General features: G+C 38.8%; 1 protein-coding gene across 5 annotated transcripts; it reads right to left on the bottom strand.

The window, feature by feature from the left end:
* Positions 1-27339: 27339 nt before the first annotated feature.
* LOC26526941 (sialin) lies at positions 27340-120279 on the bottom strand. 5 transcript variants are annotated; one of them, XR_003408122.1, is made up of 6 exons: positions 119778-120270; positions 103081-103166; positions 35340-35485; positions 34207-35277; positions 32273-32530; positions 27600-27635 (listed from the first exon to the last, which is right to left on the bottom strand). XR_003408122.1 is itself a non-coding variant. In XM_026982832.1 (5 exons), exons 2-5 carry the CDS (start codon positions 103160-103162, stop codon positions 27438-27440), a joined length of 1497 nt encoding a protein of 498 aa, XP_026838633.1. In that variant the 5' UTR covers positions 103163-103166; positions 119940-120279; the 3' UTR covers positions 27340-27437. The 5 variants fall into 5 exon arrangements, 4 of the variants coding, with proteins under 4 accessions (XP_026838633.1, XP_026838632.1, XP_026838635.1 ...); XM_026982832.1 differs by lacking the exon at positions 32273-32530 and having other exon boundaries at positions 27340-27635; positions 119940-120279; XM_026982831.1 differs by lacking the exon at positions 32273-32530 and having other exon boundaries at positions 27340-27635.
* Between the last annotated feature and the right edge of the window lie 18674 nt (positions 120280-138953).

The following is a 138953-nucleotide window of genomic DNA, read 5'->3' as shown; positions in this document are numbered from 1 at the left end:
CTGGTGTGAAAAGACTGTCGCCCGAGTGTCAGAATCCATTCGAAAGGGCAACGAAACTGTAACATATGGAGACTATACTGAACCCTTCGTCCCCAATCCCTGTCGAGGATGGTAGGCGCAGAAGGCCCAAATTTTATAACTGTGGCATCTCAAGCGTCCCTTACTTAGAGTATAAGGGAAATGATGGGATTAAACTACAAATTAATTAGACCCAGAATTGCCGCCGGATCTACTGTCCACCCCACCCCTTTCTACAATCGGGTACGGGTAGTGTGAAAATAACACACCGCGTGGCTGGCAAGTTTTTTATACAATTTGGCAATAACTCGACTCTTACCTTTTTTTTCCCCCCAGGCCTAAATACCTTCGATGGGATTATCGAGGTCGACACCCTTAAAGATTTAAAAGCCCTGGTAGACACGAAAAAAAAGGTCTCTCAATTTCAACTCTTTGCTGGATTCCACACATCCGGACGAGGTGAGACAAACCTTAAAGCCATTGATCGACGAGTACGTGCACGTTCTTGAATCTTTGTCGCCGGGAGAGGCCGTCGATACTAGCGTAAGGGCTAGGATCCGCACAAACACTTCAGACCCAATTTATACGAAAAGTTACCCATTCCCAGCTAATATGAGGTCTGAAGTAGATAGGCATATCGGGGAACTCCTAGTTGAATGTATCATTCAGGAAGGTATCCAAAAGTCCGTACAATTCTCCGATTTGGATAGTGTCCAAGAAACCAAAAGCAGATCACGAAAAGTAGTGGCTGTTGGCCATCGATTTCTGACACTTATCCGATTCCAGACATAGACATAAATTCCACGTTAGCTAGTCTCGGTGGAGCCAGGTATTGTACAACACTTGATCTTATCTTGGGGGTCCACCAAATTCACTTGGAACCATTACCTTGAACACGGCATTTTTCCCACGCGCTTCTCTTTTGGGCTAAAAAAAGGCCCCGCCCATCTTCCAACGTAGGATGGATTTTCTTCTTCGGGAATATATCGGCAAGATATGCTACGTATACATTGACGACGTTATCGACTTTAGCAATGACTACGATAGCCACTGGACCAACCATCGCTTAGTCTTTGAGAGCCTGAAACAGGAGAGACTTCCTTGGCATGACGTCTTATTATTGGAATTTTATCCGCGACTATGCCAAAATCGCCAAAGCCCTGACTAACTTGACTCGCGGCTCGAGTAAAAGGAAAACAATCTAAGAAGGTTCCGGCCGAACTTGACATGCGGCTTTCGACAATCTGAAATCAATCCTGTCCTCTTTCAGCAAGCCATTCCAATTGACTACAGACGCCTCTAATTATGCTATTGGGGCTGTACCGTCCCAAGAAATCGTGGACCCTGTCCAAGACTGAGGAAAACTATTATACGTTAGAAAAGGAGATGCTTGCTATAGTCTGGGCTTTGATAACCTCAGGACAAATGAGTATGGTTTTTTGCTCTGGGGAGAAGAAATTTAAACGCAAAATTGAAACGTTGGAAAGCCAGAATAGACGAGTACAACTGTGTACATACCTACAAACCCGGTAAATCCAACATCGTTTCTGACGCCCATTCACGAATTGTCCTCATGAACCATAACATTGATTTACTTCCCCATGTGGAAGCTTTCATTAACATACAGAGGTGGTCAAAAGTATTTACACAACGTGCCTTTTTTTCAATTGTCAACTTTGATCGCTTATTGCTGCTGCTTTTGTACTCAGAAACGAACATAAAGGGGATTTGTCGTGCTTCTACATCTATACAGAAGCAAATGAAAGAGGAAGTATAAAAAATAACTGTTCATGGACTAAAAATAGAAGCATTGCCTAATATTCATACACCCCACTTAATATAACAAAAATAAAAATTGTAAAACATAACGACATTGTTCAAATGATTTCAGAAAACAATATTACACTTCGATCTGCATTTTTGAAATTTGAGTTTTTATATAAATTATGCACGGGACTTAAATGTAAGCATAATAATATATATTAAATACCGTGAGTCTTCTGAGTCTTGTTGTCCTACGGAGTTTGGGACTACATTTTTAATTAAAATAAAATATATTAGTATACGTTACAAAAATGTTTTAAAATTTGTATTTGTGAGTTGTATTTGTTGTTGCTTATAAAATGAACCCACCTGGAATAATTAATGAATTAAATTAAAAAAAAATTAAAAATGTAATTTTAAATAATTTAAGTACAATTTCTTGGAAACTAGCACTCAATAAAAATCGCTTCTGCTTCTCACAAAAATCCAAACGCATGTGACTCCGCGAAAAAGGGCGCGGGCCTTTTAGAAAATCTATTTCGTTAATCTATTTCGTTCTCTCATTGTTATTTCCATTTTGCTAGTCCCTGTCCCTTTTACCAACATACCTTGTATTTGCCTATGATTATGCCTATGATATTCATAGTTATGATTAAGCACATTATCATTGAATTTTCATCGTTTTAAATTATTAAAAGAGAGATCGCGTGCGAGAGAGTCGGGAGAGCGTCGACTGTGCATCCGAAGCAGTTGGCTCTGTTGGCGTATCCGATTATTTTGTGATGATTTTCAGTAGCGATGAATTGTGGAACTGCAGAGCAGTTCTTAAATAACTCTGGTATAATCAACATCAAATAAATGTAATAAATAAAACAAGATAGAATGCTATAGTCGAGTTCCCCGACTATCAGATACCCGTTACTTAGCTAGTGAAAGTGCCAACTAGAAATTTCTTCATTTTCTGGAATATCGGTAGAAATTGCGTAAAAAAAAAAATAAAAAAATGAAAAAGAACTTTAAAATTTTGGGCTGGACTGCTTTGGGTGGCTTGTGGTCGTGCACGTTTTTAGGCAAATCTATAGAAATTTACAAGATATATTATATTTTTATTGTCTTCTACACTTCCTACCTTATACGGTCCACTATATCTGAAATATAATTTATGCCCAGTTTAGGTTTTAGCAAAACTTGGTCTCCTATTTTAAGTTGAAAATCTTAGTTTCCTTTTATAAAGTGATTCTATCCTATCTATACTATTAAAATTTAATGGTAAGTTCGATGCTTTACCGAATATGGACAATATGGACAATAATTATGTGCCATAGTGGGTGTAGTGCTAAAATACTTGAAATATGGGAGCCAAGTGTCCCAACCGGGCTTGTCCATTGAAATACGACCTGATGAATAGGACCTGATGAATTCATTAAATGTTCTATGACTTCTTTCTACAGTTCCTAAGGTCTGGTGATGGTGGGCAGCCGATTGAATTTTTGTATTCCGTTCCCATGTCCTTAATTAACGTCTTTGTTGGACCGTATTTCCTAATAAAATCTTTAAACATAGTATAGTTATAAAGTATGTTAAGTCGCAGATTAAGGTCACTGCATATTCATTTCCTTTTTCAGATTTGGGTAGTGGATCGAACGTGGCGTTTCGGTTATAGTCATAGAGGTCTTTGTGTGTTTAGTCGTTTAAGATTTTTGGCTTTTCTATATAATAAGATATATACTTTTATATAGTAAAATATATATGTATAGTGTCATGCTTTTTCAATAATAACGCTTCTTTTTTTTATCTTTTTCGTTATTTAATAAGGTCACCGGCTTGAATAGCGCTACTCTTAGATATTGTAATATTGAAAGATATTAATTATCTTTTAATTATCTTTTTTAATATATTATATTGACATGGTATCAAAAATCTTTTAAATATTTAAATATAGATATTAAATATACCGGTTTTTTTCAAGCCTTTGAAAAAACTGACCTAAGTCGAGAATTCCATTGGTATACATATCGATAACATAAATTCTTGCTATAACTTTGTTTTCATGTTTTAGTACCATTAGTAATGGAGACATAGAGACAGTGCAAGTTTGTTTCCAAATACTCCCACGTCCACTCTAACGAACACAAACCGCCCAAAACTACCACATCCGGAGTTTAGAAAACTGTTTCTAATAGTCGGTAAAGTCGACTATAGCGTTTATTTTTGCGTTCACATCCGGAGTTTTGAAAACTGTTTCTAATAGTCGGTGTCGACTATAGCGTTTCTCTTTTGCTCTTTTGTGGACGATGCATTATAACCCTATCATAGTAAATATGTTATGTAGGTCTCACACACAATACAAAATTCCCGCAGATTTAAATAAGCTCCCGGATCTAATTGACTTTGCAATAACAAAAAAGATCCCAAGACCTTTACCCCTCCGGACACACATAAAATGACAAATCATAGGCAGACAAACCGTAAAATCGAACTGCTTTTACTTGAAAACAATGACTAGGAAAATAATGGCAGATTCTCAGATCCCCAAAGGGAAAAGAACAGCTATAAATAGCAACTACGTAGATTAAGAATGAGGAAGCAAATGCCCATTATCTATACATCAAACAACTATCGCCCACCAGCAAAAATAACCCTTTGTGGAAAGCACATATATCCAGCCACCGGTAGAAACAGTCGTTCCACTGCAAGGCCTCCTTGGAAGCTGGATACGCAGCGACGACAATCACCTTCAGAAAGAATTCCCACCAAATCCTGCTAACAACTCATTTGTGCAGGTAGGACAGTAACTAAAAACTTGCCACAAATAAATCCAATAACATTCAGTCAAAGTGAGAATGTAAATAACATAAAAGATATTAGGCACAAAAAATCACATGGACATGACTTGGTGACACCAAAAATAAAGATAAAACTCCCACAGTGTGCGGTTTATAACGCTATTCTTTATAACGCTATTATAAAACTTGGATACTATCCCCAAAAGTGGGAAAGACAAATATAAAGCGCAACCCTCATCCTACAGACCAATCAGTCTCCTATCGTGTCTCTGAAAACTGTTTTAAAATTCATTTTTAAAGCAACTAACTTCCGACTTAAAAAGGAAAAACACAACACCATCGCATCAATTGGCTACCGCTAAAATCATAAATGGATTGAACAGGTCACTCGCATCCAAAAGAACTTCGTGCCTTTGAGTACCGGGTATACAGCTCAGCTTTATTCTTAGATGTTGACCGAGTTCGGCCAGAAGACACAAAAAGTGTTCAAATCTTATCTATTTAAAAGAGTGTTCTCAGCCAGGTCTAACAGTGCGACTTCCCACGACCGCGATATCAATGATGGGTAGTGTGCTGTGGCCCGTTACTTACACCCCATATACAGCATACATGTCTACAAACTATCAGCACCCCATCTCTTCATTTGCTGACGATAACGCAATAGTCAGCCGATCTAGATGCCCAGCAAAAGCAGCAGAACACCTTGCCTGTCATCTTAAAACAGTGGAAAGATGCTTTGAGGACTCGCGCATCAAGATAACAGAGGTTAAAAGAGGCCATGTAACCTTCACACTAAACAGACAAACCTGCTCACCCTGTACACTGAACAATACATCCCACAAGCAGGGGATGTATGCAGCTCGTCTCTCTCGCTGCATCTGCTGTTCGCACTGCGAACACATCAGTCACATCAATCGCTTTCGTAACTTATGCATATGCGCATGGATGCAGAATCTTGTTCGAACAAACAAATAAACTATAATAATTCTAAATCGCTACACACTGTGTACATGTTGCTCCTGATTGTGTCTGTAATATTCGGACAACATTACAGGCACTGAACATTAAAAGTTATTCCGTTGGTTACTCAAGAGCGCGTATACATAAGGAGTAATATTTTGCGCGTACACAGCCAACTAACGGAAGCTGACGATAATTCTTCTTTCCGCTCGTCTTCCCGCTGGAACCGAGTTTAGAATTCCTGTTTTTGCAGCTTTCTTATTGTTGCTGCAAACAGGGTGACATTTTAAAACCGCAAAGCGACTGCAATTTATAAAAGAGTGGATCGTTCAGTGGATTCCTTATCAAGAACTGCATTAATTTCGGCTGATAGGTCCGTTCTCTAAGTGAGGTTGGAGCTTATCGATGAGCTTCAGCAAACATTTTATAAAAATTCTCAACGATCTCTAAGAACTGGATTTTGACGAAATTGATAGTAAGTGAGAAGTCTGATGACATTCGCATTTATTTCGAGGGGAGATTTCAGCATCCGCACCCAACCTTTGATGAAGGCATTTTTCCATGTGAACCATGTGGCCATCCGTAGTATCATATAAACTCAATAATCATATTAAGAATTATTTGATCCTGGGGTTTTTTCGGATAAGGTTGATTCTGATCTTTATTCTGATTGATCTTTATAATTTGTATACCCGTTACTCGGAGAGTCCGTCCGTATGAACTTTATGGAGCAAATTTATGGAGCACGCAGCGCAAGATTGTTTCCCAATGTTGCTACTCCAATTCTAACGCCCTCAAACCGCACAAAACTGTCACGCCACACTTTTGAAAAATCTTTTCTTTTTTTTACCATTTTTTTTCTCAATTTTTACCTATGTTTTTAATTATTAGGTTTAATTATTCATTGTAAGATTCTCAGTGTAATCGCTATAAAATAAATGAAGATCAAAGGATATGAATATACGTCACTAAATATATTGAATATATATAAATGAATAAATATATTTCGCAGAACCATAAAAAATAAAGCACTTTAGTATAAATACTAAATAGACTCTACTAAATAGACTCAAAAGAAAATAAACGTAACTGGCGCAGTCGGTCGTAATCGCTATAGAGAAAAACCCTACGCTTTTAGTCATCTATGCGACGGTTTATTAAGTTTTAAAAAAAGCCTCAACAATAACGTGAAACCGTATAACCAAAGACACTAGGATAATAAGATGCGTAACGCCATACGATTTTTTTAGCACACGATTTTTTCGTGCTAGATCTACAGCTGGCTGCTCACTAGAATTTTTTTCAAGAGCCAGAGAAAGAGCGCTCTAGAGCCAGCAGTTCCCTTGTACGCATACAGCGACAGCCGATCACTGTATGTGTGCACACGTATGCTCATATATTGTAAATTTGACAAAATATGCCCTTCACTTCAGAAGTTTATGGACTTTCAATCTATATTATTTGTACTCGATTGCCACCATGTAAAATACTCGAATATTGCATTGCCTTAACTTGATAATTATTTAAATAAATCATAGAAAAGTAATAGGTGAAAAAAAGTACATAATAATACCTAATTAATTTCATAAATTACTTTTTACTTGAAAATATGTCGTTAGAGTATTCAGCTCGCGACGTGGAAAATATATTTGAAGTTAGTGATTCTTAGGTGCGCTGGCCCTGCCTTAAGAATTCAATTCAACTATTTGGTATATTAATAAGTACAAATTACTAGTATACAAGCAAAAAATATGCATATTTATATGCATACTTATGTAAATGACCAATTTTCAGTATTTGAAATGCAAATATTATTTTGTTGAATATTTTTGGTGACTTCATATTTTTAAAAACCTCGCGATTTTGGGTGGGTAAATAGGCGCGCCAAATTTATTGTTTCTTCTTTTAGTTCCTCTTAATACGTTTGCTTAAAGTTGACAAGTACATAGCGCTCATGTTTGCTACTATTTTTTTCAAATTTCAATAATATATCCGTATTTATATTCAATAAAAGTTTATATGTAAAGTTCAGTTGTAAACGGTAGGTAATTCGAGCGGCGATTTTAACTAACGAATATTAAAATACCTTCTTAAAAAAAAAAAATAGTCACGGCATCAATTTTAAATAATATTTTATTAGATCAAATTACAACGAAATTGACCAAGACAATAGTCAAATTCGTTTCATAGATCAAAATTTATTTCGGACTGAAAATCGTATTGTATCAAATCATGCACACTTTTTTGCTTACTGTTTTCACTCACACAAGCAAGAGAATTCTATTCTTTCGATTTTGATGCTCTCAATTTTACACGAACGGGGAAAGAGCAATTATTGCCGCCAACAAAAAAGTGGCTACATAGTGCAAATCCAATGTATTATTCTAGTGTCTTTGGTATAACGCCGTGTCCAATCAGGAAGATGCTGTTGAATTTGCAACCCTTGTGAAAATTAAAATCTATCTTAATAATAATAATAAATATATAGTTAAACAAAAAAAATTAAATAATATTGAACAAAATAAATAAATAAGATTCAAACTAAGATCCTCACCAGTGCCTCCCCACAACCTTATGAAACACCACTAATTAATAATCCATATCAGCCCCACAAGTTTATCAAACACCACTAATTAATAATCCACCATTATCATCCAACACCCTATCACATCAATACAAACAATAAACTTTAGACCTCGATCAATTTTTAACATCCATCGAAATAATGCATTTGTTCAAAATACACTACTAGTCAGTATAAATTTTACCAAATTGTCAGCTTCTTTTGAAACTGGCTTGCGCTTTATATCATTAACAAACGGTGCGAAGATGATTTGCAAAGCAAAGAATGAATATTTAGCACACAAAATGCCAATTTTTATACCGCTTACCCAATGCAATGGGTGGTAATCTTTCTACTTACAAGAATGCACGCAGACAATCAATTTTTGTTTGGCACAAGTATGTTGACAATCTCATTTAGTAAATGGTATCCTGCTTTTAAGCACATGTAAATCAACAATTGTTTAAATTTCACTTTTTTGGATATTAAACGTTATTAAAAAAAATAAATAAATAAATAAATAAATAATTGATGGCCGTGGGTAAAAAGGCTAAGTTAAGTTTGTTTATTAGATGCTACCATTGCACAGCTTACCGCTGGATTTAAAGTAAAAAACTTTGCGAAAGAGTTTAATGCGTCGCGTCAAACTGTATATTATCAAATTAAAAAGTTTAAAACACATAATGACTTAAAAAACTTAAAAAGAACGGGTCCTAAGCGCAAAACAACATTCGCTGAAGATAAAATCCTTATACGGGAATTTAAAAAAAATCCTCTTGCGAAACCACAAGCCGTTGCAACGCAGTGGAATCTTACCGCCAGCCTTCCGAAAAGTGATCGTAAGGCAATCAGTGAGCGCACAGTCCGGTGACGTTTAAAGGAACAGGACATGAAGACATATATTGCTAAGGATGTGCCGTATATTTCAAAAATAAACAAGCTTAAAACGTTGAAATTTGCAAAAAAAATATCTGGACAAGCCAAAGTCGTTCTGGAAAAGTGTTTTATGGACAGATGAAAGCTCTTTCCAGTATAACTCGTCGGAACAAAAAATTTTTGTAAGATTGCCAACTCAGCAAAGGCAAAAAAACACACCCCGTTTGTCAGAAAGTGGGCCATGGTGGAGGCTCTGTCATGATGTGGGTATGTGTTGACTACAATGGGTTGGGTGACTTGGTCCCTATCTCCGGCTTGATGAACCAAGGACCAAGAACCATTTAAACTTATTTTTTTTTATTAAGGGGTTGTCAAAATACTTATGCCAATACAAAAATTCATCATATATTATTAAATTGTTTATATTTTATTAGGTTTCAAAGAAGAAATATTCGTTTGTTTATTTTTAAGTTTATGTTTCTTACACATAAAAAATAATCGTTACTATCATATCAAGCCATTTTATAGTTTTACTGACAAAACGTTGAGCGTTTATTTTGTCAAAATACTTATGCCGACTAGTGTAAGTGCCTAAGCGAAAGCTTGGCTTCAACCTAAACCTAAGTTTAGCTAAATAGATAACAACTTTAGTGAGATGAAATAAGGGAGACTCAAAAAGCGCTGCAAGTACAGTGGTACTCCTATGCGCGCATGACTAGGTGGTGGCGATCTGCTCCGGAATATCTATATCGGAATCGATTGGCAGAACGGCTAGTTTGGTGACGGCTCTTTTGATTAGACCCGTAGCTGAACGGACCATAGCTACTCTGAAAACGCCGTCCCCGCCGGGTATGACTTCCTGCACGTGCCCAAGTTGCCGTCTCAACTGTGTAATGTTGTCCCTTAGAAAAACTATGTTTCCCACCTTGATGTTCGACGTATCAACGCGCCAAGCGCTCCTTTCTTGCAGTAAGGAGGTCCATCTTTTCGAGAAGTATTGTTGCATCTGGGTCACCCGCTGCCTTCTGCTGAGGCGGCCTTCTCGAAGATGAGTGATTTTGTGTAGCTGGAACCCTTTAGGAAATGCGCCGGCTTCAGCACTTCAAGACTTTCAGCATTTTCTGAAATTGGACAGAGTGTACGGGAGTTAAGGAAGACAGAAATCTCATACGCAGGAGTTCTTAATTCTTCGACGTCTAAGATGAAATCACGACTCTGTAGAAGTGAAATTTAGCCGACTTAACAGCAGCCTCCCATAATCCATCAAAGTGCCTCGAAGGGTGATGAATCTTCTCACCGCTGCGTTGAAAGAATCCGTCGTAAGATCCTGGACAACTTCCAAATGAGCTGCCTTCGTTGAAAAGCAAACGAAAACGGCGATATAGAACTTGTTTCTGGGCTCTGGCTTTATGATAGAATGGCTCACAATTGTCCACTCCTGTAGTATGAAATGCTGGATTAGGCATTCCGATTACGTGCTCCCAAGTCACAGGCGTCATTTAAAAACATCGGATGCATTTATTGATGACACTAGCAACGAACTTGCGGTCTCAAATCGGCCAGCACCTTAGCCGCAATGTGGCAAGCATCGTAAGATCGTGCATGCAAATATTTCTCATGATAATAAACAATGAGTACCTTGGTGACTGGATGATCCTTTGGTAAAAGTATCGAATTCCTCGAATCGTAGTCGAAGTTTTCGTTCTGAAGCTTTGCACCGACTCGAAGTAACCCCCCGAAACCCAGTATAGGCGTAAGCGAAACCAGCTTGCTTTTCTGTGGAAACGGCTTGCCCGTACCATACCCTTTCGCCAAGTTAACCTGCTGGATGCTCCTCACGCGCGTTACCAATTACAGCCGCAGGACGGCGCTCTGGGAGATCCTTTACTATATCCAACAGGGACGGCCAATTCGACAAGCTTTGCAGAAGGAATAGAGGCCCTTTAGTAAAAACGGAATGCTCTAGTAATTCTTTCGGGGACATCCTCGCACAGAGGATGCCGATTCCACGCCAACGCAGCAATGACCAGCAATGAACGACGCAATCGAAATCTATGGATTCCTTGACGTTTCTAATCTTCCATTGTTATGCAATGGAAAATTATCACAAAAGGTCTGCAATATTTTTCGAACTGTTCAAATTAAATTAAAAAGCAATAGATTTTTAAAATATATTTATATATATTTACTTGTAATCACAAATTATGGAGACTGCATAATCATACCATCTTCCGATCATGGAAATAAACCAATGGTAACTATCAGAAGTATATAAATGCTGTTGTTGGTGTCACGGTGTTGGCATTTTAGATGTGTCATACTTATTATTGTTACGTGTCATACTTAGGTATTATCTTTGTCATTTGTTGAAAATTATAAGTATTTTGTATATTCATGAGGGTTTCTGAAGGATCTTCATTAAATTTAAGCAGTGTAGCTGTCATTGGAAGCTAATCATTTTAATCTATCTTTGTTACCGTGTTTACTAACGTTATTTTTATTTATTTTTTTTCCCCTTTCCTTTAAAAGTCTTGATTGTGACAAATTCGAAGACTGTTCATAATTGTTACTCTTCTCTAAAATGAGTACTACATATTTCTGGCATATAATCTGAAAGATATTAGGAATTTCATCATTGTATATTATATTTTTCTGTTTGGTTTATTATTATTATTAATTGATTTAAGCTCTTCGATAGTTATTAACACCTGCTAAATCGTTATCCTATCAGTTTATTGGCTTGGCTTTAAATTTCAGTCATTCTATAAGCGCCATCTCAATATTTGTTTATAAAATGGATTTGCTGATATGGTTTCTGCGTGAGAAAAAATATCGATGTATTCGGTGCATATTTTGTTAAATCGTTTTTAAGGTACGGATAGAATGTACGTTTTAGTACTCCCTGTGCTCTGGCTTGTAAACCACATAATCGTCTATTGATTCACTTTCCAAGTTTGCACCGCTTACAATAGACGGTTTATTAGTTGTGCTTACAGTTCGATTCAACACGTTAATCATCTACAAGAGCACTTGCTACTAGTATTCCAGGTTGTAATTCCTGATGTTTGGCACTAGACATAAGTGGAATCTTTCGATCTGTGGTCTAGCTGGCAAAACTATTTCGCAATCTAGTGAGTGCGTTATACTATATGAAAGTAAAATTCGTGGAATTCTAAAATACAATTGTATTTTCTAACGAAATCGAAACCAATTATACCATATCCTAGTATAGGAAAACTGTCAGGTCATTAAATTCATATGGTATTCCTGCGTCTGCACACAATACTTCAATACTAAGCTTTAGGCTTATAAGCTTTCTTATTATTTATTTTTGCGAAATAAAAAAGAGGTTTTGTAGCGATTTCGAACAATTATGTTTTATTTATTTTAACGAAGATTGGCATCGATACGCGCATGCATAGGTTTCGAGAGCGAGTGTTGACTTAATTGCAGGCGAACAGCAGAACGTAAAGACAAAGGTGCAGGCGCGAGAGTAAAAGAGAGAGCGCACGGGAGAGGAGAGCTTAGATGCTCAACTGATCTACACAACTGATCTATACAGATAACGAAAGCTGAGTTGCCGTAGGGACTAATTGTGCCTGCAATGGAAGACATAAATGTAGCAACCGGTGGCGACTGCGGGACCCGAGACACTGCAGCTCAAAAACTCTCGTTAAAGGCCACTTCATGGGCGGCAATGTTTCATCCTTAACGAGGACCATGTCATCGACAACTAACCGAGGCTTTGGATTGCGTCATTTCGCAGTAAGGTTAAATAATCTTCCATCGGGACCGTCTACTGCAGGTAGGCGATGCGCTGCCAGCTTTCTAAACGATTGAAATTTAATTTTGTCACAACTGACTCGATAAACGAATGAAGCAAATGAAAACACATATTAAGAATGGGGCATTTTACTCCTGTGCCCTATTGCGCTACTCAGTCTTGTAAGAAAATGGTCCACAGAAGTTTGTGCCAATGAGACCCCTCGAGATGCTCCTTTGGTAGATCCGCCATTATGTCCTCAATTAAGCGAGGTTTCGTATGAAAACACTTGACGCACTTGTTTACTGCCCCGTTAACGGATTTCCTCTAAAACAGTTGGAATGTAGGAGGTCTGTTCCTGAATTACAGCTACTTGGTTTGCAACAAACACGTTGAATCTTGATCCCGGATCCAAGAAAGCACCACAATTTACCATCTGTCTCAAAAATAGTATTGCCTATTCCGGCAACACAAGCGGCTGAAGCTACTCTGCGAGTCGGGAATAGAAAAGAAACGGCTTTTTACTAACCCAGCTTCAGTGGTTAGGAGCCTGTGCAATAAGAGCAGCAGACGTACCCGGTAATGCAGAGGGTTTCACTGCAATATTAAATGAATCTGAGGCCAGCTTTTCATTAAGCTTTTCATCAAAAGACTAAGACGAGGCTTTAGTCGAGTTCCCCGACTATCAGAAGCCTCATCTAGTTGAAGTGCAAACGAGAAATTTCATCATTATCTGGAATATAGGTAGAAATTGCGAAAAACAAATAAAACTATTTTAAATTTTTTAGTAGGCGTGACGAAAAGGTCTATGGCAAATGAATAGAAATTTACAAGACTAACAAAAAACTGAAGATATATTAAAAGATTTTTTTGTAAGGTGTGGGCGTGGCAGTTTTAGACTGTTTGTGGGCGTGGCAGTTTTAGACGGCTTGTGGGCGTGGCAGTTTTAGACGGCTTGTGGGCGTGGCAGTTTTAGACGGTTTGTGGGCGTTAGAGTGGGCACGGCAAAGGATTTTTGGCAAATCGATAGAAATTTACAAGACATATTACTGGCAGTGTTCGACAGTTTATCTCTCTGGAATCGGCATGCATAATCTCTTTTTAGCTTTTATAGATCCTGAGATCTCGACATTCATACTGACGGACAAACAGACGCACGGACATGGCCAGATCGACTCGGCTATTAATCCTGATCAAGAATATATATAAATTATATTGTTGGAAACGCTTCGTCCTACCTGAAACATACTTTTCAACGAACCTAGTATACCCTTTTACTGTACGAGTAACGGGTATAATAAAAGGAAACAGGCTGGACATTGGGAGCTACTGTAAATTATTTCCAAAACATTTTAATTTAAATCTACAATATCAAAAACATAACATAAAATAGTGGTGTGCGGTAGCATCATCACCAGACAGTAGGATGAGTGAAGCGAAGCCAAATAACATATAATTAATTTAAATTCTCTTCTCTTCTCACTTGATCAAACAGATTGGGATATGTGCCTAAAATGCTTCTTATTTGGTTTAACATGACCCCTCTTTGACTCTTTGACACATGACTATTATCCATATGAGGTAAAAACGGCAAAATATTAAAGCATAAGATGCAGCCTGGTAACCTAGTCATCAGGCTAGAGTTTTGACCAATCCAAACCTAAGACTATCAGCGTGCATGAATTTGAGAAAGTCACGTATGCTATATGATGAAGATTCCAGTCCTTAAAAGCTGGAAAAAAGCCTAGTTTTATCCACTCTACCATATTTAAGAGTGAGCGAAATAGTTGAGGACCATTTTTCAAGACCCCCGGCATCGTTAACTTATATTCCTATATCATCATGGATTGATAGGCAATAGGAAAAAAACTAAAAAAATGTCATTCGACATGTCGAAAAAATGTCTCAGCAAGATGCAACAGGTGACGTCGTGTCGCGAGGATGTACCCCGAAAGAATTGCTAGAGCATTCCGTTTTTACTAAAGGGCCTCTATTCCTTCTGCAAAGCTTGTCGAATTGGCCGTCCCTGTTGGATATAGTAAAGGATCTCCCAGAGCGCCGTCCTGCGGCTCTAATTGGTAACGCGCGTGAGGAGCATCCAGCAGGTTAACTTGGCGAAAGAGAATGGATTTCTTATCCAGGGCAAGCCGTTTCCACAGAAAAGCAAGCTGGTTTCGCTTACGCCTATACTGGGTTTCGGGGGGTTACTTCGAGTCGGTGTAAAGCTTCAGAACGCAAACTTCGACTACGATTCGAGGAATTCGATACCTTTACCAGAGGATCATCCAGTCACCAAGGTACTCATTGATTATTATCATGAGAAATATTTGCATGCACGATCGCAGACGTTGCTCGCTACATTGCGGCTAAGGTGCTGGCCGATTTGAGACCGCAAGTTCGTTGCTAGTGTCATCAATAAATGCATCCGATGTTTTTGAATGAAGCCTGTGACTTGGGAGCACGTAATCGGAATGCCTAATCCAGCATTTTATACTACAGGAGTGGACAATTGTGGGCCATTCTATCATAAAGCCAGAGACCAGAAACAAGTTCTATATCGCCGTTTTCGTTTGGTTTTCAACGAAGGCAGCTCATTTGGAAGTTGTCTAGGATCTTACGACGGGTTCTTTCAACGCAGCGGTGAGAAGATTCATCACCCTTCGAGGCACTTTGATGGATTATGGGAGGCTGCTCTTAAGTCGGCTAAATTTCACTTCACCAGAGTCGTGATTTCATCTTAAACGTCGAAGAATTAAGAGCTCCTGCGTATGAGATTTCTGTCTTCCTTAACTCCCGTACACTCTGTCCAATTTCAGAAAATGCTGAAAGTCTTGAAGTGCTGAAGCCGGCGCATTTCCTAAAGGGTTCCAGCTACACAAAATCACTCATCTTCGAGAAGGCCGCCTCAGCAGAAGGCAGCGGGTGACCCAGATGCAACAATACTTCTCGAAAAGATGGACCTCCTTACTGCAAGAAAGGAGCGCGTGGCGCCTTGATACGTCGAACATCAAGGTGGGAAACATAGTTTTTCTAAGGGACAACATTACACAGTTGAGACGGCAACTTGGGCACGTGCAGGAAGTCATACCCGGCGGGGACGGCGTTTTCAGAGTAGCTATGGTCCGTTCAGCTACGGGTCTAATCAAAAGAGCCGTCACCAAACTAGCCGTTCTGCCAATCGATTCCGATATAGATATTCCGGAGCAGATCGCCACCACCTAGTCATGCGCGCATAGGAGTACCACTGTACTTGCAGCGCTTTTTGAGTCTCCCTTATTTCATCTCACTAAAGTTGTTATCTATTTAGCTAAACTTAGGTTTAGGTTGAAGCCAAGCTTTCGCTTAGGCACTTACACTAGTCGGCATAAGTATTTTGACAAAATAAACGCTCAACGTTTTGTCAGTAAAACTATAAAATGGCTTGATATGATAGTAACGATTATTTTTTATGTGTAAGAAACATAAACTTAAAAATAAACAAACGAATATTTCTTCTTTGAAACCTAATAAGATATAAACAATTTAATGAAATATGATGAATTTTTGTATTGGCATAAGTATTTTGACAACCCCTTAATAAAAAAAAATAAGTTTAAATGGTTCTTGGTCCTTGGTTCATCAAGCCGGAGATAGGGACCAAGTCACCCAACCCATTGTAGTCAACACATACCCACATCATGACAGAGCCTCCACCATGGCCCACTTTCTGACAAACGGGGTGTGTTTTTTTGCTTTTGCTGAGTTGGCAATCTTACAAAAATTTTTTGTTCCGACGAGTTATACTGGAAAGAGCTTTCATCTGTCCATAAAACACTTTTCCATAACGACTTTGGCTTGTCCAGATCTTTTTTTTGCAAATTTCAACGTTTTAAGCTTGTTTATTTTTGAAATATACGGCAATATTAGCAATATATGTCTTCATGTCCTGTTCCTTTAAACGTCACCGGACTGTGCGCTCACTGATTGCCTTACGATCACTTTTCGGAAGGCTGGCGGTAAGATTCCACTGCGTTGCAACGGCTTGTGGTTTCGCAAGAGGATTTTTTTTAAATTCCCGTATAAGGATTTTATCTTCAACGAATGTTGTTTTGCGCTTAGGACCCGTTCTTTTTAAGTTTTTTAAGTCATTATGTGTTTTAAACTTTTTAATTTGATAATATACAGTTTGACGCGACGCATTAACCTCTTTCGCAATGTTCTTTACTTTAAATCCAGCGGTAAGCTGTGCAATGGTAGCATCTAATAAACAAACTTAACTTAGTTAATGGTATCAAGCGCAAGCCAGTTTCAAAAGAAGCTGACAATTTTGTCAAAATACTTATGCCGACTAGTGTACTGTGCGTTCTTATTAATTATAACCCTTATGGTGGCATATTGGTTGTTTTCCCATAAACAGTAAGGAACGATATAATTGCACAACTGAGGTGCCATAGAACATAATTGTGTTTGTTGGTATGTAAGTTGGAATGTTTACAAGAAATACATACATACCCCATACATGCATACCTCCCCGTTGAAAGCGTGACTTTCCACAGCATCCTTAAAGAGTAGTACACGCAGCTTATGCACTGCTCGCTTTGTCAATTCTGCTGCTGTCCTTAATACGGAAACTTGGGCGACTCCATATCTTTAAAAAATCATCTCCAGCTTTCGTCCTTAAAAAGGAAAAAAAAAAGGGACAAAGTCATCCTCAACTAGACTACACTCGGTAATGCGTTACTTTGGTTGCTGCTGCAGCAAGGTTAAATATTCATCCATCCTTTGGGTCCAAAAGATCTGCGCGCAGGTAAGCGGCTCGATAAACGACGGAGGAGGGCAAACAAAAAGTGTGCTGAAGTTATACAATTGGGATCGACAGGGAAATCTGAAATTCACACTAATGGACGAGAAATAACTACCTTCGATCTATGGCAAAAATGGGTTTTCAGGCCATCGAAGGTCAGAACCAATGCCATCAAGTATCGCCTTGGTTGCAAAGCAAATGAATATACACACGTAGCATTTCACAGACATTTATTGCGCGTCTCAGGATTGTAAAAAAAAGGTTCACAGAGGTGCAAAAAAGATGCCAGTGAGTTCAAACGCATGCTTACGGGTTTCCTCTCCCCAATAAGCCGATATTGGGATCGGTTTATGCTCATGAGCGTGAGTTGTAATGGCCGTAATATCTGGGTGATCTTTGGTAGGATGATTTGGTGACGACCATTGAAATCCAACGAAGAGATGGTCTATTATTCCTTTGGTCCGTCAGCTCATAATGTCGTTTTACAAATGAGCCCGCTTAACCAGACGAAGCAAAACACAAAAAATTCCCGCTTTGAATGTCAGTTACAATGAGCCCAGGGTGTCGAATTCGGTTTTAAAACTTATGGATGCAACCGTAGGTTGCAAGGCAGCAAATGAATACGTGTATTTGGAACACGCAATAATATCAGTGTACGGAGATTTTACAAACAAGATTCTTTCGAAATTCCAGTATTGGCTTCCCTGTTTGGCACTTTAAGGGTTTTCAAAGCTGCAGTGCTATGGATCCCTGGAAACGACATATACATAGGCTCCGCTCCTTAAGCTTCGATGCTGGCGTAGCAAACGCATTGAATCTCAAATTCAGAGCTTGGAGAAAGAGCCAATCGTATGAACGAGGCATGACAAATTTCTCCAGAACTGCTGCATATATCTCGCCATTCTCAACCTTTTGCCGAAGAAAGGCTTTCGTTCCAGGACTACTTACAGTTGTTGAAGAAAAATCTTGGACTTGTATTAACTGATTCATAGAACCCTTGCTGTTTATTAAGGGTTGAAAATGTGAATCAGGATTCCAAGCAATGCCTTGCGTTTTCGTGAATTCGCCTCCATCTTAAAACTTTAAGTAATACTCCTTATCCTCCTGCCAAAACGTCTGGTAAATTTGATTAGCTTAAAATTGCTTCTGAACAAGACTCCAGAAGTTGATGTCGATGACTTCTTCTTTGGAGCTTCCACCAAATCATCACCATAACGTTACTTTTATTAAGAAGGATATCAGCACCCTCTGGAAATATCGTTTCGTCGTCTAAGTGATACATGGATCTGACAGTTAGGTAGGAATCAATATCTCCACAGACTGCACGCTGATCCATCAAAAACGACGCGAATATTAGTAATGGTGATGTCCTCTTTCATGACGCAATGATGTGGCAAAAAATATTGACAGGATCTGCTGACATATGTCCTAGATATAAGTACTCCTCAATAAAAACACGCAATGCAGAGTGTTTTGTGGCATGATTAAATGAATCTGAGGCTACCGTTTCAGTAAGCTGAGATCTATCCTGTGACGAAGACGAGACTAAGTTTCCCAAGTGCAGCAGAGTGTGGTGTTTAGATCCACAGGCACGGGAATTGCCGGAGTTGCAGTGGCTTAACTGATGACTACTCTTAAGACAATTTATACAATTTCTTGAAATCGCTTTACTGGACTTTTAAAACTGTGACAATACCGAATTAAGTGTCCTGGCTGCATGGCGCATAGCTTGCCATGTCGAAATCCATAGTCTCCAGGTCCTGCATCGCTGATCCAGAAATGATGCCATGGATTTCCATTTTGTAATTAAATTTTTGAAAACTGGGTCCTCCAAATGCTCCTCCCATTTGGCCTGCCTTGACGGATCCAGCTTTTGGATTAGCATTTAGGCTATACTGGATTCATTATCCGTTCCGTTGTACCCAATCTATTAGGAGCGCGAATATGAGCGTTGAATTTGTCTGACAGTTCACAAAGCATTGACACGGAACCACTCTGCACTGACCTGGGGCTAACCCAGAATCTCAGTAACATGAGCCTGAAAGACCAAACGCCGATTAGGAAATCTGTTTTGTAACAATTGTAATAATTCTGTACAATAGTTGCCATCCGATATTTCCAGTGAGCAAACGCAGTGTACCTCATTCATGATCGAAGATGCTGCAGATTTTCCATGTTTGTGAGGTCAGGATGGCTATCTACGATTGTAGTAAAAACAGAAATAAATTCAATTTGCATAGCCTCCAGCGAATTTCTGCAGATCAAAAAGGGGAAGCGATGGTGCGCTATGCTGGAGTGGACGCTGGTGATCAGTAATGGTTGAGTGGGAGTGCATGTGCGGGCGCGCTTTTAAATCTCCCCCCGAACTGAGGATTTAAGCGTTACGAGAAAATCATCAAATTTCTTACTCTAATTACTTTTAATTTCATCCAAATCAAGTTCTTCAAACTCGCTCAGAATTTTCCTAAATGTTTGTTGTAGCTCATCGATCAGCTCCAACCTTACATGGAGAACGAAATCGTCAAACGAAGTTAACGCAGAGCATGACAAAGAATCTGCTAATCGTTCCACTCTATTGTATATTGCAGTCGTCTTGCGCTTTTAAAATGTCATCATGTTTGCATCAGCTGTAACGTTTCCCAAATTTTCAGCAGCCATGGCAATAGCGGCTACATTAAACCGGCAGAACAGCGGCTCGAAATATAGCAGTGAAAATTTCATCGCTAGTTGTCGCTAGCCTCCACATTGTCCCCTTGTATTGTAAAACAACACACCATTTGAGTTGCCGATTATCTTTCAAGTTCTTAAATGATTTTGAGGTTATCATGCTCACAATTCTTAATCACCGCGGATATTTTTCTGCGTTGTCCTTGTCTATGTAAGCTGCTACCAGAGACTTTTCTAATTCGGTGGTATAGTGCGCGACAGTTTTGCATTATTGTAGCGGACTGACGAACCATCAGGTGATTAGCTTTAAGTGTTTCCTTTCGTACACCTATTTTTACCAATATGGCTATGTTCGATTCAAACTTTGATTACTTCGATGGCTAACCTCTCCCGATCTCCGTTTGCGAGATACCTCAATCCGTACGTTAAGGTAGACCTTGCCATCAATATCGGGTATTGTAAATAAAGTTGTCGTACAAATTCCCTTGAATTTGCAACGGGGTTGTGCCGGGTTTGATTTCTATTTGTGATTGCAAGATTTCTTCGAATTCATTTCAAGTAAATTCATTACTGCAGGTATGATAGGATCGTAAAGATCTTTTGAATTCTGTTTTATAATCTACAATTTAATCTATAGATACGGGTTCAACACCAGTTTCTATGGATACTGGTGACTTTAATTGGTGGATACCGTCAAATTAATGGTATGTCTACATTTTACCTTTAATAAGTTATTTTGGAAACTACGAACTATTCCGGAACTTGGACGCTACAGACAATTGGCTTTATTCCTTTATTGTCGTTTATTATTTGGCGTGCTTCGTTAAATTATTCTTAGTGTGCTAATGTAGGGTTTCGTGTTCCACTTCTCAATTTTGAGCACTTGTATGCATAGTCCTGCCAATCCATCTATTTCATAAAGTGACGCATGTAGACTTCTAATTTAGTTGTTTGTCATAAATTGAGGATATCCTCATTAATCTCTCTAATTCTTTTCTTAATGTTTTTTTTTTAATTCTTTTACTATACGAGTAACGGGTATACTAGATTCGTTCAAAAGTATGTATTATGGTATACGGACCGTGCCTGCTCGAACGAAAACTAGGATGTTATGGTCACAAGGTATGTCGCCCGTTCGGTCGAGATTTGCGACGAACGTATAATATGTTGACCGTGATACATTTATCCATTACAACACTACCGTTCCTTACTCTGTGGATTAGTTCAACGCTCAAAAATGCAGCGCATGGCTCTAAGTAGGCAAAATCTCCTTTTCATTTCATTTAAAACTTGGAGATCAGAGCGGTAGCTAATTCCGTGACTTTGAATATTTTTTGAGTGAGTCGTCCAGACCCTAATTCAGAAAGGGACATGTTTGGAGATGTTTGACGCCTCACGTTTCTGCGACTATCAACATAAGTATTGCCTTTTTGTGGCATCCAGTGCAAGCACAAGGTCTTAACACTGTAGAATTTCGTGGAGTTAGTCAATATCTTCTTCGAAATTTAGGAACAAAGTCCGCAGTTTGAATTCATATGGTCACAATATTCGATTTAAGTCTTGTCATTTTACTTCAGTCGTCAGAATCGCCGCTTGAATCCAGATGGTCACAATATTCGAAATTTCTGAAATTATGTTCGTTCCAGTGAGGCAGTCGTTATAAAGCAGATTAAAAATGATAAGCCAACTGATCTGTAATGACACAAAGGCATCAACAACAACAAATACTGCAACGGTATCAGTTGACGGCGTCGTCTGCAAATCTTCTGCTTATCACTAATACAACGAAAAACACTACGAACTGGACTGGATCGCTTCCTCCAAATAAAAGTAAAACATCAGCTATCAGCTGTCCAATATAAAAAAAACCTGAAAAGCCGGTTACCTCCCCGAGTAACGGCTGTAATGCCCAATAACGCACGGAATCCACTTATACCCTTAGAAACAACCCCAAAAGTCGCAAAGAGGTCATCATTTGACATTGCCCTGAAATGCCCTGAAATGGAACCCAAACTAATCCGACACCGACTCCCCCATCATCGACGCAACAACAAAGCAGTGTTGCAACCATGATGCATACTCTGCAGCAGTATATGATTGAATTCATGTCTTTTATGCAGACTACCTTGCAAGACCATATACGAGATTAAAATCTCCTCATGAAGTTGTCACGTTTCAAATAATTAATAATAATTGCATCCCTACAAATATTATATTGGAAATGACAATCATATTGATGTTATGCTTTTATCAGAAACACATCGTTCTGCTAAATACAACATCCAAATGAGCATCTTTTTTTCCTACCGATCAAATCATCCAGATGGATAAGCACATGTCAGAACCAGTATATCAATATATTATATTAGTTTGGCAAATATCTGGATACTGGTCTTGGAATTAATTCGTAGCGTTTCATAGCGTCTCGTGATTTATTATAAGGGTATCATTACAGTAGCATTATTCAAAGTATTGTCCATCGTTATCTACCACTTTTTACCATCTTTCTGGTAAAGTTCGAATACCGCGTCGAAAAAATTCTTCTCCTTTCGATTCGATGAATGAATCGATCCAATCCAAAAAATCGAAGCCATGCGACATGGATCGGAACAATTGATAATCGGATGGAGGAATGTCCGGTGAATATGGCGGGTGGGGCAAAACTTCCCATTTCAGCGTTTCCCTATCTGTAGTTGAAGAAGAATTTCACAGGCGGTTAAACGCCGTTGAATGTCCCTTGGCTTCAACTCATATGGAACCCAAGTTCCCTGTTTTTGTACCATTCCTATGGCTTTGAGGCGTTTTCCGACCGTCGAAAAGTCGAATCCAAGTGATGTGGACAACTCCAGAAGTGCTTGGCACGGGTCTTCATCGAGCAACACCACCAAATCTTCATCTTCGAACTTTTTCGGTTGTCCAGGACGTTCCTTGTCTTCCAAGTCAAAATTTCCACTTTTAAACCGCGCAAACCACTTTCTGCATGTTTGCTCAGTAAGAGCATATTCACCGTATACTTCCACTAAAATACGATAACTTTTCGCGGCACTTTTCTTCATGTTAAAATAATGAGTAACACTCCCCGCAAAAACGATTTTTCAGGCACAAACTTCGACATGTTTGATACTGTACAACAATAGCTATGAACACAATAAGGGAATGTCATATACTGGTGAAGATGCGCTATGTCAGTAGCTTCCAGGAGACTATTTACTTTTGTCTGTGTGACTATGAATAGTAAGCTAGAGCCATCTTTCGTAAAACGCTACGAATTAATTCCAACACCTTATAGATAAAAGTTGAAACGTTGTTGTCATTTGTGCCGGGTTTGATTTCTTTTTCTGATTGCAAGATTTCTTCGCATCCTATTTCAGGTAAAGTCATTACCTCTGGTATTATAGGATCTCAACGATCTTTTCAGTTCTGTTTTATGGAAAATTGATACAAATTTAGAAGACTGACAAAAAAATGAAAAATATCAAAACAATTGTTTAAAAAGTAGGCAATTAATTTAATACTATTGGTGAATAGTGTCGTAACAGGTTGCGCTCTTACCTGACTGCACTTTTTCCAGCGTCGCACTAGTTAACTCTTGTTGTCAGGTTGTGGGCGGCGGTGATCCGCACTGAGAAACTCAGTCAGTCAAGTTGTGAATTGTAATAAATGATAACGGCTATAGCTATAGTTGTATTTGATCAGAGCTTGTGCTCTTTATTCTTTGGATCTTCGAACTAAAGTATTAAAATATTTAAAAGCATAAGTCTACAGCGTTCCATGCATCGCAATGCGGCACTCCAAGTAGGCTGTGTCCGATTACCGCTGCTGGACGTTCTTAGTGCCGAGCGGTGAAATAATTTTGGGTGCGTCAGCATTGATGGTGTGAAACTACTTAGTTGCTAGGGTACTGTTTATGTAAAACTACTTAGTTGCTGAATCAAATACATCGAGTGTTCTTTTCAGTTGCTATCCCGTTAGTTGATGCTCATTGAGTAGAGACGACAGCTTTATTAGATATTTATGTATGTCACTATTGTTATTCGTCGTGTTATTCGTGCACATAGTAGAGATGAGTTCGAGATGGAAGACAAGGTTGTAGCCTTTATGGTAACTCCTCCCCTCCTAGCACGGAGTGAGGCCCGTAACGAATGTATGGGTTGAACGTGGATCACTGAACATAGATTGTTTTTTTAATGCTGCAGATTTTGCATGCTTGTCCAGGTATAGGGTATTTGTTCAAATGATGAGGCATGATGAACTTTAAATTTTTTACTTCTAAAATACTGGACAAGATATTAGCTGTTAGACATTCTACAACAATTTCTAGTTGACATTTATTGTAGTTTATTTTAGTTTATGCATACCAACATTTTGTTCGACTTTATTTTGTTTATGCCTTCGAAGAGGTCTGAATTATACCTTTCTGATTTGTTTCTTTTTGTTTGTTCAGTTGAAGATTTTTGTTGATAGACTTATAGGTAATTACATATGTAGTTTGTTTACAGATAATGAAATAATTTTAATATTAAATATAAATAATATTAATTATATATTGTAAGAAATACAATTTCTTTTTGCTTGATTATTGGTATTTTAGGTGGAATTTCATTATTCCTGAATTTTATTTTACTTCTAACAATCGCTACAGTTTTTCGGTATTTAGTATAGTGACATTTTAACATGTTTCTAGAACGACATTTTTTTTATTTTTTGCTTTTAGATAAAAATGAATCTTAAACTTAATAATTTTTTCATTTTTTTTTTTTTTATTATCTATTTTTTTATTATTTATATTATTATTATTATTATTATATTTTATTATTATTATCTTATATTATTATACCTTACTTTTCCAAATTTATTAAGGTTACATTTATACTATTATTATTTATATTAGTTTGGCAAATATCTCCCTTCCGCCTTTTTGTCTTTTGAATTTCGCGGCTATGTACAAAGCGCTACAGAGCTCGTATCTGGCAATATCTGGCAAAATCTATACATAATTTGAAAGGTCTTGACATAACCTACAAAACGACGCTATGCATGATTAGTTTGGATATTGCGTTCAACAGTTATAGACGTGTAAACATGGAGTTCACTAACGCCGAAATTCGCGCTATTTTAAAGTTTTCCTTCGTTAAAGGCAAATCCGCTAGAGAAACGTTCCGTGAGATTAATGGTGTTTTGGGGGATGGTACTCTATCACTTCGAACCGCGGAGGAATGGTTTCGACGATTCAGAGCCGGTGGAAACGACACCATGGATAAGCCAGCCGGCGGAAGACCTGTGACGACAAATACCGATCAAATCATGGAATACATCGAGTTAGACCGACATGTGGCATCTCGTGACATCGCCCAGGAGATGGGAGTTAGTCACCAAACCATTTTAAACCATCTGCAGAAGGCTGGATACAAAAAAAAGCTTGATGTTTGGGTGCCGCATGATTTGACGCAAAAAAACCTTCTGGACCGAATCAACGCCTGCGATATGCTGCTGAAACGGAACGAACTCGACCCATTCTTGAAGCGGATGGTGACTGGCGACGAAAAATGGATCACATACGACAATATCAAGCGAAAACGGTCGTGGTCGAAGGCCGGTGAATCGTCCGAAACAGTGGCCAAGCCGGGATTGACGGCCAGGAAGGTTTTGCTGTGTGTTTGGTGGGATTGGAAGGGAATCATCCACTATGAGCTGCTCCCATATAGCCAGACGCTTAATTCTACCATCTACTGCGAACAACTGGACCGCTAGAAGCAGGCGATCGACCAGAAGCGTCCAGAATTGGCCAACAGGAAGGGTGTAGTGTTCCACCAGGACAACGCCAGACCACACACTTCGTTGATGACTCGTCAGCTAAGGGAGCTCGGATGGGAGGTTTTATCGCATCCACCATATAGCCCGGACATAGCGCCAAGTGATTACCACCTGTTCCTGTCCATGGCGAATGCCCTTGATGGTGTAAAGTTGAACTCAAAAGAGGCTTGTGAAAAGTGGCTGTCCGAGTTCTTCGGAAATAAGGAGGGGGGGTTCTACGAGGGAGGTATTATGAAGTTGCCATCTAGATGGAAACAGATTATCGAACAAAACGGCGCATATTTTAACTAAATCCGATCACTGTAACACTTTTTATAAAGCATTGAATAAAGAGCAAAAAAGGCGGACGGGAGATATTTGACAACATTATATTCGATTGATATCAATCGAATATACTGAGAACAATTACTGAAGCACCCTGGTATATCAGAAACGATAATATCCAAATAGTTCATGTCTATTCAAATCCAACATCAAATTTTATAAAATTTATGTATAAAAAATGCACAATGATCATTTTTACTCCTTTTTGGAATGTTGGCTCTTTTAACTTGCGCCAAGCCCTCTAACTCGTCGATCCAGGAAGTTGAGAAGTGTTGAAACACTGGAACTCTCTAGAGCCATCAGAAGCCTGCTCGTAAACAGCTCTGCTAGCCAAATCGAGCTTATGCCTAATAATGACAATTAATATCGTGTCCCAGCTGCCAAAGACTGCCGGTAACTCTTTTAGTTACTTTGAATCGTCACTGTATACGTGTTATTGTCTGATACATACCGGGTATTATTGTAGGCGTCAACTGATTTCAGCCCCTTCAGTTACGGTAGTTTTGAGATACCACATTTGAGTAAATCTCCGACGAGTTTTGGGATGCTGATTCTGGGCAAGTGTACATCTTCGTGGCTTCTCTCTTACCTTACAAAAATCTGGAGTCGGACTGAAAAAAATGAAATCGGCTATTGCCTTTTGAATACGGCATGAAGAAATGAGCTTTCCGGAGGCAATTGTGGCCTGCCGTATGCTCGCTGGGTCCAAATGGGATACGGCGTGTCTTGTGCAGTATTACGCCATGCATGGTAGCTCTGTACTTGTAATTTTTTTATTGATAAAAGTGTTAACAACTTTCAAGTTGGTTTCCCATTTCTATGGGGTTTCCCCTCTGATTCTTAGGAATCTGAAAATGAAACCGTCTGCCTTAGGTCTTCACAACTAGAACATAAACAAAATAAAAAAGGGATAATCAATTCCAGCGCAGATAAATGGTTTGTCATCGGGTATTTCGTTGCTCCAATTGCTGTTAAATGGTTCTCCCGCCTTTTCATCAATATCGATATAAATCGTTCTTATGCTTTAAAATATTTGTGATATTTTATTACTATAACAGGAAACATATAACAGTATATCAAATTTGGTATAAACAGGTCTTTATACTAAGTGCGATATCTTTAAATTGGTCCAACAGTATTATCGAAATCATCCTTTGCTGTCGATAAAACCTTTCCTTCGTCTGAATCATCTTTAACTGGTAGCCCTTTATTCCATGTCTGTATTTCTGCGGTGCCGAAAAGTTGATAAACTAGATACGTCAGTATTGAAATAATTGCGGACACCTCAAACACTCTTCGCCATTGATCAATGGAGTCCTAAAAATACAGAATAATATACATAAATTAAAAAAAGAAATTTGGTAGAAAACAGACGGATTTTAAGACGCTACCAATATGTATTAATTTTCAAGAAAATGCATTAATGTTCAAGAAAAAATTATTCTAAAAATTCCTTCTAACTATTTTTAATATTTTGTTGATAATGCAAAATCAACTAGATTTGTTAGTATTATACTATACTATATCAACTTTGCTATAGTATTATACATACTTCACAGTTTTTATAAAACGCTTCCGTATTTTCAAAGTCTACTACAAACGGGTAAGTCTAGGAGAAGTGAAAATTTATGGATACAAAATCAATATAAGAAAACGGACAATTCTATCCATTTTCTTACCATATTTTAGGGTCGTTGAGACTAAAAAAAAACAAACGTATACCAAACTAGAACGATTTATAATCAAAAACAACGAAAGTACATTTCGTTTCTATTCTTTTGATTATTCCATTGTCACAATGGTTCAATGAAATAATGGTCTTACCCGGCCCATTTTGACCTACATAGGTTATATATTATATTATATTATATTATTTAATATTATTTGTCGCTATAGAAAAAAAGCATTAGGTTTTTCTGCAGGTAGCTTAAAACGAAGAGAATATAATATAACTCCGAAACTTTATCACCGCAACTCAATCAAAGAGAGACTCCAGATACCAGCAACCTTAACTTTGACTGTTTCTCGAAGAGAGCACCAGGGTAAGTCTGGCAGATATTGATGGCAGTAGTAATAGCACGGTTTAAAATTGGTTCACCGACTTAAAGACCATATAAAACCTAGAAACTGCTGGATAACCTCATACACGAGCTGTTCGCAGCACTTAATAATGACCAAAAGTAATTTCCAAAAGTAAGTCCGTGTTTTTGTGTTCCTACACTGTTCCTAAAATTGCCGTTGCCTTCAGTTCATTGCTTCCTTTTTTTCGGTATTACGTCGAGCTTTCGCCAAACACTCCATCTAACAAGAGTCCAGTGAAAAACGAACATTTCAGCCTAGCCTTATGCGTTCGTACCCGGAGACGTATAGTGTAGCGTCCTTCATTGTCTTCAGTAGCCCTACATCTCAGTTGTCCCTCGTAGCTCGTACTCAAGGTAGTTAGCGACTGCGCTTTCTAGACTTATGTCCATTTTGAGGTGATTGGTAGGAAGTATAAAATGCTAAGTGGCCGTGGTTCCTCCAGACCAAAAATAAATCCCTAAGGAAATAAAAAAAACAAGAAAATGGTGCAGCCCAGACGTGCTACCATCAGCGCCGTCGGGGAAAAGAAATCCCCCTGTGGCATCGTTCGCCTTTTCTGGGGTAACCGAAAGCGGACTAAAGATGATATCTATCGCTGCTTTGGAAAAAAGGTTTAACCGCTGTAGCAAGAACGAGCAGACCGTTATAGTCCGAAAGATAGACTGTCAAAACCAACGCCTAATGCATTCAACCTCTAGGGCCTTCAAGACGGCGTCAGTTAAGACTATCGGTTGTCCACAGCTTGCAAAGGGCTGGCCTCACCCAAATCCCATTACTAATAAGCAGGAGAAGGAGCTCCATTCAGTCACTACGCCTGCAGCCTTTAGATTGGGTTGTAATGTTCGTAGTAATGGTCTCTATATTTAGATCGTCGTCTTATTAAAAATAGCTAATATAAAACCTTATTAACTCAACACTGGAAAATCGTTTGGATACTACGAAATCGGTGAAACGGACCAGTGGTTATAAATTATGCTGGTAACTGTCGTCAATCTTTTAGAGGATAACACTGATCCACTGCTTACTAAAACTAAAAGTTTTCATTATTTCCTTTTATTTTATTTGCCCAAAAGAGGTTTAAATTAACACTTTTGTGAATTATTATATTAAGATTTAATCTTTAAATCCGCTATGGTTATGAATACAGTTCCTTTAGATTAAAATACTTTTCTTCTTGTAGACAGGAGACAGGAGTTATTTCGATGTCTCTATATGACAAAGAGGTTTGTCCAAGGAAGCTACCTTGAGAAACTCGAGGCTCTACAGTAAAGTCGTCATACGTTGTAACGTTGCATCTCATAGGGAAACCTCTATTGTAGAGATATAATTTAGTAAGATTTGAGTGTTCGCAGAATTGTTCTGATTTTACGCCAAGCGTGATCGTCGAATGCGTGTGCCAGGTTAAGAAATATTTAGTGTATTAGTGTTTAATATAATATTATACAGTGTTCCCGATTTTCGATTTCCGTTCGTTATTTCGTTATTATGTTATACCAAAATTTATGTGCCGGAATAACATTGTGCACTCATAGATATGGGATTAATTTTCGAACACTTTTAACTAACACGAGATTAAACTTATAGGCAGGTAATGCATAACCTTTTTCCATTTTTTGTAGAAATAAGACATGTCGTCTGATCCTGTAAATGAGTTTACAAATGACATTAATTGCACAGCTTGGGAGTTTATGTATATTTCATTTTAGGAGTTATTAAGAGGCCGCTTGTTGACCTTTTTTAATTTTCATTATCCGCTCATGACTTCTGCAATCTCGATTGGAGTAGTCTCTGTCTGGTTTCATTTGGTTTCGATTGCTCTTGGATGACATTTGAAACTTCACCTAGTTGAAACAGTCCTCCTCAGTTTGAGTTAAAATTTTCGTTAAGGCGAATGACTTAGGGGCAGGCAATTATAGCAAATGTAATGGCTTTGCTTGTCGCTGTCTGCTTGTCCCAGCTGCCTAATGATTTGCTTATTAGGTTCACTGTTTCGGCCGCCGCGCTTAGGTTTGATTTAGTCATTGACGTGGTATAATTTCTGCTTTTCTTTTTTCGTGGTTTAGAACCCTGGTGAATCTGTGACCGGCCTCCTTAAAAATAGATTTCACGATGGCGGTCTACTGGTTGCCCAGTACGTATCAAACCCCTGCATATTCTTCCCTTGCGGTGTAGAGATTTTGGCTGTTGCAAGTACATTGTTGCATTGTACATTGGCATAGAAATTGATGTCCTCTTTTATGTTGAGCTGGGGAGTTAGCTCTATATTTTTGGAATTGATGGCAGTTGGTTCAATGCAACGTCAGCCGTTGAGGGTGTTTCCGGTCTTTCAGTAAGAGTTAAGAGCACTGGTGGGTTCAAAATCGTTTTTGCTATTATCAAATTAAGTAAGATATTTTTTGTGCATGTTTTTTATAAGAATGTTTTGTGTTCATGAACTAGTTTTCGGAGATTGTAAGGCAGGGTTGACATTAGACAGATGCCTTGGTAATGTTGCCGATATTTGACTGTAGTTTTATAGATATAGCTTGCAGATAATATTTTCCAAGGCTTTCATGCGATGCGATGCAGGCATCTTGATTGTGCATAAGGTTTTGCATAGTGGTTTTTATAGATGAAATAAATCTATCATACTTTGCTCCGAATTGATTATTATTGTCTCAATATGGCTCTGTGTCTGTTCCATTGACTACTAAATATTTCCAGTTCTCGGCTCTGCATAAGTTATTCCTACTCTAGTCATAATTGAATGGCCTAATGATTTGTCGATATTTAACTAAAGTAAATATTCTGTGAGATATGCGCACATGCCGGTGTAGCACATTGGATCTGACTATTTACCTCCTTGTGGACTGAGCGATCTCTGTAGTTTGCTGTATACTTTCCTTAACAGTTCGCACAGGGCAAGGCAAGGGGTTGTGGGAGTCTGAAAAAGCTACGCAGACTGGTCATTATATTATAGTAAGACCTCTTGCATCGGCCCGTTCCGTTTATCATCAACGATGCGACAAGTATTGTAGTCGGTGTATCGGGGGAGCTTTATGTTTCCTTTAAGTTATGGTATCTGGTACTATCTCGACCTTAAACAGTGGTAGACGTTTTCAGTTTATATTCTACATTCACATTTTTGTCAAAAAAAACCCATTTTTATTTCAGCCTTTAGGGGGTCACATCTGGTTCTATACCTTTTAGGGCAAATTCCAAGTCTTTAAATTGTAAAGTGTACAAATTTAGAGTGTCTAAGTATATACCTTCGCTTATGGTTCATTTCGTGAATGAATTTACGTAAAAGTTATCTTTTCCGACCATTTCATTCACCAATGCTTCCATATAAATATTGCTGTCGGCTTTTATTTTCGTGGAGCTTTACGTTGATTTTCTGTTTGTATATTGTCATTTTTCACCAAGAGCGAGAATCTATTTTCATTGTTTTCCACGTCTGCAGTATAAAGCATAGAGTTGGTGTTATTATATTATTTTATTTTATTTTTTTATGTTATTTTTTTAAATCTGTTTTATTTATTGTCTGCACACAATCATACATTGTTCATGATCTGGCAACACTGGTAATTTATTAATGACATGATAAAAAAAGTCAGAGTTTAGATGAAGGCAATTGTGTATTATTGTGTTCTAAACAACAGAAGTTACATCAACAATTCGGGAACAGCAACAAACTCGAATACAAGCGATAATGGAAAAAACTGTACTAGTGAATCAGCCGCACGGGTCAGATATCTATGTGTTATACAATAACTCGCAGAGTAAATAGATTTGTTGAATAATATGTAACCGGAAACGAAGCTTTTCCGATCCTATTCTGCACTATGCGTTCCTTTCCGTTATTCCGGTGGCGAATCTAGCAGATTACTTACGATACGAAATCGAGGATCTGCTACGGTGCCAGTTTGGCAGCGAAACTCTCTGACGCTTTCAACAAATGGTGTTCCTTGAGTCAAGCCACGTCAACAATCCTTGGATTCTTTTGCCTCCTTCACAGATAATTATGTCTAGCCTGTTCCTGGGAAGGTTCCTTCAAATTCCCCGTATCATTTTGTATGCTGCCCACGGCTTCTAGGCTATGGCTGCAAACTTGTCTGGGTCAGTACGTATAACGCGGTCGACCAGGAAGCCTTGCAAAAAAATATTAAGATGTAATGGAATAACCAGTGCGAAAAGCCATTTAATTACCCAAATATATCATACACCAATTTTACAGATTTGACATGGGCAAAATGTTTTTGGTATACCAATCGAAATAGGCAGGACAAATAATAAAACGAAAAAATTGCAATAAATTTACATCATAAGTGCGGTTAGTGGGCGTTAAAGTTGGCGTATTTGGTATAGAGAATATAGTAGAGAATATGGAATGCCCAATATTTTTAGCTTTTTCGGTTTCCGAGATTTCAACGTTCATGCGGACGAAGAGACGGACATGGCCAAATTGACTCCGCTATTAATCCTGATCAGAATATGTATACTTTATTAGATTGGAAACACTCCTTCAATTGTAATCTTTTAGTATCGAACAAAGACACCCCTCACCAGCATAAACAGCTTGTTATGATATCACCATTTATAAAAATCAACAAATATACTTTGACTACATAAGCACATTCTCTAAGATTATCTCAGACAATTTTTTAATTTTTAAATCTTAAAGAAGGTATTTTGCGAATGCTGATCAAATGAAAGTTTTTTTATTCAGTTGAATACAAAAATCATAATCCTTTCCAGATTGCTTTAAAACTTCTATACACAGGTTTTAAAGAGCTTTTACCTCGCTAAGAGTTTTTAAGGTAAATTGATCCGCTTAAAACACGATACCAAATTTGCAATTGTTGAATGTAATATATTTTTCTTTGCATTACCTACGATATGCTAGCAAAGCAAATTTTACCACTTCCACGATGTCCATATACCAAATACCACCAACGCTAAAAATATTTCTAAAAAACTTGAAACAAGAGAGAACGCTATAGTCCAGTTCACCGACTATCAGATACCCGTTACTCAGCCGTGGAAGTGCAAACGAGAAATTTCAATATTTCGGTATAAATAGGAATAATAGGGATAAATTGGCGTGACAAAAGGTTTTTTTGGCAGATCTATAGAAATTTACAAGAAAAAAATATCAAATTTTTCAAAAGTGTGGGCGTGGCAGTTTTGGGCGGTTTGTGGGCGTTAGAATGGGTGTGGCAACATTTGGCTGCATGCTTAATCTCAACATTCGAGCTTTTGTAGTTGCTGAGATCGAGGAGTTCATACAGACAGACGCCCGGACAGAGGGATCGACTCGGCTATTGATCCTGATCAAGAATATATATACTTACATATATACGCTTCCTTCTGCTTGTTACAAACTTGTCAACAAAAATAGTGTACCCTTTTACTCTATGAGGAACGGGTATAATTAATTAAAAAGTTATGGGATACTAATGTAGGTCCACCGTACGCAGTTGCTTTCGTGTTTGACTGTGACTTCAAATAGAAGGATTTCTCGAAAGTGTGGACGTGATAGTTTGTTACACGGTTTGGTTAGGTAAGAAAACACGCGTGGTAATCTTCTGAAACAAGATTGCGATGCGTCGGTTTCAAGCTTTTGTTGTTTCCGATCTCAGTGTTTATATAGTCACATTTAGGGTCCAAAACTCTTCTTGTTACATTCAAGCGAGTATAGTATAACCTTTTACTTTAGGAGGTATAAGGTATAATAAAAAGCATTACCCTTTAATTGCGTCGTGCTCTTTTGTTAGAATACTTAGTTTTTTGTATCTAGAATATTCAATTAAATTTTATACTTTACCTCTTGGGTGACGATAAATCCAGTCGTCAGCGGAGATATAAAGGACGCAGACATATGAATTGTTTGGCAAAATGCTAAAACAGCTGCGGAATGACCATAGTTTGGCGCTAAATCAATTATATTAGCCATAGCTCCAGCATAAGATGCAGTTATAAATATTACCGCTATAAACCATACCGTCAACAAAATGTGCACATTGTCTATATAACCGATACAGTATATCAACACCCCTGGAATAATTTGTGAAAGAGCAGTAAATACTTTTCTTACATTAGTAAGATTCAAAACCTTATGAAATACAATTTTGTCGGCAATATAACAAAAAAAAACTGATGATATATATGAGCAAATAAATGGAACTCCAGAAAGAAATCCATTTGTTTCAAAATTAAATTTTAAAACATTTCCCATAAATGTCGGACCATTAACAATAAAAATGTAATGAACAAATATTCGCCCAAATGTTGTTACAGCAATCGCCCAAGCAGGTATGCATTTAAATATTTGCAGCCAAGGTACTTTAACTTCGACACTACTGCTTGCCTCTTTTCTTACGTTAAGTTCTATATAATTTAATTCATCTTCAGCAATACGAGGGTGCTCGCGTGGTGTATTAAAAGCTAGTAAATACCATAGTATACACCATCCGAGCCCTAATGTACCAGTAGTATAAAAAATATATGGCCAACCCCATTCTGATAAAATAAATCCACATAACGGATACGTTAAACCAATACCAATGCTAAAACCTTGAAAGCTTGACATAAATCGTGAACGTTCCGTAAGGGGTATCCAATATCCAACTATTGCATACATGGCAGGCCACGTCAAACCAGAGGCAAATCCCTGAATAGACCGTAACACAATAACAGCTATGTAATGTAATTGTGCTGCCGATGGCATCATAAAACTACATATAGCTGTTGCTAACTGTGACCATCCAAATACGCACTTCGTTCCAAACAATTCTGTGGCAACCCCTCCAACCACTTGGGATAACACATAACACCAATAGAATGAACTTATTATAACAGATTTAACTACTGTTCTTTGGTCATCAGTGCCACTACCCTGAAAATATATATTGCTTTATTTTGGTATGTATGCAAATATAATTATAATTCTTATATTACCAATATTTCCTGCGTTTGCGTTTGTGTTGAATTGTCGTTCGATACCATTGCTACCAATGCGAAATTCATATCATTGCGCATCATAAAAGAGACCAGAAAGCCAGACCACGAAAGGAAATAAAGCACCAAACGCGCTGGAATTTTGTCTGCAATTAAATGAAATAAGTATAAACATATTTTGAATATACAAGTTAAAACAAACTAAGCTGAATCGAGTCAACCGGATGCAACAAAGTTGCAAAACCCAACGGCGGCGTAACGTGATACGCGCACCTAACAGCCCACGAAAAAGGTCACGAGGCGCACGGTCAGTAGCTCCGTACGCCAAGTGGTCGCTGCAGCACGGCACGAGGCGCAGGGTGAGCGTTCTGCCGCGACGCTGCCAGCTATCCATAGCAAACAGATCCAAACGGATCGTAATAAAATTTAATAAATGCAAATACAATATTATTAATTGGCGTCCAACCGGGTCTAGAACTCCGTAACTAAACAGTTTCGTTAACACTCAAACGGTAATTTTGGAAATAAAAATGATTGTGGAAGAAAAATAATAATAAACGTTTTAAGGCACTCAATGAAAATAATAATTCCTGATCAAGAATATTGAGTTTATATGGTCGGAAACGCTTCCTTCTGGAAGAAGAATCCCAAAGCCAAAATAAATCGCTGGGAAGCCTTTATTGACGAGCATAATGCAAACATAATTTACAAACCTGGCAAGGAGAATGTAGCCGATGCATTGTCACATCAAAACGTGAATGCCTTAAACTCTGATTCGCTATGTTCCGACATTGCTACAATCCATAGCGAAGAATCCCTGAACTACACTATGGAGACCACTGAAATACCAGTGAATCAGGCATCAGATAATAATTAAGGAATCTGATTCCCCATCTGTTAAAACCTTCGTGCTATTTCAGAATAAAACAAGGAATAGTGTTGCGATCTGTGATCGGAGCACTCTTCTCCAAACACTAAAAGACATAGTAAATTCAGGAGTCGTCAATGGAATCCATTGCGAACTACCGATCCTTGCTTTTATACAGCACACACTGATCGAACTTTTCCCGTCAACAACATTTCGATACTCAAAGTATTTGGTAACCGACATCCCAGTTAAATCGGAACAAAGGGAAATAGTAACGGCAGAACATAACCGAGCCCACCGAGCGGCACAGGAAAATGTTAAGCAAATAGTGCGTGAATATTTTTTTCGTAACATGTCTAAATTAACAGCATGTCTAAATTTTTGCATGAGTATTGTTCAATTGCGAGGCAGTTTAATGGAGTAGATTAAAATCTGTTTATCAATGTCATTTTCTAGTGCTGTTCGTAATACTGTTCAAGGGGTAAAAACTTTTATTATTGTTAACAGCGCATATGCAATAAGCCTTTAGTGCGTAGACTGCAGCAGACCTAATCGAATTTGGAGGATCAACTAGCTTTTGCTAGTTATTATTTTGTAGTTATTAAACAATTATTAAATGAACTTCAATACACATAATTTTAACTAATTGATGTCCTTTTATTAATCTTCTCAGAAATCTTAGTAAATTATGTTTTTGTTTATAAGCCCATGAAACTTAGTAGCAATTCTCTCACTGCTCGAAATTTTAAATTAATTCAAAGCACTTCAAACTACGGAAAAAAGTTATAAATTTAAAATATCTTTTTTTTCATAAATACTTCTTGTATTTACGCCTTCTGCGTAAGGTATTTAAATGTTTTTGGGTGGGCACGACGCTTATTACATTTTGAAACCTACAGTACATGTCCTATTGTATTAGTCATGAACAAATTTTTGATCAAAATTTGTGTTGATTACGGAAGTCCTAAGGACCATTATAATTTTCTATTGCCCCTAATAGAAGCCTTGCAAACATAGATAGACAAATTTTCAAAAAACTTCTTGAACATATAGAAATATTTAATTTAGAAATAAATAAAAAAAAAGGAAAATTCTTAACAAAAGTGCCTGTATATTTGAAATTCAGTGTTAGTAATAAAGGGGTCTTGCCTAATGCAGTTATAACAAATTAAACAACTTTATTTCTCTTATGTATGTTTTCATATATTATATTCATAGCTCAAAGCTGCCACTGTTAAAATTTGTATTCATTTTATCTTGCCAATTTCTATCGATATTTTAGAAAAATGTCTAAATTTCTCGTTCTCACTTCCACTGCCTGCGTGACAGTCGGGGAACTCGACTATTACGTTCTCTTTTGTATATAGAAACGGCATTTTATTTTATGGAAAACGGAACCGAATCAAATTTTAAGATACTAGAAGCATTTATTTTCATGAATCACGTCACCAAGCAACATCATGTGCGCATCATCATGTTTTACAAACAAAAAAATATATTAAATTGTCTAGCTTTTTAAACGGTTAGAAACCGTTCATACTTAGGGAACAGAGGAATAAATCTATTTAATTTTGAACATTTAAAATGCAACGCTTTAATATAATGTTAAATGGAGTTCAAGTTCCTTCCCTAGATCAGAAATTTGACTACTTGACCGCTAAAAAGGTTCAAAGCTCGAGAGGCGATAATTTGCTATTCAGTATACTGTAAATAAAACATTATGATCGTGGTCTTCAAATTACTGATCAGTCAAATACCACCGAATGTTCAAATATGATGTCGAAAGGCACAATACAAATTGAAGAAAATTTTCGGAGTCTCTATGTGAGGCCGTTACTTGTCTGGTACATTGTGAATACGATTCCATGGTTGATATCGATAAGCATAGAATTATTCTGACTTTTTTGGAAAAAGAATACTTTTTAAATTTGTTACAAAACATATAAAAATACAATCTATTTTAAAAAAGTTTTATTATATCAAACACGTATACTTTAGGTCAGTAAGGAACGTATTGAATTTCTATTTCTAAAGTCGCAGATAAGCTGAATTTTTTTTGTTATGTTGCAACGCATATTAAAACTACAGTCGAGTTCAGCGACTATAAGATACCCATTACTCAGCTAGTGGAGAGCAAAAATTTCAACATTTTTCTGGCATATCGTTAGAAATTGTAAAAAAAAAATATAGGGAATAAAAATATAAGTCGGCTGTTTTTTTCTCGTTAGTATAGGCGTGGCCAAATTATTACCGATAGCAATTGGCAAGGCTAGCAATAAAACGAGAACAAATTTCAAAACATTTTCCAAAAGTGTGGGCGTGGCAGTTTTGGGCGGTAGAGTGGGCATGAGTAAAAATACTTGCGCTGCCACTACGGCCTTTGAATCTACATGCTTAATCTCAGCTTTCTACCTTTTATAATTCCCGAGATCTCAACATTTATACGGACGGACGGACGAACATGCCCAGATCGAATAAAGAATAAAGAGGGTGAATGTATACGATATGAGTTGGCAAGAAGACGTAAAAAGGTTTGTTTTAATATAACTTTATATTCTCTATCCAGTATTCAATATAAGTTAGTCAAACTGGCACATATTTAAGTTTAAGTATTGGTTTAGATTAATGAGAAAGAAAATAGGTGATATAATTTAAAATTCGAAAAAGAAAAAAAAGGTATTTCAAAGAAATAAGGGATAAAGATCATAAAGTATCAGATGAGAAATAATACAATAAAAACAGTCAAGCCCAAAGCGCTATCGAAAGAGAAAAACAAGTATTTCAAAGAAATAAAGGATAAAGATCATAAAGTAATTGTAATTGGCAATTGTAAATTTTGACGTAACACTTGGCACTTATACAAAATTTGCGTTGCCAAATATAGAGATTAATAGATATGAAGTTACAGATATATTTATTTGTCAATCAAAAAATATCTTAAAGGGAATATTAAAAGCTGCAAGACTAAAATCTTGGTTACATTAAAACTGTACATAATGGTTTTAGATTATATTATATTAACAGTTTTAGATTACATTACATAATTTTGACTAGGTCGACCAGATTGACCGACTTGTAAACATACATGTGTATCAATAGAACTAGGTTTGCTAGCTTGAATGAGATTTCGCGGGGCCACTAAGTGTATAGCCTGTTATGCCAAACTGGACATCTTCCCATAACCTCCGTTGGCGGGACACCGAAAGAGCTCTGTTATTGCTTAAGATCTTGTCTTGCTTAACGCTCACAAACCACCCAAAATTCACGCCGGCTCCACAAATCCACCAGTTGGTAAGATACCCAAAAATGTTATGACTAGGATTACGCTTATTATAATGGGCTATAATAGTGTATACTTTTCGGACAAGACAATGATAACCAATAGACAAGCTACCTTACTGATGGCACTATATCATTGTACCTTATAACAAAAGGTCTTCAGCCATTGAATATCTGTCCGGAAAACGGTTTATGATCCTGAGCAGCGTAAGCGGTTCTATTAAGCCTATTGTATGGCACGTATCTGTATAGATTTAATACTGTTGTTCATCTACCTTGTAAAAATCTTAAAATGGCAAGGCAGTCGCAGATAAAAACAAAAGTCTGGCTTAGATTGATACAAATAATATTGATATATAAATGATAAAGTATTTTATATAAATAAATCGTGGCACGCATTAACTGGTATGCTTTTCTTGCGCAGCATCCATGCCAAATATCGAGTATGTTCATTAAAGTCAAGATCTTATGAAAGGGCGTATGACGACAACTCCATTTTTAAAAGGAAATATGTAAAAATTTATATATTATTTATATATTATATTATATTATTTATATAATGTTATAACCCGAAGATAGTCAGACCCCATATAATACCACATAGAGGTAAGCAATGTAAATATCTCCGAAACTGTTGCTACTTTTAATTGCTATAGCAGCGGATGCCCTGCTTAGTGTAAAGCTTTATATCAAACACAATAAAATCCCATAAAGGCGTAACGTTATCAGATGCAAAATATTATAATTATACAACAATTGTAAAATAAAACAAAAAATTAATGTATGAAAAATAAGTAACGATAAGTTAAACAAGATAGAATGCTATAATCGAGTTCCCCGACTATCAGATGTCCGTTAATCAGCTAGTGGAACTGCATACAACAAAATTTCAAAATTTTCCGAAATATGGATAAAAAGTGGGCAAAAAATAATAAAATTAAAAATAAATACATTTTTTTTGTAAATGAGAGTTTTGGGCGACTTGTGGGCGTAGCAAAAAGTTTTATCGCAAAGTGCATACGACAAAATTAAAAAATTTTCTGAAATTTCGATAAAAGTGGGCAAAAAATAATAAAATTAAAAAAAAAAAAACAAAACTTTCTTAATTTGAGCCTTGGGGGGCTTGTGGGCGTAGCAAAAAGTTTTTTGCAAATCTATAGAATTTACAAAATATATTATATAAAAAAAAGTGAATAAATATCACAACACTTTTCCAAAGTGTGGGCGTAAGAGTTTTGGGCGTTAAAGCGGGCGTGACAACATTTGGAACAAACTTGCGCTGCGTCTATGTCTCTGGAAGCTGCATGCTTGATCTCAACATTTTAGCTTTTGTAGTTCTGATATCGAGGCGTTCATATGGACAGACGAACGACGCTAGATCGACTCGGCTATTGATCCTGATTAAGAATATAATATATATTCTTTATATAGACGGAAACGTTTTCTTCTGCCTGTTACATAATTTTCAACGAATCTAGTATACCCGTTACTCGTAGAGTAAAAGAATTAAAAAAAAAACATAAAAAAGAGAATAAGAGAGATTAATGAGGATATTCTCTATTTATGACAAACGACTAAATTAGAAGTCTACATGCTTTATGAAATCACTTATGAAATAGATGGATTGGCAGGACTATGCATACAAGTGCTCAAAATAGAGAAGTGGAATACGAAGCCCTTACATTAGCAAACTAAGAATAATTTAACGAAGCACGCCAAATAATAAACGACAATAAAGGAATAAAGACAATTGTCGGTAGCGTCCAAATTCCGAAATAGTTCGTAGTTTCCAAAATAACTTATTAAAGGTAAAATGTAGACATACCATTAATTTGACGGTATCCACCAATTAAAGTCACCAGTATCCATAGAAACTGGTGTTGAACCCGTATCTATAGATTAAATTGTAGATTATAAAACAGAATTCAAAAGATCTTTACGATCCTATCATACCTGCAGTAATGAATTTACTTGAAATGAATTCGAAGAAATCTTGCAATCACAAATAGAAATCAAACCCGGCACAACCCCGTTGCAAATTCAAGGGAATTTGTACGACAACTTTATTTACAATACCCGATATTGATGGCAAGGTCTACCTTAACGTACGGATTGAGGTATCTCGCAAACGGAGATCGGGAGAGGTTAGCCATCGAAGTAATCAAAGTTTGAATCGAACATAGCCATATTGGTAAAAATAGGTGTACGAAAGGAAACACTTAAAGCTAATCACCTGATGGTTCGTCAGTCCGCTACAATAATGCAAAACTGTCGCGCACTATACCACCGAATTAGAAAAGTCTCTGGTAGCAGCTTACATAGACAAGGACAACGCAGAAAAATATCCGCGGTGATTAAGAATTGTGAGCATGATAACCTCAAAATCATTTAAGAACTTGAAAGATAATCGGCAACTCAAATGGTGTGTTGTTTTACAATACAAGGGGACAATGTGGAGGCTAGCGACAACTAGCGATGAAATTTTCACTGCTATATTTCGAGCCGCTGTTCTGCCGGTTTAATGTAGCCGCTATTGCCATGGCTGCTGAAAATTTGGGAAACGTTACAGCTGATGCAAACATGATGACATTTTAAAAGCGCAAGACGACTGCAATATACAATAGAGTGGAACGATTAGCAGATTCTTTGTCATGCTCTGCGTTAACTTCGTTTGACGATTTCGTTCTCCATGTAAGGTTGGAGCTGATCGATGAGCTACAACAAACATTTAGGAAAATTCTGAGCGAGTTTGAAGAACTTGATTTGGATGAAATTAAAAGTAATTAGAGTAAGAAATTTGATGATTTTCTCGTAACGCTTAAATCCTCAGTTCGGGGGGAGATTTAAAAGCGCGCCCGCACATGCACTCCCACTCAACCATTACTGATCACCAGCGTCCACTCCAGCATAGCGCACCATCGCTTCCCCTTTTTGATCTGCAGAAATTCGCTGGAGGCTATGCAAATTGAATTTATTTCTGTTTTTACTACAATCGTAGATAGCCATCCTGACCTCACAAACATGGAAAATCTGCAGCATCTTCGATCATGAATGAGGTACACTGCGTTTGCTCACTGGAAATATCGGATGGCAACTATTGTACAGAATTATTACAATTGTTACAAAACAGATTTCCTAATCGGCGTTTGGTCTTTCAGGCTCATGTTACTGAGATTCTGGGTTAGCCCCAGGTCAGTGCAGAGTGGTTCCGTGTCAATGCTTTGTGAACTGTCAGACAAATTCAACGCTCATATTCGCGCTCCTAATAGATTGGGTACAACGGAACGGATAATGAATCCAGTATAGCCTAAATGCTAATCCAAAAGCTGGATCCGTCAAGGCAGGCCAAATGGGAGGAGCATTTGGAGGACCCAGTTTTCAAAAATTTAATTACAAAATGGAAATCCATGGCATCATTTCTGGATCAGCGATGCAGGACCTGGAGACTATGGATTTCGACATGGCAAGCTATGCGCCATGCAGCCAGGACACTTAATTCGGTATTGTCACAGTTTTAAAAGTCCAGTAAAGCGATTTCAAGAAATTGTATAAATTGTCTTAAGAGTAGTCATCAGTTAAGCCACTGCAACTCCGGCAATTCCCGTGCCTGTGGATCTAAACACCACACTCTGCTGCACTTGGGAAACTTAGTCTCGTCTTCGTCACAGGATAGATCTCAGCTTACTGAAACGGTAGCCTCAGATTCATTTAATCATGCCACAAAACACTCTGCATTGCGTGTTTTTATTGAGGAGTACTTATATCTAGGACATATGTCAGCAGATCCTGTCAATATTTTTTGCCACATCATTGCGTCATGAAAGAGGACATCACCATTACTAATATTCGCGTCGTTTTTGATGGATCAGCGTGCAGTCTGTGGAGATATTGATTCCTACCTAACTGTCAGATCCATGTATCACTTAGACGACGAAACGATATTTCCAGAGGGTGCTGATATCCTTCTTAATAAAAGTAACGTTATGGTGATGATTTGGTGGAAGCTCCAAAGAAGAAGTCATCGACATCAACTTCTGGAGTCTTGTTCAGAAGCAATTTTAAGCTAATCAAATTTACCAGACGTTTTGGCAGGAGGATAAGGAGTATTACTTAAAGTTTTAAGATGGAGGCGAATTCACGAAAACGCAAGGCATTGCTTGGAATCCTGATTCACATTTTCAACCCTTAATAAACAGCAAGGGTTCTATGAATCAGTTAATACAAGTCCAAGATTTTTCTTCAACAACTGTAAGTAGTCCTGGAACGAAAGCCTTTCTTCGGCAAAAGGTTGAGAATGGCGAGATATATGCAGCAGTTCTGGAGAAATTTGTCATGCCTCGTTCATACGATTGGCTCTTTCTCCAAGCTCTGAATTTGAGATTCAATGCGTTTGCTACGCCAGCATCGAAGCTTAAGGAGCGGAGCCTATGTATATGTCGTTTCCAGGGATCCATAGCACTGCAGCTTTGAAAACCCTTAAAGTGCCAAACAGGGAAGCCAATACTGGAATTTCGAAAGAATCTTGTTTGTAAAATCTCCGTACACTGATATTATTGCGTGTTCCAAATACACGTATTCATTTGCTGCCTTGCAACCTACGGTTGCATCCATAAGTTTTAAAACCGAATTCGACACCCTGGGCTCATTGTAACTGACATTCAAAGCGGGAATTTTTTGTGTTTTGCTTCGTCTGGTTAAGCGGGCTCATTTGTAAAACGACATTATGAGCTGACGGACCAAAGGAATAATAGACCATCTCTTCGTTGGATTTCAATGGTCGTCACCAAATCATCCTACCAAAGATCACCCAGATATTACGGCCATTACAACTCACGCTCATGAGCATAAACCGATCCCAATATCGGCTTATTAGGGAGAGGAAACCCGTAAGCAAGGCCGTAAACAAGTTGGTCTGGTGTTTTCAAACAAAGCCTCGCCTTATTGAGCACATAGTGGCGGTTCCACCAAATGCGCCTATCGATGCATCTCATGCGTTCGAACTCACTGGCACCTTTTGCGCACCTGTGAACCTTTTTTTTACAAGCCTGAGACGCGCATATGTGTGTATATTCATTTGCTTTGCAACCAAGGCGATACTTGATGGCATTGGTTCTGACCTTCGATGACCTGAAAACCCATTTTCGCCATAGATCGAAGGTATTTATTTCTCGTCCATTAGTGTGAATTTCAGATTTCCCTTATAATTAATAAGAACGCACAGTACACTAGTCGGCAATTGTCAGCTTCTTTTGAAACTGGCTTGCGCTTGATACCATTAACTAAGTTAAGTTTGTTTATTAGATGCTACCATTGCACAGCTTACCGCTGGATTTAAAGTAAAGAACATTGCGAAAGAGTTTAATGCGTCGCGTCAAACTGTATATTATCAAATTAAAAAGTTTAAAACACATAATGACTTAAAAAACTTAAAAAGAACGGGTCCTAAGCGCAAAACAACATTCGCTGAAGATAAAATCCTTATACGGGAATTTAAAAAAAATCCTCTTGCGAAACCACAAGCCGTTGCAACGCAGTGGAATCTTACCGCCAGCCTTCCGAAAAGTGATCGTAAGGCAATCAGTGAGCGCACAGTCCGGTGACGTTTAAAGGAACAGGACATGAAGACATATATTGCTAAGGATGTGCCGTATATTTCAAAAATAAAGAAGCTTAAAACGTTGAAATTTGCAAAAAAAAGATCTGGACAAGCCAAAGTCGTTCTGGAAAAGTGTTTTATGGACAGATGAAAGCTCTTTCCAGTATAACTCGTCGGAACAAAAAATTTTTGTAAGATTGCCAACTCAGCAAAGGCAAAAAAACACACCCCGTTTGTCAGAAAGTGGGCCATGGTGGAGGCTCTGTCATGATGTGGGTATGTGTTGACTACAATGGGTTGGGTGACTTGGTCCCTATCTCCGGCTTGATGAACCAAGGACCAAGAACCATTTAAACTTATTTTCTTTATTAAGGGGTTGTCAAAATACTTATGATGAATTTTTGTATTGGCATATTTCATTAAATTGTTTATATCTTATTAGGTTTCAAAGAAGAAATATTCGTTTGTTTATTTTTAAGTTTACGTTTCTTGCACATAAAAAATAATCGTTACTATCATATCAAGCCATTTTATAGTTTTACTGACAAAACGTTGAGCGTTTATTTTGTCAAAATACTTATGCCGACTAGTGTAAGTGCCTAAGCGAAAGCTTGGCTTCAACCTAAACCTAAGTTTAGCTAAATAGATAACAACTTTAGTGAGATGAAATAAGGGAGACTCAAAAAGCGCTGCAAGTACAGTGGTACTCCTATGCGCGCATGACTAGGTGGTGGCGATCTGCTCCGGAATATCTATATCGGAATCGATTGGCAGAACGGCTAGTTTGGTGACGGCTCTTTTGATTAGACCCGTAGCTGAACGGACCATAGCTACTCTGAAAACGCCGTCCCCGCCGGGTATGACTTCCTGCACGTGCCCAAGTTGCCGTCTCAACTGTGTAATGTTGTCCTTTAGAAAAACTATGTTTCCCACCTTGATGTTCGACGTATCAACGCGCCACGCGCTCCTTTCTTGCAGTAAGGAGGTCCATCTTTTCGAGAAGTATTGTTGCATCTGGGTCACCCGCTGCCTTCTGCTGAGGCGGCCTTCTCGAAGATGAGTGATTTTGTGTAGCTGGAACCCTTTAGGAAATGCGCCGGCTTCAGCACCTCAAGACTTTCAGCATTTTCTGAAATTGGACAGAGTGCACGGGAGTTAAGGAAGACAGAAATCTCATACGCAGGAGTTCTTAATTCTTCGACGTCTAAGATGAAATCACGACTCTGTAGAAGTGAAATTTAGCCGACTTAACAGCAGCCTCCCATAATCCATCAAAGTGCCTCGAAGGCTGATGAATCTTCTCACCGCTGCGTTGAAAGAATCCGTCGTAAGATCCTGGACAACTTCCAAATGAGCTGCCTTCGTTGAATAGCAAACGAAAACGGCGATATAGAACTTGTTTCTGGGCTCTGGCTTTATGATAGAATGGCTCACAATTGTCCACTCCTGTAGTATGAAATGCTGGATTAGGCATTCCGATTACGTGCTCCCAAGTCACAGGCTTCATTTAAAAACATCGGATGCATTTATTGATGACACTAGCAACGAACTTGCGGTCTCAAATCGGCCAGCACCTTAGCCGCAATGTGGCAAGCATCGTAAGATCGTGCATGCAAATATTTCTCATGATAATAAACAATGAGTACCTTGGTGACTGGATGATCCTCTGGTAAAGGTATCGAATTCCTCGAATCGTAGTCGAAGTTTGCGTTCTGAAGCTTTACACCGACTCGAAGTAACCCCCCGAAACCCAGTATAGGCGTAAGCGAAACCAGCTTGCTTTTCTGTGGAAACGGCTTGCCCTGGATAAGAAATCCATTCTCTTTCGCCAAGTTAACCTGCTGGATGCTCCTCACGCGCGTTACCAATTAGAGCCGCAGGACGGCGCTCTGGGAGATCCTTTACTATATCCAACAGGGACGGCCAATTCGACAAGCTTTGCAGAAGGAATAGAGGCCCTTTAGTAAAAACGGAATGCTCTAGCAATTCTTTCAGGGTATATCCTCGCGACACGACGTCGCCTGTTGCATCTTGCTGAGACATTTTTTCGACATGTCGAATGACATTTTTTTTAGTTTTTTTCCTATTGCCTATCAATCCATGATGATATAGGAATATAAGTTAACGATGCCGGGGGTCTTGAAAAATGGTCGTCAACTATTTCGCTCACTCTTAAATATGGTAGAGTGGATAAAACTAGGCTTTTTTCCAGCTTTTAAGGACTGGAATCTTCATCATATAGCATACGTGACTTTCTCAAATTCATGCACGCTGATAGTCGTAGGTTTGGATTTGTCAAAACTCTAGCCTGATGACTAGGTTACCAGGCTGCATCTTATGCTTTAATATTTGGCCTTTTTTACCTCAAATGGATAATAGTCATGTGTCAAAGAGTCAAAGATGGGTCATGTTAAACCAAATAAGAAGCATTTTAGGCACATATCCCAATCTGTTTGATCAAGTGAGAAGAGAATTTAAATTAATTATATGTTAATTGGCTTCGCTTCACTCATCCTACTGTCTGGTGATGATGCTACCGCACACCACTATTTTATGTTATGTTTTTGATATTGTAGATTTAAATTAAAATGTTTTGGAAATAATTTACAGTAGCTCCCAATGTCCAGCCTGTTTCCTTTTATTATACCCGTTACTCGTACAGTAAAAGGGTATACTAGGTTCGTTGAAAAGTATGTTTCAGGTAGGACGAAGCGTTTCCAACAATATAATTTATATATATTCTTGATCAGGATTAATAGCCGAGTCGATCTGGCCATGTCCGTGCGTCTGTTTGTCCGTCAGTATGAATGTCGAGATCTCAGGATCTATAAAAGCTAAAAAGAGATTATGCATGCCGATTCCAGAGAGATAAACTGTCGAACACTGCCAGTAATATGTCTTGTAAATTTCTATCGATTTGCCAAAAATCCTTTGCCGTGCCCACTCTAACGCCCACAAACCGTCTAAAACTGCCACGCCCACAAGCCGTCTAAAACTGCCACGTCCACAAGCCGTCTAAAACTGCCACGCCCACAAACCGTCTAAAACTGCCACGCCCACACCTTACAAAAAAATCTTTTAATATATCTTCAGTTTTTTGTTAGTCTTGTAAATTTCTATTCATTTGCCATAGACCTTTTCGTCACGCCTACTAAAAAATTTAAAATTGTTTTATTTGTTTTTCGCAATTTCTACCCATATTCCAGATAATGATGAAATTTCTCGTTTGCACTTCAACTAGATGAGGCTTCTGATAGTCGGGGAACTCGACTAAAGCCTCGTCTTAGTCTTTTGATGAAAAGCTTAATGAAAAGCTGGCCTCAGATTCATTTAATATTGCAGTGAAACCCTCTGCATTACCGGGTACGTCTGCTGCTCTTAATGCACAGGCTCCTAACCACTGAAGCTGGGTTAGTAAAAAGCCGTTCAGGAACCTTTGTTCCTTGCTGTTTCTTTTCTATTCCCGACTCGCAGAGTAGCTTCAGCCGCTTGTGTTGCCGGAATAGGCAATACTATTTTTGAGACAGATGGTAAATTGTGGTGCTTTCTTGGATCCGGGATCAAGATTCAACGTGTTTGTTGCAAACCAAGTAGCTGTAATTCAGGAACAGACCTCCTACATTCCAACTGTTTTAGAGGAAATCCGTTAACGGGGCAGTAAACAAGTGCGTCAAGTGTTATCATACGAAACCTCGCTTAATTGAGCACATAATGGCGGATCTACCAAAGGAGCATCTCGAGGGGTCTCATTGGCACAAACTTCTGTGGACCATTTTCTTACAAGACTGAGTAGCGCAATAGGGCACAGGAGTAAAATGCCCCATTCTTAATATGTGTTTTCATTTGCTTCATTCGTTTATCGAGTCAGTTGTGACAAAATTAAATTTCAATCGTTTAGAAAGCTGGCAGCGCATCGCCTACCTGCAGTAGACGGTCCCGATGGAAGATTATTTAACCTTACTGCGAAATGACGCAATCCAAAGCCTCGGTTAGTTGTCGATGACATGGTCCTCGTTAAGGATGAAACATTGCCGCCCATGAAGTGGCCTTTAACGAGAGTTTTTGAGCTGCAGTGTCTCGGGTCCCGCAGTCGCCACCGGTTGCTACATTTATGTCTTCCATTGCAGGCACAATTAGTCCCTACGGCAACTCAGCTTTCGTTATCTGTATAGATCAGTTGTGTAGATCAGTTGAGCATCTAAGCTCTCCTCTCCCGTGCGCTCTCTCTTTTACTCTCGCGCCTGCACCTTTGTCTTTACCTATGCATGCGCGTATCGATGCCAATCTTCGTTAAAATAAATAAAACATAATTGTTCGAAATCGCTACAAAACCTCTTTTTTATTTCGCAAAAATAAATAATAAGAAAGCTTATAAGCCTAAAGCTTAGTATTGAAGTATTGTGTGCAGACGCAGGAAAACCATATGAATTTAATGACCTGACAGTTTTCCTATACTAGGATATGGTATAATTGGTTTCGATTTCGTTAGAAAATACAATTGTATTTTAGAATTCCACGAATTTTACTTTCATATGGTATAATGCACTCACTAGATTGCGAAATAGTTTTGCCAGCTAGACCACAGATCGAAAGATTCCAATTATGTCTAGTGCCAAACATCAGGAATTACAACCTGGAATACTAGTAGCAAGTGCTCTTGTAGATGATTAACGTGTTGAATCGAACTGTAAGCACAACTAATAAACCGTCTATTGTAAGCGGTGCAAACTTGGAAAGTGAATCAATAGACGATTATGTGGTTTACAAGCCAGAGCACAGGGAGTACTAAAACGTACATTCTATCCGTACCTTAAAAACGATTTAACAAAATATGCACCGAATACATCGATATTTTTTCTCACGCAGAAACCATATCAGCAAATCCATTTTATAAACAAATATTGAGATGGCGCTTATAGAATGACTGAAATTTAAAGCCAAGCCAATAAACTGATAGGATAACGATTTAGCAGGTGTTAATAACTATCGAAGAGCTTAAATCAATTAATAATAATAATAAACCAAACAGAAAAATATAATATACAATGATGAAATTCCTAATATCTTTCAGATTATATGCCAGAAATATGTAGTACTCATTTTAGAGAAGAGTAACAATTATGAACAGTCTTCGAATTTGTCACAATCAAGACTTTTAAAGGAAAGGGGAAAAAAATAAATAAAAATAACGTTAGTAAACACGGTAACAAAGATAGGTTAAAATGATTAGCTTCAAATGACAGCTACACTGCTTAAATTTAATGAAGATCCTTCAGAAACCCTCATGAATATACAAAATACTTATTATTTTCAACAAATGACAAAGACAATACCTAAGTATGACACGTAACAATAATAAGTATGGCACATCTAAAATGCCAACACCGTGACACCAACAACAGCATTTATATACTTCTGATAGTTACCATTGGTTTATTTCCATGATCGGAAGATGGTATAAGTATGCAGTCTCCATAATTTGTGATTACAAGTAAATATATCGATAAATATATTTTAAAAATGTATTGCTAACATTATTTTCAATAATTGTATACTCACGGATTGAAGAGTACAAAATCATATTATAAACGACTTGTATAAGTATATGAAAATAAGTAAGACATCATCACCTATTAAACACCCCATCAGTCTTTAGAAACTATTTTACGTTGTCAGAGAACATTTACTGAGTATAACAAAACAAAACCGATTGGCATATATGAATACACCCAATTAATTATTGTTTTTACAAAAGATCATCAGTAGTTCACGAGTATTGTACATAAGAACTTATATTTGCTAGACTATTTATAAACGTTTATGAGATAGACAGAAAGCATTCTTTAAAAAGTATGTAACAGGTAGGATGAAACGTTCCTACCCTATAAAGTAAATATATCCCTGATGAGGGTAGCTAGTCCAAATCTTGTCATGTCCAACTATAAGAACTAGTACGTTGAGATTAGACATAGACATACACAATAGAAAGTACGTTGTGCGAGACATACGCTGCGAAAATTTGTTTCACAGTTATTTCTAATTATTTTCAATTTTCAATTTTCAGAGCGCCCAAAACTGGAATGCTAGTTAACAACTGAAAAGTTGTTTTCGATCCAAAGCTCGTTTTGAAGATACAAAGAATAAAGAGCACTAGCTCTGATCAAATACAACTCCGGCTATAGCCGTTATTATTTATTACAATTCGCAACTTGACTGAGTCTCTAGGCCAGCAGGTTACGAAGGACAGTCACTCTTCCAATTTAAGATCGCACATCGACCCAACCCGTTACATCCAGTGCGGATCACCGCCGCCAACAACCTGACAACAGGAGTTAACTAGTCCGGCGCGGGAATAAGGGCAGTGAGGTAACAGCGCAACCTGTTAAGACACTGTTAATTGGCGCCAAACGTGATCAAGAACCAAAAAATCTTAACCTAACAGACTAGTTAAGTTACAAAACATGTAACTTTGATAAGTAAACTCAACTCCAACCCAAGTTAATAAACTCAGCTTGCTGAGAAATCGAATAAATAAAGTGAACAGTGCGAAAAATATTGCACACCTTTTGTGATAATTTTCCATTGCATACTCTCGCAAAAACAATGTACCTCATGTTTCTTGCGGCTCAAAAACTTGATTAATTAAACTCAACCAAATTTATTTTTTGTGAACACCTTTTTTAAGTTAAATATTGTAAACTTTCATTCCATTTCTCGCGCAACGTAACTCCGTTGTCTCGCGAAAGCCGATCTATTGTGCTCGACAAAAATACATTTGTGTAGTGCCAACCATTAGTCAATGAGTTGGCCAAGTGAATATAAAGATATTAAAGTCGAATACGATATTGAAGACGGGTGGGATTTAGAAATACAAGGCTTTCGCCCTACGACAAAGAACACTACAGACATAGACGCTGCCCACCTACAGACAATAATATCTGAAGTCGTTAGCCCGGCCTTAGCCCAGTAAGAAGCTTGGGTGACAAAGACATTCCAAACGACAGATGCAAAGCTTGTGTGTGAATGCACCACAGGTGGAAGCTTAGAAAAAAATTACTGTAGACCCGAGAATTCGAAATGGAGCTTGACATTGTAAAGTCCATTCCAGATTTTATGGGAGACCAAGATGACTATGTGTCGTGGCGACATTCAGCCGATGACGCATATGAAATCTTTAAACCATATCAAGGCAGCGAGCCGTTTCTATTATCAGAAACGTTGCCCATAACACAGTCTTGAATTTCGATACCATAATTGCTCGATTGGACTCGGACAAGACGTCGCTGCGTGTCCTTCGACAGGGACTTGAAACAAACAGGCAAGGAGGACTTAGCCTGATTTAGTACTACGACGAACTAGAACAACGTTTAACCTAATAACAAATAAAATCGTTATGACACACGATCCGGACAGTGCTATTCTATTTATTACTGAGGTTAGAGAAGATGACCTCCTTGCGTTCATTGTGGGTCTCAGGAAACCCTTGAGAGCCATAGTCTTGCCAGCTCAGCCCAAGAATTTGACCTCAGCTTTAGCTTTAGCTAGGGAATCCGAAGCAACTATAGAACGCACTGCCTTTGCTGTCACGTAAGTTTTTGGAGGATAGGGCACTCAGAAGAAGAAAATCAAAGCCGCTCACAAGAGCCAAAGGGAAAAAATAGCAGGGCCGAAGATAGCCAGGGAAAAAGCCCTCATTTCTATAAAAAACAAAATAAGCCCCAACATAATAATTCGGCCCATAACACAAACAACGAAGCGGTCAACCTGTAAATGCCAGGAGCGAGAGTATTCGAGGCCTTGAAATTTATTTGAAGTTTAAAAATGTGTTGCCGGTGGATTCCCCTTTCACAGTTAGTTCCATTCACGTTTCTAACAGGGTTCGCCAGACATGTTTAATGAACATATTGGGAAAACAGCTGCGTTCTTTCCTTTAGACGCACTGAGACCCTTCGATAGCATTATAGGTTTCGACTTTCTTGCTCAAGTGGGAGCGAAACTGGACGCAGAGAAAGATACAATACGTAATGGTTCTATTTCTGAAAAAAAGCTATTATTAAGCTGCTGCATAATAGTTGCGACAATGTAAATTTCACTAGCGTGAATGACATTGCCGTACCGGAATCTGTGAAAGTTGAATTTCAAAACATGATCACAAACTTATCTAAGGCATTTTCAGCCTCGAACGAGGCACTTCCATTTAATTGTTGTCGCCACAATTCGCACAAGCGATGTTAAGCCGGTATACTCCAAACTATACCGCATCCCATGGGTGTATCTGAATTTGTGAAGATTTTTGTGTTTTAAATAGTCGATGTGAGGCTAACATGAAGGTGTTCAGCGAAAAAACACATTTTTCCAAGAAAAGTGTTGAATATCTGGCATTTATCGTAGCCAATGGTGGTGCAAAACCGGATCCATTAAGGAATACCCATAACCGACAAACCTGTATGAGCTTAGGTCATTTTTAGGTCTAGCCAATTCCTATCGATGTTTGTTAAGGACTTTGCAGCAAGCGCGAGGCCTTTGGCAAGCTTGCTAGAAGGAGATTATGGCTGATAGCAGCAATCACATGTCTAGGAAAACTCCTAATGACTTCTGGGACTTGCAGAGAGATGCATTTGAGAGGCTGATTTCAGGAAGCCATTTGAACGGATTCTTCCGCAAACGGTATCGGCGCGTTTTTATCTCAAGAGAAAATACCTATTATAGTGATCTCTAGGATCCTTAAAGAAAGCGAGTCACACTATACTACGAATGAAAGAGGGTTATTGGCCTAGTGTGCGCTTTAGGCAAGTTATAGCACTATCTGTACGGCACTCGCGATATCAATACAGACCACCAACCTTTTACATTCGCGGTGTCCGATTGGTATCCAAAACCGAAGATAAAAAGCGTATATTGACGATCATATCGCAAAAATCCATTACAAACCGGCTAAAGAGAATTATGTGGCCGACGCGCTCTCTTTGACATTCGCGGTGTCCGATTGATATCCAAAACCAAAGATAAAAAGATGGAAAGCGTATATTGACGATCATATCGCAAAAATCCATTACAAACCGGCTAAAGAGAATTATGTGGCCGACAGAATATAAACGCCTTACAAAATGAGCCTGAGTCGGACGCTGCGACTATTCACAGCGAGCTTTGACTGACCTTACCCACTCTTGCAAGCTTAATTGCTCATTTCCAGGCTACCCAGTTTCACTATTGTAAGAATGTTGTAATGGATGTAACCAATAGAAATGAACAGTTTGAAATTATCACTGCAGAACACAATCGTGCACACAGAGCGGCTCAGGAAAATGTCAAGCAAGACAGGTTGATAAGGGCAAAACAACAACATGCAACCCAGCTAGACGAAACCGTGTTTTTGAGGTAGGAGATGAGGCATTCGTCAAAAACGATAAAAGGTTAGGAAACAAGCTGACCCCATTATGCGCAGAACAAAATGTGCAGGCAGACCTGGGAACGTCTGTTCTCATTAAGGGGAGGGTGGTCCATAAGGACAACCTCAAAAAGGTCACCCCACTTATTAAATAAACCACAAGTAAGTAAGTAAGCCACATTAGTAAATAGTTAGCCAAATTTTTAAACAGTAAGCCTGATTTAATTTAAAACACCGTGGTCTCACTTTACGTTTGGCTTGCAGGTTCGCCCTCACAACGCTTACCGACTTTTCTCACGCTAACTACATCCCAGTCCTAGAAGGAGATGTGCATGTGTTTGAACAACGTGACTGCTTGAGGCACTCGAGAAACCTTTCTAAACTGACTAGTATGGTGGATGAGACAAACAAATTGTCAAAGTCTTTTTCCCAATTGCACTGGCGCAAATTACTAGATGTTGATACAAATCATCTGAGAACCTTGTTGACCGTCCTTAAAATACACCATAGAATTACGAGAGGTTTAGACTTCTTGGAGCAACCATCAAGAACGCCTGATTTCTCAGATGTTTTGAAGATCAGGATGATAGAAGCTCAGCTAGTGGTTGACACCCCACATCTGTACGAGGCACTTCTAGCAAGAAATAGAATGCTGACAACAGAAATACAATATTTAATTCTCACTGTAACATTGGCAAAACATAACATGGCACGGCCCTATGTTATACTCAACTCAGACACTTGAGGGCAGTAACGCCTGTAGACGACGGCATCGTTATTATCAACGAGGCAACACGGACGGCAGCCAAGAGGTGCTCGTTGAAGGAACGCACCTGGTAACTTTCGAACGATCAGCCACCATCAACGTAACGGAAATTCGTAAATTTGCGGAAAACGTTGGGCAAGCAGTCTGGCATGGTAAGATCACCACTATTGAACATAGTCAGCCATGACCCGGTGCTGATCATACCCTTGCTACACCGCATGAACAACGACAACATCCAAGGTTTCAAAGACGCCGCAGGAGTTACCATAACGGCGACAACCTTGTCTTTTATCTCGAACTCATCTTTACTCTGTGCATATCAACGAACGGGATCATAAGCACCGATGAATAACAATAGCGACATAAATATCTAATAAAGCTTTCGTCTCTACTCTGTGGGCATCAACTAACTTGATAAAAAGCACTAGCGTGTAACCTTAGAAGCATACACAACTATTTTGAATAAAGCTTCATCATTCTGAGTTGTACCACCTACTTAAACAGTCGATAGTTTTAACTATCCGCATAGAAAATCATCTATACATTTAAATATAAGAAATATTCATATGTATATAATGTATATAAGAAATATTCATATGTATATAATGTATATTCATGTGTATATACACACATCGTAACCTCCCGCCGTCTCGACCTAAGGCAATCCGGTAACTGGGGCAATCGGCTCGTACTCCACATCCATTGGAAGGAGGGAACCACGATTATAATAATCAAAAAGTAAGCGAACAAAAAAATTAAAATATAAATTGTGCAAAATTCATTAAAAAAAAAGAGGGAAATAATAGAACAAATAATGTGTATATAAGGGGCGTCATGTGGCTTGAAGTTATAATAGTTACGGTGAAATTGTGTCAGTGTGCGTTCGAACTTGTGTGGTCGGCTGGATGCAACCATTTCACTTGTTTTGAAACACGTTCTTTAGAACGACGTAGTACTAGTTCGAGCAAGAAGGTTAGAATCGAAACTGTCTGCAGCCATCAGACAATACCAGTACACTTACAACTTAGTACATACATATGCACGTATATAGAAGAAAGAGTAAGATCGGGTATGTTGGACTGCGCTGCTGATCGCTTGGACTGCAGGTGTTGTGTATGCAAAGCTTCCACGCCGCTTTGAGGACGTATTCAATGTACAACCTATCTGGAGACGCAAAAAGGCGGTTTTAATAAGACAACATTAAAAAAAAAAAAAAAAAACGCAATAAGGCGGTTGCAATAAGGCAACATTCAAATACAAAAAAAAAACAAAACAAAAAAAAAAAACAACAATTCAACTATTTTCCAATTATTTTTTTTATTTCTTTGACAGACATTCAAAGAATTAAAATTTATCTTGCAAATATTTTAATTTAGTCTTTTATAAACTTTTATCAAAAACAAAATTATATATTTAAGCAATTAAAAACGTATCCTATAAATAAATCTACTAAATAATAATATAATATAATAATATATATAATATAATATAATAATATAAGGTTGTCAAATAATTAATAGTGTTTTGGGGGATGGTACTCTATCACTTCGAACCGCGGAGGAATTGTTTCGACGATTCAGAGCCGGTGAAAACGACACCATGGATAAGCAAGCCGGCGGAAGATCTGTGACGACAAATACCGATCAAATCATGGAATACATCGAGTTAGACCGGCATGTGGCATCTCGTGACATCGCCCAGGAGATGGGAGTTAGTCACCAAACCATTTTAAACCATCTGCAGAAGGCTGGATACAAAAAAAAAAGCTTGATGTTTGGGTGCCGCATGATTTGACGCAAAAAAACCTTCTGGACCGAATCAACGCCTGCGATATGCTGCTGAAACGGAACGGACTCGACCCATTCTTGAAGCGGATGGTGACTGGCGACGAAAAATGGATTACATACGACAATATCAAGCGAAAACGGTCGTGGTCGAAGGCCGGTGAATCGTCCCAAACAGTGGCCAAGCCGGGATTGACGGCCAGGAAGGCTTTGCTGTGTTTGGTGGGATTGGAAGGGAATCATCCACTATGAGCTGCTCCCATATGGCCAGACGCTTAATTCTACCATCTACTGCGAACAACTGGACCGCTTGAAGCAGGCGATCGACCAGAAGCGTCCAGAATTGGCCAACAGGAATGGTGTAGTGTTCCACCAGGACAACGCCAGACCACACACTTCGTTGATGACTCGTCAGAAGCTATAATAAATATAATAATAATAAAGGGTACGGAGATGACTTCATATGGCAAAATACTGCTAAGAGCTATTCGCAACCAGATTGAGGGTAAGGCAAATAAAGCGCTATTATCGTCCGGTACTCCACTTGTATGGCACGACATCAAACAAACCTTGATTACTACATTTTCCGACAAACGCGACGAGTCTACGTTACTGTACGAACTGCATTCTTTATCTCTTCAAAATTTGTCAGTTACTAAGCTTTTTAAACCGATTACAGAAATCAAAAAGCTTAAATCAATCTGTTTAATCAGGTTGAAAACCAAGAATTACCCAGTGCAGTAGCTAGTGTAAAAAAAGCCATTCAACCAAATATGTTTAAATACATTTGTTTTAGGTATAAAAGGACCTCTGCGTTCTTTCATTAGGTATGCTAAACCTACTTCCCTTATAGATGCATATGAGTCTGCTATCAAGAAAAGAAACATTTATTATCCCGAAAAAGGAAATTTTAAAATACAGGTAGTGACACGGCGTCCACATATGACCAGTGGAGACCTATAGAGAATAAATCAGACAACCAACAACAGTCTTACTCTTATAATTATAAAAATAATCAGAATCATTCTCACCGTAATAATTATTACGGAAATAACAATCGAGACGGCAATTCACGTTTCAAACGAAATAATTTTAACTCTGATCAGAGATTGGCCAAAATTTTCGTCAAGAAGCCTCGGACAGAGAAAAACAATAACTAAAAGAACAGATCTTCCATAAATCACTCGCAGCACGACCCTTAATTTTTTCTTATCGACACATCCGCTTCCAGATCACTTATGAATCCAGAATTTGCTACCTCATCTAGAACTAGAAAACTTGCTCAACCACTTACCTTGACAACAGCTTTAAATTCGCATCAAAAACTCGAGGAAGTCAGATACCATGCATTTAAAGAAATGAACACTTAACACTTAACACTTTAACTTTTTCCTTTTATTGTTCAAATTTCACAATACCTTTGACGGAGTGATTGGCATGGATATACTTTAGCAAATAGGAGCAGAAATTGATTTGGTAAAATCACAAGTGAGAACGACATTAACTCACTTACACATTGGCTTTCAAAACAAATCGAATCCTCAATTATACGATTTAGAACCCGGGAGTGTAAAGATCATTCCAATGACAGTGAATTTGCAAAACGGCACATTTCCTATAGAAAAAAAAAATTGCTCCGGATCTTTTTTCGTCTGAAGAATTGTACCAGGCCACAGATTACATCAGCTACATTGAAGTAGTGAATCATTCTGATTCCTTTAAACATATTGACTTGAGCACGCCAATAGTAGTTGAAGAATGGGAACAAGACAATGTTATGTAAAATTGCAAGATAAACTGAACACTAATTTTTCTAAACATCTGGAACAACACTTTAATTTGGAAGAGTATATAGAATTAAAGAAACTTTGTTCAAAATTTAAAGACATATTTTATGATGAAGTCACCAAATTAACTTTTGCCAATACTTTTGCCCAACTACGGATGACATCCCCATATACACCAAGCCTTTCAGGTATAGACACATCGAAAGAATAGAAGTTCAAAACCAAATAAGAAAGTTGGAGCAACCCGGTTTGGTTGGTCCCTAAAAAGCGAGATAAAAACTAAAAAAAAAGTGGGGGATTTTAGAAAAGTAAATGAAAAAACAGTTTAAGATAGATATCCAATGCCAGTTATTACCGATGTTCTCGATAAACTAGGAAAGGCCACTTATTATCAAATCGAAATGACTGCCGAAGACATGGCAAAGACAGCTTTCTCCGCGGAAGGTGGCCATTACGAATTTGACAGAATGCCCTTCGGGTTAACGAACGCTCCAGCAACATTTCAGCGAGTGATGGATAATGTGTTTAAGGAATTAATTGGCAAATGTTGTTTAATATATTTAGACGATATTATAATTTTCTCATCTTCGCTGCGAGAGCATATGCAAGACCTACATAAGGTTTTTTCCAAACTAATGTCCACAAACCTCAAGCTGCAAGTTAAAAAATCAGAATTTTTAAGAAAAGATATCGAATAGCTGGACATCATGTTATATCAGCTGATGGCAGTATGCATAACCCAAACAAATTAACAGGAATGCAAAATTTTACACTCCCCAAAACAAGGAAGGAAATCATTTTTAGGATTGCTAGGATACTACAGAAAGTTTATTCGTGATTTCGCATGGATAACCACACCCTTAACAGAACAATTGAAAGGAAAGAAGACGGTTAAAATTACAAAATATAAGCAAATCTCTTCTATGTAATGATACTATCCTACAATATCCAGACTTTTCTAAACAATTTATTCTGACTACAGACGCTAGCAATGTAGTAGACAGTGACAAACCTGTAGCAGAACTTTGAACGATACCGAGCAGAATTATAGTACAGTAGAGAAAGAAATACTCGCTATTATTTGGGCAATTAAATATTTTAGACCATATCTATTTGGTAAAAAATTCAAAATTGTTACGGATCATCGACCCCTGATTTGGTTAATGAATTTTAAAGAACCGGGCAGTAAACTTGGAGACTTAAACTACTAGAATACGAGTTTGAAATTGTTTATAAAAAAGGTTTACAAAATGTCGTTGCAGATGCATTAAGCAGAATAAATGTAGAAATTAACTATTAACCTTAATAATTAACCTTTCATTCAGAACAAACAAACGACAATATTCATATCTCAGAGAAACCACTTAATGATTTCAGACTTCAATTGATCCTTGGAGAAGGGCCAAACTCCGAGTCCTTTACAATAGTCCCTTTTAAAAACAAAAGTATAACGAACAATCATAAACCCAGAGATGAACTTAGCCAAAACATTAAAAATTCTTCTAAAACCCAACAAAATCTGCGCAGTATATACAACAGAGAGAATATTTAATTTAATTCAGAAGGCGTACTCACAATATTTTGCTCACAGTAACATTTATAAACTTGTTAAATGCAAGATATTTTTAACAGACCTGATAGGTATCGGCAACCAGAAAGAAAAAATTCGTACGCAACATGAAAAACTCAAAAGAGAGTTCTATTTCCCAAACATGAATGATGAAGTAAAACAGATAATTTAAAACTGTAATGTATGCAAAACTTTTAAATATGACAGAAACCCACCTAAACAAGCCTATCAAAAAGCAGAAACCCCGGATGGACCATTAAATATAGTACACACGGACTTGTATACTATTAATGGCCTATACGTGGTTACAATAATAGATAAGTTCTCAAAATTTGCGGCAGCTTATAAGATCCTAACCAGGGATAGTATGAATACCACAAGGGCTATTTGGCAATTTATTCAAAATTTTTACATACCTAAAAATCTCATTTGCGACCAAGGTGCCGAATTTCAATCTAACCTTTTCAAAAGTTTTTGTTCACAATATAATATAGATTTACAAGTTTACAAACAATCAAGTTCATACTCCCTTAGCAACTAAGTAGCTTCTCATAAACAATGCTGAGTTCAGCGGTCTGCGCTGGGAACGTTCGGCGTTGGATAGCCGAGTTGCGCTGTGCCGCAAGTAATGCTGAGTCGGCTTGCCGCTCATGTCTTGATGGCGCGATGCATTGTCGCGTAGGGAAAGCTAAGGAAAGAATTTTGTCTGTACTTCAGTTCTTGAAAAGCTGCTTAATAAATCACAGCTCAACTCCGGCGCATAGCCGTAAATATCTTTATTCTTAATTACAAACACATTGCTACGCCACAAGGCTAGCAATATCACCGAGGGGGCGAAGTCAAGCCCTCCAACCTAATCTAACTAAAAGGTGTCAAAGGCGTACCTCTGCAGAAGACGGAATATCTCTGGACCACCAAATAGGAGATCTATTTAACTTACACACTACTTCGTTTCAGCAGTTGAACGGTTGCATTCCACACTGATCGAAATCTATAGAATCATTATAGATCGAAACACCAAAGAAAAGCTCGAATGCAATCACGAGGAAATTTTATCAGAAACATGAATCACATATAATAACGCTGTCCATTCTGCTACTAAAATATCTCCATTCGAACTTTTCTCGGGAAGAACCCATCTTTTTAATAAAAATATTACATTTGATAACTATCATAACTATTTGACTAAATTAAACACATTTCGTAAAGACCTATACCCTAAAATTAAGAAACAAGTAGACCAGGCAAAAATAACTAAAATATAAAAACTTAACGAGGATAGACACGAACAACTCCAGGTTACCCCAAATCAAACTATACACAGAAAATAGAAGGGATAAATTAACGGCAAGATTCACTCAACAAATAGTTCACGATGATGCAGGCCCAACGTTGCTAACTGAGAAAAAGCAAAAACTTTATAAATCAAAAATAAGAAGGAATATGGTCAATAAGGGTACAGATCCGGATTCCACATCAACATCGAACACGACCTAAACAAAATAAGACTTTAAACTGACAACTACAAAAATAAAAACAAATTAAATTGAATTATTAAAAACAAAAGAAAAAAAAAGGGTCATTAACACAAAAATATATATATTACATTTTGTTTCAATAAACTTGTTAATAATAGGTTGGAAAATATCTCCCTTCCGCTTTTTTGCTCTTTATTCAATGCCTTATAAAAAGTGTTACAGTGATCGGATTTAGTTCAAATATGCGCCGTTTTGTTCGATAATCTGTTTCCATCTAGATGGCAACTTCATAATACCTCCCTCGTAGAACCCCCCCTCCTTATTTCCGAAGAACTCGGACAGCCACTTTTCACAAGCCTCTTTTGAGTTCAACTTTACACCACCAAGGGCATTCGCCATGGACAGGTAATCACTTGGCGCTATGTCCGGGCTATATGGTGGATGCGATAAAACCTCCCATCCGAGCTCCCGTAGCTTCTGACGAGTCATTAACGAAGTGTGTGGTCTGGCGTTGTCCTGGTGGAACACTACACCCTTCCTGTTGGCCAATTCTGGACGCTTCTGGTCGATCGCCTGCTTCAAGCGGTCCAGTTGTTCGCAGTAGATGGTAGAATTAAGCGTCTGGCTATATGGGAGCAGCTCATAGTGGATGATTCCCTTCCAATCCCACCAAACACACAGCAAAACCTTCCTGGCCGTCAATCCCGGCTTGGCCACTGTTTCGGACGATTCACCGGCCTTCGACCACGACCGTTTTCGCTTGATATTGTCGTATGTGATCCATTTTTCGTCGCCAGTCACCATCCGCTTCAAGAATGGGTCGAGTTCGTTCCGTTTCAGCAGCATATCGCAGGCGTTGATTCGGTCCAGAAGGTTTTTTTGCGTCAAATCATGCGGCACCCAAACATCAAGCTTTTTTTTGTATCCAGCCTTCTGCAGATGGTTTAAAATGGTTTGGTGACTAACTCCCATCTCCTGGGCGATGTCACGAGATGCCACATGTCGGTCTAACTCGATGTATTCCATGATTTGATCGGTATTTGTCGTCACAGGTCTTCCGCCGGCTGGCTTATCCATGGTGTCGTTTCCACCGGCTCTGAATCGTCGAAACCATTCCTCCGCGGTTCGAAGTGATAGAGTACCATCCCCCAAAACACCATTAATCTCACGGAACGTTTCTCTAGCGGATTTGCCTTTAACGAAGGAAAACTTTAAAATAGCGCGAATTTCGGCGTTAGTGAACTCCATGTTTACACGTCTATAACTGTTGAACGCAATATCCAAACTAATCATGCATAGCGTCGTTTTGTAGGTTATGTCAAGACCTTTCAAATTATGTATAGATTTTGCCAGATATTGCCAGATACGAGCTCTGTAGCGCTTTGTACATAGCCGCGAAATTCAAAAGACAAAAAGGCGGAAGGGAGATATTTGCCAAACTAATATAAATAATAATAGTATAAATGTAACCTTAATAAATTTGGAAAAGTAAGGTATAATAATATAAGATAATAATAATAAAATATAATAATAATAATAATAATATAAATAATAAAAAAATAGATAATAAAAAAAAAAAAATGAAAAAATTATTAAGTTTAAGATTCATTTTTATCTAAAAGCAAAAAATAAAAAAAATGTCGTTCTAGAAACATGTTAAAATGTCACTATACTAAATACCGAAAAACTGTAGCGATTGTTAGAAGTAAAATAAAATTCAGGAATAATGAAATTCCACCTAAAATACCAATAATCAAGCAAAAAGAAATTGTATTTCTTACAATATATAATTAATATTATTTATATTTAATATTAAAATTATTTCATTATCTGTAAACAAACTACATATGTAATTACCTATAAGTCTATCAACAAAAATCTTCAACTGAACAAACAAAAAGAAACAAATCAGAAAGGTATAATTCAGACCTCTTCGAAGGCATAAACAAAATAAAGTCGAACAAAATGTTGGTATGCATAAACTAAAATAAACTACAATAAATGTCAACTAGAAATTGTTGTAGAATGTCTAACAGCTAATATCTTGTCCAGTATTTTAGAAGTAAAAAATTTAAAGTTCATCATGCCTCATCATTTGAACAAATACCCTATACCTGGACAAGCATGCAAAATCTGCAGCATTAAAAAAACAATCTATGTTCAGTGATCCACGTTCAACCCATACATTCGTTACGGGCCTCACTCCGTGCTAGGAGGGGAGGAGTTACCATAAAGGCTACAACCTTGTCTTCCATCTCGAACTCATCTCTACTATGTGCACGAATAACACGACGAATAACAATAGTGACATACATAAATATCTAATAAAGCTGTCGTCTCTACTCAATGAGCATCAACTAACGGGATAGCAACTGAAAAGAACACTCGATGTATTTGATTCAGCAACTAAGTAGTTTTACATAAACAGTACCCTAGCAACTAAGTAGTTTCACACCATCAATGCTGACGCGCCCAAAATTATTTCACCGCTCGGCACTAAGAACGTCCAGCAGCGGTAATCGGACACTGCCTACTTGGAGTGCCGCATTGCGATGCATGGAACGCTGTAGACTTATGCTTTTAAATATTTTGGTACTTTAGTTCGAAGATCCAAAGAATAAAGAGCACAAGCTCTGATCAAATACAACTATAGCTATAGCCGTTATCATTTATTACAATTCACAACTTGACTGAGTTTCTCAGTGCGGATCACCGCCGCCCACAACCTGACAACAAGAGTTAACTAGTGCGACGCTGGAAAAAGTGCAGTCAGGTAAGAGCGCAACCTGTTACGACACTATTCACCAATAGTATTAAATTAATTGCCTACTTTTTAAACAATTGTTTTGATATTTTTCATTTTTTTGTCAGTCTTCTAAATTTGTATCAATTTTCCATAAAACAGAACTGAAAAGATCGTTGAGATCCTATAATACCAGCGGTAATGACTTTACCTGAAATAGGATGCGAAGAAATCTTGCAATCAGAAAAAGAAATCAAACCCGGCACAAATGACAACAACGTTTCAACTTTTATCTATAAGGTGTTGGAATTAATTCGTAGCGTTTTACGAAAGATGGCTCTAGCTTACTATTCATAGTCACACAGACAAAAGTCACCAGTATATGACATTCCCTTATTGTGTTCATAGCTATTGTTGTACAGTATCAAACATGTCGAAGTTTGTGCCTGAAAAATCGTTTTTGCGGGGAGTGTTACTCATTATTTTAACATGAAGAAAAGTGCCGCGAAAAGTTATCGTATTTTAGTGGAAGTATACGGTGAATATGCTCTTACTGAGCAAACATGCAGAAAGTGGTTTGCGCGGTTTAAAAGTGGAAATTTTGACTTGGAAGACAAGGAACGTCCTGGACAACCGAAAAAGTTCGAAGATGAAGATTTGGTGGTGTTGCTCGATGAAGACCCGTGCCAAGCACTTCTGGAGTTGTCCACATCACTTGGATTCGACTTTTCGACGGTCGGAAAACGCCTCAAAGCCATAGGAATGGTACAAAAACAGGGAACTTGGGTTCCATATGAGTTGAAGCCAAGGGACATTCAACGGCGTTTAACCGCCTGTGAAATTCTTCTTCAACTGCAGATAGGGAAACGCTGAAATGGGAAGTTTTGCCCCACCCGCCATATTCACCGGACATTCCTCCATCCGATTATCAATTGTTCCGATCCATGTCGCATGGCTTCGATTTTTTGGATTGGATCGATTCATTCATCGAATCGAAAGGAGAAGAATTTTTTCGACGCGGTATTCGAACTTTACCAGAAAGATGGTAAAAAGTGGTAGATAACGATGGACAATACTTTGAATAATGCTACTGTAATGATACCCTTATAATAAATCACGAGACGCTACGAAACGCTACGAATTAATTCCAAGACCTTATACAATACTCGATTTTAATGGCAAGAAGGTTAATCTAAACATACGGATTGAATCTCGCAAACGCAGATCAGGAGAGGAGAGAAGAGAAATAAAATAGGTGCACTAACGGAACCAGTTATAGGAATATCGCCTGATGTCATAAAGGAAAAATTCGTCAGTCTGTTACAATGCTGCAAAACTGTCAAGTCAAGAACAACGCAGAAAAATGTCCTACTAAGCAAGCAATATCTGCAGTGATTAAGAATGGTGAGCATGATAAGCTCAAAATCATTTAAGAACCTGAGAGATGACCGGCACTTCAAATGGTGTGTTGTTTAATAATACACGAGGACAATATGGAGGCAATAATAACTACAGGAAATAGCGGACGCGACGGTAGTCAAAACTATAGATGTAACCAAATATATAACAATAATTACAACAGGAATAACGATACTAGTGTCCGAAATATACATTCGGAAAACAATTGAGAATCAGCAGTAAATAAATATAGTTATTTTATATTTCAGTTAGTTATTTCGTTCGATTAAAAAATGTGAATACCAACGGTAACTCTGTTCATAAATATTTTTTTTTACTACTTAAATACAGGATCAATAATTTAAATAACATTACTTTAAGCAATACCACTTATGTATACGTTAACTAAGTTAACCGGACCGATCGTCCGCTCACCAACACCACTGCACATTTTATTCCACTCTCGTGTATTACTTGAACACTGCCGCAAATGTTAATTGACTTTACGGTTTATATTCTATTGTGTGCATTAAATTCCACTTTTGCATATGTCTGGACACTTTCGTTTCAGTTGAATTTGAATTCTCCGCATTACCTCCACAGCCGTCTCGGGCTTTCTTATCGTTGCCCCGCTCCTCTTTGTTACCCGATACAGCAGCGCATGCTTTGCGCTGGCAATTTTTCGTCTTTTATATATCTCTTTGTTTTTACTGTTACGATTTTTTTGTCATTTATATAATATATTTGTTCGGCTTAGCGGATGCACGTTCTCCGCGAGCCCATCACCTTATCGTTGCTGGACGAACCAACGGCTCCGCTCAACGAGCTCCCGGCCAATGTTATTAGAAAGCCGACTCAGCCCCCGCGACCCCTCGCCGTACTAGTGTACCCTATGGGCAAGACGGCTTGAGTGTTTATATACTCAGCTCTTCATGACCAATTCATTCCGACAGTATAGGAATTCGAAACAATACGGCAGCGACTCGGAGTCCGAAGGCGAAGGGGCGACAACAAATTCTGCACTGAGAAGTGCTTATTTTAACACACCCATAACCAATAAAATATCTTTTAAAGCGGAACAAATAAAATCGGTCATTCTGGCACTGCAAGAACAAGCTGCAGAAAGTCGTCGCAGAGGAAGAGAACTGCCCCAAACTATTGAAGAGCTGTCCAACCGAGTTAACCCCGGCCAGGTGGCAGCGCCTCCGATCAAGGTTTACCACCCGGTAAAACTTGAGGGAGAAGTCCAGTGCAATGAAACATTGGACGCTGTAAAATGTCTTCCAGAATTTATGGGGACACAGGAGACATTTGTCTCCTGGCGACAGGCAGCAATAGCCGCATACTATACTATACATACTATGTTTAGGAATTATCAAAATAGTTCTCGCCATTATCAAGGAGTAGTAATCATCAGGAGCAAAATCAAAGGCCCTGCTGATGCGGTTTTATCATCTTTTATAAATCGATTATAAATCGAGCAGGAGCTAGGCACCCTTAGACAGAGAAGCCTCACGCTACTTCAGTACTATGATGAGGTTGAGAAAAAACTCACTTTGCTCACCAACAAGGTGACTATGTCATACGAAGCGTCGACAGCAACGGCTTGTTCGAGAAGTTCCGGGATGAAGCAATGCGCGTTTTCGTCTCAGGACTCAGGCCCAACATCACGGATGTCCTACTTGCAGCAAAGCCAAAATACAGGAAGTGGAATCCAACCACGAAAGGTACTCCTTCGCAACTTCGTTTGCATGAAGCCAGGAAAATAGGGACCGTAGACAATATCCCAAAGTGCAGGAGCGCCACCAGGCCCCTCGCAGGGAAGTGCCGGGAAGAACCCACACTTTACTAGGCAGCACAGGGCACAAGTGCACTCTGCTCCACGAAGCGACAGGGTGGCTCGAGGAAGCACACCGGAACCTATGGGTTTTTTTAAGAAAAGCGTGAGCTTCCTAGGGTTCATGGTCACCAACAATGGTGCGGCGACTGACCCAGAGAAGGTCAAGGCCATAAAAGAATTTCCAGAGCCCAAAAACGTAGTTGAGGTCAGATCATTCCTGGGCATTAATAGCGAGGCCCATTTCAGACATACTGAAGGGCGAGTATCCAGGTACAATTTTCCGAAGCGCAACAATGTGCCTTAGAGAAACTACGTCATCCTCAGATACCCTGAATACAAAAAAGCGTTTGATCTAACGACAGATGCTTCGGCATTGGCATTGGCGCAGTGCTGTCCAAGAGGGACGTCCGATTACAATGATCTCTAGGACATTGAGCGACAGAGAGGTTAAGTATGCTACCAACGAAAGGGAGCTGTTAGCCATAGTCTGGGCACTAGCCAAGTTGCGGCACTACCTATACGCGGTCAAAGAAATAAACATTTTTACCAACCACCAACCGTTGACATTTGCGGTATCGGAATCCAATCCAAACGCCAAGATAAGAGGTGGAAAGCAGGCATCGATGAGTCTGGCGCACGAATTTTTTACAAGCCCAGAAAAAATAACCTCGTTGCAGCTGCCCTCTCGAGACAACAACTCAATGTTGTTGGAGACCAGGAACCAGAGTCGTGCGGGGCCACGGTTCACAGCGGTCTTTCGCGTACACACACGATCGAGTCCACGGACAAAACCGTGAATTGCTTCCAGAGCCAAATAATTTTAGAAGAGGCGCGCTCCCCTTGGAAACGCACTTTTATACTATTTGGGAATAAGAGGCGCCACTCGATCAACTTCTCGTGCAAACAAACTTTGCTAGAGACATTTGCCAACACCATTATCCCTAATGGTGTGAGTGCCTTCCACTGTGATCTTCACAAGTTGGCACAAATCCAGGACGAGGTGGTTCGAAAATTTCCGGCCACAAAATTCTGGTATTGCAAAAAAAGGGTCACCGACATTTTCGCGGTCGAGGAGAGGAAGGAAATCCTAACCGCCGAGCACAACAGAGCTCACAGGTCGGCCCAAGAAAACGTGAAGCAGGTACTCTCCGAGTACTACTTCCCGAAAATGACCAAATTGGCGAGCGAAGTAGCAGCCAATTGCAAAACTTGCGCAAAGGCGAAGTATGACAGACATCCGAAGAAGCAGGAGCTCGGTGAAACCCCAATCCCGGCCCATGTAGGAGAAATATTACACATTGATATTTTCACAACGGATGAAAAATACTTTCTCACCTGTGTTGACTAGTTTTCTAAATTCGCTATGCCGATTCCGTCTAGAACCATAGAGAATTTGAAAGCACCCCTTTCGCAACTCATGAATATTTTCCCCAAACCCAAAGCCATCTACTGCGACCATGAACCATTATTGAAATCGCAAACAATAATGGCTATGCTGAAAGACATGTCGGCGTCAGCACCTCCATAGCGTCACCGACGGACAGGTGGAACGCTTCCACAGCACGTTGGTCGAACTCGCTAGATACCTAAAAAAAGACAAAGTGGAGTTGATCTTGCTGGCCACAGCCAGATATAACAAGTGTATCCACTCTGTCATGAACAAAAACGCACAAAATTTGACAAGAAACCGAGAAAACGCTTCTCGGCGGAACAGATTGTTCCAGGTCGGCGATAAAGTCCTAGTAAAGTCAAACAGGTGACTGAACGTGAAGGTTCACTGAAGCACGAGTAATTAATGCACATAATAGCCAAATTGAAATCAATAGTAAAACGCAAGTTCGAATTAAAGAACTTACCGACACTGTCAATCGACTTTTAAAAGTTTCCAAAAGTGCACAAATCGATACGGGCCATCTTTACGAAATGCTATTAACACGCAATGGAATCATTGTTATAGAACTACAGAACCTTATGCTAACAATCAAATCGCAAAAATCAACCTAGTTAGTCCAAACTTCCTGGACCATGCAGACTTGGAGAATGTTTGGGGCGAGGAGCCCATCAACACCCCCATAAGGGAAATTTTGTCCGTTGCGTCCGTGAAAGTTTTACAAGCCATTAACATTTTGCATTTCATAATAAAATTGCCCAAGATCATAATGGCCTGTAATAAGGTGACCGTCCTTCCAGTGGCACACCATGATACGGTGTTGAAGATAACGGGGTGGCGGAGTGCAACGGACAAATCCGCACTGTGAAGAACTGCTCCATATCACCCGGGGCAACGTTTTGCCAGTTATCTTCGGTGAGCTCGTGTACCAAAGAACTCCACACAACAGAGCGACCTACATCAGATCACCCATGTCGACGAAGGAATAATCATCATCAATGATAGACCAGCACTCGTGCGCGTGGATAATAGAACAAACATCCGCATTCGAGGCACGCACTTAATAACATTCATTGAGAGTGCTATGGTCAATGAGACCGTCTTCATAAATCACGACTTGGTCCAGAAAAAGGCACCGGGAGTAGCTAACTCCCCTGTCCTGAATATCTCGATGAAACACGAGATCCTGAGCATCACACCGCTTGAGTGAAAAGAATTTGGAGCAGATCAGGAAACTCGAGAAAGACGTCGACTGATACCGACTAAGTCAGAAAACGCTAATTGCCTGTAATAAGTTGCCAGCGAGCCACGAGGGCCAAAAAATCCACAGACCAACTGAAGAAAATCCTCGCCCAAATAGGATCGACCGAAGGCGGCCTTAATCTTGAGGGGGGAGTAGTTAACTAAGTTAACCGGACCGATCGTCCGCTCACCACCACCGGTCAAATTGCTGACCAAGCATTTGGCCGGAAGCTCGCACATAACCGGTAAAGCTCTGCACATTGGCAGAAGCCGCTATGAAGCTTTTTCTGTCAGCTTTTAAGTAAGTTCGCATTTACATTTGAAATAATAAAGAGCACCAGCTCATTAATTGAAACGCCGGCGATCATCCTGCGACCAGGATCATCCCAAATACTTAATTTATATATCAGGAATAGCGCACGAAAAAAAATAGTCTGTAGGTAGTATTGATCAGATATGTGTGCAAACGCAGAAATACCATATGAATTTATTTTCGTATATGACAATTGTCCTATACCAGGATTTGGTATAATTAGTTTGGATTTCGTTAGAAAATACAATTGTATTTTAGAATTCGACGACTGTGAAGATTGGTTCACATTAAGACCAAATAACTTCAGGAATATAAACATTTCACTCACTAGATTGCGAAATAGTTTTGCCAGCTAGACCACAGATCGAAAGATTAAACTTATGTCTAGTGCCTAAAATCAGCAATTACAACCTGGAATAATAGTAGCAAGTGCTCTTTTAGATAGATACTCAGAACGTTTTGAATCGAACTGTAAACACAAATAATAAGTACGCTTTTGTAAGCGGCGCAATACAGCGATAATTTTAGTCTGGACGCTGAATCCAGATCAGGAAATACATTTTATAAACAAATATTGAGATGGAATGATGATACCCCAGGATATATCAAGACCTATAGAATGATTGAAATTCAAAGCCAAGTCGATAAGCTAGCAGGATGACGAATTAGGAGATGTTAATAACTATCGGAGATATTAAATCAATTAGATAGATATTAAACCAAACAGAAAAATTCACAATTATGAAATTTCCAATATCTTTCAGATTATGAATAACAGTGATGCCAGGAAATAAGTAGTAAGTAGTACTCATAATAGAGTAGAATAAGTGTTGGTTAATAAGAGGAAATCAATTATGAACAATCTTCGAATTTTTCACTATCAAGAATCTTTAAGAAAAGGTCAAAAAATATTAAATAAAAAAAAATTCCGCACAAAGTAACAAAAATAGGTTAAGGTTATTAGGTTGAAATAAAAGCTATACTGTTTAAACTTAATCCTTAAATTTAAGGCGTTCCTTCAGAAGGTGTTCACTCGTGAATTCATGAATATACAAAATGTTTATTTTTTGCTTCAAATAAGAAGTACATATGTTATGACACGTCTAAATGCCAACACTGAGACACCAGCAGCAGCATTTAATATAGTTAATATATTTTATATATTTAATATATTCTGATAGATACCATTGGTTCAATTCCAGGGTCAGAAGATGGAAATGAGTATTCAATCTCTATAATTTGTGATTAAAAGTAAATATAAATAAATATATGTTTAAAATCAGTTGCTAACGCCATTTTCAAAAATTATTTACATAATTATATTATAAACGACTTGTATAAGTATATGAAAATAAGTAAGACATCATCACCTATTAAACACCCTATCAGACTTTAGAAACTATTGTACGTTGCCAGAGAACATTTAATGAGTATAGCAAAACAAAGAATTAATTATTTTTTTAACACAAGACCATCAGTAGTTCAAGACTATTGTACATATGAACTTTTATTTGCTAGACTTTGAAGAAAGACATAGGAAAGACGGTGCTAAAATAGGATTAGATATAGCATTTAAAAGAGCTAGGGAGTAAAATGGTATACTAGGCTCGTTAAAAAGTATGTAACAGGTAAATGAAACGTTTCTGACCCTATAAAATAAATATATTGCTGATCAGGGTAAATAGTCGAGTTAGTCGGGTCATGTCCAACTATAAGTTGAGATTAGACATGCAAACAGTAATGACAACTACGTTGCGCAAGTTTTTTTCAGACCGTTATTTCAGAGTCCCCAAAAGTGATACGCCTACGCCATTAAAAATTTGTTTGTAATTTTTTCATTTTTTGTAAATCGTATATCGATTTGCCCACACTTTTTAAAACCATGTTGTATTAGTTTTGTAAAACCCGTCCAAAGGTGTCACACCCAACACTTAAGAAAACGGTTTTGTTCTTTTAGCGTCGCACATACTTGGTAAGTACTAATATCCTAAATTAAAGTGATCTCCTCAAAAAATGCGGCTTTGGGAAAAGGGACGACAGGACAAATAATAAACAAGGAACATCTTCTCACAACAGCTCTTGATTCTCGAAGGACTTCTTGCTTAACGCTCACAAACCACGAAAATTCCCACGCCGGCTCCACAAATCCACCAGTTGGTGAGATACCCAAAAATTTTATGACTAGGATTAGACTTATTACTATGGGCTATTATTTGGGACGAGACAAATGATAACCAATAGACAAGCTACCTTACTGACTGATGGCGTTATATCATTGTACCACAGACACTAAAATAATAAGATGCGTAACGCCATACGAATTTTTCGTGCTGGCTCCAGGCTCTCTCCAATTTTTGTTCAAGAGCCAGAGAGAGAGCACTCTAGAGCCAGCAGCTCTCTTGTACGCATACAGCCGATCACTGTACGTGTGCACACGTATGGTCATATATGGTAAATTTGACAAAATATGCCCCTCACTTCAGAAGTTTATGGAATACTAACACCGACCCTATCTATTCAAGACACTATCCCTATCTAGAAGCACTCAGGAACGAAGTAGGGAAACAAATACAGGAGCTACTCGAAAATGGAGTCATAAGACCATCAAGATCGCCCTACAACTCTCCGACATGGATCATACCTAAGAAGGTAGATGCATCGGGCCAAAAAAAATTCAGAATGGTGATTGATTATAGGAAGTTGAATATGGCCACCATTCCCGATAGGTACCCGATCCCAGACATTAATTTTGTCCTTGCACAGTTAGGAAAAAAAAGGTTATTTTCCGTTATAGATTTAAAAATCAGATTCCCCTAAGGAAATCCGACATAGAGAAAACTGCTTTTTCAGTGAATCAGGGAAGATATGAATTTACGAGATTACCATTTGGGCTCAAAAACGCCCCCTATATATTTAAGAGGGCACTAGACGATATACTTGGAGACAACGTCGGTGTAAGATGCTTCGTCTATATAGGCGACATCAACATATTTACCATAACAGAAGAACAGCATGCAAGCGACATTCGTAAAATTTTCCGAACTTTAGAAGAGGCAAATATGAAGGTTCAGTTAGACAAGTGCGAATTTTTCAAAAAAGTGGTAGAATTCCTGGGATTTTTGATAGCAGAAGGTGGAATTAAAACAAATCCAGAAAAAGTAAGAGCTATCGCAGAATTCCCTATTCCCAAGGCACTTAAAGACCTTTGATCTTTTTTGGGACTTTCAGGGTTTTTTCGGCGTTTCATAAAAGACAACGCAAAACTGGCTAAACCCATTTCAGCCCTTTTAAGAGGGGAGGAGGGCCGAGGCCGAATCTCCAAGACTGCCTCAAGCAAAACTCTAATAAGTCTCGGAGAGAATGCAATGGACGCTTTTATGAAGCTAAAGAAAACTCTTGCATCTGAGGAGGTTATGTTAATTCACCCTGACTTTAAAAAGGAATTCCAACTGACCTATAATGTTTATTTCAAGAACTCTAAGTAAAACCGAGGAGCACTACGCTCCAAACAAAAAACAGATGCTTGCCATCATATGGGCGGTACAGACACTCCGCAATTACCTTTACGGTTCCACTAAAGTAAAGATTTTCACAGACCACGAATCACTCACGTATGCCACAAGTCCCAAAAGTAGGAATGACCAAATGAAGCGCTGGATAGCAATCCTTGAGAATATAATCATGAACTTTTGCACAAGCCAGGAAAATCAAACGTAGTAGCAGACGCATTAAGTAGACCACCCATTCAAACAAACGATGAAATAAACACCCTCACCACAACAGTCCTCAGTAGTAACAGCTCGCCAGAAAGACTAATTCCAATGGCTACGGAGCCACTAAACATCTTTAAGAATCAAATACTACTGAAAATAGGAAACCAGGCCCCTTATAAATTTGAAATATATTTTCCAAGCTATCATAGACATACCATAGAGGAACCCTCATTCGATGTGGAAAAACTTGTTTAAATCTTAAAAAAACGATTAAGCCCTTCTATTATAAATGGACTTCACTCGGACGAACGCACTTTAGGCCTCCTACAAGAAATATAACCGCAGCATTTTCGTAAATTCAGGGCCAGATTTTCACGGCGAAACGGATCAGGAAAATAGAATGATTAACGAACACAAAAGAGCTCATCGTAGCGCAAAAGAAAATAAACAGCAAATATTATATTATATAGCTCTTATTTCCCACAAATGAGAGCTAAAATGGAGAAAATCGTAAAGGAATGCAGCATCTGTAAAGCACACACATACGAGAGACATCCGAATAAACCCGAAATACAGAGAACGCCTATACCCCAATATCCAGGTCATATTGTCCAGATCGTCCTGTACTTGACCTGTAAACAAGTTGTCCTAACCGCGATTGATAAATTTTTTAAATACGCGCAAGCCAAAATCATAAAATCTAGGGCGACCCAACATGTAAAACAACCTCTAAAGGAAGTACTAAGGAATTTTGGTATACCAAAAATCGTGGTAATAGATAACGAAAAATAGCTTAGTTCATGTCTAATAATGAGAATGATGTAGGAGAAATATAATATAGAAGTGTTCAAAACACCACCCTTCCATAGCGCGGCAAACAGACAAATCGAACGTTTCCATTCAACCCTAACTGAAACCATAAGATGTTAAAAGGCAGAAAAACTCCATTGCTCCATAGCTAAGAGATCTTATAGGCAGATCTTTAATTAAATAACATACTAACAGAAAACCAGTAGATCTATTTTTTGGTAGGAAGGTAGCAAATGATCCTAACCTGCAACAAACCATTGAAAACATAATAAATAAACAGGGAAAGATTTAGAATTCCACAACGAAATAAAAGACCTCGTAAAAACCTATAAGACCGGTGACGAAATTTACGTAAAGAACAACAAAAGATTGGGAACAAAGCTGTCATCTAGATACAAAAAGGAAATAGTAAAAGAGGACAGGAATACAACTGTTTTGACAGAAACAGGATGAGTTATTTACAAAGCACTAATACGAAACTGAAACTTCATTTACAGGTTCTTACTGACTGATGGCGTTATATCATTGTACCACAGACACTAAAATAATAAGATGCGTAACGCCATACGAATTTTTCGTGCTGGCTCTAGAGCTGGCTCCAGGCTCTCTCCAATTTTTGTTCAAGAGCCAGAGAGAGAGCACTCTAGAGCCAGCAGCTCTCTTGTACGCATACAGCCGATCACTGTACGTGTGCACACGTATGGTCATATATGGTAAATTTGACAAAATATGCCCCTCACTTCAGAAGTTTATGGACTTTCAATCTATATTATTTGTACCTCATTGCCACCAAATAAAAAACTTTAATTTTGCATTGTCTTAACATGATAAATATTTTAAATCATAATATAATAGGTGAATAAATGTACATAATAATACCTAATTAATTTCAAAGATTACTTTATGCCAGAAAATATGTCGTTAGAGTATTCAGCTCGCGACGTCGAAAATATATTTGAAGTTAGTGATTCTTGGGTGCGCTGGTCCTGCCTCAATAACTCTATTTTGCAATAGACAGACAGGTAGCATATAAAGTTTTTAACTATTTCGTATATTTATTAGTACAAATTATTAGTATACAAGTAAAAAAAATATGCAAACTTATGTAAATGACCAATTTTCAGTGCAAATATTATTTTGTTGAATGTTTTTGTTATATTCTAATTCGAAATTTTTAAAAACCTTGCAATTTTGGGTGGATTTTGGGCGCCAATTTTATTGTTTCTTCTAATAGATAGAGATCATCGTTTGCTAATATTTTTCCAAATTTTAGTAATACATATATCCGTATTTATATTCACATGCAAGTGAATTCCATTTGTAGATTATTATGCTCTCAATTTTATGCAAGCGGGGAGAGAGCAATTATTGCCGCCACCAAAAAAGTGGCTGCATAGTGCAAAACCAATGTATGGCCGTTACGCATCTTATTATTCTAACTGCTCTAGCAAGCCTATTGTATGGCACGTATTTGTATAAAAGTTAACACCACAAATGTTTTGATAAGAACATTTGGAGATGCACGCGTATCCGCTTGCGCAACACTCGTGGGGTCGCACGAGCGGCTGGTTGCGGAACATACGTAGCACCTGCACAACAAAAAGTGCAGACGTACCGTCTGCCCAATTTCCGTGAGCAGAGCAGCTCCGACGTCAGCAGCATAGGTGGGCAGGCGAAGTTAGGTAGGGACAAATTTGTCAAACTAAAATTAGTTCTGTTTTTGCAATTAATGAATAAGGACCTTATGGTCACAACACCAAATAAAGAAATATATTTTTTTTATTAATTGGAACTCTATATGAGTTAACTGGCGCCCAACGTTAAAAAGGGTTTGTGCGCGGAACTAAAGTCTAGTTAAGCAACTCGAAGTACGCGCAACCTGCAAGTGCACCCGATTGGCTGCCCTGGTTATTGCGATCACGTTCGAAAAAAGTTTTTCATCATATCCGTAGTGAACTGAGAGACCGGAAAAAAAAATCCCATAAGTGCACCCATTTGGCTGCCAAAGATTAAAACGAACTGCCGCTGATAAACGCACCCAATTGGCTGCTCCAGCGAAACAATAAAGTCCAAAAAGCAAGCGAACTCACTTACATCGGTCTGCAGACGTTGGTCGCAGACAACTGGTTCGGTGGTGCTAGAAAATCAATTTAAAAAGAAATAATTCTTAAAATAAAGAATTTTTAGGAAAAAAAACCTCTTAATAAATCAAAATTTTTTTTATTAATTAAAAACAATTATCAGAAATTACAAATAATACATTTTTTTGAAAGAACTTATAAAAATTATTATCATACTGCAAAGCAATTAAAACCTACAATATCATTATTTTTTCATTTCTACCAATTCCGCTCACTTATTTTTGCTACTGCCGAACCAAAATTTAAAAAGAAAAATTGGCTAATCCAAATAACCTTGTAAGACCACCCATTTTAAGCGCATCTGCAAACCAGCAGCAGAATCAAGTCCTTTCCATCAATATGGCTGGTCTGCAGGATGAAATACGGAAATATAAATGATACAGAGAATGATAGAGGATAGGTTAAGCCCAGGGGTCCCTCAATTAGTGGACCAACTAGTAAACATCGAGGGGAATAACATAAACGAACTGGACAGAATTCCAGATGTAGAAAAGTGCCTTAGGGAATTTTCAGGACAAGCAGGAGAATTCAGTTCTTGGAAAAAAAGTCTAGAAAGAATCTTGCAAATTTATTCAACAACAGCCGGCTCACCTAGGTACTACGGGATTCTAAGCGTCATCAGGAACAAGATCGTGGGAAATGCTGACTCGGTTTAAGATTCATATCAAACCCCCTTAAACTGGACAGCCATTTTGAAATGCTTGATGACTCATTACGCTGACAAACGAGATGTCACTACACTCGAGTACCAAATGACGTCTCTAGTACAGGGCAACCAGACGTATCAGAATTTTATCAACGCGTCTATACTCAGTTGGAAATGAGCCGAGATTCAATAGATCTTTTTGCTAAGTCTTATCGAGACAAGGCCTTGGCCACCTTTGTTAGAGGTCCAAGATTGGAAAATCAATTCCGAATCATATCAGAATCAATTACGCCAATAATAATCAAGCCAATTCGAGAAAATTCAACGGTCCTCCGGGACCAGCACCACCCTTGCCAAGAAGGAACATACAACCAAACTCTCAAACATCTAGGCAACAGTTCTTTCCCCAATGGGCCTATATGCCACAAACTCCTCGATGGGCTTATAACCCACCACAGCAACAACAGCAATATTACAGAAGTAGTATCCAACCACAGGGAAACCACTTTTCGGCACCCCCTCCACGCCCATAGGCTCCAAAGCCCCAAGCGCGGCCGGAACCAATGGATATAGATCAAAGCATGCAGACAAGACGCATAAACTACATGATCAGACCTTTTAATGACACCGTAACTAAAAGACCATTGGCATAGCAGACATTTGGACAGACTGACAAAAGACCAAGGAACTTCCATGTGACAACTGAGGACGAACAGCAATACCTGGAAAACGCAGAACAATATGTGTCTGAAGTGAAGGGAGCATCAGCTTCCGAATATAGTAAGGCACAAGAATATGATCAAGAACAAGAGCTATACAACAACGAACCATTGGAATCCGACTTCGTTGATCTTAATTTTTTAGAGAAACATCCTCATCCTTACCGTACATAAACTGTAGAATCGGTGGGTGAGGAATGATCAAAATACTGATAGACACAGGCTTTAATAAATATTACATGCACCCAAAATATGCAATAAATCAAAAAAAAAAAATTAAAAACCTTTCCATGTAAGATCTGTTGGTGGCACCGTTTTAGTGACTTACCACTTAATAGCCAACCCGTTCGGATTCAAAAACAGTAACCTCAAATTTTTTCTCTTGCCAGCACTCGAGTCCTTTGGGGCGCTGATAGGAAATGACACAATAAGAGAAATAGGAATAGACATATTTTCAAGACAAGGATTCATAATGATAGCAAATAAACTAAAAATTAAATTAAATAAACAATCTCCGACTAGAACACGCCAAAAACACTCAAAAAACAGATTATGAAAAAGATCTGCTCAGAATTCCCAAAACTGTGACCCAAACGAAAAATTAACGTTTACAACAAAAGTGGTAGCAACAATTAGAAATACTAACACCGACCCTATCTATTCAAGACACTATCCCTATCTAGAAGCACTCAGGAACGAAGTAGGGAAACAAATACAGGAGCTACTCGAAAATGGAGTCATAAGACCATCAAGATCGCCCTACAACTCTCCGACATGGATCATACCTAAGAAGGTAGATGCATCGGGCCAAAAAAAATTCAGAATGGTGATTGATTATAGGAAGTTGAATATGGCCACCATTCCCGATAGGTACCCGATCCCAGACATTAATTTTGTCCTTGCACAGTTAGGAAAAAAAAGGTTATTTTCCGTTATAGATTTAAAAATCAGATTCCCCTAAGGAAATCCGACATAGAGAAAACTGCTTTTTCAGTGAATCAGGGAAGATATGAATTTACGAGATTACCATTTGGGCTCAAAAACGCCCCCTATATATTTAAGAGGGCACTAGACGATATACTTGGAGACAACGTCGGTGTAAGATGCTTCGTCTATATAGGCGACATCAACATATTTACCATAACAGAAGAACAGCATGCAAGCGACATTCGTAAAATTTTCCGAACTTTAGAAGAGGCAAATATGAAGGTTCAGTTAGACAAGTGCGAATTTTTCAAAAAAGTGGTAGAATTCCTGGGATTTTTGATAGCAGAAGGTGGAATTAAAACAAATCCAGAAAAAGTAAGAGCTATCGCAGAATTCCCTATTCCCAAGGCACTTAAAGACCTTTGATCTTTTTTGGGACTTTCAGGGTTTTTTCGGCGTTTCATAAAAGACAACGCAAAACTGGCTAAACCCATTTCAGCCCTTTTAAGAGGGGAGGAGGGCCGAGGCCGAATCTCCAAGACTGCCTCAAGCAAAACTCTAATAAGTCTCGGAGAGAATGCAATGGACGCTTTTATGAAGCTAAAGAAAACTCTTGCATCTGAGGAGGTTATGTTAATTCACCCTGACTTTAAAAAGGAATTCCAACTGACCTATAATGTTTATTTCAAGAACTCTAAGTAAAACCGAGGAGCACTACGCTCCAAACAAAAAACAGATGCTTGCCATCATATGGGCGGTACAGACACTCCGCAATTACCTTTACGGTTCCACTAAAGTAAAGATTTTCACAGACCACGAATCACTCACGTATGCCACAAGTCCCAAAAGTAGGAATGACCAAATGAAGCGCTGGATAGCAATCCTTGAGAATATAATCATGAACTTTTGCACAAGCCAGGAAAATCAAACGTAGTAGCAGACGCATTAAGTAGACCACCCATTCAAACAAACGATGAAATAAACACCCTCACCACAACAGTCCTCAGTAGTAACAGCTCGCCAGAAAGACTAATTCCAATGGCTACGGAGCCACTAAACATCTTTAAGAATCAAATACTACTGAAAATAGGAAACCAGGCCCCTTATAAATTTGAAATATATTTTCCAAGCTATCATAGACATACCATAGAGGAACCCTCATTCGATGTGGAAAAACTTGTTTAAATCTTAAAAAAACGATTAAGCCCTTCTATTATAAATGGACTTCACTCGGACGAACGCACTTTAGGCCTCCTACAAGAAATATAACCGCAGCATTTTCGTAAATTCAGGGCCAGATTTTCATCAAAAATAGTAACTGACCTGACGGACGAAACGGATCAGGAAAATAGAATGATTAACGAACACAAAAGAGCTCATCGTAGCGCAAAAGAAAATAAACAGCAAATATTATATTATATAGCTCTTATTTCCCACAAATGAGAGCTAAAATGGAGAAAATCGTAAAGGAATGCAGCATCTGTAAAGCACACACATACGAGAGACATCCGAATAAACCCGAAATACAGAGAACGCCTATACCCCAATATCCAGGTCATATTGTCCAGATCGTCCTGTACTTGACCTGTAAACAAGTTGTCCTAACCGCGATTGATAAATTTTCTAAATACGCGCAAGCCAAAATCATAAAATCTAGGGCGACCCAACATGTAAAACAACCTCTAAAGGAAGTACTAAGGAATTTTGGTATACCAAAAATCGTGGTAATAGATAACGAAAAATAGCTTAGTTCATGTCTAATAATGAGAATGATGTAGGAGAAATATAATATAGAAGTGTTCAAAACACCACCCTTCCATAGCGCGGCAAACAGACAAATCGAACGTTTCCATTCAACCCTAACTGAAACCATAAGATGTTAAAAGGCAGAAAAACTCCATTGCTCCATAGCTAAGAGATCTTATAGGCAGATCTTTAATTAAATAACATACTAACAGAAAACCAGTAGATCTATTTTTTGGTAGGAAGGTAGCAAATGATCCTAACCTGCAACAAACCATTGAAAACATAATAAATAAACAGGGAAAGATTTAGAATTCCACAACGAAATAAAAGACCTCGTAAAAACCTATAAGACCGGTGACGAAATTTACGTAAAGAACAACAAAAGATTGGGAACAAAGCTGTCATCTAGATACAAAAAGGAAATAGTAAAAGAGGACAGGAATACAACTGTTTTGACAGAAACAGGATGAGTTATTTACAAAGCACTAATACGAAACTGAAACTTCATTTACAGGTTCTTACTGGCTGCATGCACAGCTGAAGTACAAATAATTGACTACACCAATTCCGAAATAGTAACGCTGACGACTGGACTAGCAAAAGTACAAACAGGAACTTTTCGATTAATTCATGTGATTGATCTCAAACAATACCAGAACACTTTCGAAAAAATCAACGCCACAGCAAAAATCAAACTAAAATCAATGACCCAATACTACCGTTTATCATAAAGGAAGTAAGGAAATCCCAAACATTAATCGACAATCTAAGAGTTAAGAATAAGAAGAAAAGGCACATCGAAATGTTAGGTAGCGCATGGAAATGGTTAGCCGGATCTCCAGATAGCAGGGATTTCGATATAATACAGGAGAAGATTAACGGAGTAACCAAGTCATTTTAAACAGAGCCATAATAGAAAAGATAAATAACATTACTCAGGTTACCAATAGCATTACCAACAGTCTAGCGGAGATAAGTATATAATGTTAATATACGTCATAAAAATTCCTATAACAATTTCCGAACTCTGCAGCGAGATATTGATTAAGCCAGTTAGAATCGAGTTTGCGTATGCAATTCAGATGTATTTGTTTTTCCTTCCCACGATTTTTGCCTACTTTGAAAACGCATAGTGAATTTCATTATATTTCCAGTTATTTCTTTTAATTATTTGATGGTTATTCTTGATAACGTAATTCTCTTTACCTCTCAGATGCTGTGAAAATATATTTCGCTAATTCAAATCTCATACGAGTTAATTTTGGGCCAGGGCTTATCAATAAAAACAAGAAGGTTAGTGATATGATCTCTTTTAGCTGTAAAATGCTCCCCGTAAGTATGTGGTCTAAAGCGCACCCTTTGCATTTGGTAGCTGGTGGCCATTGTGGTCTCGAGATAAAACTGCGCCACACGCTATGTTGCTTGCATCCGTTGGAATACATTTTTTTTTACTAAATTCAGGGTATTGTAAGAGAGTCTGTTCCATCAGTTTAGATATTAAATGCAAAAATGCTTTTTGAAACTCTTCTGTCCATTCAAAGAAGACATTTTTTTACATAACCAGTTGTGTCGTGAATAGTCGGCGAAGTTTTTAATAAATGCAACAAAACGCCTTGCACCATCCGCATCATGGGACACTGGGTAATTTTGGATGACATTAAGCTTAGTGTCATCTCGCAATACATATTCCTCTATCCGTGAATTTATGTCCCATAAAGGTGAATTTACGCATAAAGAATAAACACTTCTTAGGATGTCACATTAGGTTGTATTTTCTGCATCTGTCAAAAACATCTGATAAGTTCTTAATCTTATGTTTCTCGGAACAACAACTATCGGATAGTCCATATAGAGGAATGCTTGCGAAGGCTCAAGACTTGAGAATGCAATGGTCATCATTTTTTGAATGGAATTCGGCGCTATTTTCAGACCAAACGGCAATCGTATAAAACGCTTGTAGTTGAAAATGAAGTTATGTTTCTTGAACTCTTTTTTAGTTCAATTTGGTTAAAATCTGACATGATGAATGAAAAATATTTAGCTCGACCTAGTTGATCCAAAATGTCATCAATTCTAGGAAGTGCAAATTTTTCAGACAACAGGTTTTTTTTTGATTTGACGGTAGTCAATTACTAATCGCCATTTCTGAGTCTGGAAGAGATTTTTTCGGTATTAATAAAAGTGGTTCGACAATCCCATCATCGATTAACTTTTGTACTTGTGATTGAATTTTATTTACCTGACTGTGAGGATTCCTATAATTTTTAATATAGACTGGTTCGTTATCTCTCAATCTCAGATTCTGATTGTAAAAATTATTGCCGATACTGGTTCTGTTGTAAGACCAGATATATTTGGTGCACAGATTTTGCAATTGTCTCTTAATTGTGCTGCCCTTATGTCTCGCCAACAACGAATTTAGAAATTTATTATTTATTGCTTGAATTGTTGTTTTATCCTGTACCAAGTTCAAAGTGGTTCCAATCAATTTGGATTTTATTACTTGGACTACAAAGTCCTCATATGAACATTTTGCAAGGTCCACTAATTTGACTGTCATTATGAACCTTTGAAAATGGATTTTCTGTCCATAGAAATCCGGTACGAAACTATATTCGCCCTTATGGCTGCTGAATTCTCTGTCGTTGGGGTTGTTTTTTGGTCTTGATCTTCTAAAATTTCTAATTATTCCGATAATTTTAAATCCCGCTGGTATGGTCAGATCGTTAAGATATTCCACTTTAATTTCCGTCTCTGCTTTTGAATCACTTTTTGATTCAGTTGCTTCTTTACTAACTCCTAGTGTCAGGGAGAATTTAATATTGTTGGTATTAATAATTCAAAATTATATTTTTCTTTTATATTTGTTAATCTTGTTCTGACTCTTATAAGAAATTTGGACACTGATGTCCACTGTTTTTTATCTAACCCTCTTTGATTATGAATGAGATTGATTATGAATGAATGGATGAATCCAAGATTGGTTTAAACGATCTACTAGAACTATTTTATACTTATTTGCAGTTGATTGCTGAATAGGCCTATTTTAAGACAAATGTATAAAACATTTATGTATATGCTTTATTTGATTTATCTTTTATCTCATTGATAATTTAAATGCATTTGCAAATCTTTATATTAGAAATAAATTTTTTTGCTTTTTGCCAATTAAATAAATCAATCAAACTGTTTCTTAGCTCTCTGCTACTATATAATTCCTTTAAGCATTTCTTATGTAGCTAATTAGTGAATTTATCAGCATTAATATAGAAAATGCTATTAAAATAGCTGTAATGTAATTTAAATTCTTTGATTCTACTTGTACTTTATTAATAACATATGCAATGGAGTCCACTGTTTTTTTTTTTATTAAACACATATTGTTGAAAACATATGTATTATTTTTTATTCTACTTATAGTATTTTACGGCTATTCTTTATTTCGTTTGAATCTAGTTTATTTATCTTATTAGTCAAAATAGACATTTACACATATTTTTCCTACCTATGATTTTCGTATAGCATTGCAGACTATTCTGCTCATCGGGCAGAAGGGTTTCGCTCAACGTTACAAGAAAAGTTTCTAAGTTTTATAATAGGTGTTATTTACAATTTAAAAAAAAAGTTTCAGCATGGTGTTGACTCTGCACCTTCGTTTGTGCTGCCGGCATCTGTGACCCAGTGGCACTCTCGGTTCCTTTGGCGCATGTGTATTCACAATGCCGTTTGCGTATAAAGTTGCCACTTTAGGTTCGCAATTCTTTATTATATTTTCTTTTTCTCGTCATCGCTCTTTTTACCCTTTTTTCACTCACTCAGATTTTTGGTGTTCCATATTCCTTTCCATTGCCGTCCACACTATAGTTTTTTTCCTCGTAGATTTGCAGTCCGCATTCTGGTTTTTTTTCTCGTAGATTTGCAGTCCACACTCCGGTTTTTGTTTTGATCTTTTTTCCTTGTAGATTTTAGGCTCCTGCCATACGGTCGCCATGTAATAAGATGATTCTACAATCCCATTTCTGTTGCTTTCAGTCACCAATCACAATGACCAAAAGTATATTTAAAATATTTTTGGTTTTTATTTGAGCATGGATGGAGCAGGGAAGGTCCCGCTCCAGTTGAAGAATACTTCTTCAGTGATTTCCATATATTCGTGAAAAGGTTTACTTAGCTTAAAGACGCGGAGCCTACTGCGCAACGGCGGTCTTATGTATATCATACGTATTTTCTTAAAATGTCACCATTTCTAGGCGATACAAGATGGAAATAAATATAAATTCACCGCAGTGTGAATACGCTATACGAGATGGACAGAAATATAAATTCATCGCAAAGAGAATACTCTGTTACTATAGTTGAAAATAGATTTCTGTATGTAAATTATGAATTGATGTAGTCCCGCGGCGATCAAGAGACTTCTGTCCTCGATCGGCGGCGGTGAGACGATCACGTTTGGGTCTTCTTATGAATATTATGATGGAGGGTTTTACTTCTCCCCCTTGGTGAGATTGACTAGCCTTGTGGCGTAGCAATATAATTGATAATAATGTCAATTGGGTTTTGCGGCTCTACGCCGGAGCAAGCAGTGGTTTATTATAACTCAAAACTAAGACTGAGGAGTTGACAATTATATAAACTAAGTTTACCCTCGCGGCAATGCATCGCGCCACCAGAAGTCGGCAAGTCGACTCAGCATTCCTTGCAGCGTGATGCAACACTCCGAATAAGAAGTGTCGGCTTTCCGCTGCCAGACGTTCTTTGCGCGGAGCTCTGAACCCAATTCTGGCGCGTCAGCATTGTTTATACAAAGCTACTTAGTTGCTATGAAGAAATACATTATCAGTTGTTAACTTGTATGCACAATTTGAATTTATGAACCAATTAAATATATGTAGGTGTATGTAAATCGAAATGCACAATTGGAGCTTAGGAACGAAACGAGATAGCCGATGTCATTGCGAACCAGAGTAACAACAGAGCACCAGGGAATTACCCCTGAGCACCAGTTCGGTTTTCGTGCTGGCCAGTGTACTGTCGAGCAGCTCCATCGGGTCGTCGAGCACATTCTGACTGCCTACGACAATAAGGAATATTGCAACAGCCTCTTCTTGGACATGCGTTCTTGGACTCCAGAAGCGTTTGATCGAGTGTGGCACATCGGACTCCAACTAAAAATCAAACAGACGCTACCTGCTCCATATTTTGGATTGCTGAAATGAAGGCGATTCGCTATGCGTTTCCATTCAGCACTTTCTACCGAACATAATGTGGCAGCTGGAGTTCCACAAGGTAGGGTATGCCGCAGCCAGATGTAAGCCTATACAGGAAATCTATGTTGGCCACATTTGCCGATGACGTGTGCGTCACCTACAGGTCCCGATGCGAGCACGACTCAGCCGATTGTATCCAAGACTTTGCAGATCGATTCTCGGTATGGGCAAAGCGTTAGAACATCGGCATCAATAGCAGTAAATCCACCAACGTCTGCTTTACTCTAAAGCGGAGAACGCCACCGACCGTCCATATCGAGGGAGCCCCCGTACCACAGCCGAACGCAGCAAAGTACCTTGGAGTGCTGCTGGACCGCAGACTCACATTTGCCAAGCATGTGACTGCCATCAGAACACGCTTACGTGCTAAGGTGGCGAAGCACTACTGGCTACTCTGCTCGCGCAGTAAACTGTCACTCTCCAACAAACTGACAATTTACAAACAGATCATAGCACCAAAATGGAAGTACGGGTGCCAAATCTTGGCATGTGAAAGCCAAATCAAAAGGATCCAGGCTATCCAAAGACTCATCACCGGCTGCGAGTGGTTTGTGCGAAACACCACCCTGCACAGAGACCTCAAACTCGCGACGATATTTGACGAGATAAACCAGCACTCGAGTCGATACCATGACAGGCTGGACCGCCACAGAAATCGACTTGCCAGCGCTCTAAACAGATCTCGCCCACCAAGGAGGCTCAACAGAAGGCAAACGAGGGATCTCATTTCCCGGTCTCGTTTGACTAGGGCCAGCAGAAGCTTACCCTTATCATAAATTATTTGTTATCTGTGATTGTTTTGTTATTGTTAAAATTTTGTTAAATTGATAAATCTAACTAGACTATAGTTAGCCGGCGCGCCCAAATGGGCTGAATTAATAGAGAAAAAGAACACAAAGGGGTTCCCAGATTTCCCCGTACGCCTCAATAAAGCTTTAAGAAAAAAAAAAAAAAAAAACTATAATTGATTTTATTAGTCGATAAGTACCATCACTACTGAATCATTGTCCTTTAGTTTTATCTGTCATAACCGTCATTCTAATCCATCCTCTTCCTACTTGTGCCTTCTTTTACACACGATCCACAAGCCCAACAGATTGACTGTTCTGCGCACCCTCGGTCCGACAATGCGTTAGAGCGAGACAAATGTATATTTCACACTATGTGAAACAGAATGGCTATGTTAATAATTGCACTGATTGCGTAATTTATAATTGGCGCCAAGAAGACGCGTACTGTGCCTATGTATGTATTGTGCCAGAAACTGAAATTGTAAGGCGACAGTTCAAAATGTCGTCAAGGAAACGCAAGGCTACGATCCAGGGCACAGGCACAGTTGAAATGGTTGAATCTGGCTATTAGACTTCCACATCAGATGTGGGATCGCCTCAACACCAAACCATGACCAACGACCGCTTGTGCATACTTTTGGAAACGCAGCATTGCAACGTGATCTACGTTTTGAATGCAGTCAAAAGTGCACAGTCAACGCCAGGCGTAAATAAATTCGTCATACTGCCAAATTTTAATCCCGATTCCGATGGCGCTAGTGCAGCTGCTGGTTGCGTCACGGTGGACCTCATCCTAGCTGAAAACACTCTGGAAGGCAGTGCTTTGCTTATCGCTTTGAGCAAATTACTGGAAGGCACTGCATCTACTGGCTGTTACAAGTTTGTTTTCTGGAATCACGTGGTACGTATTTAGGGAATTGTTTTTTTTTTTCAACAATTCGGACAACAAAACTTTTCAAGCAACTACTGTTTTTAATGTCAATAATGGTACCCAAGAAATCGGCGAATGCCTTTCCCTGTATGAAAGCCGGTTAATAACAATACTAATGGCGAAGTGGAAGTCGATGACTATGGAACAAATCGCCGGTAGTTCTGGCGCACGCGGCCCATATCGAAGAAAGACTACAACGTACTGTTTATACAAAGATCATCAGAACACGTAATGAATTGCAAAATGAATTGCGGCCATTTGCTTTTGGTAAGAAGAAAGAGCATTCTTTTGATATTAATTCTGCGGCCAAAAAAAAACATGGTCACACACCCATTAAATGACATTAATCGGTCACTCATAATAAATTGGAAGAGAGGCCGAGAGAGGACTTGTGCCAGGTGGCCAACCCAATTGGTTCTTTGAAAAGTACTATGCAAATATTGTCTAGTGTTATAATCAATGGTTATTCTCTAAAAAAAACTTGTTCATGTCGTTCTCAATAGTCACATAAATTATGACATTATAATCGGGCGTGGAACTGTAGCTCAGAATTTTTGGTGCAAAGATAACAATAGATATTTTTGAATTATTTAAGACACCCTATCTGCTATGAATAATTTTGTCAGCCAAAACAACATTGATACCGAGCTGTGGAGTGTCGATAATCAACTTTATTAGACATATTAGACGAATTATTAACCGCATTTATAAATGGGAGTTAGAATATGGAGAGTTAGAAATAGAAATAGAATCTATAAATAAAAAAATAAAAGGAATTGGACTTCAAATTGAAGTGAGAACAACGTCTTCATTTATTAATATCCAATTAGCAACTAAACTACCATTGCTGCCCCTAATAAGCTGTCAGTCTTTAGCTGTCCTTATTAGCAGAGGAGCGACGTCGGCTTCGCTATTTCCAATAAGCCACGATGAACTGCAGTCCTCTTGGAGTCACAAGCGCTGGTGGGAGCAGAAGCAAGGGCCAAAGAGATTCTTGAAGCTCTGCTTGGAAGCTCAGCGCGCGCAGGAAATAATTAATCAATATATAATTATATTATATAATATATATATATATATATATATATATATTATAATTATATATCATATTGTTCGTTGTTTTGGATGTTGACATTATTGTTGTTAACTTGAATGATGAAAGTGGCGATGTTGAAAGAGACGCTAAAGATCCATTGGTAAATTCCAAAGAGAATGAAAGCGTTGAAAGAGACACAAAAGATACATTGGTGGATTCCAAAGCGAACGAATATGCTGAAAGAGGCCTCATAAATGGGTTGCTGGATTCCAAAAGAGCATTGATGGACTTGCGGTATTCCAGACTGTTGAGTTGCCAGTGCTAATAGGTACACGAGGTAATGCGTTGACTTGTTTGTCACCTGGTGATCCAATTTTGGTGAGTGTCCTGGTTACGAACAACATCAGTGTTTGGGAGTTATCAGTCTATGGCTATCTAAGAAATATCCTCAGTCAAGAAAATCAACAAAAAATGTAATTTCCATTTATTACAAAAAAAAATAAAGAAATCCTTTCAGATTAAGCTCTTTTTTAATGATAGGACGTGTGATAGTCAGGAAAGCCGTGTCGTATAAATACTATTATTGATTTTATTAGTCGTTAAGTACCATCACTACTGAATCATTGTCCTTTAGTTCTCAATAGTCACATAAATTATGACATTATAATCGGGCGTGGAACTGTAGCTCAGAATTTTTGGTGCAAAGATAACAATAGATATTTTTGAATTATTTAAGACACCCTATCTGCTATGAATAATTTTGTCAGCCAAAACAACATTGATACCGAGCTGTGGAGTGTCGATAATCAACTTTATTAGACATATTAGACGAATTATTAACCGCATTTATAAATGGGAGTTAGAATATGGAGAGTTAGAAATAGAAATAGAATCTATAAATAAAAAAATAAAAGGAATTGGACTTCAAATTGAAGTGAGAACAACGTCTTCATTTATTAATATCCAATTAGCAACTAAACTACCATTGCTGCCCCTAATAAGCTGTCAGTCTTTAGCTGTCCTTATTAGCAGAGGAGCGACGTCGGCTTCGCTATTTCCAATAAGCCACGATGAACTGCAGTCCTCTTGGAGTCACAAGCGCTGGTGGGAGCAGAAGCAAGGGCCAAAGAGATTCTTGAAGCTCTGCTTGGAAGCTCAGCGCGCGCAGGAAATAATTAATCAATATATAATTATATTATATAATATATATATATATATATATATATATTATAATTATATATCATATTGTTCGTTGTTTTGGATGTTGACATTATTGTTGTTAACTTGAATGATGAAAGTGGCGATGTTGAAAGAGACGCTAAAGATCCATTGGTAAATTCCAAAGAGAATGAAAGCGTTGAAAGAGACACAAAAGATACATTGGTGGATTCCAAAGCGAACGAATATGCTGAAAGAGGCCTCATAAATGGGTTGCTGGATTCCAAAAGAGCATTGATGGACTTGCGGTATTCCAGACTGTTGAGTTGCCAGTGCTAATAGGTACACGAGGTAATGCGTTGACTTGTTTGTCACCTGGTGATCCAATTTTGGTGAGTGTCCTGGTTACGAACAACATCAGTGTTTGGGAGTTATCAGTCTATGGCTATCTAAGAAATATCCTCAGTCAAGAAAATCAACAAAAAATGTAATTTCCATTTATTACAAAAAAAAATAAAGAAATCCTTTCAGATTAAGCTCTTTTTTAATGATAGGACGTGTGATAGTCAGGAAAGCCGTGTCGTATAAATACTATTATTGATTTTATTAGTCGTTAAGTACCATCACTACTGAATCATTGTCCTTTAGTTTTTATCACTAATAAAGAATAAGAAACAAAGAATAAGAGGATTATGTATAACCGTCATTCTAATCCATCCACTTCCTACTTGTGCTTCCTTTTTCACACGATCCACAAGCCCAACAGATTGACTGTTTTACGTAGCCTCGGTAAGACAATGCGAAACAGAATGAATTAATTACTAAATGTCCTCGAAGATCCAGCTGAATGTAGAAACACGTGCAGTATCATAAAAACGAAATCTCGAAAACTGTAGTGAAACTTTTTACATATAAATTAACTAAGTTAACCGGACCGATCGTCCGCTGACCAGCACCGGTCAAATTGCTGACCAAGCATTTGGCCGGAAGCTCGAGCATAGCCGGCAAAGCTCTGCACTTTGGCAGAGGCCGCTATGAAGCTTTTTCCTTTGTTAGCTTTAAGCAGTTCGTTTTGGACACTCTTAAAATAAAGAGCCATCGCTCAAGAACCAACAACTAAGGCATTCTGTCGTTAATTTTATATTTGATCATAGCAATCTGAGTCCCTAGGCCAGTTGCATTACGGAAGGCAGTCACCTTCCCAACGTAATCGTCGTAAATCTCCAAGTGGATATATCACCCCCTTCCCTACACGAGGGACACCATCAGCCAACAGGCAAATCATTGGAGACCGCAGCGAAGGATCCTCCGGCGGCCACCAGGATCTTAATAATTGGCGCCCAACCACGGAAACCCACGCCTATCTCCAAACCCCAGCTGCATTTAAATAAAGTTTTAAAAAAATATTTGTGCGGATTACACTAAACAATAATCTGTATTTCCATGACAATCCTAACCTTTGTATGTGTTGTGAATTTAAATTATATTAATGTAACGAAATTTAAACACGGAATTTTAAATTTTGATTGACTGTGCGGATTAAATTATTCTTTGACACTGTCGCAGATATTTATTGACTTACAGACACTGTCGTTCCACTTGAACTTGAGTTCCCTCCCCACAGCCGTCTCGGGCCCTCCTATCGTTGCCCCGACACCCGATACAGCAGCGCATGCATTGCTGTGGCAATTTTTTGCCTTTTATATATCTCTCTGTCTTTGCTGTTACGATTTGTTTGTCATTTATGTATTTGTTTGGCTTAGCGGATGCAAGCTCCCCGCAAGCCCCTCACCTTATCGTTGCTGGACGAACCTACGGCTCCGCTCAACGAGCCCTCGGCCAATGTTATTAAACGCCGACTCAGCCCCTGTACGTAAAAATACCCCAGTTAACGCATTTGTTGCATATAAAATGTCGCTAGAAACGGAACAAATTAAGACTCTCATAAAAGCGCTACAAGATCAGGCCAATGACAGTCAACGCAGGGAGACTGAATTGCGTAATATAATTCAGGAACTTGCCGGCCAGGTCGCGGCCATACGGACTGCCCCGGTGCAGACTGAAACTCCCAAGATTAAAGTTTACAAACCAGTAGTTATCACTGGACAGGTCAATTGTAGCGAAACATTGGATGCCGTTAAATGTCTTCCAGACTTTATGGGGACACAGGAGACATACGTCTCCTGGCGGCAAGCGGCAAATGCCGCTTACCATATGTTTAGACAATATGAGGATAGTTCGCGACACTATCAGGCTGTGGTCATCATCAGGAGCAAAATTAAAGGCCCTGCTGATGCAGTTCTTTCGTCCTTTGGGACCGTACTGAATTTCAATGCGATCATAAGTCGTCTCGATTTCACATACAGCGACAAACGCCCAATACATGTGATCGAACAGGAACTAGGCACCCTCAGACAGGGAAGCCTAACACTCCTTCAGTATTATGACGAGGTTGAGAAAAAACTCACCTTGCTGACCAACAAGGTAACCATGTCCTATGAAGCGTCGGCAGCGGCGATTCTATGTGAGAAGTTCCGGGATGATGCTTTGAGAGTTTTCGTCTCGGGACTCAGGCGCAACCTCACGGATGTGCTGTTCGCGGCAAAGCCAAAAGACATGCCGTCAGCCCTCGCCTGGGCGCAAGAAGTGGAATCCAACCATGAGCGGTATTCCTTCGCAACTTCGTTTGCACAGAGCCAAGAAAATAGGGATTGCAGGCAGTATCCCAAAGTGCAGGAGCGCCAGCAGGCCCCCACACAAACCGGGCCGCAGGGAAGTGCCGGGAGGAACCCGCACTTTACTAAACAACATAGAGCACAGGTGCACTCCGCTCCACGTAGCGACCGAATGGCTCGAGGGAACACGCCGGAACCCATGGACATTGACCCGTCATTGTCCAGGATGCAGCTATCCCACGCACCGGCTTTCCCAAAATCGAAGCCGGCCACATCTGGCCGCTCGGTCCCACCTAAAAGGCAAAGGATCAACCATGTGGCCCAGGCCTCGAATGATCCCGACAAGGCTTATGCCACCGCAGCCTCCGGTGCAGCGGTTAAAGTCGACGATGATGCCATCTTAGAGTATGACTCAGATGTCATCAATTTTTTAGGGGAAAGTTCCTGCTACCCGTCATCAGACGAAGAGTAGCGGGGATTGACATGAAACTGCTAGTTGACACGGGTGCGTCAAAAAATTTCATCCGACCATTTAAGGGGTTGAAAGGCGTCCGCCCGGTAGAGTCGGTAGAATGGGGCTCCGAAACAGAGCAGATTGACTTTCACACTTGCCCCGATGTCAATTTTACCAACGTAGATTGCTCGGACGCACCGCCCTTAATTAAGGATGCATTTTTGAAAATGCTCGGGAATAGGAAAAAAGCTTTTGCTAATCCTAATGAGGCTCTTCCTTACAATACGTCGGTGGTAGCAACCATCCGGACGGTTGACGAGGAGCCCATTTATGCCAAATTATACCCATATCCCATGGGAGCAGCTGACTTCGTCAACGGCGAGATTCAAGAGCTGCTGAAAAATGGCATAATCCAAAAGTCGAAGTCCCCCTACAATAACCCAATATGGGTCGTAGACAAAAAGGGCACCGACGAAGCTGGCAACAAAAAAATGCGTTTGGTACTGGACTTCCGCAAACTGAACGAGAGGACTGTACCAGACAGATACCCCATGCCAAATATCTCAATGATATTGGGGAATCTCGGCAAGGCCAATTACTTCACGACACTCGATCTGAAGTCTGGCTATCACCAAATCACGCTCGCCGAACGCGACCGTGAGAAAACATCATTCTCAGTAAACGGAGGGAAGTATGAGTTCCGAAGATTACCATTCGGACTCAGAAATGCTGCAAGCATCTTCCAGAGGACAATTGACGATATTCTGCGAGAGCAGATTGGCAAGTTCTGCTACGTTTACGTTGATGATGTCATCATCTTCTCAGAAGATGAAAATGCCCATGTCAAGCACGTAGATTGGGTTCTGAAGAGCCTGTACGATGCTAACATGAGAGTATCTGCGGAAAAGCCACGCTTCTTTAAGAAAAGCGTGAGCTTCCTAGGGTTCATCGTCACCAACAATGGCGCGGCGACTGATCCAGAAAAGGTTAAGGCCATAAAGGAATTTCCAGAACCCAAAAATGTATTTGAGGTGAGGTCATTCTTGGGCTTAGCCAGCTATTATCGATGCTTCATCAAAGATTTCGCATCAATAGCAAGGCCCATTTCAGACATACTGAAGGGCGAGAACGGGAGTGTTAGCCGACACAGGTCCAGGGGTATCAAAGTAGAATTTTCCGAAGCGCAGCAACGTGCCTTCGAGAAACTTCGCAACATTCTGGCGTCTGAGGACGTCATCCTTAGATACTCTGATTACAAAAAAGCGTTTGATCTAACGACAGACGCTTCGGCCTACGGCATTGGCGCAGTGCTGTCCCAAGAGGGACGCCCCATTACAATGATCTCTAGGACATTGTGTGACAGAGAGGTTAACTACGCTACCAATGAAAGGGAGCTATTAGCCATAGTCTGGGCGCTAGCCAAATTGCGACACTACCTGTATGCGGTCAAAGAAATAATAATAAAAGAAATAAATAATACCGACCACCAACCTTTGACGTTTGCGGTATCGGAATCCAATCCGAACGCCAAGATCAAGAGGTGGAAAGCACGCATCGATGAGTCCGGCGCAAGAATGTTTTACAAGCCCGGAAAAAATAATCTCGTTGCAGATGCCCTCTCGAGGCAACAACTCAACGTTGTTGAAAACCAGGAACCTGAGTCGTGCGTGGCCACAGCGCACAGTGAGCTCTCGCTCACATACACGATTGAGTCTACGGACAAACCCGTAAATTGCTTCCAGAACCAAATAATTTTAGAAGAGGCGCGCTCCCCTTGGAAACGCACTTTTATACTATTTGGAAATAAGAGGCGTCACTCAATTAACTTCTCGTGCAAACAGACTTTGCTAGAGGAACTTGCCAACACCATTATCCTTAATGGTGTGAATGCCTTCCACTGTGATCTTCACACGTTGGCGCAAATCCAGGATGAGGTGGTCCGACAATTTCCGGCCACAAAATTCTGGTATTGCAAAAAAAGGGTCACCGACATTTTCGCGGTTGAAGAGAGGAAAGAAATCCTCACCGCAGAGCACAACAGAGCTCACAGGTCGGCCCAAGAGAATGTGAAGCAGGTACTCTCCGAGTACTACTTCCCCAAGATGACTAAATTGGCGAGCGAGATAGCTGCCAATTGCAAAACCTGCGCCAAGGCGAAATATGATAGGCATCCAAAGAAACAGGAGCTCGGTGAAACACCAATCCCGGGCCACGTAGGAGAAATATTGCACATCGATATTTTCTCAACGGATAGGAAATACTTCCTCACCTGTGTAGACAAGTTTTCGAAATTCGCCATGGTGCAGCCGATCCAGTCTAGAACCATAGAGGATCTAAAACCACCCCTGCTACAACTTATGAATGTTTTCCCCAAAGCCAAAGCCATATACTGCGACAATGAACCATCATTGAAATCGCACACAATAGTGGCAATGCTGGAAAACCATTTCGGCGTCAGCATCTCGAATGCACCGCCCCTCCATAGCGTCTCCAACGGACAGGTGGAACGCTTCCACAGCACGTTGGTCGAGCTCGCTAGATGCCTAAAAATCGATAAAGGCATAAAAGACACGGTGGAGTAGATCTTGCTAGCCACAGCCAGATATAACAAGTCCATCCACTCTGTCATTAACAAGAAACCGGCCGAGGTCATGCGGGCAGATCCGGACGATCCACAAAGTGATGTCCAGGAAAAAATCAAAAACGCCCAAAATTTGACTAGAAACCGAGAAAACGCCTCTCGGCGGAACAGAGTCTTCCAGATCGGCGATAAAGTCCTAGTAAAGTCAAACAGACGACTAGGCAACAAACTCACTCCCTTATGCGAGGAGAGAACTATCGAGGCAGACTTGGGGACCACAGTCCTAATTAAAGGGAGGGTGGTCCACAAAGACAACCTCAAGTAACCCGAACAGAGCCCAGTTGCGGTTCCCCCGGAGTTTTTTTTATTTTCATTCTTTTCATTTATAGCCACTTGGCATAGGTTTTTTATTTCATTTGTTTTTTATCTATAGCCACTTGGCATAAGTTTTTTATTTTTCATTCATAGCCACTTGGCATAGGTTTTCATTATTTTTCGCTTCCCATAGCCACTCGGCCTAATTTTTTAACGTTTACTTTACTTCCGCTTATTCGTCTATTGGTGGTGGGCAACTCCATTCCGAATATTTATTAATCAACCACACATATTACAGGTCGTTTCCAACGCTTCTACCTTGTCTCTTGGCGGTGGCATCGGCCCACGTCACAGATTACACCCACGCAAATTATATTCCCGTCATCGACGGCCAAGTCTTAGTATGGGAGGAATATGCCTATGTTAGACTCTCTGCTAACCTCTCCGAGTAAAGGCGAGTGATTGACGAAACCAATGGTATGGTTGTTCCCCGAATCCCATATGAAGAAGCTCCTGAGCATTGACATCGCTCACCTTCGTGACATGCTCGACTCGTTGAGCGTCCATCACAGAGTGGCCAGGAGCCTAGACTTCTTGGGAACTGCGTTGAAGGTTGTCGCAGGGACACCTGACGCCGAAGACTTTGAGAATATAAAGTTGACCGAAGCAAGACTAATTGATGCACACAATAGCCAAATTGAAATTAATACTAAAACACAAGTTCGAATTAACGAACTTACCGACACTGTCAATCAACTCTTAAAGATTTCCAAAAATAAGCAAATTGATACAGGCCATCTTTACGAAATGATATTAACACGCAATAGAATCATTGTCATGGAACTTCAGAACCTTTTGCTTACAATCACACTCGCAAAAATAAACGTAGTTAGTGCAGTCTTTCTGGACCATGCAGATTTGGAGAATGTTTGGGGCGAGGAGCCCACCAACACCCCCATAAGGGAAATTCTGTCCGTTGCGTCCGTAAAAGTTTTACAATCCCTTAACGTTTTGCATTTCATTATAAAATTCCCCAAGATTGTCATGGCCTGTAACAAGATCACCGTCTTCCTAGTGGCTCACCATGATACAATGTTGAGGTTAGATAACAATATGGTGGCAGAATGCAATGGAGAAATCCGTACCGTGAAGAACTGCTCCAGATCACCCGGGTCGACGTTTTGCCAGTTATCTTCGGAGAGCTCGTGTGCCCAAGAACTCCACGCTGGAGGCATGGCACATTGCGACACGCAGCAGAGCGACCTACATCCTATAACCTACGTCGATGAAGGAATTATTATCATCGATGATAGACCAGCACTCGTGCGTGTGGATAATGGAACAACCATCCACGTTAAAGGTACGCACCTAATAACATTCATTGTGAGTGCCATGGTCAATGAGACCGTCTTCACAACCACGACTTGGTCCAGAAGAGGGCACCGGGAATAGCTAACTCTCCTGTCCTTAATATCTCGATGAAACACGAGATCCTGAGCCTCCCATACCTTCACCGCTTGAGTGAAAAGACTTTGGAGCAAATCAGGAAATTCGAACAAGACGTCGACGGATACCGACTAAGTCAGATAGCGCTAATTGCAGGAGCAATTTTCTGCGCTCTCATCTGCATCGGCCTAACCTGCCAACGAGCCATTATGGTCAAGAAATCCACAGCCCAACTTAAGGAAGTACTCGCCAAAATAGGGTCGGCCGAGGACGGCCTCAATCTTGAGGGGAGAGTAGTTAACCGGACCGATCGTCCGCTGATCAGCACCGGTCAAATTGCTGACCAAGCATTTGGCCGGAAGCTCGAGCATAGCCGGCAAAGCTCTGCACTTTGGCAGAGGCCGCTATGAAGCTTTTTCCTTTGTTAGCTTTAAGCAGTTCGTTTTGGACACTCTTAAAATAAAGAGCCATCGCTCAAGAACCAACAACTCCGGCATTCTGTCGTTAATTTTATATTTGATCACAGCAATCTGAGTCCCTAGGCCAGTTGCATTACGGAAGGCAGTCACCTTCCCAACGTAATCGTCGTAAATCTCCAAGTGGATTTATCACCCCCTTCCCTACACGAGGGACACCATCAGCCAACAGGCAAATAATTGGAGACCGGAGCGAGGGATCCTCCGGCGGCCACCAGGATCTTAATAATTTATACATATAATAAATAAAATTGCAACATTTTTGAGATACGTGCAACGTGGAACACGCTCTGTGGGCTAAGTAATTAATAATAGGTTGTCATATATCTCCATTTCGCTTTTTTGTTCTTTATTCAATGCTTTATAAAAAGTGTTACAGTGATCGGATTTAGTTCAAATATGCGCCGATTTGTTCGATAATCTGTTTCCATCTAGACGGCAGCTTCATAATACCTCCCTCGTAGAAGCCCCCCTCCTTATTTGCGAAGAACTCGGACAGCCACTTTTCACAAGCCTCTTTTGAATTCAACTTTACACCACCAAGGGCATTCGCCATGGACAGGAACAGGTGGTAATCACTTGGCGCTATGTCCGGGCTATATGGTGGATGCGATAAAACCTCCCATCCGAGCTCCCGTAGCTTCTGACGAGTCATCAACGAAGTGTGTGGTCTGGCGTTGTCCTGGTGGAACTCTACACCCTTCCTGTTGGCCAATTCTGGACGCTTCTGGTCGATCGCCTGCTTCAAGCGGTCCAGTTGTTCGCAGTAGATGGTAGAATTAAGCGTCTGGCCATATGGGAGCAGCTCATAGTGGATGATTCCCTTCCAATCCCACCAAACACACAGCAAAACCTTCCTGGCCGTCAATCCCGGCTTGGCCACTGTTTCGGACGATTCACCGGCCTTCGACTACGACCGTTTTCGCTTGATATTGTCGTATGTGATCCATTTTTCGTCGCCAGTCACCATCCGCTTCAAGAATGGGTCGAGTTCGTTCCGTTTCAGCAGCATATCGCAGGCGTTGATTCGGTCCAGAAGGTTTTTTTGCGTCAAATCATGCGGCACCCAAACATCAAGCTTTTTTTTGTATCCAGCCTTCTGCAGATGGTTTAAAATGGTTTGGTGACTAACTCCCATCTCCTGGGCGATGTCACGAGATGCCACATGCCGGTCTAACTCGATGTATTCCATGATTTGATCGGTATTTGTCGTCACAGGTATTCCGCCGGCTGGCTTATCCATGGTGTCGTTTTCACCGGTTCTGAATCTTCGAAACCATTCCTCCGCGGTTCGAAGTGATAGAGTACCATCCCCCAAAACACCATTAATCTCACGGAACGTTTCTCTAGCGGATTTGCCTTTAACGAAGGAAAACTTTAAAATAGCGCGAATTTCGGCGTTAGTGAACTCCATGTTTACACGTCTATAACTGTTGAACGCAAACTAAATCATGCATAGCGTCGTTTTGTAGGTTATGTCAAGACCTTTCAAATTATGTATAGTATTGCCAGATACGAGCTCTGTAGCGCTTTGGACATAGCCGCGAAATTCAAAAGACAAAAAGGCGGAAGGGATATATTTGACAATCTTAACAACAGAAAACCAGTCGATCTATTTTTTGGTAGGAAGGTAGCAAATGATCCTAACCTGCAACAAACCATTGAAAAAATAATAAATAAACAGGAGAAAGATTTAGAATTCCACAACGAAATAAAAGACTTCGTAAAAACCTATAAGGCCAGTGACGAAATTTACGTAAAGAACAACGTCTGACGACTGGACTAGCAAAAGTACAGACAGGAACTTTTCGATTAATTTATCTGATTGATCTCGAACAATACCAGAACACTCTTGAAATAATCAACGCCACAGCAAAAATCAAACTAAAATCATATGACCCAATACTACCGTTTATCATTGAGGATATTAAGAAATCCCAAACATTAATCGGCAATCTAAGAGTTAATAATAAGAAGAAAAGGCATATCGAAATGTTAGGTATCGCATGGAAATGGTTAGCCCGATCTTCAGGTAGCAGGGATTTCGATATATTATAGAAGAAGATTAACGGAGTATTGACAAACAATAATAACCAAGTCATTTTTAACAGAGCGATAATAGAAAAGATAAATAACATTACTCAGGTTACCAATAGCATTACCAACAGTCTAAAATATGAGGGAAATGCACAAAGAGACATGAGCACCACCATTATGTTCCAGACCCAAATGCTAAAGGAAGAAATGCTGAATCTCAACCATGCAGTACAATGGGCAAAAGCCGAAATAACCAGTCCTCTGATATTAGGCGATGAGGAAACTAGACAGATAAAGAAGGTACTAGAAACAGATCAAATGCCTTATGTCGATTTCGAAGAAGCACTGCATGCAGCGGAGATAAATATAGCGAGCAATGGTCCAATGTTAATATACGTCATAAAAATTCCTATAACAAATTCCGAACTTTGCAGCGAGATATTGATTAGGCCAGTTAGAATCGAACAATATATCAATAAAATAGAAAGCGAAAATATAATTAAATGTAAGGAAAAAATTCTCAAAAATTGTAAACTGTAATAAATACAATGAAATAACCATCTGTAAACATAGAAGTATAAGAGAAATAAGCAATTCGCCCTGCCTACCAAACTTACTAAAAGGGAAACCTGCAAACTGCACCAGAACAAATAACCAACACGTCCCAGAGGTGGAAGAGTTACTACCAGGGACCATCCTGCTTAACAGCTTCACGGGCACAATAAATGTTGACAGGACGACCACCAACCTCAAAGGTACGTTCCTCTTAACCTACAACAATTCCGTCATAGAAGCAAAGGGTCAAAAATTCGAAGCAAAAGATGCCGTCTATGCCAAGCCAATGCCAGCAATCTTGCAAACTGAAGTGGCCAAGTCTAAGAGACATTATCATTGGAGCTGATGAAAGAATTAAGACACCTGGTCGACATATCTTTTGGAGGCGTTATTACCATCATTATCATCTTGGCCCTAATCCGAATGACGATCAAGACGAGGGGAAAGATCAACATTGCGAAAATCCTGTCATAATCAACGTACCCGACCACAACGAACAGGGACGTTCGTTTTTGAAGGTGGAAGAGTTAACAACACAAATGTTTTGATAAGAACATTTGGAGCTGCACGCGTATCCGCTTGCGCAACACTCGTGGGGTCGCACGAGCGTCCGGTTGCGGAACATACGTTGCACCTGCACAACATAAATGTGCAGACGTAGCGTCTGCCCAATTTCCGAGAGCAGAGCAGCACCGACGTCAGCAGCATAGGTGGGCAGGCGAAGTTAGTTAGGGACAAATTTGTCAAACTAAAATTAGTTCTGTTTTTGCAATCAATGAATAAAGACCTTATGGTCACAACACCAAATAAAGAAATATATTTTTTTTTATTAATTGGAACTCTATATGAGTTAACTTACATTTGATACTGTTGTTCATCGACCTTGCATAAATCTTGAAATGACATTGGTCCGATGACATTAATTAGGCAGTCGCAGATAAAAACCGATAAAATCTAGCTTAAATGTTTATACAGCACCGAAAGTGTTTGATATAAATAGCACGCATTAGCTGGTCCCTATTTCTTGCGGGGCATCCATTTTTCTATTGAGGCCAATACTGAGACAATTTCAAACTTTAACCGCTCGACTATTACTCTCGGTCGCGTGCACGCCGAGTCTCCCGTTTCCTTGCCTACGCTCATTAGAATTCTGCACCGCCATACAGCACGCAACCAAAGACAGTTGGTTTCCTGACTTCACTAACTTCCACTAACTTGAAATGATTTGATTGAAAATGTCATTGAACTTTCTTTGCTTCATATAATTTGTATTTAAATCATCTTCCTGTTTGGTATACACGTTACTCGTAAAGTAACTAACGTGTCATACCCTATAAACTATATATATTCTTAAGGAGGATCATTAGCCAAGTTGATTTGTTTGTCCGCATGATAGTTGGGAACTATAAAGGCGAGAAAGTTAAGATTATTCATGAAGACTCTAGTGACGGCTACGCTGGTCAAGTTTGTTTTAAAACATTGCCACTCCCACACTCTAATGCCCACAATCTGCTACGCCAACAGTTTTAAAAATTGTATTATTTTTTTTTTAATTTTTTTGATTAGTCTAGTAAAATCTATCGATTTGCTAAAAAACTTTTTGGCACGCCAGCAAAGTGCCGTTCCAAAATTTCCGCGCTCACACTTTTGAAAAATGCTTTCATTCTTTTTCGTTTCGTTTGTATCGGTATACCAAAAAACATTTTGGCCACGTCCCTTCTAACTCATAAAAACCGTCTTTGAAATTTTGAAATTTTTTTACCATTATTTTTTTCTACAATTTCTGTAAAGGATATCTGATAGTTGAGGAACTCGACATTAGCGTTCTCTTGTTTTTTATTGATAAATACATTTAATGGTTATTAAAGGGCTTACCACGAAAACGCCTGGATGGGGGAGCTCCTCCATTCGGAACATCATCTTGCGGCGAAGAATATGATCCACTCGAACTGTACATTTCACTTTTAGATAAATGAAAAATTCTTGTTATTACGTACATACAAAGCAGGTATATAATTAAAATATTAAATCGATTTTAATTGAGCGCAGGGCCGCGATAGTGTATTATAGTGTATATTTTTTTGATCAGTACGAACAGCCAAGTCAATGCACTTCGAATGAACGTCCAGATCTAAGGAACTGTAGAAAATAAAGATAAAGCCTGCAGATTCCAGAGACGTACAGGCATTGCATGTTTGTTTACTACCAACTAAAAAGCGCCCATAATTTTTAGAAAATGTTCGATTTGCCTAAAAAACTTTTTGCTGCGCCCACAAAAATCTTTTTGCCACGTCCACTCTACCGCCCATCATTGTCAGGCCAACATTTTGGCAAAAATTTCGATTTACCAAAAAACTTTTTGCCACGCCCACGTTTACGCCCACAAACCGCCCAAAATGTTCACGCCCACACTTTTGGAAAATTTTATTTTTTTTCGCAATTTCTACCAAAATTCCAGAAAATTATGAAAATCATCGTTTGCACTCCTGATCCTTTTTGATCCTGATCAAGAATATAGATTATATACTTTATGTGGTCGGAAACGCTTCCTTCCACCTGTTACTTACATTTCAACGAATCTAGTATACCCTTTAACTCTACGGGTAACGGGTATAATAAAGGAAACAGGCTGGAAATTGCGGACTACCGTGGAATTGAATTTAGTGATAATGAATATAAGGTTGATATTTAGTTAAATTCAACAACAATATCGGCTGTCTATTTCGCCATGTAAGCTTGGCTTTCTCAGATGCCGAACTACTACTACTAGTAAATGGTTGTTTTCTTAGTAAACACGAAACATGTGTTATTTTTAAGGACTTTTGACTCGGTAATCCGTAGAGTACATATCATAAAAACTATCATTTATGGAATACGCGACCAAATTGTTAATGTTAGTGCATCTTATCTTTCAGCTCTCAAACTGTAATGAGACTATTTCCAAAACATTTTAATTTACATCTACAACATAAAAAACATAACATAACATAATGGTGTGCGGGGAACTCGAATACAGCATCCCCTCTTGTTATACCCCTTACTCGTAGAGTACTAGATTCGTTGAAAAAGTTAGCGTTTCTGACCATATTAGTTCCTGATCAGGATCAATAGCCGAGTCGAACTGGCCTTGTCCGTCTGTCCGTATGAACGCCTCGATCTCAGGAATTACAAAAGCTAGAACCACAAACCGCACAAAACTATCACGGCCACACTTTTGAAAAACGTAATATTTTTTCACTTTTTTATATATCTTGTAAATTTCTATTAAAATTGAAAAAAAAAACTAAAATACCTTTTTTAAACCGCTCAAAACTCTCACGCCCACACTTTTAAAAAAAGTGATATTTTTTCACTTTTTTATATATATTGTAAATTTCCAAATTTATTTGGATAATGGAAGAAGTGGTGGTGTTGTATTTTTTGGAAGAGAGGTGTTTTATCATGTTAAGGAGTTTACAGAGGCTGTCTCTTAGATTGTACTGCGTTGCCCATTTGTATCTATTGTTTAGGTTTAGAGCTAGGATCTTTGTGCTGTTGTTTGCTGGAATATTTATAATATAGTGCCGGTTTGCATTTGTGTTTACGACATATTTGAAGGGCTTGACATTTGTCTATTGAAAGCAAGGTACCTGAGTAAGTGCACCATTCATTTTTATTGTTAAAGATGGGTGAAAGGTTAGTTAAGGGGAATTCGACGGCGTAAGCGACGACCTTAATTTGTTTTGGAGGGGAGATAATAGCAGTAAGAGAATTGTAGGTTCTTAGAAATAGAATGACTGAGATTGGGAAACCTTGCGGGATGCCGGTTTTGAGGAGAAAGCTGTTGGATAAATTGGTTGCGAATTTAACAATGATCTTCCTGTCTGTCATGAAATGTAAAACGTATTTAATGATACTGGGATGTAAGTTCCATTCTTGGAGTTGGTGGATAAGGGAGTGGGTACATATTTTGTCAAAGGCTTTGGAAAAGTCTAATGAAATTATAGAGAGGTCGCGCTTTAGAGAGAGGGATCTTGTTGCTAGGTGGTCTATGTATATTATAATAGACTGTCTAGAACAGATGTACCCCTTTTAAAACCGAACTGGTTGTTGTGGATGAGTTTTTGGGTTAAAACAAACCACCACAAATGTTTAGCCATATTTTTTATCAATAACTTTAGGAAGGCATGGGTTCATGGAAATGGGTCTGTAGGATGTGGTTTCTAGTACCTTTTTTTGTGGCTTTAATATAGGAAGAAGCTTTGTAAGCTTAAGGGATGTGGGATTTCAGGATATCGTTGAAATGTCTTGGGATCCTGAGCTTAAGGTTCTGGATTATGGACTACGAGGTACGGTCCATACAAAAGGTGGATCCTTTAAGTGATTTGAGGGCGGATAACAGCTCTATGAAATAAATGTTCTATATAGCAGGCTGCTTGGGATGGCGTGTAGGTTGATGAAGTGCTTAAGAGCAGTTTGTTTGTTCTGAAGGTGCTGGAAAAGTTACTGTCGTCAGCTTCTTGTGACCATAGGTTGCCGAAGGTGTTATCAATTTCCGAAGGAGAAGTGGTAGTTGAGTATGGCGTGTATATGCATGCTGGGATAAAGGCCGCATAAACGTTTAATATTTGCCCACATTTCCAAAAGTTAGCTTTTGAACTTATCGAAAGTCAGAGTTTATTTGGTGTTGTGTGTGGGAGATAGATTTGCGCACTAAGATGGCTGTGCTACCGAATGCATTCAAACAGAAGCTACACTAAATTGTAATGTTTATGGGGATAGGGAGGGATTTTCTGAAGAGCAATGATGTGTGGTCCAAACTTTTTAATTAGAATTTGAAGTTGGGAGTAATTCTTCATATAACCTTTAATGTTCCATTGTAATATATTATTAGGATTTAGTTTACAAATAATATAGAGTGAAAGTCCCCTTCACTTCCGAAATGAAGGGCATATTTTGTCAAATTTACAATATATGAGCAAACGTGTGCACATGTACAGTGATCGGCTGTCGCTGTATGCGTACAAGAGAGCTGCTGGCTCTAGAGCGCTCTCTCTCTCTGGCTCTTGAACAAAAATTCGAGAGAGCCCGGAGCCAGCTCTAGAGCCAGAATCGTATGGCGTTGGGGGTTATTTATGGTTAGTTTATGTGGATTTAGTTTACTATTTTTATGAGGACTAAGATCATTGGCGTCCTGGAGGTAGTGCATTCCTGATGTCCTTTGGGTGCGGTGAGTTGATGAGGTTCTGAGTTATGGTTTGGGTTAGAGATGTTGCTGATATATATTTCGTTTTTGGTAACTGATGCGAATGGGAGTGGTTTTGGTGTTACTAGTACTAAGGATTTTAAGGGCAGTTTTGTTGTCACGTTTGTTTGTGATTTTGATTGCTATCAATTCTTGTTGTGTTTTAAAGATTGGGCAACATTTGTTTATGGAGTTGTGGGGGTATGTTGTTTGATCTTCGCTACAGTTTGTGCATTTTGAGGGTCTTACACACTTTTCGGTAGTGTTTGGGTCGAGGTGGTAGTCATCTCCGCAGTTGTAACAGATTTTTTTGTTTTTACAAGTTTTGTACAAATGGGCAAATCCGAAGCAGACATTGCATCTAGAAATATACTCGCATTGGCAAAGGAATATACTCGCGGATTGAGGTTCTTTGATAGCCAATCATTACATATTCAGGGAGTATGGGAAAGTTAAATTTCAATATAACAAGGCGGGTTTCCTTGAGATTGTCTTTTTCTTTTTTTTTTAATATTTTTTAAATCGGTTACTTGTTTATGTGCAAGTTCTCTTTGGATTATACTTTCTGCTTTTCCTCGCAGATCATTTGAGTATATTACTCCTTTTGTTGAGTTAAGAGAGTTGTGTAGATTTACGGTAATATTGATGTTTGGAGCAAAAGCTTAGCTGCATAAGTCTATTTTCTTAAAAGTTGTTTTTGGTTTTAATTAGGAGAGTACTGTTTCTTAGCTTTTTGCATTCTTCGACTTTCCTGCGCTGGCGAAATCAATTTGTTTTTTGATTAGAAATGAAGAAACGTTAGCAAGGTCGACAACTGAGTCGGATATGGATATAATCATGTATTTGGGTCCGGGGGAATTTAGCAGAACGGTATTGTTGGTGGGATTTTGTGGGCCTCGATCGGGCTTATCTCCCATCTTGATGTTGCTGTTTATATGTCTCGTAGGTTATTTTATTTTAATTCAGGTTATTTTATTTTATTGTAACCGTAGATATTGAGAATTGTTGTTGGTTTGGGTAAGTTGCTTAATGAGCTTTAGGTTTGCTTGGCGAAACTAGAATTCGACTGATCTTAAGAAGACTAGTGTAACGAACTGTTTTTCTTGTTTCTGCTCGCTATGAATTGGAAACAAAGCTACGAATTCCAAACTTATGATTTGTGTGATTGCCAACGAAAGAATATATAGAGATTTAGATTCGAACAGCTGTATTGACAGACTATTTCAACGATAGACTCCTACAGCCCTCGCCGTCGGCTGCGCGGCGTCGCTCCTTCGTCGTCCTTGGCAAAACCACTGTCCCTTCTGACCGTGCTAGGCTCTCAACTTCTCGTTAACTTGTCGACGGGTGCGAGTCTTTCTCTCACTCGCGGATCTTCTGCCTACCCCGTGGTATAGCTCTTCGAGTATTTTAACTGACAGTCTCGAGCTGCGCTTGCGCCGTCCCTTCATAAGCCACGGAGATCCCGTTATTTCCCCCTTTTGCGCACGATCCGCTCGGGTACAAGGTCCAACCCACAGTTCACGGTGCATCCTCTTTGTGCTCATCCAAAGTCCGCACCGTTACTGTTCGACCTCTGCGCCCTTGGCCGGTATGTGTCCAAGGTCCAGCGCGGTACCGTTATTTCACGGTCTCATCGCTTGCTCGGGTGCAAGATCCATTATTTCCTATTCGACCGGGCTGCCTTTGTCTCATTTTACGTTCCAGATAATAACAAATTTTGGACTTGAATCGCGTAAAGAGGAAAGTATTCTTTCCACCGTAAATATTTTCTTGACCGATTCATTTGCACAAAGGATACATCAGCTTAGCCGAATTTCGACTAACTTCATTGGAACAAACTTCAATTTATCATATGGTCCATATAGCTAATCAACGTCGGCAGATCGCCGACGAGGGACTTTATCAAATTAATCAGGACAAATTGATCTGCTTTTAGGCACGGCGAAAACTTCGGAGAACAGTTGTCGAAAGATAGTGACTGGCAAATACCAACGTTCTACACAAGCCTCAAGAGGCATTCTGCCAATGGATGAAATAATTGATAACTGCCCTTAACTAGTCTGAAACATCGAATTAGTAGATTCGGCATTAAATTAAAGGTCTTTGCATCTTATGGACGATACCTGCCAAATTTGCTACATCATGTAGCACATCATGTGCACTGCCACTGACGGAAACCATATGCCCAGATTACTGGACCACGCCTTAGCCATATATTCATTACTTACGAACTTACGAACTGATTCTCGAAGGAAAAGTAATTCGTACAGATCGGACAGGGTGTTATCGATGGCGATCACTTATTCATTCTCTGTTTAAGACCCGATCGAAATCTTAAACAGTGCCCACAATTTTAAAAGGAGCCCTAAGTACAACCACGGAGTCTAATAAAACTGTATTATGTGCATTAATTGTCTACAACCAACAAACATCGTAGTCGACGCCACCAGCTGCACCAGTACCATTTTTCGTACCAGCAATACCAGCTCCCTACACCACGTATTCAAGAAATCAATTTATTAGGTTAATTTAAAAGTAATAGTAATTATGTTTAAACTAATGACTTTTGTTTTACGAAGTAAACCAGTGCGAGACAGTTTTTGGACGGTTTGTGGGCGTTAAGTGAGGTGGCAAAAACAAAAATATCTTTTTACAAGATATAAAAAAAAAAATTTTAAATATCACATTTTTCAAATAGTTGGGAATGACAGCTTTCGCCGTTATTGTAGTAAATATGTGCAATTGGTTCACGTCGAGCTATCATGTGTTTTAAAGTTTCTAAAGGCGGGTTGTAAGCATTAAGGGGCGTGGCGAACTATTAGTTCCTGAGATCTTAATGATTATACGAACGGACTTGGCCAGATACTTTATATGGAAATCGCTTCCTGCTACATGACACATACTTTTCAACGAATATAGTATACCATTTTATACAACGAGTATTGGGTATAATAAGTTCTAAAATAGTCGTATAGATGCTGTTGTTATTAAGGGTTAGCAAGTTCTAAATACCGCTATGACTTTTATCACGTTGAATCAATATATTTTTATCGCTAACTGATTTGCTTTCGACTTGCAAACTGATTTTCATATTTTAAACATTAGACGGTCTACCGATAGATGAAGAAATATATAAGTTAACTAAGTTAACCAGACCGATAGTCCGCTCACTAGCACCGGTCAAATTGCGTTTGGCCGGAAGCTCTCACAGGGCCGACAAAGCTCTGCATTTTGGCAGGGGCCGCTAAAGCTTTTTTATGTTAGCTTTTAATTCAGTTCGTTTCCGACAACCTGTCGTTAATAATAGGTTGGAAAATATCTCCCTTCCGCTTTTTTGCTCTTTATTCAATGCCTTATAAAAAGTGCTACAGTGATCGGATTTAGTTCAAATATGCGCCGTTTTGTTCGATAATCTGTTTCCATCTAGACGGCAACTTCATAATACCTCCCTCGTAGAAGCCCCCCTCCTTATTTGCGAAGAACTCGGACAGCCACTTTTCACAAGCCTCTTTTGAGTTCAACTTTACACCACCAAGGGCATTCGCCATGGACAGGTAATCACTTGGCGCTATGTCCGGGCTATATGGTGGATGCGATAAAACCTCCCATCCGAGCTCCCGTAGCTTCTGACGAGTCATCAACGAAGTGTGTGGTCTGGCGTTGTCCTGGTGGAACACTACATCCTTCCTGTTGGCCAATTCTGGACGCTTCTGGTCGATCGCCTGCTTCAAGCGGTCCAGTTGTTCGCAGTAGGTGGTAGAATTAAGCGTCTGGCCATATGGGAGCAGCTCATTGTGGATGATTCCCTTCCAATCCCACCAAACACACAGCAAAACCTTCCTGGCCGTCAATCCCGGCTTGGCCACTGTTTGGGACGATTCACCGGCCTTCGACCACGACCGTTTTCGCTTGATATTGTCGTATGTGATCCATTTTTCGTCGCCAGTCACCATCCGCTTCAAGAATGGGTCGAGTTCGTTCCGTTTCAGCAGCATATCGCAGGCGTTGATTCGGTCCAGAAGGTTTTTTTGCGTCAAATCATGCGGCACCCAAACATCAAGCTTTTTTTTGTATCCAGCCTTCTGCAGATGGTTTAAAATGGTTTGGTGACTAACTCCCATCTCCTGGGCGATGTCACGAGATGCCACATGCCGGTCTAACTCGATGTATTCCATGATTTGATCGGTATTTGTCGTCACAGGTCTTCCGCCGGCTGGCTTATCCATGGTGTCGTTTTCACCGGCTCTGAATCGTCGAAACCATTCCTCCGCGGTTCGAAGTGATAGAGTACCATCCCCCAAAACACCATTAATCTCACGGAACGTTTCTCTGGCGGATTTGCCTTTAACGAAGGAAAACTTTAAAATAGCGCGAATTTCGGCGTTAGTGAACTCCATGTTTACACGTCTATAACTGTTGAACGCAATATCCAAACTAATCATGCATAGCGTCGTTTTGTAGGTTATGTCAAGACCTTTCAAATTATGTATAGTATTGCCATACGAGCTCTGTAGCGCTGTACAAAGCCGCGAAATTCAAAAGACAAAAAGGCGGAAGGGAGATATTTGCCAAACTAATATATTATTAACGCTAGTAGCTTAAGGCAACGTAATCGTCGTACATCTGCATTTGGATTTACCACCCTCCGCCCCTACGAGACTACGAGAGACACCTGGAGATGCATCCACCGGCCAAACGGGAAACCTACCAGTGACTGCAGCGAGGGACCCCCCCGCGGCACCAGCATTTATTTAATTGGCACTTAACTGTGAGCTCCTCAGCACCTCCATACTGCGCTGCATAGTTAAATGTTTGTGACTTAAAATAAATAAAGTATAAACAAGAGTGTTTCCCTACTACAATTGCTCCGCCGGAATTAATTCTGCGGATCCATTATAATATATTTGAACATTTAAATATATTCGTGATTTTAATAAAACTCACTATACTGCAAGATAATAGATTGTGCTGTAATAATTAAAACGCCTTCATGTTTTTTGTAATTTATAATAACTAATTCGTGTTATTATTATAAAATTTAAAATATCCCAGCCGATGTGCTGTGAAAAAATTAACTTGCAATTATTGATTGACTTTGCGATTTATCTCTTGTATTATTTGGACACTGTCACACTGTCCGATTTATATTTGGTTGTGTGCATTTTATTTTCACTTTCGTGTAATGTTAGGACACTGTAGCTTTATTTGAACTTGAATTCTGTGCATTAGTTCCACAGCCGTCTCGGGCTTTGTTATCGTTGCCCCGCTTCACTTTGTTACCCGATACAGCAGCGCATGCTTTGCTGTGACAATTTTTTCTTTTATTATTTTATAGGAGACATTTTTTTAGGAGACATACGTGTCCTGGCGGCAAGCAGCGGCAGCCGCGTATTACATGTTCGAGGTATAAAAATAGTTCACGCCATTATGAGACGGTGATCACCCGTACTGTTCGCGGCGAAGCCGAATGACGTGCCATCACCTCTCGCCCTGGTGCAAGATGTAGAATCCAACCACCAACGGTGCAACTTTGTGCAGTGCAGGAACGCCAATAGGCCCCTCCACAAGCCAATTCGCAGGGAAGTGCCGAGAAGAACCCGCACTTTACTAGGCAGCACAGGGCATAAGTGAACTCTGCTTCACGAAGCGACAGCATGGCTCGAGGAAGCACTCCGGAACCTATGGACGTTAGTTAGTGGACCCATCACTATCCAAAATGAAACCATCCCACGCCCCTGCTTATCCGAAATCGAAGCCGTCTGCGTCTGGCCGCTCGGCCCCTCCTAAAACGCAAAGAGTCAACCATGTTGCTCAGGCCTCAGATAATGCGGACACGGCTTATGCCACCGCAGCATCCAGTGGAGGGTCGACGATGATGCCATCCTAGAGTACAACTCTGATGCCATCAATTCAGACGAAGAGTAGCAGGGATCGACATAAAACTCCTGGTTGACACGGGAGCGTCCAAAAATTTCATCCGACCATTTAAGGGGTTGAAAGGCATCCGCCCGGTAGACTCCGCATTTGCAATCCTTTCGATTCATGGGGTGACAACAATCACTGAAAAATGTTTCGTGTCCATGTTTAACCTTGAAGCTACGATCTTTATACCACCAGACTTGACTTCTTTCGACGGGATCGTTGGCCTAGACTTCTTAAAGCAGGCCGGCGCGTCGGTTTGTCTAGCTTCCGGTCAGCTCAAATGGGGCTCCGAATGGGGTACAGTCTTGGTATGGAAAGAATTTGCCTATGTAAGGCACTCACTGGGCTAATCGCACTAGGCGAGTAGTGGATGAAACCGACAAAATGGTCGATACGTGATATGCTCGACTCGTTGAGCGTCCATCACAGGGTAGCCAGGAGCCTAGACTTCTTGGGAACAGCGTTAAAGGTTGTCGCGGGGACATCTGACTTTGAGAATTTGGAAAAGATAAAATTCACTGAAACACGACTAATAGAGGCACACAATAAACAGATCGAAATCAACTCCAAATCACAGATTAGAATTAGCAAACTAACCAATACGGTTAACCAAATTTTGAAAGTTGCTAAAAGCACGCAAATAGATTCCGGACACCTGTACGAGATGTTATTGACCTTAACAGAATTATTATCATGGAATTGCAAAATCTCACGTTGACTATTACCCTCGGAAAAATGAATATAGTTAGTCCAAGTATTTGGGACCACGCAGATCTGGAGAGCGTTTGGGTTGAGGAGTCCACCAGTACCCTCATAAGGGATATTTTTTCCATTGCGTCTGTAAGAGTCTTACAATCCCCTAACATGTTGCACTTTGTACAAAAATTCCCCAATATTAAAATGGCCTGTAATAAGATCACCGTCCTTCCAGTGGCACACCATGATACTGTGTTGTCGTAAGAGGAAAATGTGGTGGCGAAGTGTAACAGAGTAGTCCGCACTGTCAAGAACTGCTCGATATCACCCGGGGCTACGTTCTGTCAGTTTTCTTCAGTGCGCTCGTGCGCCAAAGAACTCCACGCTGGAGTCGTGGCGCACTGCGATACACAGCAGAGCGATCTACACCCGATCACTTATGTCGACGAAGGAATTATCGTCATCAATGATAGACCAGCATTCATGCGCGTGGACAATGGAACGAACATCCACATTAGAGGCACGCACCTTATAACATTTATTGAGAGTGCCATGGTCAATTAGACCGTCTTCATAAATCACGACATGGTCCAGAAAAGGGCACCGGGAGTAGCTAACTCCCCTGTCCTGAATATCTCGATAAAACACGAGATCCTGAGCCTCCCATATCTTCACCGCTTGAGTAAACGGAATCTGGAGCAAATCAGGAAATTCGAAGAGGACGTCGACCGATACCGACTAAGCCAGATAGCGCTAATTGCAGGAGCAATTTTCTGCGCTCTTATCTGCATTGGCCGAACCTGCCAGCGAGCCACAAGGGCCAAAAGATCCGCGGACCAGTTGAAAGAAGTTATTGAGGAGTAGTTAACGAAGTTAACCGGTCCGATCGTCCGCTCACTAGCACCGGTCAATTGCTGACCAAGCGTTTGGCCGGAAGCTCTCACAGGACCGGCAAAGCTCTGCATTTTGGCAGGGGCCGCTATGAAGCTTTTTATGTTAGCTTTTAAGTGCGTTCGTTTTGGGCATTCATATAATAAAGAGCACAAGCTCAGAAACCAACAATTCCGACAGCATGTCGTTAATATTTTATTTTACCATAGCTATCTGAGTCCCTAGGCCAGTAGCCAAAGGAACGTAATCGTCGTTAATCTTCAGTTGGATATACCACCCTCCGCCTCTGTGCGCGGAAGATTACGAGAGACACCTGGAGATCCATCCACCGGTCAACCGGCAAACCTACCAGTGACTACAGCGAGGGACCCCCTCCGGCACCATCATTTAATTAATTTATACGCCTGAATACTAGAAAACACTATTTGGGATTCCCGCCCATGCTGACTATGTAGATAGAATTTTATGTAACAAATCGTACTCATAAGGTATTATTAAAAAATTACATTTCTAATACAGTTCAGGTCACTTCTGGTATTACCCAAGGTTTGTAATGTTTATACCTGTGTTACCTCAGGTAATTATTTTTATTTTTAATACATTTTTTTCTACGCTGTTATTCCAATCACATTGGCATTATTATCGAAAAGCAAAAGGAGTACTTCCATTTGGCAACCGTTTGCTCCAATAGCTTAGAGATCCTTATATCACAAAACCACTTTACGTATATATTGCTCGACCTATACTTGAGTATAGGTATATATACTTGACTGCATGGTCTCCACAATACTTTCAGAATCAAGATCCTCCACAAGCTAATGAACCTAAAGTTACTTACTGCGGCAAATCCTGTTATCCGTTCTGTTAGAGCAAATAGTAATTATCGGCGTATTTTTCTAACTGCAAATCCTCTTTAGAGAAACATGAACATGAGAGGAACATAACCCTTGCGCGTTATATGTTCGCGGTTAATGATTAATATTTTTTTAACGTTACTGCGTTACTTCTTATTTTAATGTTTGAAATATATTCGTACTCATGATGTGAAGTCTACTCCAAGCGTAGGCTGAGAAAGGTATATTTTACACCCGTAGTCATATGTATATATATCGAAAAAGGAGCAACATGAAGAAGGAATCCTTTCCGACCAAAAAGAGTATATGTATTCCTGATGAGGCTCAATAGCCAAGTCGAGCCGGCCTTGTCCGTTTGTCTATTCGTCCAACCGTCCGTAAGAATATCGAGATCTCAGGCACTATAAAAGCTGGAAAGTTTAGATGGGCATGCAGATTCCAGAGACATAAAAGCATCGCAAGTTTGTTTAATTATGTTACCACGCCTACTCTAACACTCACAAATCGGACAAAACTGGCACCCCAGTTTTAATTTTTTTTTCATTCTATTATTTTTATTCTATTCTATTATTCTATTATTTTTTTCATAATCGACATCCCTCATCACCAGTTTGGCTTCAGGCGCTCCCATGGAACACCAGAGCAATGCCACCGGCTCGTAGCACGCATTCTGGACGCTTTCGAAAACAAGCAATACTGTTGTGCCGTCTTCCTGGTTGTCAAACAGGCATTTCACAAAGTGTGGCACCCTGGACTCCTATCCAAGCCTAAGTCCCATCTTCCCAGTTCCCACATCGTCCCCCTCTAATCATACACGGAAGGAAGAGAGTTTCAAGTGCGATGCGGTTAATCAAAACCAGCACGCCAAGGCCCATACAAGCCGGAGTACCTCAAGGCAGCGTCCTTGGACCCATTCTCGACACCTTGTTCACAGCAGACCTCCCAATCATACCCTCCCGTAACCTCACAGTAGCCACCAATGCATACGACCTCACTCTTGACCTCACCCAACATTAAATTATAAATTTAACCCCTATACAAGTACATCCTGGGTACTCCCCTTATGTTAAAGACTTATATAAATCTAACATTAAACAGTTAATAACCCTCGGAAATAAAAGAATTTTTAGGCTAATAATGTTGGATCATTCTGAAAACGGATGGAACGGACGGCTTATGATAAGAAAACGAAGCAAGCGGGGTCAAAATTCCTACCGTTTTTAAGTGGTGTATGCAAAGTTGCTGTGTTTATGTTTATCAAATAATGTATGCAAATATACAGAAATATAGAATTTATAAATCCTTTAGATGTTTAGAAATAATAAGCATAAGAAATGTACCTATTAATAGCTGATAATCTAGCGGGTTTCTTAAAAAATTCGAAAACCTAATGTTTCCTTTATTAAGCTATTTTGTAGTGTAACATAACAGAGAAAACAATTTTTATAACAATTGATTTAAAAACAATTACTGTTTCTGTACTTTAGTGACATTTCGTCTTTTTGTCCAGAGATCGCCAGGGTGTCTTCGTTTAAGCCTTCTTCTGGTCATCGTATTAGCCAAGGTGGCTGCCAGGTGGTTGATGTGAGCTTTGAGACTTTCGTTGTATGACAGAAGGAATATGGAGGTCATTGCTAGGTCGTTTCTGATGTACCAATCCGCATTTGCAATAATGCGCAGCGCCCGGCTTTAAACCTTTGCACTTTCATTACATTTGAGTCTGAAGAATTCTCCCATATTTGGATGAAGTATAGTAATTGACAGCATTACAATCGATTTGAATATCAACACTTTGTTGCCAAGGCAGTTGAGCTTCCCAAGCTTAGCACATGTGCTATTTTAGTGCTATTTCCAGCTGAACCATTTGTCCAGGATCAAATTCCAGGTACTGCACCTGGGAAGACTGGGAAAATGATGTCGCAAAGCTCAACATTATGAAGGATCTGTCCTCTCAATAGAAAGTGACATTGTTGCGACGTGTTTCCATTTATAAAAATGTTCCATCTGTTTGACCACTTGCCGTACGAGTCCAGAAATTCATCGGTGAGCCTAGACGCTTCGATTGGAAAGGAAAAGTTCGCCAGGAAGGCCGTGTCATCAGCATAGGTTGCCAAAGTCGTGGCCGGTACATTAAGACACGGCAGATCTGAAGTGAACAGAGTATGCAACACGGGACCGACCACACTTCCCTGAAGAACGCCATCACGAACACTTCTGATATTTGACCTTCTCACACAGACAATAACGCTTCGATTAAGGAGGTAAGATATCAGGAGGAGAAATTGTAGTGCTTGAAACAGTAGTGCTTGTTTTTAAATACATTCAAGATGTGCTAGCCAACTCGATGGCACTTGCTCTGGGGTCCCATGATGGCGACTAAAACCAAACATGTGTTCGGAAATGGCATCCTTCACGATTCTTACAGCCATTATTCTTCTAAGAAATATATATGTTATTTAGCATATTTCAAATATTTGTATAACAACATTAATTGCTCAAATAGTTTCTGGATCTGAATTAGATATCATAGATATCAGAATTTCGGAAGTTAAAAAAAATCGTTTCTGGGAAATCAACCGTATACATAAAATAGGTTTAGTAGGTATAGATAGCACTTGAAATATATATTTTAATGAAATATAATATAAATATCAAGCCATAGGAATTCAGTAAAATTCAATTGCAAAATCAGTTTTGTTTGGTATACGTGTACATGTGGAGTTTTATTATATATATTTTTGGGGTTGTTTAATCAAAATCGGTCGACTATATCATATAGATGCCATATCAGTCTGAAAATTAATTGAAGAAAAGTTTCGTGGTTTATTATCATAAAGTGTTATTGTTCTGCACACAAAGTTATAGCCGTTACTCATAGCGTAAAATAGTACACTAGATTCGTTGAAAACCGTGAAACAGGAAGATGTATAAAAGTATATATGTATATGAGGATTAGGATCACTAGCCGAGTATATGTGACCATGTCAGTCTGTCCAAAGACGCTAGAATAATAAGATGCGTAACGCCATACGATTTTTTTGCACACAATTTCTTCGTGCTGGCTCTAGAGCTGGCTCCAGGCTCTCTCGAATTTTTGTTCAACAGCCAGAGAGACTCTAAGGACTCTTGTACGCATATAGCGACAGCCGATCACTGTATGTGTGCACACGTATGCTCATATATTGCAAATTGGACAAAATATGCCCTTCACTTCAGAAGTTTATGGACTTTCAATCTATATTAATTGTACTCGATTGCCACCAAATAAAAAACTTTAATTTTGCATTGTCTTAACATGATAAATATTTAAATAAATCATAATATAATGGGTGAATAAATGTACATAATAATACCTAATTAATTTCAGAAATTGCTTTATACTAGAATATATGTCGTTAGAGTATTCAGTTCGCGACGTGGAAAATATATTTGAAGTTAGGGATTCATAGGTGCGCTGGTCCTGCCTCAAGAATTAAATTTTGCAATAAACAGGTTGCATATAAAATTTTGACAATTAGACAGAACTCACAGTTTTCTATTATTTTTCTAAATTTTAGTAATACATATGTATATCCGTATTTATATTCAATAAAAGTTTATATGTAAAGTTCAGTTGTAAACGGTAGCTAATTCGAGAGGCGATTTTAACTAACGAATATTAAAATAACTTCTTAAAAAAAATAATAATCACGGCTTCAATTTTTTAATAATATTTTATTAGATCATATTACAACGAAATTGACCAAAACATTAATCAAATTCGTTTCTTAGGTCAAAATTGATTTTGGACCGAAAATCGTCTTCTAGCACAACTACGCACACATGCACACTTTTTTGCTTACTGTTTTCACTCACACAAGCAAGTGAATTCTATTTTTAGATTATTATGCTCTCAATTTTATGCAAGCGGGGAGAGAGCAATTATTGCCGCCACCAAAAAAGTGGCTGCATAGTGCAAAACCAATGTATGGCCGTTACGCATCTTATTATTCTAGTGTCTTTGGTCTGTCCGTATGAACGCCTCGATCTCAGGAAGTATAATAGCTAGAAAGCTGAGATGAGGCATGCAGATTCCAGAGACTAACCCTCAGAGCAAGTTAATTTCCGATGTCGCCATCGCGCCAAATAGAAAACTAAAAGGGTCAAATTTGAACTTTAAAATTTTAGTCGTGTTCAACCAAAATGTGAAATACAGTTACATACATTAGTTTTCTATAATGTTGTTTGAAGCCAAACACAATATTTGCCTTTCTGTCGATAACACAAGTCTCTTGCATCAGGTGTTCAAAAGCTATGGCAGTAGACTCACCAAAAGTGGCAGAACTAATGTTTCTTATATCGATTTATAGGTTTTAAATATAAGGTGTCAATCAATGCGTTCCTTTAACAAGAAGTGTGAATTATTTTTCCGTTAACGTAACCCTGAAGCTACAATTTTTTAAATTTGTGGTTGAATAATTCCGTATAGCTTATTAATGAAAATAAATAGACTCATTCGTAAGAAACGTTTATTGAAGCTGTGCAAAAATATATACTGAAATTCTTTTTTTGGAAAACGTGCAGCAGCATTCCAGGATATGCTTGTGCGTAGTGGACAGCTTTCAGAATGATTGCAAAAGAAATATTCTTTATTCATGCCCAGCTTAATGGAATGGTAAATTGTACATGTACATACTTCCAACTGGGCACTCCTGGATCAAGATATTGAGGCTGTTCTGAGGCAGGAATCCGAATGCTTTTAGTTATTGCCGAGTTGAAACGGGAATATAGCTGGTAAATCCACCTTTTTCACGAGGATCATCAGGAACGCGAAGGTGAACAATACATTTATTCAAGACCGTTTGTTCTTGTTAAATATAAATTTGGAAAAGATAATAACCTCATTGCATTAAGCTGTATACAAACATAATTGCACGTACATATGTATTTTAAAGTCTTTTAGTCTATGCAAAATATAGGGCAATTTTTTCTGCTTACTGTACCTTATGGCATTGTTTCCCTCGCAGCGTATTTAATTTGTTTTTAATTTGTTTTTAAAACATTTTTAGTTGTTCAAAGAAGTAATTTCGGTTGCGTATTACAAAATTACACAGCTCAGGGTTTAAACTGATTTATTGATTGAATTGTATATATTAGAATATTACCTTGTTCGACTTTTTCTTCAAGTCTTTTTATTTACAAGTGCTTATGGATTTGGGTAGTTAGTTTTATGTTCTCAGATGTATAAAAATAAATAATTCTGAAAATTGTTTGAAACGTATGCGTATAACTCAGAGCCAAATAATAGAGCATTAAAACGAACTTTTATTGTACATTCTTTGGTTATTGTAGAATACATCAAATGCACATTAGTTTCCTAAAAACATGCGTTCAAATAGCGTTAATAACCTTGTCGAAATTGGAATTAAATGTGATGAATTTTAAAAATCGTCAAAAATGGAACAACTAAAAATGGACTAAGTACAGTGGCTTACAGCTTATTTCAACCAGCGTCTATCTAAAACTTCATCGGTCTGTAAAAACTGATGTTCACACATGAACACGAATATATTTAAAGACTTACAATTTTGGGCTCCGTTCATATCTTATGTAAATGAATCGAGAGCGATAATTTATATTTAGGATTTTCTTATCTAAGGCGACATGGGTGCAGTGCTCAAAAACATGTAATCTAAGTGCACACTACCTGAGTCAGTCACTTGAGATCGTTCCCCGCCTCCTAAAATAGTCCCTTAGTGGGAGACCACAGATAAGGTCCTCGCCGCTCAAGATAGGCAGATGTGCCGGAGCGTGGGACCTCGATAAGACGGGGACTACCTACTTAGGCCTCTGCGTAGGCCATTTACTCTAAGATGCGATTCTCATGTCACCTATTTAAACCGAAGATATTTCCGAATAAAATCAGTTTCTTACAAAAACGCAACGAGTAGAGTCTTCTCATTTGGGATATTACATTTGGTCAATAGAGCCTTAAATCGACTCTGCAGTTTCCCCCTATATGGTAAGGGACTCAGAGAAAGGCCAGCTCCTTTAAGCATTGCTAAGTTAATCTTGCAGCTAAAGGTACCAAAAATAATTGACTCTTGTTTCCCCCTACCAAAGGTAAGGAACAGAGTATAAATATAAAAAGCAAAAATATACAAAAGAATCTTTTATGTTTTAAATAAAACAAGCACCTTATAGTCTATAGCTAAAGGTTGCTTTGTGTACCATTATAAATTGTGGTAAGGCGTGCTTGAGGCCATACATCAGCAATTGTGAAAATAAAAAGAGCATAAATTAAATAAAAAGTGCATGAAAACAGTGCCTTATAAATGCTCTAATAGCATTAAATCAGCTCATAAATAGAGTGCAGTGTATATGCCAAAAGAGCATAAATGCCGAAATAAATGGCTAAAAAACAAAAAATCTGACTGGACTACAAAAATAATAAAACGTGATAAAAAAAAAAAAAAAAAAAAAAAATCATCTTTAAACATCGACGTCAACGGAGCCTTAAAGAAGAGAAGGAAATCAAATTCAAAGGAGCCTCTACCAGCAGCAGAAGCAGCAACAACAGCAGTAGCAACAGCAGCAACAACGACAGCAGCAGCAACAACGACGACATCAGCTAAGTCAAAACAAGAATTTTCTGTTTATACAAACACACATATATATAAATACATATACAATACATACACACGTACTATATATATTAAGAACTTACAATAAAATCAAGCCCATCTAAAAAAAAAAAATTTTCAAAATGATGTCAGAAAAGACTATTCAATTCCTTAAGAAGCAGTCCGAAATTATTTTGGAAATTAGAAAGTTGGAAGTAAAACCAACATTAACAGATGTAGAAATTCTAAATTTAAATGAGCTTCAAAAATGTTTCATTGCTAATCATAGCAATTTGTTGAAGATCGGCGTTGTCGATCATGAATATTTTAACACGAAGCAGTATGATTTAATAATGATGGTGTTAGAAAAAATTAAAAATAGAAATGAAAAAATTAAAAGCGAGTCGGTAGAAAACACTTTCCCTAAATCAAACACTGTCCCTAAATCAACCAATCAGTGGCACAATAAATAAAGCTGAAATGTCGACGGTTGTTAAGGCGGAGGAGTTACCAACCCTGCCTAAAATACAGATACCCACTTTCTTTGGTGATTCCAAAGAATGTGATCTTTTTATTGAACTCTTTACAGAGCTCATACATGTGAGAGAGGATCTCAGTCCTTCTCTCAAATTTAATTATCTAAAGTCAACATTAAAAGGAGAAGCCAGAAATGTGGTTACTCATTTACTGCTCGGCTCTGGAGAAAATTATGAAGCCACTTGGGAGTTTTTGACCAAGCGGTATGAGAATAAAAGAAACATATTCTCACATCATATGAATAGACTTATGGATATGCCAAATTTAAATTTGGAATCCAATAAGCAAATAAAGACATTTATTGACACGATTAACGAGTCAATTTATATCATAAAATTAAAGGCACAATTACCAGAAGATGTGGATGCAATTTTCGCTCACATAATTCTTCGGAAATTCAATAAAGAATCACTCAATTTATATGAAAGCCATATTAAAAAGACAAAAGAAATACAGGCACTTTCTGATGTCATGGACTTTTTAGAGCAAAGACTCAATTCTATATCCTCATTTTCAGAGGAAGTAAAACCTGTAAAGAAAATGATTAATAATAACAAGAATAAAAATTATAGTGACAATTGTGCATATTGCAAACTACCAGGGCATTATTTAATTCAATGCCATAAATTTAAAATAATGAATCCAGCAGAACGGTCTGACTGGGTAAGAAAAAATGGGATTTGCCTAAGATGTCTGAGGCATCCGTTTGGTAAAAAATGTATAAGCGAGCAGCTTTGTTCGACTTGTCGTAAACCTCACCTTTACTTTACTTCACTTTTGCAGGTCATAATCCAGAAAAAGTGAATACGTGTAGAACAACAGACCAGCCTTGTTGGCCACGGCCTTGATTCAAGTAAAGTCGAGGTATGGAGGCTTTGAACAATTAAGAGCATTGATTGATAGTGGCTCTCAAAGCACAATCATTTCAGAAGAGTCTGCACAGATTCTAAAATTGAAAAAATTTCGGTCTCATACTGAAATAAGTGGAGTATCTTCCACAGGAACGTGCATCTCCAAGCACAAAGCGGTTATTTCGATAAGAAATTCTCCGAAAAATTAAGAAATTGAAGCACTTATTGTCCCAAAGCTTATGAAGGCACTTCCAGTCAACACAATTAATGTTGATCAGAAAAAATGGAAGAACTTTAAATTAGCCGACCCCGAGGTCGTATTGATTTAATCATTGGAGCAGACGTATATACTCACATTCTGCAAAATGGAGTTATAAAAATAGATGGTCTCCTTGGGCAAAAAACTGATTTCGGGTGGATAGTTTCTGGATGTAAAAAATCCAAAGGAAAAGAAACCATTGCAGCCACAACAATAGAAATAAAAGATTTAGATCGCTACTGGGAAGTGGAAGAAGAAGAAAAAGATGATATCGAGTTTGAATTCTGTGAAAATAAATTTATCAAAACGACAAGAAAAGATTCAGATGGGCGATACATTGTGTCAATTCCATTCAAGGAGGATGTCACCTTAGGAGATTCAAAGAAACAAGCGATAGCTCGTTACATGAATCTGGAGAAAAAACTAAAAAGAAATGAAAAACTTAAGGTTGACTACACTAAATTCATGAATGAATACATGGATTTAGGACACATGATTGAAGTGAGTGATGAAGGCAAATATTTTTTACCGCACCAGGCAGTGATTAGAGATTCAGCCTTACGACCAAATTGAGAGTAGTTTTTGATGCTTCAGCAAAAACTACGAATAACAAAAGTTTGAACGACATAATGTGGGTTGGGCCACGAGTTCAAAAAGATATTTTTGACATAATTATTAAATGGAGAAAATGGGAATTTGTGGTTTCGGCAGACATTGAATAGATGTACCGACAAATTAAAATAGATAATAATGATCAAAAATATCAATATATTTTATGGAGAAATTCTCCAAAAGAAAAAATTAAAACATTTAAATTAACCACAGTCACTTACGGAACTGCATCTGCACCATATTTGGCTACCAGGGTTCTGGTAGATATTGCAGATAAATGTAAAAACCAAGTTATTAGTGCAATAATTAGGAATGAATTCTATATGGATGACCTAATGACTGGAGCTGATTCGGTAGAAGAAGCTAATAAATTAATAACATTAATTTCCCATGAATTGCAGAAAGTTGGATTCAACTTAAGGAAATGGATTTCCAACAATTCCAAAATATTAACCACTGTGGAGGACACAGGGGACAATAAGGTTCTCAATATTATCGAAAATGAATATGTTAAAACTTTAGGACTAAAATGGGAACCTCAAAATGACTTATTTAAATTCAGCGTAAATTGTAATGAATTAAAAAATATAAATAAGCGCGTTGTGTTATCAATGCTAGCAAAAATATTTGATCCGTTAGGATGGTTGGCACCAGTCACTGTTTCAGGAAAACTTTTTATTCAAAAACTTTGGATAAATAAAAGTGAATGGGATCAGGAATTATCCATAGAAGATACAAATTATTGGGAAAAATATAAAGAAAATTTATTATTGTTAGAGAATATTCGAATCCCAAGGTGGATTAATTCAAACAGTTCTTCAGTCATTCAGATTCACGGATTTGCGGACGCCTCCGAAAAAGCATATGCTGCAGTAGTCTATGCTAAAGTAGGACCTCATGTTAATATAATAGCTAGCAAAAGTAGAGTCAACCCTATAAAAAATAGGAACAGGAATTAGAGGAATTAGGAAATAGAAATAGGAATTGATTGGGAATCAAACTCGAGCTGTGTGCAGCTCACCTGCTTAGTGAATTAATCCAAAGACTAAAAGGATCAATTGACAATATAATGGAGATCTATGCTTGGAGTGATTCCACGATTACCTTAGCATGGATTAACAGTGGTCAAAGTAAGATCAAATTTATAAGAAGAAGAACGGATTACTTTCGGAAATTAAAAAATAATGAATGGAATCATGTAAGTCAGAGGATAATCCAGCAGATTTAGCATCCAGGGGAGTGGATTCTAACCAGTTGATCAACTGTGATTTTTGGTGGAAAGGTCCGAAATGGCTAGCCGACCCAAAAGAACTTTGGCCTCGGCAGCAGTCTGTAGAAGAACCTGTCTTAATAAATACGGTATTAAATGACAAAATAGATGATCCGATTTACGAATTAATAGAAAGGTATTCCAGTATAGAAAAACTTATACGTATAATAGCATACATAAAAAGATTCGTGCAGATGAAAACAAAAAATAAAGCCTATTCATCAATTATTTCAGTGAAGGAGATAAGAATAGCGGATACAGTTGTTATTAAGAAAGAAGAAGAATACCAGTTTAGGCAAGAGATAAAGTGCCTTAAAATCAAAAAGGAAATCAAGACAAATAATAAAATATTGTCATTGAATCCATTTTTGGACAAGGATGGGGTTCTAAGAGTTGGAGGAAGATTGCAAAACTCCAATGCAGAATTTAATGTTAAACATCCAATCATTTTAGAAAAATGCCACCTAACAAGCTTTTTAATAAAAAATGCTCATACGGAAACATTGCATGGAGGGATAAACGATCTAAGCGATCTAACTTCTGACGCATTTGTAGCAGCACTCAGAAGATTTATTGCTAGACGGGGAAAATGTTCCAATATCTATTCAGACAACGGAACAAATTTTGTAGGAGCTGCAAGAAAATTAGATCAAGAGTTATTTAATGCAATACAAGAAAATATAACGATTGCAGCGCAGCTTGAAAAGGACAGGATTGATTGGCATTTTATTCCCCCGGCAGGACCTCACTTCGGAGGTATTTTGGAAGCTGACTTATAGTTAGTGAGATGGACCAACAAGAGGTTTTAACACCAGGTCATTTTTTAATTGGAAGACCGCCTTAAGAAATAGTCGAACCAATGGAAGATGAAAAAATCGGAAATTTGGATAGGTGGAGACTTATCCAAAAAATGAGGAAAGATTTCTGGGTTAAGTGGAAAAGTGAATATTTGCATACGCTCCAGCAAAGGAATAAATGGAAAAAGGAAATTCCTAATATAGAAGAGGGGCAAATAGTTTTATTAAAGGATGAGAATTGTCATCCTGCAAGATGGCCTTTAGGAAAGGTGGAAGAGGTCCATAAGGGGAATGATGATAAGGTCCGGGTGGCTAAAGTAAAGATGCAGGAAGGATATATCACTAGACCCATTACTAAAATTTGTCCCTTGGAAGGAATAAAGTCTGTTGACAAAAATAAGGCTGACCAGGAGCAAAAGTGGCGAACTGCATTTATAAAACAGTAGTCGACTCTAAAAGTTAGTGGGTAGAGTTAGAAAATAAAAGTAGTTGGTTGTTTAAGGTTCCTGTGAATTCAAAAGTCCGTCTGCAATGTACTGGCTCTCAAATTGAATTGTTTGATTTGCCTCAGCAAGGAGTTTTAAGCATTGCGCCATATTGTACGGCAAGAACCGACGATAAAATTCTAGTTGCCCACCATAACATTCAGTCCGAAAGTGAAGATTTATTATCAACACCTTATATAGGAGAAGTTAATGAAGTACCGAAGATTATTTGGGATCCGCTGAAACTATCAATATTAAATCATACTGAAGAATTTGAACGATTGAATAATAAAATTAAATTTATGAAAGAGAACCATCAAAAATTGAAAGATTTAGATTTCCATCATATTTCCGGACATGCTGGATTAATTATTGCTTTAATAATAATGGTAGTATTAATAATATATTTCATACGGAAATGTGCTGTGCAACAAAGAATGCAAGCAATAACCTTTGCAGGTCCGTTGCCAGTACTATAAATATCAATAATAAATAAAAAATAAAACTATACATATATAACAAAAAAAAAATATACAGTCCACTATATCGTTGTTTAAAAGAAAATGTACTTCTACATAGAAAAAGTGAAATGTTTAAAATAAGTTAATTGAGTACAAATTGTTGAATTAAAAATAATAAAAACCATAATTGTAATCCAATAAAATTAAAAAATGAAAAAATGAAAACTAGGGCCATTGAAATCTTAGTTGCAAAATAAATGAACGTATATCAAATAAATACAGTCCACTACTGTTATAAATGCAACTAATATACAAATGTACATCTCAGCTTTGCTGGCCCGTTGGCAGAATGTTCACACATGAACACGAATATATTTAAAGTCTTACAATTTTGGGCTCCGTTCATATCTTATGTAAATGAATCGAGAGCGATAATTTATATTTAGGATTTTCTTATCTAAGGCGACATGGGTGCAGTGCTCAAAAACATGTAATCTAAGTGCACACTACCTGAGTCAGTCACTTGAGATCGTTCCCCGCCTCCTAAAATAGTCCCTTAGTGGGAGACCACAGATAAGGTCCTCGCCGCTCAAGATAGGCAGATGTGCCGGAGCGTGGGACCTCGATAAGGCGGGGACTACCTACTTAGGCCTCTGCGTAGGCCATTTACTCTAAGATGCGATTCTCATGTCACCTATTTAAACCGAAGATATTTCCAAATAAAATCAGTTTCTTACAAAAACTCAACGAGTAAAGTCTTCTCATTTGGGATTTTACACTGAACTACAAATTTTATCAAAAAAATCTAAACGCAACATATTTCTTGTATGTTTTAAGATAATATTTACTAAATTATTTTATTTTTATTAGTTTTGGTATTTTTTTAAGAAGTAATAATGAAAATGTACCTCAAAACAATGCAAAGTTATTTCAACCAGTAAAATTAGTATTTGTTCTTATGCTTAAAACCATTAAACTTATTAAAAAATCTTGTGTGACCTCCCTTGTTGTTAACAACCATTTTAAGCCTTTTCGGCATCGAATCCACTAATTTTTGGGTGAGTTCTGGGGTGATTTAAGCCCATTGGTGATTGGTAGAGCAATGTACCAAAGCGATAGCTTGTATTAAAACGTTTTAAAAATGGACAATCTCGGAGGAAAATTATAAAAATTGTTTCGCTGAGTGATTCTACACTCCAAAGCATCATTTTTCGTTTCATCCGAGGAAATAGAGTGCAGGACAAGGGAAGAAGTGCTCCTAACAAAATTTTTAATCAAACGGACGAGCGCCATATCGTCCGGAAAATACGGGAAAATCCCGGATTATCGGCTCCAAAAATTGCCAATGAAATAGAAGCCGAGTTAGGAAAGTCTTGCCACCCGGAAACAACTCGGCATGTGCTCCGAAACAAATCGTGTGAGCATGATTTAAATAGTAGAATTGCACGGAAGAAACCATTTATAAGTCCATGTCTTACCATGTTAGACATGAACTACACCCAATTTCACTATTAAATTACTTCAACAAGAAAAACGTAAAGCAGAATTATTCAGCATAGAAGAAGCATCTAAGAAATTTGTAATGCTACCCGTCACAGTTAAGGAGGGTACATTTTTATGCGAAGACCAATTCATTTCGGAAAACATGTTTATTACCGGTGGTCTAGCTACCAGTTGCAGACGATTAGCTCATACAATAGACAGGAAGAAATTAACAAAAGGATACAGGATCGGTTCAATAAACAGCGCAACAACGCTAAAGTTCGCAGATCGACACTGGTCACCTTTACGAGATATTGTTTGTTCGGAATTGGATGGTCACGATGAAATTTCCGAACTTATGGCTCGCAATAGCACTTGCAAAGATGAACATAGTCAGTCAAAATACCCTGACCATGCAAATATATAAAACACGTTTGGCTTGAGGAACCCACCGATACTCCTAAGAGGATATTTTGTTCGTTGCGTCTGTGAAAGACTTCCGATCCACTAACATGCTACACTTCTGCATTGAATTCCCTAAAGGTAAATGAGCATATAGAAGATTAGACCGGTGGCACATTGCGACAAGATGTTGCGATGCGCAAGTGTTCATGCGCAAGAGAACTAATCTGTAGGATAGGACGTAGAGAAATGTCTGCATTATGCAATTTAAAATTTAAAATTTAAAAACGCTCCCGGAGCAGTAAAGAGTTTAAAGAGCTTAGTAGGCAAACTCAACGTTCCGACTACCCAGAGGAATATGAACTCCTGTAATCCAAGAAACAGATTCCTACGTCCAGTTCTATCCTCAACCTTAATCCGTTTTTGGATTCTGATGGCGTCATGAGATCATGCGATCGTCTGACTGCATCTGAATCCTTATCCAACGATGAACGCCATCCTATCCATTTGGCGTTTCGATGTCGACTCTGTCTCTTCGGACCTGCTCGCGGTTCCTCCGGTTAAACGCCGAACGGCAACTCCAGGCAGCTCTCATAAATAAGTACTTCCCCAGTTGCTTGGAACACCAACACTTCGAAGGGTGAGTGTCTCTGCCAAGTATGTGGGGATGCCCATCGCACTCTGCTGCATCTCCATCGTCGGAAGGAGCGACGTCGGTCCGCGAACGCGTACAGAAACAATGAGCCGAGTACCAGCATCGAGCAACCACGACTCTCGGTAGTGCTCTCTCACACTCTCTCACACGGCTATCCTGTCCACTGTAAACCTACGATTCGGCATCAAGGCTAAATACTCCAATGTACTGGCCGAGAGCTGCTTGACTCCGCAATAACGGTGCTCACAAACATCATCTTGCCGGACCCGAGTTCTTATCTTCTGTACCCAACACATATCCAACAAGGTGTCATTCCAAGCCAGAACGATCGGTAACACAGTAACCGTGCCAGAATTGATGCTCTCCGGCTTACTAATGCCGCTCGGATTCTTTTGCAATCTAGGACACTGCATGGCGGGCGGGATGTTAACGCCAATTTCGTGTCCCAGTTCCAGGCGCCCCTGACCGGGAAAAGGAGTCAAACCGCTCTCTCAGCCTAGAAGAGCTAAGTAGCTCACTGCTATTCTTTTTTTGTAAAACGACAAGATCACCATATGTATATCTTTCCTACGGAATAAATATCTCGAATAGAAGAATCCACTCTACTTATTTTTTGATTTGCAGGCAACTTTTTTTAGAACCCCTTCTCGGCCCCAGGATTTACAAAGCGGAGTCCACTTCCGATGTGTGCAATGGCGATGAGTCCAATGGCGATGTGTGCAGAATCTGGTGAATTGTGGGCTAGAACTTGGTTTGGGAGGCTGACTGCACCCTACAGTTTCTATCTTGTGTTACATTTCCCTTGTCTGCTTCGGCTCTCTTGTACTAAGACCAGGACTCATCATACTGATCTGAATTAAACTCCTTTGAACTCAAAGAGGATGGGTCCTACGTTAGCTATATCAGAAAATACTTCTTCGCGACGCGAGAGTTCATCGGCGCTAGCATACTCTGTTCCTCGGCGATGTTTTATCGTAAATGAAAACCCTTGTAACCGAATGGGTCACCTGGCTAAACGTCCGAATAAGTCATAAGCCATTGTGGAAGTATGATCCGTTATTACGCTGAACTCTTGACCTTCGATGTATGCTATAAACTTACTGATGCCTTTGGTGACTACTAAGCACTCTAATTCAATTAGTGAATAATTTCACTGTGCCTTAGACAGCTGTTCAGACATATACGCTATAGGTAACTCAATTCCCTCCTCATTCTCTTGAACTAAGACGCATCCGAGTCCATACAAGCTTACATTGCATAAAAACTGGAGATGACATCAGCTTGGACTTAAGCTGGGAAAATTTAGTCTGCGCTTCTTGAGTCCACGTAAGAACTTTTTTTTTCCGGAGCAGGTCGGTTAGAGGAACAGCAACTGTAGCATAATTATCTACAAAACGTCGGTACCATCCGGCTAGACCAAGAAATTGTTTAACAGTGGTGGGAGCAGGAAATGGTTTGATCGCACTTACTTTCTCTAGGTACTTCATTTCAGTAATACATTACTTTCATTTAGCTATGTTAATTGTCATGTTTGCTTCTCTAAGATAGCCTGCAACTTTCTCTAAGAGCTTTATATATTATGTGACTCCAAATGGTTCGGCAAAACTAAAAGCTCGTCTAATTATCAAATACTGAGGTACACAAGTTTGCTGGGATAACCAAATCCATCAGTCTACGTGCGTTTGAGCGACATTACATTGCCCGAAAGGCATTACCCTATTACCCTTGATACAAGGGTCTGTTCGGTAAACTGTCCGGACTTCTCTTCTTGTGGTACTTGCCAGAATATTAATATGCAGTATATGTGCGGTAACGGATTAGCGACCTTTAAAGTCAATTTATTCACTTCTCTACTGGCTTTTAGACTCTTCTACCACGGCTAACGCTAGCTTATTTTTGAACTCGGAAAACATGTGGGGCTCTTTTTGCAGGTGAGATTTTCTACATCAAAATGTTCTATCACATGTGTTAGACCGTTCTTTTCGTAGGATGGAAATTTAACTATAACTGAGTCTAGTGAAGCTTTCTGCTGCGCTTATAACATGTGCACTCTGGGGGTTTCAACAGCTTCGTCTTCTCGACCTAATCGACACTTTTTCATCCATGATCTTACTAAATAAATCAAATTCGCACCAGAAGTGTATACCAAGATACACATCTTCCTTACAAAAAACTGAACTGGCCTGGCCGATAAGTGATATCGCCTTTTTACGACTGAACATTCCGCGCCGTTTGCGCCTTAGCGCCAGAACACCTCCGCATTTTAGGATGCTGTCCTAATGCTTCTGGTGAAATACCGCCTATGCAATATATGGACACACCGGAGTCCAATAAAGCTATCAATATCAATATCTATCAATATAGAAACAGGGATAGAAAGACTTAATTGAAAAAAATTAAAAAAGGTTTCAAAAGGGTGGGCGTGGCAGTTCTGGGTTGTTTGTGGACGGTAGAGTAGGCGTGACAAAAACATTATTGGCAAATCGAGCGCAATTTAAAGACTTATAAAAAAATATCAAAACATTTTTCAAAAGTGTGGGCAGTGTGTCAGTTTTGCGCGGTTTGTGGGCTGTAGAGTGGCCTAGGCAATGCGATTTTTGGCAGATCGATAGAAATTTACAAGACTAATAAAAAAAATAAAAAAAATGAAATATTACAATACTTTTCAAAAGTGTGGACGTGGCAACATTTAAAAACAAACTTTATGTCTCTGGAATCTGCATGCCTAATCTCTTACTTTCTCTAAACTTTCTAGCTTTTATAGTTGCTGAGATCTCGACGTTCATACGGAAAAACAGACAGACAGACACATTTAATGCAAGGACAAATCGAGCGTTTTATGAGTTCGTAGGAGGCAGAGCAGGTGTCCGCAAATGTGGACATTTATCGGACATACACATACGTGGACAAGAAGAGTAGATTAGGATGCGGCCCAACAGGCAAAGCTGATTTTAAAATCTGAGGATGCACTCTTTAATCCATGCTCTCTCTCCCTGTAAATCACGCTGGATCACCGAATTAACTTTTTAATACCCTTCGTTAAAGATTGGACCTAAAGCAAATTGCTGAAACTTCTTTCGGAGGTATTTCGGTTATCGACTTAGGTCAACTTAGACAATTGCGGCCCATAAGTGATCGCTGGATTTTTCAGGCCCGTCCATAGAGTGCTATATTTGTAGTTAAACTTAGAGTGTCTTGGGTTGACAGTGTCTTGGACAAAAGATTATAACTTTACATTTGGAGTCTTTTAAGTTTAGTAGTTATCACGGCACCATATTTGAAAGCTATCCATTTGTTTATTGTATTTCGCGAGTTATGCCTTCACCTCCCCCGAAATCCCACAGAACAGCAACAATCAACCCGGAGGCAGAGCTATCAACTAGCAGAGTCATCAACCGTCAGCGGAACGGCTAGCGGAGTCAGGATTCCGAAGAACCGAACAGCAATACTGGAGGGGGCATCCGGGAAAAACCGCCGACGCAGGGGTTTCGCAGCAGCAACCATTTGTACACTAGGCTAAGCAAGAAGTATTCTGGAAAATAAAAATCATTCTCAATCAAGCAACCAAAAGATTCAGTCGTATATCTAAAAACCTCCTCGCAGTTATTCAAAAGCTTACTCGAAGATGTACAGGAAATTATACACTCGATACCACACGACTTAACTCGCGCGATTCAGAATGCGAAGTCCTTAAGGTAGTTTGCTGGTGTTGAGGGGTTGGTGTTAGTTGCCCGAAGTTCCGAGTTTGGGTTATTAGAGAGAGAGAAGACGTTGATTCTTGTTCGATGACAAAACTGATCTCCTTCTTTATTTCAGCGGCGGTCACAATGACAGAAGTAAATAGGAAATACATAGTGCCTTAATACTACATGTGTAAGTGTTATCCATAAATGTTGCTGATGTCGTGCTCCTATTACCCAGTCCGGAGGAGTAGGGGTTTCCTGTGGAAATTTAATGTAAACATTTCTCCGATGATGGCAACGGCCGTTTGCTGAACGGTCGTTGGGTGGCCTAATTCAATCCATTTTGGTTGCTTTGTACTAATTCCAGGGTAAGCCGGGGTGGCTTCGCTGGAGGGTCTGTGTGCCGGCTGGGACCGGTAACTCCTCCCCTCCCGGATCGAAGTGACGGTCACAACGAAGAAGTCGTCGTCACGAAACTTGGCTCTGGTATTGTAGTAAATTCCACCCTCCTCCTTGTGTAGATGAGGCATGTTGTCGTCACTACTCCAACTATTAATAATACGTATAATGTTCCCAGATTTGTTGTTGTAAATTTTTTCCAATAAATGATAAAATTAGAAGCGTGGATGGATCTTAAATATAACTTGTGTAAGTTAATGTCTTCTGTACTCTCGGTGAAATTTATATTTTCAATAATTGGGATATGTGTAGTGTACGTAGTTCGACAGATTTTAACTGGATGATCTTTTAATAGTGGGTGGTAATAACTAATAAAGATGACCTTGTACTTCCTTCTCTAGGTATGCACACTCTTGCTGTGCTCGGGTCTAGCTTGCCGTAGGTCGGGGTTCTTTTAGCTTAGGATAGTACGAAACGCTACTACATTTAATAAGTGCGTCTTATTCAAAAACAATGTTCAAAACTGGACTATCGATTAATAAAAGATATGGCTTTATATTGATACTACGGATACACGCCGACACGTGTGAAGATAAGCTACAGATTCTGATAAGTATTGGGAATTTTGGATGTTAATAATTCCCTTAGTCTTTACCCTCCCTACCATGACAATGCTACTTAAAATATTTACATTGTCCCTTGGTCAAGTTCAAAATAACTCTACCACATATTTAAGAAATTGTTCACCATAAGTACTCGACAAACCATTAAATCTATTTATTCACAATTCATTCTTTTTTTCAATATATCTTCAAATATAATTCCATTTATATAAATTCAATTTAGTAAGCTGTTCCATTAAATCTCTTTTACAAACTAACAAATTTTAACCTGCGCATAATTATCCGTGATTCTCTAACTCTTCATTTTCATTTATATTTAGTGAGTAAAATAAAGTATATAAAAGTAAAGTATAAAGCAAATAGATATAAGTAATTGAATATAAATTTAGCAAATATTACAATCTTTAGCCAAATGTAGATCTTATTTTATTTAGACGTTCGAGTGGCATTTTGTAGAATTTTAATATAGGTAATGTTTTTTATCGTTGTTGTTTTATAGTACTCACGACCTTAAATATCCACTCCATGATGTGCGTAAAGTTGGGCCCAAGTTCACGTTGACATAGTCGAGCTGTAGGTCAAATTTTAAAGGTCCTAATTTAAATTCCTATTCTAATGCCAAAAGTTCCGTCAATCTGCGAGTATTTAATTCATTATTAATTGCAATACAAAACGGCTGTAGAGCAAACAAATGCCCTTATATAGGCCTTGGCCTTCCTTACGCCTTGGGGTCGAATCCCTTTTCCACTTTCACACAAATCACACGGAAATTTATTGAAATATCCTACTCTTGGATTGGATATATATAATTAAATTATATCTCCACGTGTATGTGAAGTTTAATTGGGCCGCGTCAAAAATTGTGAGCGTTCGCCAAGAGGATTTGTCTGATAATGAATTAAGCTCTTGGAAGCTGCATGCCGGTGGTCACTGCTATAGGCTTTCCTTTCCCTAACTGTACAATCGTACGATCATATTCTGTCCTGATTGGTCTAAGACAATTCTCTCACTTTTTGGGTTATACAAAAGCTGCTATAATTTAGGGCGAGGGTGTCTTGAAGAGTTATTGCAGTGTAAAGTTTAAGTTGGTCACTACATATGGGCATTTAACTTCTCCTCATATAATGATATTTCCTTGTCATACGGAATTTAGTTTATCAATACTTTACAGTTTTCGAACGTTACTAGAGCGGACCCTTTTATGGATATCTTAGTGGTACAATTATTTCTTGGTTGCCTATATCTTTTGTTTTACAATATGCCGTCTCCATCGTCAGTGTGTCACTGAGACATTCGGCTTTGACACCATCTTTGATAGATATTGTGTTTTCGCAAATATAATATTTGTAGACTTTGTTGCATAGCTCGGAAAAATAATATACATCCTTAGGTCGGGCCATATAATTATTATATATGGCCTTAAAATAGGCTATATAATTAGGTACAATTAAACACAATATGTGTAATTTATAAAAGTGTTGCTTAAATGTAGGTATTCTTATCCTAAAGTGTATCTTAATTCCAATCATGAAGGTGTCTAATTCTAACATTTGAAATATAATTCATCCGATAGCTCCCGTAACTCCGGGTCGTTTTACTCTTTTCTGATTATTCCTACTTCCTCCTTAGATACAATAAAAGTGGGTACGATCTTTAGTTCGACTAATAACAAACTGTCCTCTATATTCTTTAAGTGGTCTGATAAAATATCCAAATTCATATTGACTCTAGAGAGATATTGGATCGTATGTAAAAGATGGTGTTCCGCGCTAACAGTTTTGAACATGTTATATTTATAGGTATTCAAAAAGTTATTTATTATAATTATTTATTATATGTTGCTCCCTATTGATGTGTTCCGTTATGTTGTCGAATTTATTCAGAATGTCGTTATTGATCACCTCCTGCTTGGTTACATTTAGTGTGAGGTCTTTCTGATTCTCAGAGATTGTCTTTAAACTATCTTGAATCTTGCGCCCATCTGAGTCATCTAGGTTCCCTGTTATGATTTTAATTACATTTCCCAATCCATTAATTAATCCCCTCTTCTGTCTCTTCTTTGGCAGCAATGTCTCCATCCTATTTTTTAATTGTCCCACCTTTGTTGTCAAACTTTCGATTGCATACTCAGACTGTATGTTCCTCACAAGCTTGTTAATAGCTCTCTCGAAGTTGACCGTACCATCGATGAAATCCTGGAGATTAATTCTGTGGATAAGGAATTTATGGGACTGAACGACTCTTGCTTGTCCCAGGTTAATCTTTAATAGGGGTGTTTCATTTCCTAAGTTCTGGACTTTAAAGTCTTGGGCTGCGATGGAAGCGAACCTGCAAGATCAATAGGCATTTGTTTCTTAATTATTTTGTCTCTGATTTTTGCTTTGTGTAGTTCTGTGTGTTTTCTGGCTGTGTTTTGGGTTTTCTGGCTGAAACTAGTGTGATCCTTTTGTCTTTTAGTACTCTATGCTTCAAAAACGAGGTGTGAGTTTATTTCTTCTATTATTTTTCCTGAAAACTATATCTTCTGAATCTACTGTGATTGGTTGGGCCCTATCTTTGTTTAAATTCCCAATTCTAGCCTCCATCTTCTGCTGTAACTGAGCTTTGACTCTAGGATACAATGTGTTTTGAAATTCATTTAATTTTAGCAAGTATTCGTGTTCCGTATCGAAAGTAACTTTTTTATTGAACACGTGTGTTCTCCCCGAAAATAATTCAAACGGCGTAAATTTCGTGGTTGAATGTATGGCGTTATTTTATGTAATTAACGTCTCACATAATATTTCTTCGTGGTCACAATCCAACTTTTCAGCCTGTTTTCAAAGATTATTCTGTAAATTTCAGTGAGAGATGAATGTAATCTTTCCACTGGAGAATTGCTAGAAGATTGTTGGAACGTAGTCACGTGTGTCTCAATATTATATTGGTTACAAAAATCCGTAAAAATCTTCCCAGAGAATTCCGTGCCCTGATCGAACACCACCCTGATCCCACGACACAAAAATAGTGTCTAAAGGATTTGACCACATTTATACAACTCCTAGCTGGGATTGTATAAGCACTGGCAAACTTCGAAAATTTGTCAATCAATGTAAGAATGGTCTGTCCGTTTATGGTATAAATATCCATATGAACAATCTGCAAGGGCACCTCCGGAATCTCGGTCTTTTGAAACTCGGGCTTAGGTGGTCTTCTGTCATACCTGAGCGTTTGACACGTATCGGACAGATTAACTACCTGGGCATCTTCTGTTTCATATACGGAAAGTAAAGAGTTCTCTTCAGGTGATTCAAGGTCTCTTCAATTCCCCGATGATTATTCTTTACATGGTACTCTTTGATAGCCTGCTCCTGTTCTTCCCTACCCGTAACATCCGCTAGAAGGGATTTACATCTGATTAGCTTGTACTCCTTGAAATGTTGGGCGTGTGATTTCTTTATTAGGTCAAAAATTGGGTCGGATGCGAAAATTGCGTGTAATCTTTTAGGCGTAAGAATTTCTTTCAAAATTTCGGTTATTATGGGTAAGTCGAACTTGACTTTAACTATTGAACGTCTAAATTTGTTTTTGAATAAAATATAATTCCTAGTCTTGTCTTCATTTCCAAGTTCAAAAGTGTATTGTGATTTAAATTCATTTAATGGTCTATCGGCTGTCTTAATTATTTCATCATGAGAAATTGGGTTGGATATGGAATTAGTTTCAATTCTTACGCGACTCAGCGCATCAGTTACTACATTCTGTGGTCCCTTCTTGTACTCTACCTCGTAATCATACTCCAACAGCTGGAGTTTCCATCGAACCAATTTTGAATTTGGTTCTTTGAAATTCATTAACCAGGTTAACGGTCTATGGTCCGTAATGATCTTAAATCTTTCACCAAACAGGTACGGACGGAAGTATTTAGTGGCCCAAATGATTGCGAGTGGAATAATTTTCCTTTCCGGACCCTTTTATGGATATCTTAGTGGTACAATTATTTCTTGGTTGCCTATATCTTTTGTTTTACAATATGCCGTCTCCATCGTCAGTATGCTACTGAGACATTCGGCTTTGACACCATCTTTGATAGATATTGTGTTTTCGCAAATATAATATTTGTAGACTTTGTTGCATAGCTCGGAAAAATAATATACATCCTTAGGTCGGGCCATATAATTATTATATATGGCCTTAAAATAGGCTATATAATTAGGTTAACGGTCTATGGTCCGTAATGATCTTAAATCTTTCACCAAACAGGTACGGACGGAAGTATTTAGTGGCCCAAATGATTGCGAGTGGAATAATTTTCCTCCCGCGGATTTAGTGTTCTGCTCGCAAAGGAAACTGGCCTGTGTGAACCAACCGAACCTTGTGACAGTACCGCTCCTATTGCCACATTACTAGCATCTGTTGTCAATATAAAGGGTTTCTTGAAGTCAGGGTATTTTAACAAAGGGTCATTACATAGCAGGGTCTTGCAAGTTTCAAACGATCTTTTGAACTCTTCCGATACTAATACCGGTGCTTTGCCCTTTAACTGCTGTGCCATTGGTTTGGTTATTTTTGGCAAAATCCCGAATGAATTTCCTATAGTATCCCAGAAGGCCTAAGAAGGATTTGATCTACTTCCTAGTAGTCGGAATTGAGAAAGCATTCACCGCCGCAATCTTCTTGGGGTTTGACTTAATTCCATCCTCCGTGACAATGTGCCCCAAATACTCGATCTCCTTCTTTAAAAATTCCGATTTGTCTGGTTGAATCTTTAAATTAGCTTGACTTAATCTGCGAAAAACTGCGTCCAAGTGGGTGATGTGATCTTGTAAGGATGGTGAAAAAATTATGGTAAACTAAACACCATACTCCATGGAGGTCGGCTAACACGCTATCCATCACTCTTTGAAATGTTGCTGGAGCGTTCGTGTAACCAAATGGCATAAGGATAAACTCGTAATGCCCCCCTAGTGCCGTGAAGGCCGTTTTAGGCGTGTCATTGGGATCTATTTTAATTTGGTGGTATCCGCTGGCCAAATCCAACGCCGTGAAATATTTCGCCCT

The sequence above is a fragment of the Drosophila erecta genome, unplaced genomic scaffold, assembly GCF_003286155.1.
Source record: "Drosophila erecta strain 14021-0224.00,06,07 unplaced genomic scaffold, DereRS2 tig00000219-arrow-pilon, whole genome shotgun sequence".
Classification (NCBI taxonomy): Eukaryota; Metazoa; Arthropoda; class Insecta; order Diptera; family Drosophilidae; genus Drosophila; species Drosophila erecta.
This window is presented reverse-complemented; position numbering and strand designations above follow the sequence as displayed.

Excerpts from the sequence above, each read along its gene's own strand:
- LOC26526941 (XM_026982832.1), bottom strand. The coding sequence starts at position 103,162 with ATGTACAGTTCGAGTGGATCATATTCTTCGCCGCAAGATGATGTTCCG. Across the intron at positions 35,278-35,339 it reads CGCAAACGCAGGAAATATTG|GGTAGTGGCACTGATGACCA; the intron begins GTAATATAAGAA and ends ATATATTTTCAG. Across the intron at positions 27,636-34,206 it reads GATTTATCGTCACCCAAGAG|GACTCCATTGATCAATGGCG; the intron begins GTAAAGTATAAA and ends CTGTATTTTTAG.